Source organism: Lutra lutra, chromosome 1 (genome assembly GCF_902655055.1).
Source record: "Lutra lutra chromosome 1, mLutLut1.2, whole genome shotgun sequence".
Taxonomy (NCBI): Eukaryota; Metazoa; Chordata; class Mammalia; order Carnivora; family Mustelidae; genus Lutra; species Lutra lutra.
In genome coordinates, this window is record NC_062278.1 from 163,328,731 (window position 1) to 163,457,390 (window position 128,660).

A 128,660-nucleotide genomic window follows, 5' to 3' on the forward strand; every position below is an offset into this window, starting at 1 on the left:
CCCGCAGTACCAGGGGGACAGTAGTGGGCCAGAGACTGGAACCTGCCTCCGGTGTCTGGGCACTTCCCACTTAGCACCTGGCCCTGAAGACGCACGAGGTTGAGACTCCTGACTTAAAGAGAATTTTGCCTGACTCCTAAATGGATTACTGGGCAGGACAGGACTGAAGCGGCCCAGGCTCTGAGAGCTGTGTCTTGAGCCGAAGGCCAGGGCAACTTGCGGGAATCTGCAGGAAGAGCGCACTCATTACTTAGAACCTCCACCCCTGCACCGGCCTTGCTCAGCCCTTAGCAGGTAGCGGCGAAAGCTGGCTCTCTGGTGCCATCGTGTGGGCACAGGCGGAAGAGCAGCAGTGGCTCCTAGGAGATTTACCACCTCCCTTTGGGACTTTGCCGGCCCTAGAGATTTTGAGCTTCTAGAGAGGGCAATAAGCCTAGGGGTGCATACATCTTTCTGAATTTGTGTTTTCATGTTCTTTGGGCAAATACCCAGCAGTGGAATTACAGATGGCAACTACACGTACTGTGGTGAGCTTTACAGAGTGTACCTGGACAACACAGGTTTGAACTGCGTGGGTCCATTTGTATGTGGGTTAGTATTTTCTCTTCCTCATGATTTTCTTTATATTTTCTTTTCTCCCATTCACTTTATTGTAAGAATACAATTTATACTACATACAACATACGAAGTACGTGTTAACCGTTCTACTGTTGATGTCAATTGTTGATGTTGTTGGTCAATAGTGGGATATTATTTGTTAAGTTTTGGGGGAGTCGGAAGTGGGGTTTTGTGCATTTTCAACTGTGCAGGCCATGGGCACCCCAACCCCTGTGTTGTTCTAGAGTCAATTGTATATAATTGTTGAATCCCTATGCTGTGCACCTGAAACTTGTATGATACTGTAGGTCAATGGTACTTCAGTTAGAGGGGAGAGGGGAGAGTCTGCCCCAGTAGCCCGGCAAGCCTGCTTGTCCACAGGCTTGTCTGGGCTGGAGGGATGAGCCGGAGCTGAAACCACATTTGCCCTCAAAGTTTCTGGAGCCAAGAGCTTCTGGATGTTTACATTCCCAGTGTGGACAAAACCCTCTTTGTCCTGTTCAATATCTTTTCCTTTAAAATTCCTTCTTTCTGACATTATGATTGTGACCGAGGATTTTGCCTGGGCAATGAGGTTTCTTCCGGGATAATGCAACCATCCCCTCCTTCTCCCACCTCCAAGGCTGCCCGAGGGGCAGGCACACCCAGATCTTGGGACCTTGAATCCTGCTGAAAATTGGGAGTCTGGGGCCTGAGAGTCCATTAAAAAGAAAACCTGGGACACCTGGGTGGCTTAGTGGGTTGGGTGTCTGCCTTCAGCTCAGGTCATGATCTCAGGGTCCTGAGATTAAGCCCTGCATTGGGCTTTCTGCTCAGCAGGGAGCCTGCTTCCCTCTTTCTTTCTGCCTGTCGCTCTGCCAATTTGTGATCTGTCAAATTTTAAAAAAAATAAATCTTAAAAAAAAAAAAGAAAGAAAACCCAAACTGCATGTTGTTAAACACAGAGACCCAAATTCAACTCTGCAAGTAGAGTGCTTTGTTTGTGGGGTGCGGGGCCTGCAGGGTGAGAGAATGCTTCCCCACCTGGGGTCTGGCTTGTGACTACTGCCAGAGCAAGGACTAGTGTGAAATCTTCAAAGCTTGTGTCCTCGCCCTGAGTGCTTATTGTGGCCAGGGCCTGTGGTGGGAGTTGCAGCGGAGGGGAGGACAGTGGTCCAGAGACTGCATCTTCTCAGGACAGCAGCGATGAGCACTAGGGCCCTGGCACCACAGGTAGCTGTGTGAGAAGCCAGGAGTCTGACGTCTTTCCCCAAACCCCACAGTCAGGTGGCCCTAGAAGGGGGAGGCATATGTCCACAGGGCTCTCTGTGGGGCCATCTTTGTACCTGGGGCCATGGGGACAGGGAAGCTCGGCCAGCAGGGGCAGGTGCAGAGAGGGGCTGTCCTGAAAGCTGGGGTGATGAAGGTACTGGCGAGCTGCTGAAGTAGGAGCACCCCCCACCCTCTCCCCACCCCCACCCCACCCCACGCCTTACCCCAACCACAGGCCAGTCCCTCAGGCCACTCGTGGACGGTCTCTGGGCCGGTCTCTGGGTCTACACACCGTCCTCACCCATAAAGTGCACGGTGCGCTGCTGAGTCCGACAGAGCACCACATCCTTTCTTCCCTCCCGGGCTCAGGCATCCTGACTCTCTGCTCCAGGGTTTGCAGCGCAAGCTTCCACGCAGGAAGGCAGGTGGGTGCTGATAGTCAGATGCTGGAGAGCAAAGACCTCCCGCCCACCCCGACGTGCTCCAGGCCTGGGCCAAGCTCACAGGGCAGGGCCTGTGCGATGCAGGGATTCCTAAGGCTTGGGGGCAGGTCATCCTCAGTCTCCTCTGAGACTGGGCGACTGTGGCAAGTGGACAAGGGACCCCTCCGCATCACTTGGCCAATATTACAGAAGAACCCAATGTGTGTGGAGAAGATTCCAGAGTGCTCTCTAGAAGGCTCCTTGAAATAAAATGCCCGAGCCCAAGGCCCTCCCCTCCCACCAGTAGGTTCTGGCAGGAAACAGGAGCTGGCTTGCTCCAAGGGGCTGGGAGAGTCCCAGGGGGAAGGTGCAGGAAGATTCGGTAAGGTGATGGGGACCGAGGGTCACAGTGGGGAGATGTTTGCACCCACAGTGGGAAGGGAGGGGTGCTGCAGCTGTGAGAGGGCCCATGGGTGGGTTTGGGGCTCTCAGCCCCTCTGGTCTCTTCTGAATGCCTCCCATTCTCTGCACCCAGCCAGAGGTGAGGTTGGGGTCCTATCAAAGAGGCCCCCATCATCTCCCAGGACACAGGGCAGGTGGAGAAGGGTCTGGAAGGGCAAACACGATACCCAGCACAATCATTTTGCAGCAGGACTTGCTTTGTGGGGCTCGACCAGGTGCCAGAGCAGCAGAGAGCGGCTAAGTCCTACTCTTTGCTCCATCACACCCACGAAGCAGCAGCATTCTCCCCGCTAGCTGCCTTCAAAACTAAGCTCCAGACCTTTCTCAGCAGGTGTCATCCTTCAGCCCCTTGGGGTGACAGCCATCCCCTTCCCCCCACTGCTGTGACTGCTGTCTGTTTTAGCTCTCTGTTCCAGCATTTCTACCTCAGCAGGTGGCAAGCCATTTGGGAGCAGTGCTATCTCTGGATTCTTCCATTTCACTGACACTCTGTTGGTGCCTGTGGCGAGAGATGAAGGCTCCTCTATCCCAGACACGCCCCCTCCGTGCTGCTCTTCCCCAAAGTTTTCCCTGAGAACTTTCTGGTAAATCAAGCTCACTGTCTACATTTCTAAGCTTGAGCAAGTATTATCTTTTCTGATCCTTTCCTTTACTCCAGGGCCAGAATCACTTCTCCAGGCCTTTCCTCCCAGCTGCTCAGGCCCCCAGGAAGGCTTTTTCCAGTCTCCTCGCTGAAGAGGAAAGGCCTGGAGTTGAGCAGCTGAAGAGGGCCTGATGTCAGCCTTGGTCGTTTATTTCTGGACTAGTCTCTCAGTCCCTCCCAGAGGCTGGACCCTAGTCCAGAACCCTTTGTTCCACACTCTCCAGAGAGCACAGGTCCGCACTGATGGGGACCAGCGCTTAACTCCTCATGACGAGGAAGCCAGGGTGTGACTGCTTCTCCACACTTTCCCCAAGTCCCCTTCATGCCCAGTCCCTGTCTCAGCATGACAGTGTCTGGGCCTCTGAGTCCACATGGCTTCTGTCCCTCAGCTCTCACCTCTGGCCAGGGACTCTGGAGGAAACTCCCCCCCAACACTCCCACCCCCCAAACCAAACGTCCTGGAGTTAGTCACAGCTTGTCCCTCTCACCCTCTGATGCTCCAGCTCCACAGTCAGGGCCTAGGGCCTCCTGTACCTCCCAACCCCTGGTGAGTCTGCGCTTTAGTGAAACACCCCTTTACTGCAGCTTGAGCAGGCTTTGAGCAGGGAGACAGAGAATATCATTACATTTGTTTTCAAGCCACCATCTTAACCCAGAAGTCATTTTACTTTTATGCTAGAATAGCTTTTCTTTAGTGCTTTGACTATTATAATTACTTCCTGTTTAAGGCAAATAAGACTGGTTTCTATTTGTAGTGGTAATAGGAAGTTTCCTTTTGAAAGACATATACTTAATTACTTATTTATTAAATGTGAGTTGATTTATGAAGATGTTATCAAATAAATAGTACAAGTAAAAAGAGACTATGGCAAAAGTCATGAGTGACAGAAATTCAGAAAACACAGGGCTTAATGAGTTTCAAGATTTTTTATATTTCTGAAGTTTAATGATTTTTTTAATTATCAGAAAGATAAAAAACATATTTAGAGGAGGAGTCAAGATGGCGGAGAAGTAGCAGGCTGAGACTACACCAGGTAGCAGGAGATCAGCTAGATAGCTTATCTAAACACTGCAAATACCTACAAATCCAACGGGAGATCGAAGAGAAGAAGAGCAATAATTCTAGAAACAGAAAATCGACCACTTTCTGAGAGGTAGGACCGGCGGAGAAGTAAATCCAAAGCGACGGGAAGATAGACCGCGGGGGGAGGGGCCGGCTCCTGGGAAACAGCGGAGCAACAGAGCACAAAATCAGGACTTTTAAAAGTCTGCTCGGGGCGCCTGGGTGGCTCAGTGGGTTAAGCCGCTGCCTTCGGCTCAGGTTATGATCCCAGGTCCTGGGTTCGAGTCCCGCATCGGGCTTTCTGCTCAGTGGGGAGCCTGCTTCCTCCTCTCTCTCTGCCTGCCTCTCTGCTTACTTGTGATTTCTCTCTGTCAAATAAATAAATAAAATCTTTAAAAAAAAATAAAAATAAAAGTCTGCTCCACTGAGGGACATCACTCCAGAGGTTAAACCGGGGTGAAGCCCACACGGGGTCAGCGTGGCCCCAGGTCCCGCGGGGTCACAGAAGGATCGGGGGTGTCTGAGTGTCTCAGAGCTCGCAGGTATTAGAGCGGGGAAGCCGGCTACAGAGACAGAGCCGAGGAGTGACTCTCAGCTCAGGGTTACCTTGAACCAGTTGTAGGCTGGGTGAGCTCGGAGCGTGGCCGGAGGCCAGGGTGATGGGAGTGATTGGGCTCTTTTCTCTGAGGGCGCACTGAGGAGTGGGGACCCGGGTCTTGGCTCCTCCGGGCGGGAGACCGAGAGGCCGCCATCTTCATTCCCGTCCTCCGGAACTCTACGGAAAGCACTCAGGGAACAAAAGCTCCCGAAAGCAAACCCGAGCGGATTACTCAGCCTGGCCCCTGGTAAGGGCAGTGCAACTCCGCCTGGGGCAAAGACACTTGAGAATCACTAAAACAGGCCCCTCCCCCAGAAGATCAACAAGAAACCCAGCCAGAACCAAGTTCACCTACCAAGGAGAGCAGCAGAATTCCAGTGGAGGAGTAAACAAAGCACGGAACTCATGGCTTTTTCCCAATGATTCTTTAGTCTTGCAGTTAATTTAATTTTTTTTCTTCTGCTAAATTTTTTTAAAACTTTTACCCTTTTCTTTTTTAACGTTTTTTTAACTAGTTTATCCAATATATATATATATATTTTTTTTTTTCTTTTTTATACTTTTTCTTTATTTGTTTTCTTTTTTAATTTTTTTTTCTGAACTTTTTATCCCCTTTTTCCCTCCCACGATTTGGGGTCTCTTCTGATTTGGTTAAAGCTCATTTTCCTGGGGTCTTTGCCACACTTTCAGTATTTTGTTTGCTCCTTCATATACTCTTATCTGGACAAAATGACAAGGCGGAAAAACTCACCACAAAAAAAAAGAACAAGAGGCAGTACCGAAGGCTAGGGACCTAATCAATACAGACATTGGTAATATGTCAGATCTAGAGTTCAGAATGATGATTCTCAAGGTTCTAGTCTGGCTCAAAAAAGGTATGGGATATATTAGAGAAACCTTCTCCGGAAAGATAAAAGCCCTTTCTGGAGAAATAAAAGAACTAAAATTTAACCAGGTTGAAATAAAAAAAAGCTATTAATGAGGTGCAATAAAAAATGGAGGCTCTCACTGCTAGGATAAAGGAAGCAGAAGAAAGAATTCAAGATATAGAAGACCAAATGACAGAGAATAAAGAAGCTGAGCAAAAGAGGGACAAACAGCTACTGGACCACCAGGGGAGAATTTGAGAGATAAGTGACACCATAAGATGAAACAACATTAGAATAATTGGGATTCCAGAAGAAGAAGAAAGAGAGAGGGGAGCAGAAGGTATATTGGAGAGAATTATTGGAGAGAATTTCCGTAATATGGCAAAGGGAACAAGCATCAAAATCCAGGAGGTGCAGAGAACCCCCCTCAAAATCAACAAGAATAGGTCCACACCCGGTCCCCTAATAGTAAAATTTACAAGTCTTAGCAACAAAGAGAAAATCCTGAAAGCAGCCCGGGAAAAGAAGTCTATAACATACAATGGTAAAAATATTAGATTGGCAGCAGACTTATCCACAGAGACCTGGCAGGCCAGAAAGAACTGGCATGATATATTCAGAGCACTAAACGAGAAAAACATGCAGCCAAGAATACTATATCCAGCTAGGCTATCATCGAAAATAGAAGGAGAGATAAAAAGCTTCCAGGACAAACAAAAACTGAAAGAATTTGCAAACACCAAACCAGCTCTACAGGAAATATTGAAAGGGGTCCTCTAAGCAAAGAGAGAGCCTAAAAGTAGTAGATCAGAAAGGAACAGAGACAATATACAGTAACAGTCACCTTACAGGCAATACAATGGCACTAAGTTCATATCTCTCAATAGTTACCCTGAATGTAAATGGGTTAAATGCCCCAATCAAAAGACACAGGGTATCAGAATGGATAAAAAAACAAAACCCATCAATATGTTGCCTACAAGAAACTCATTTTAGAACCGAAGACACCTCCAGATTTAAAGTGAGGCGGTGGAAAACAATTTACCATGCTAATGGACATCAGAAGAAAGCTGGGGTGGGAATCCTTATATCAGATCAATTAGATTTTAAGCCAAAGACTATAATAAGAGATGAGGAAGGACACTATATCATACTCAAAGGGTGTGTCCAACAAGAAGATCTAACAATTTTAAATATCTATGCCCCTAACGTGGGAGCAGCCAACTATATAAACCAATTAATAACAAAATCAAAGAAACACATTGACAATAATAGAATAATAGTAGGGGGCTTTAACATTCCCCTCACTGAAATGGACAGATCATCTAAGCAAAAGATCAACAAGGAAATAAAGTACTTAAATGACACACTGGACCAGATGGACATCACAGATATATTCAGAACATATCATCCCAAAGCAACAGAATACATATTCTTCTCTATTGCACATGGAACATTCTCCAGAATAGATCACATCCTGGGTCATAAATCAGGTCTCAACCAGTATGAAAAGATTGGGATCATTCCCTGCATATTTTCAGACCACAATGCTCTGAAGCTAGAACTCAATCACAAGAGGAAATTTGGTAAGAACCCAAATACATGGAGACTAAACAGCATCCTTCTAAAGAATGAATGGATCAACCAGGAAATTAAAGGAGAATTGAAAAAATTCATGGAAACAAATGAAAACACAACTGTTCAAAATCTGTGGGACACAGCAAAGGCAGTCCTGAGAGGAAAATATATAGCAGTACAAGCCTTTCTCAAGAAACAAGAAAGGTGGGGCGCCTGGGTGGCTCAGTGGTTTAAGCCTCTGCCTTCAGCTCAGGTCATGATCCCAGGGTCCTGGGATCCAGCCCCGCATTGGGCTCTCTGCTCAGCAGGGAGCCTACTTCCTCCTCTCTCTCTGCTTGCCTCTCTGCCTACTTGTGATCTCTATCTGTCAGATAAATAAAAAAAATCTTAAAAAAAAAAAAAGAAAAGAAACAAGAAAGGTCTCAAATACACAACCTAACCCTACAACTAAAGGAGCTGGAGAAAGAACAAGAAAGAAACCCTAAACCCAGCAGGAGAAGAGAAATCATAAAGATCAGAGCAGAAATCAATGAAATAGAAACCAAACAATAGAAGAAATCAACGAAACTAGGAGCTGGTTCTTTGAAAGAATTAATAAGATCGATAAACCCCTGGCCAGACTTATCAAAAAGAAAAGAGAAAGGACCCAAATAAATAAAATCATGAATGAAAGAGGAGAGATCACAAATAACACCAAAGAAATACAAACAATTATAAGAACATACTATGAGCAACTCTATGCAAACAAATTTGACAATCTGGAAGAAATGGATGCATTTCTAGAGACATATAAACTACCACAACTGAACCTGGAAGAAATAGAAAACCTGAACAGACCCATAACCAGTAAGGAGATTGAAAGTCATCAAATATCTCCAAACAAACAAAAGCCTAGGGCCATATGGCTTCCCAGGGGAATTCTACCAAACATTTAAAGAAGAACTAATTCCTATTCTCCTGAAACTGTTCCAAAAAATAGAAATGGAAGGAAAACTTCCAAACTCATTTTATGAGGCCAGCATCACCTTGATCCCAAAACCAGACAAAGATCCCATTGAAAAGGACAATTACAGACCAATATCCTTAATGAACACAGATGCAAAAATTCTCACCAAAATACTAGCCAATAGGATTCAACAGTACATTAAAAGGATTATTCACCATGACCAAGTGGGATTTTATTCCAGAGCTGCAAGGTTGGTTCAACATCCGCAAATCAATCGATGTGATACAACACATTAAAAAAAGAAAGCACAAGAACCATATGATACTCTCAATAGATGCTGAAAAAGCATTTGACAAAGTACAGCATCCCTTCCTGATCAAAACTCTTCAAAGTGTAGGGATAGATGGCACATACCTCAATATTATCAAAGCCATCTATGGAAAAACCCACCACAAATATCATTCTCAATGGAGAATAACTGAAAGCTTTTCCGCTAAGGTCAAGAACACAGCAGGGATGTCCATTATCACCACTGCTATTCAACATAGTTAGAAGTCCTAGCCTCAGCAATCAGACAACAAAAAGAAATTAAAGGCATCCAAATCGGCAAAGAAGAAGTCAAACTATCACTCTTCGCAGATGATATGATACTAGATGTGGAAAACCCAAAAGACTCCATTCCAAAACTGCTAGAACTTGTACAGGAATTTAGTAAAGTGTCCGGATATAAAATCAATGCACAGAAATCAGTTGCATTTCTCTACACCAACAACAAGACAGAAGAAAGAGAAATTAGGGAGTCAATCCCATTTACAATTGCACCCAAAACCATAAGATACCTAGGAATAAACCTAACCAAAGAGGCTAAGAATCTGTACTCAGAGGGGCACCTGGGTGGCTCAGTGGTTTAAGCCTCTGCCTTTGGCTCAGGTCATGATCTCAGCGTCCTGGGATCAAGTTCCGCATCGGGCTTTCTGCTCAGTGGGGAGCCTGCTTCCTCCTCTCTCTCTGCCTGCCTCTCTACCTACTTGTGATCTCTCTGTCAAATAAATAAATAAAATCTTTAAAAAAAAAGAATCTATACTCAGAAAACTATAAAGTACTCATGAAAGAAATTGAGGAAGACACAAAGAAATGGAAAAACATTCCATGCTCCTGGATTGGAAGAACAAATATTGTGAAAATGTCTATGCTACCTAAAGCAATCTACACATTTAATGCAAACCCTATCAAAATCCCACCCATTTTTTTCAAAGAAATGGAATAAATAATCCTAAAACTTATATGGAACCAGAAAAGACCTCAAATAGCCAAAGGAATATTGAAAAAGAAAGCCAAAGTTTGTGGCATCACAATTCCGGACTTCAAGCTCTATTACAAAGCTGTCATCATCAAGACAGCATGGTACTGGCACAAAAACAGACACATAGATCAATGGAACAGAATAGAGAGCCCAGAAATAGGCCCTCAACTCTATGGTCAACTAATCTTCCACAAAGCAGGGAAGAATGTCCAATGGAAAAAAGACAGCCTCGTCAATAAATGGTGTTGGGAAAATTGGACGGCCACATGCAGAAAAATGAAATTGGACCATTTCCTTACACCACACATGAAAATAGACTCAAAATGGATGAAGGACCTCAATGTGAGAAAGGAATCCATCAAAATCCTTGAGGAGAACACAGGCAGCCACCTCTTCAACCTCAGCTGTAGCAACGTCTTCCTAGGAACATCGCCAAAGGCAAGGGAAGAAAGGGCAAAAATGAACTATTGGGATTTCATCAAGATCAAAAGCTTTTGCACAGCAAAGGAAAGTTAACAAAACCAAAAGACAACTGACAGAATGGGAGAAGATATTTGCAAACAACATATCAGATAAAGGGCTAGTGTCCAAAATCTATAAAGAACTTAGCAAACTCAACACCCAAAGAACAAATAATCCAATCAAGAAATGGGCAGATGACATGAACAGACATTTCTGCAAAGAAGACATCCAGATGGCCAACAGACACAATGAAAAAGTGCTCCACATCACTTGGCATCAGGGAAATACAAATCAAAACCACAATGAGATACCACCTCACACCAGTCAGAATGGCTAAAATTAACAAGTCAGGAAATGACATATGCTGGTGAGGATGCGGAGAAAGGGGAACCCTCCTACACTGTTGGTGGGAATGCAAGCTGGTGCAACTACTCTGGAAAACAGCATGGAGGTTCCTCAAAAGGTTGAAAATAGAACTACCCTATGACCAGCAATTGCACTACTGGGTATTTACCCTAAAGATAAAAATGTAGTGATCCAAAGGGGCACGTGGACCCAAATGTTTATAGCAGCAATGTCCACAATAGCCAAACTATGGAAAGAACCTAGATGTCCATCAACAGATGAATGGATAAAGAAGATGTGGTATATATATACAATGGAATACTATGCAGCCATCAAAAGAAATGAAACCTTGCCATTTGCGATGACGTGGATGGAACTAGAGGGTATCATGCTTAGTGAAATAAATCAATCGGAGAAAGACAACTATCATATGATCTCCTTGATATGAGGAAGTGGAGATGTAACATGGGGGGTTAGGGGTATAGGAGAAGAATAAATGAAACAAGATGGGATCGGGAGGGAGACAAACCATAAGTGACTCTTAATCTCACAAAACAAACTGAGGGTTGCTGGGGGGAGGGGGTGGGGTTATGGACATTGGGGAGGGTCTGTGCTATGGTGAGTGCTGTGAAGTGTGTAAACATGGTGATTCACAGACCTGTACCCCTGGGGATAAAAATACCTTATATGTTTATAAAAAAATAAAAAATTAAAATTAAAAAAACATACCTAACTGAATCTTTAAATTTGGTTGCTTTGAAAAACTCACACGATTTCTTTAAGAGACAGGGGAAAGCTTTTGACAAAATCCGACACTCCGTAATGATAATATCTTTCCGTGAACTAGGTACAGAAGGAACTTTCCTCAACCCACTAAAGTGAAAATATGAGAAAACTACAGTTGACATAACACTTATTAGTGAAAGACTACATGATTTCCCCTGAAGAACAGGAAGGGTGTCTGTGCTCACAACTCTTATTCAACATTCTACTAGAGGTTCTAGTCAGTGCAATAGAGAAGCAAAAAAGACACACAGATTGGAAAAGAAGAACTAAAACCATCTTTGTTTGTTGACCACATGATCCTATATGCAGAAAGTCCTAAAGGACCCATCAGAAAAACCTGTAGAACTAATAAACCAGTTCAGCAAGGTTTCAGAATACAAGATCAATTTTTAAAAAATCAGTTGTACCTCTATACGCTAGCAATGAACAATACAGAAACGAAATTAAGGAAACAATGCCATTCACAATAACATCAGAAAGAATAAAATATTTGGGACCAAATTTAACCAAAGAAGTACAAGACTTATAGGCTGAAAACTACAAAACACTGCTGAGAGAAATTAAAGAGGTCTCTATAAATCTCATATTTATGGATCCTAAGACTCCATTTCTAAGATGAAAGTACTCTCCAACGTGATCCATATATTCAATGCCATCCCTATCAAAATCCCACAGCAGACTTAAAAAAAAATTTTTTTTTCAGAAACTAAGCTGATCCTAAAATTTATATAGAAATACAAAGGATACAAAACAGCCAAAACAATCTTGAAAAAGAAGAACAAAGTTGTAGGACACACACTTCCTACTTTCAAAACTTCCTACAAAGCTGCCATAATCCGGACAGTGTGGTGTTGGCATCAGGAGAGATATACAGAACAACAGAATTGAAGGACAGTCCTTCCGTACTTACATGCACGACCAATTGATTTTTGACAAATGTGCCATGCAGTTCAAAGGGGAAAACATGTGGTGCTGGAACAACGGGTCATCTACAGGCCAAAAGAAGAATTTAGGTGTTGACTTCGCATTGTACACAAAAATTAAAAACAGATCATACGTTTAAATATAAGAGCTGAAACTATAAAAATTCTAGGGGGAAAAAAAAACAGAAGAAAAATCTTCATTATAGTGGGTTGAGCACAATTCTTAAATAAGATTCCAAAATCACAAGCCACAAGAGGAATGATTGATAGATAATAGACTTCATCAAAATCACACATGTTTGCACTTCCAAAGACAACATCATGAAAAGGAAGAGATGAGCCACAAACTGGGAGGAGACATTTTCAAATCACATGTATGCTAAACGACTTGTATCCAGAATATATAAAGAACTCTTACAGCTCAGTAATAGGAAAACAAATCAACTACAAAATGGACAAAATATTTGAATAGCTATTTCATCAGAGAAGTTATATAATTGGCCAAAAAGCACAGAAAGAGAGTCTCAGTGTTATTAGTCATTGGGAGACTGTAAATTTAAGCCTCAGTGAGATACCCTTGGCACCCACTAGATGGCTACAATAATGATTGGTGAGGAAATGTCACACATTGCTAGTAGGAGCATGAATTGTTTAGCCACTTTGAAAAACAGTCTGGAAGTTTCTTAGAAAGTTACACTGACCATATGACCAGCAATTCCTTTTCTTATTTCTTTCAAGAGAAATGGAAACACAGGTGCCCATGCGGACTAGTGCATGAATATTCATAGCAGCCTTATAGACAGTAGCCAAAAAGTGAAGACAACCCAGTGTCCATCCACTAATGAGAGGATAAATAAAATGTGGTCTCTTCAGACAATGGAGTATTACTCAACCATAAAAAGGAATCAAGCACGGACAACATGGATGGAACCTGAGGACATGATGTTCAGGGAAAAAAGGCAAATACATAAAAACTACCTATTTTATGATTACATTTATACATGACATCCAGAATAGGCCAATCTTTGTAGCCAGAAAACAGTTGAGCCCAGGGGGAGGTGGGAACAGGAATTGACTGCCAGTGGGTTCGCGGAATCTTTTGGGGATAGAAATATTCTAACACTGGATCATGCTGATGGATGCCTAACTCTGTCAATGTATTTAAAACCATTGAGTCATACCCTGAAAACAAGGTGAATTTGACAGCTTGAAAATTATACCTCAATAACATTGTTGGAATATTTGTTTGCTTCAAAAACATCAGCTTGGATCTGAACTTGACCTTGCCTGAGTCAAAAGGTATATTTGATGATAACAAAGCAGGGCCATTTCCTACACAGGTGTGTAGGGGCTGGGAGGAAGACTGTGGGAGAGGCAGGTGACAGCACACGGATACACCAGGTGGCAGCATACCTCAATGGAAGGTGAGACTGCAAAACAGAGTCATCACAACTCTTTGTTCAAGTGACCTTCAGTGCAGAACTTTCAGACGATACAGAATGTTAGCTATTAGAACACACCTTAACTTAACTAACCAAAGAAAACCAGCAGCACACTGGAGACTGGCCTGTGACCTCAGAGACTCCTGGCCTTGGGCACAAACAGGCTAGTGGTGACTGTGGACGTGCTACTCACCCTCCCAGTGCCTCAGCTGCCTCCTCCATAAAATGGGGCGATAACCAGTCTTGGGGACGACAAAGTAACCACGTGCAGGTGTTCTGCTTCCGTGCTTGCGCACAGGAAGTGCTATGTGGTGCTTGCTCTTACGTGGCCCAGGAGATGCAGTTGTCTTTGGCAGATTTTAAGCAGGAAAGTGCCACCCACCATCAGGTATGTAGACACATGGAGGGCAGGTGGAGAGTACAGGGCACACTAGGAGGGACTTAGGAAGCGGAAGAGGGATGGATGTGGAGAGAGAGGTGAAGGAAATGTCAAGGACAATATGAATTTGGGAGCCGGTTGGGGTGCCATTGGCTGAGATGGGGTTCCTGGGAGAGAATCAGCCACAGATAGGATAAGAATTAGTCTAGGCCAGTAGGCCAAGATGATGAGTGCTGGGGGAGGCCAGAGCTCTTGGGTCAGCTCTGGAGACTGAGGCAGGTAAGTGCTGGGGACCTTGGCAAGGTTGGAGGGTCCAAGAAGGGTGGTGCAGCGAGGACTGAGGGGGTCAGAAGGAATGGGAATCTTTAGCCTTGGCAACACTGACATTGGGCCATGACCCCTTGCTGTGGGGAATGACCTGTTTGCCTGCATCTCTGTCCTCTGTTGACCAAATGTCAGCAGCAGCTCCCCATTCACCAGTTGTGACAACCAGAATGTCTCCAGTAATTGCCAAATATTCCCCGGGGGCAAAATCACCTCCTTCCTTCTTCCCCCTAATCCCCCAACTAGCAAGAAACATTGCTACAGGCCTGTGGGCGAACCCGCTACCTTCAGGCAGTCCTAGACTCCCAGCATACCCTTCTCCTAACACCGTAGCTGAACATACCAGCCTTTCAGCACACAAGCCAATCTTCATGGCACCAGCCTATTAGCCCCTCCCATGTTACTGGGTTCAGATTGGACCCTCTACTCCCTGATCCCCAACCCTCTAGCCATGAGCTAGAAGTACCACTCTATAAGGGCAGCCCACACCCACATCTCATTCAGAGGCCCTGGGAGCAAGGCCTTCCCTGCCAGGTATGGTCAGAGGCAGAAGACTTTGCATAAAAAATTAACACAAAATATAGCTCCAGGGCCAGTGGGACCTTCCTGTGGGTGTACCCCAGCAGAGAGGGCATGTGGAAGGTGAGATCTGGCCTCAGCTGGCCTGGGTCTGCTTCTGTCCTGTTGCTTACAAGCTGTGTGACCCCAGGCAAGTCCTTCATCTCCCAGAGCCTGTTTCCTCAAGTGGAGATGGGGAATATGCTATTTGACCTTGCAGTCTTATGGGGTTAAAGCAGACAAGTGCAGTACCCAGGCTGGGTGCCAGGTAGCTTAGCCACTCAATGACACAAGGCAGGGGAGAAGGCTGCCCTCGTTGGGCCTTAGAATGTCAGTGTCCAGTGACTTCCATCACTGTGCTCAGGAAGGTCCTGGGTCACCTGTGGTCCAGTTTGGGGGCTGGAGGCAGGAAGTGAGCTATAGAAAGGACTTCAGCCCCTTACCACCCTGTCCAGCTGCTCACAGGCCTGTTTCCAAATTGCTTTCTCTAAGATCTTCTTGTGGTCTCAGCAAGAGTCGTAAATATTGCCTTCCCAAGAGAAGGGACCCAGCCAGGAGGGGGTGCTCTATTCCCTCTCCCCACCCATGCTCACCCTTTCACAGGCCAGACCCAGATCTGTAGGTCTTCTCTCATCATGCCTCTGGTTCTGAGGGTCACCCAGAACCCTCTCCTCTTCACCCTCTCCCACTCCCTCAAACCAGGGATCAAGTCTAAGGGAGAAGGGCCCTTGATCAAGGGTCCACAGCATGGGATCAGAAGACAGAAGCTTGGGTTCAAATCCCATCTTTCCCACCTACTAACTCCAAGTTTGGGGCAAGTTTTTAAAATCTGACTCTGTTTCCTCATGTGTCTCATGGGGGTGACAAACCTAGTAGACTTCTGGTGAAGGTAAGTGAGAAAAACACACAAAATGTGTGGAGCTCAATAAATATTAGCTATGTTGTTGGTGAATTGAGTAGGAAATTTTTTTTTACTGCTTCATCTTAAAATATTTTGATTAGTGTGATCATTCCTGTTTCACCATGATGAGGAAATGCAGGTTGTGTGTCCCTGCACCAGGTAAGCTAGCGGGCACTGCCCAGATCACCTGGAGGACAGCCAGCTCAAAGCCCAGCGCTCACACTTGGTAGGGTTCCTCACTGCCTGCCTTCCTCCAGAGGGGATCCCAGGACTGAGAGAAGTGAGGTGAACTGCTGTGACACCCAGCAAGCAAATTAAAGGGCTAAGTTTCTGATATCACTTCCAGTGCTCTGAAGGGACCAGTTTTTGCGGGACAAGATAGCTTTGGCAAATAAATATTTGTTGAATGGAGAAAGTAACAAACATCACCATTTCTACCCTAACAGCAGAAATGATCTACTTAAGCTACAAAAAGATCTTGTGTTTTTAACCCACCAGAGAGCTGAGAATGCCAAAATAAAAAGGGGAATGAAAAATACCCCAAAACAAAACAAAAATAAACTAAAATAAATTCCAAAAAGTGATAAGGCCTTATGAGGAGAGAAGTCTCAGAGCTGCATTCCTCCAGATGAGGTGGTAGGAGGCAGAGGAATACACCTGGTGGGCCATGTGGGGACAAGCCACACTCTCAACAAGCTTCTGAGGCTACATGAGAGTTGTGAGATAGATTAGAACCCCAGCCACAGGGTAAGTCTGTACCCCCATCCCCCAGGAACCACCAGTGAAGCCCATGCCAAAGGCTGAGAGAAATCCCTCTGAGGCACTCCACGCCTTACTAAATGCATGTGGTTGTCCATTGGAAGTGGAAGGCCACACAGGAGAGTGAAAAGTGTCTTTCCAGAGACAAAACATGAGAGGCAGGACAAGAGAGCAGGGAGAACACTTCCACAACCTGAAAAGCTGAAACCAGTCTGTGAGGCTGGGAGCTCTCCTGTGTTCAGAAAGAGGTGGCAGGCTGTCAGGTAAAAAGAGATATGTGGAGTCTCACCAGTGCTCAAACCCTAACTCCTACTGCAGGACTAGTTCTGACCACACTCTCAAAACCTGGGAGGTCGGTGGGGGATAAGTTTAACTACAGCCACAAGGAAGCCCAGCCCAGCTTGACTACATTTAGGTTGACAGTGCCACCCTCACTGACAGACTAATGGAAGAGGAGCACTCTTTTCTGAGATGGAGTATGATTTACTTCAGCCACTCCTGTCCCTCCATATGTAATGCCCAACCTATAAACTGAGAAGGCAGGCAAAGAAATGAATGAACAAAATGTAATCCATCAGCAAGAAATAAAATTCAATAAAAGCTGACATAGAGATGGCTTAGGGGCTGGAAAGAGGGGCCTTGAATCTGTGGTAAGTATGTTAGATAGTCTAAAGGAAAAGGTCAATGCTATGTGTGAACAGATGGGGAAGTGGAGCAGAGACTTCCTCCTACTCCCCCAACTGGCAAGAAATATTGCTCCAGGCCTGTGGGCCAACGCACTACCCACAGGCAGTCCTAGACTCCCAGGACACCCTTCTCCTGACATTGTAGCTGAACATACCAGACTTACCGAAGTGTTCTACACACCATTATGCAGAAAAGAACCTAAAGGTGCCTGGGTGGCTCAGTCATTAAGTGTCTGCCTTCTGCTCAGTTCATGATCCTGGAGTCCTGGGATTGAACCCCATGTCGGTCTCCTTGGTCAGTGGGGAGCCTGCTTCTCCGTCTCCCACTCCCCCTGCCTGTGTTCCCTCTCTTGCTGTGTCTCTCTCTGTCAAATAAATAAATAAAATCTTTAAAGAAAAAAAAAACTTAAGAAAGTGAAAAATACAACATTATAAACAAATAATCCAATTAATGCATTTAACAGTAGGTTGGACACAGCAGAAGGAAAAAAAAAACAACAATCAACAAACCTAAAGATAGGTAGTATCCAACCTGAATGATAACAATGCAAACCTAAATACAAGGAGGAAAAAACACTGAGGGTTTGAGAGAGGTAGGACAATAGAAAGTCTAATGCACCTGTAATTGGAATTCTCAAAGCAGAAGAAAGAGAGAGTGGGTAGAAGCGATACTTGAAGAAGGAATACCTCAGAACTTTCCAAAGTTGGTGTAAAATATCAACCCACAGATCTAAGAAGTTCAATGAAGCCCAAGCAAGATAAGTATTGGAGAAAAAATATTTACAGGCACATAAGAGCTGAACTACTGAAAAATTTGAGGTAAAGAAAACATCCTTGGGAGCCCCAGGAGGTGGGGGGTAGGGGCATATTTCACAGGCAACACAGAAGGGTGGTGGTTGGTTTGTCTTCTGCACCAAGGGAAACAGGAAGATGGTGGGAATCTCTTCAAGTGCTCAAGGGTGGGACTTGGGGATGTCAAACTTGACTTCTCCAGCCAACAAAAATATCCCTCAAAAGTGAAATTGGCATACAGACATTTTCAGGGAGAGAAAAAGCTAGAGAAATCCATCTCTGGCAGATCTGTAAGAAATGCTGTAAGTTTTCAAGACAGATAAAACTGAGTTTTGTTTTGTTTTCACTTGCAGGAGAAGTGGAAAATGGCTTAATTTCCTAGAAATCAAAATATGCAAATGTGAGTCCTAGAGCCTACTTTGGAGGTGTGTGGCCTTTCCAGAGGAGAAGGCTGGGGAGATGGTTCCAGGAGCCCAGCAGAGAGGAACAGGAGAGCAATTTGAGGTCCAAGAGTCCCCAAGAGAGGCCAGTGGAGCCAAACACAGCCTGCAGCATGACATGGTTCAAGAGCAGACAAGGCCAACCCCTTCTGTACCAGAGAAGCCTCATTTATCCTCAGCAGGGAATAGCCTGAGCCCTGGGTCTTCCTGGGTCTTCCTCGTGATGGTGATAAGCAGCATGGATGACTGAGGGACTGCAGCTGAGTACTTTGTTTAAAGTGCTTGAACCGGGGCACCTGGGTGGCTCAGTGGATTAAGCCTCTGCCTTTGGCTCAGGTCATGATCCTAGAGTCTTGGGATCAAGCCCCGCATTGGGCTCTCTGCTCCGCAGGGAGCCTGCCTCCACCTCTCTCTCTGCCTACTTGTGATCTCTGTCTGTCAAATAAATAAATAAAATCTTTAAAAAAAAAAAAATAAACCGCTTGAACCACAACCTGGTATCTAATCACCCTGGAAGGCTCCAATTTCCATCAGTAGAAGAGATTCTTTTTTTTCTATATTGTGTATGTTAGTCACCACAAAATACATGATTAGTTTTTTTTTTTTTAGATTTTTATTTATTTATTTGACAGAGAGATCACAAGCAGGCAGAGAGGCAGGCAGAGAGAGAGAGAGGAGGAAGCAGGCTCCCTGCTGAGCAGAGAGCCCGATGTGGGGCTTGATCCCAGGACCCTGAGATCATGACCTGAGCCAAAGGCAGTGGCTTAACCCACTGAGCCACCCAGGCGCCCCCATCATTAGTCTTTGATGCAATGTTCCAAGATTTGTTTTTTATGTACAATACCCAGTGCTCTGTGCAATACATGCCCTCCTTAATACCCACCACCAGGCTCACCCAACCCCCCACCGCCCTCCCCTCCAAAACCCTCAGATTGTTTCTCAGAGTCCACAATCTCTCATGGTTCGTCTCCCCCTCTGATTTCCCCCAATTCACTTCTCCCTTCCTTCTCCTAATGTCCTCCATGTTCTTCCTTATGTTCCACAAGCAAGTGAAACCATATGATAATTGATTTTCTCTGTTTTAACTTATTTCACTCAGCATAATGTCCTCCAGTCCCATCTATGTTGATGCAAAAGTGGGGTATTCATCCTTTCTGATGGAGGCATAATACTCCATTGATATGGACCATATCTTCTTTATCCATTCATCTGTTGAAGGGCATCTTGGCTCTCTCCACAGTTTGGCTATTGTGCACGTTGCTGCTATGAACATTGGGGTACACATGGCCCTTCTTTTCGCTACATCTGTATCTTTTGGGTAAATACCCAGTAGTGCAATTGCTGAGTCATAAGGCAGCTCTATTTTTAACTTTTTGAGGAATCTCCACACTGTTTTCCAAAGTGGCTGTACCAACTTGGGTTCCCACCAACCGTGTAAGAGGGTTCCCCTTTCTCCACAACTTCCCCAACATGTGTTGTTTCTTGTCTTTTCAATTTTTGCCATTCTAACTAGTTTAAGGTGGTATCTCAAGGTGATTTTGATTTGAATTTCCCTGATGGCTAATGATGATGAACACTTTTTCATGTGTCTGTTAGCCATTTGTATGTCTTCTTTGGAAAAGTGTCTGTTCATGTCTTCTGCCCATTTTTTGACTTGATTATTTGTTTTTTGGTATTGAGTTTGAGAAGTTCTTTATAGATCTGAGATACCAGCCCTTTGTCTGTAGTGTCATTTGCGAGTATCTTCTCCCTTCCCGTGGGTTGTTTCTTTGTTTTGTTGACTATTTCCTTTGCTGTGCAGAAGCCTTTTATCTTGATCAAGTCCCAGAAGTTCATTTTCACTTTTGTTTCCCTTGCTTTTGGAGCGGTGTTTTGAAGGAAGCTGCTGTGGCCAATGTGGAGAATGTTATTGCCTATGTTCTTCTCTAGGATTTTGATGGATTCCTGCCTCACATTGAGGTCTTTCATCCATTTTTGAGTTTATCTTTGTGTATGGATTAAGGGAATCGTCGAGTTTCATTCTTCTATACATAGCTGTCCAATTTTCCCAGCACCATTTTTTGAAGAGATTATCTTTTTCCCATTGGATATTTTTTCCTGTTTTGCTAAAGATTAGTTGACCATAGAGTTGAGAGTCCATATCTGGCCCCTAGTCTGTTCCACTGGCCTATGTGTCTGTTTTTGTGCCAGTACCATGCTGTCTTGGTGAGCACAGCTTTGTAGTAAAGCTTGAAATCAGACAACATGATGCTCCCTGCTGTTTTTCTTTTTCAACACTTCCTTAGTGATTCAGGGTCTTTTTTTTGTTCCATACAAATTTCAGAATTTTTTGTTCCAGCACTTTGAAAAATGCCACTATTTATTTATTTATTTATTTATTTATTTATTTTGATCAGGATGGCATCAAAAGCATAGAATTACTAGAACTCATACAGCAGTACAAAATCAATGCACAGAAATAGTTGCTTTCTTATACACTAACAATGAAACTGTAGAAAGGACAATTAGAGAATCAATTCTATTTACAATAGCACCAAACACCACACAATACCTTGGAATAAACATAACCAAAGAGGTAAAGGATCTATACTTGAGGAACTACAGAACACTCAGGAAAGAAATTGAAGAAGACACAAAAAGATGGAAAAACATTCCATGCTCAGGGATCAGAAGAATAAACATTATTAAAATGTCCATGCTGACTAGTAGAAGGGATTCTAAGTGCAGATGGGTCTCTACCTTTAAATGCACATGCCTCTCAAACTGGAGTGTTTCTCTCTTAGTTTAATGAATGGAAGATGGCAGACAAGTTATGTCCCTCCCCACCAATGGTAAAAAATGTCCTGGTCACACTAAACAAAAAACAGAGCCCTGATTCATGAATTTTTTAACATTCTTCCGGGCTGCCTTGATGCAGTGCAAAAGGATTGTGTTTGGAGTTGACGAACTTAGGTGTGACTGGCTCCACAAGTTACTTACTCTCCCTGTGGACAGGATTTCATCTTCTGGGCTTGTAATCAAGATGATTAGCTTAAATCAATGTATGGCCCAAGCATCAGTCTGGCTTATTTATGCTAGAATTCAAAAGTCATTTGCTTCCCTGTGGATAATAAAACTAATCTGTACACTTGATTATTTATCTGTGTCTGGTCGTACCACTCAATTGTAAACTCTGAGGCAGAGACCATATATAAATCCCAGGCAAGGCTGGGTCTAAGGTACAGTGTGTCCCACGCAGGGTGCACAAGCAGGCATGGTTTCAAAGTGCTGTGATAGTCACACAGCTCAGTTAACCTGGCAAGTCCATGAGACAAGCTAATGGCTGTCAATGACAGTGAATGAGTTCACCAGCATTTAGTTTAAGTTGAAGGAGTCATGCACACTAACTTACAAAGTCATGGCAGCCTTCTATGATGCGGACTTTTGCCTTTAGGAAGAGATGAAGGCAAGTTAAACAGTGCAGAGAACATTCCCCACCTAGTATAATCAGACAGCCTCCAGGGAAGAACTGATTCAGTAGTCTGTGGTCATTAATATCACACAGAGAAAACATACTGAGGAAACAGTTGTATCTTAAGAAGGCAATTTGGGGTGATAGAGTCGCAGCATGTTGGCCATGAGTGGGTGCACTGAGCATGTTTACTCGCACGAGGCCACGCCATCTGCATGGCTTTGCCAACATCCAGCCGTGATCTCACCCGAAGATTTACATCACCGAGCAAACAAGTACAAACCGGCCATCCTGCATTCATCCCCAAGGCAGAAACTTCTTCCTAGGAAAGCCACAATAAATGTCAGTACCCCCCCCCCCCACCGCCCACTTACTTGGCAGGTGGTCTGACAAAAGAGAATTGAAAGCAAGTTCATCACTCCCCAAACCGTGTCACTCCCGTCTCATCTTAGAATTTAGGGGGAATGTCGAAGGACTGAAGAAATCTGGGTGAATTGGGGTAGAGGTAGCCTGGTTCAATACATAGGAGCTCTAATTAGGTAGTGCAAGTAGAAATAATGACACCACTAGACCTGGACACTGATGCTGCATAGTCCTTCCTAAATACTGTTCACTTGGGAGAAAAAAATAATCAAACCTCAGGGCAGTCTGTCAGTGCTAATGGCATACATTACTGATCAGGGGAGTTCATAAAATTGCCAGTCTACTAATGGGCAAATTCTGAGGCACTGAGTCACAGATACCAATTCAGGATCACACACACACACACACACACACACACACACACACACACACACACACGCCCTTCTACCTGAATCCTTATCTCTCTTGATTCATCTTCTTCCCAGCCACTGCAGCCAGAAATATTTGAGACACCCCCAGCTCCTCTTGATACATTCATTCTTCTCACCCACCCAGTGCCTACTATTTAGGAAATGTTCAATAAACATTTAAGCATTGAATAAAAACCAATTTTGATGGGGTACCTGGGTGGCTTAGTGGGTTAAAGCCCCTGCCTTCAGCTCGGATCATGATCTCAGGGTCCTGGGACTGAGCCCCGCATCAGGCTCTCTGCTCAGCAGGGAGCCTGCTTCTTCCTCTCTCTCTTCTCTCTGCCTGCCTCTCTGCCTACCTGTGATCTCTGTCAAATAAATAAATAAAAATTTTTAAAAACCGAATTTTGAAGTATAATTTATATACTGTTAATTTGCACACATTTAAGTATTTGTTTTGACTTATGATTGATCGATGAGTTGATGAATGCATGCGATTCTGTAGCCACCACCACAATTAAGTTCCAAGAAGTCTCCTTCCCAATCACTAACCCTCACCTCTAGGTGACCAATGATTGCTTTTTATCACTATAAAGTAGATTGGGCTTTTCTAGAATTTCGTACACAAGTATGAAATACACAAGTGATATGTATTTTTTAGCCTGGCTTCTTTTGCTCAAAATAATAATTTTGAAATTTATATATGCTGTTGCGCTTGTCAGTGGTTCATTAATTTTTTTATTATTGAGTAGTATTTTATTGTACAAATATATTGTGATTTGTTCATCCATTCATCTTTCAATGGACATTTGGATTTTTTACAGTTTTGTGCTTTGATGAATGAAGTTGCTATGAATATTCACACCTGAGTTTTTGTGCAATACACAGGAGATGACTTGCTGGGACATATAGTAAATATGTGACTAACTTAGGAACAGCAAAACTGCTTTCCAAAGTAGTTCGACCATTCCACATTCCTACCAAATATATGTGAGAGCTCCTGTTGCTCCACATCCCCAACATTTGGTTTTGTCAGTATAAATTTTACCCATCCTAATGGATGTGCAGTAGTTTCTTGCTGTGTTTTCGCTTGTATTTCCCTATCCCAGTGATGTTGGGCTGGATTTTATGTTGCTTTTTTTGGTCAAGCATGTACTTTTGTTACCAAGTGTGAAGAAATCTTTTGCCCATTTTTTTGGTGGGGGGGGGTGTTTCTTTTCTTATTGATCAGTAAGGAAACTGTATCCTGAATACAAGTCTTCTGTTGGATATGTGCTGTGCAAATGTTTTTCTTCTAATTGGTGGTTCACATTTCACTTTTTAAATGCTGTCTTTCAAAGAGGTTTTAATCAGAGAAGGAGAAAAACCATGAGACTCTTAACTACAGAAAACAAACTGAGGATTGCTGAAGGAGTGGTGGGTGGGAGGGATGGTGTAACTAGGTGATAGGCATTAAGGAGGGCACATGATGTGATGAGAACTGGGTGTTCTATGCAACTGATGCAAGATGGAACACTACATCTGAAATTTATGATGTACTATGCGTTGGCTAATTGAATTTAAATTTAGTAAATTGATGAAGTACAACTTACCACTATTTTCTTTTATGGTTCATACTTTTTGAATGCCAAGAAATCTTTGTCATCTCACTATCATAAAGTTTTCACCTATGATTTCTTCTAGAAGTTTTAGCTTTTATTACAGTCCATTTTAGTTAATTTTTGTTTGTGATTTGAGAAGGCCAAAGTTCATCTTTTCCCCTTATGGATACCCAATTGTTCCAGCAACACATTTTGTTGAAAAGTTTATCATTTTGTCATAGATTTACCTCAACATTTGTCAAAGCAACTGACCGATATATGTGGGTGTATTTCTGGACGGTGTCTCTGCTCCAATGATCTATTCATCCATCCTTATGCCAATAACACACTGTCTTGGCTACTGCAGTGTCATAGTAAGTAAAGAAATAAAGTAATAAAAAATAAAGAAATAAACTTCTATCTTCCAAGGTAGTTTTAACTATCTGGAAATCCACCACATCTTCATATAAATTTTAGATTCAATTTTCCACAATTTATTTTTATTTGTATCTATTTATCTTTCAAACATAATATAGAAGTCTATTTAATCTGCACAAACTGTTTTCCAGGTTTTTTTTTTAAGATTTATTTATTTATTTGAGACAGAGAGTGCAAGCAAACAGGGGAGAGGCAAAAGGAGAGGGAGAGAGAAACCCAAGCAGACTCAGTGTTCAGCATGGAGCCAAGCACGGGGCCCGAGCCCACAACCCTGAGATCATGACCTGAGCTGAAACAAGAGTAGGGTGCTTAACCAACTGAGCCACCCAGTGTTTTCTGTTTTGTCTTTAATTTTTCATTGGGGTGTAGTGAACACACAATTTTTACATTAGTTTCAGGTGTACAACATGGTGATTTGACTAACTCTATATGTTATTCTCTACTCACCACAAGTGTAGCTCTTATCACCATATGATGCTCTTATAGTACCATTGATTACCTTCCCTATGCTCTGCCTTTCATCCTCACGACTTGTCATTCCATAACTAGAAGCCTGTACCTCCCACTTCCTTTCACTCATTTTTGCCCAACCCCCTGTTGCCTTCCTCCCCACTGGCAACCATCAGTTTTTTCTCTGTATTTATGGGTTTCTTTCTGTTTGGTGTTTTGTTCATTTGCTTTGTCTTCTACATTCTACATGTAAGTGAAATCATATGGTATCTGTCTTTCTGTGTATGATTTATTTCACTTAGAATAATACCCTCTAGGTACATCCATGTTGTTGCAAATTGCAAGATCTCATTCTTTTTGATGGCTGAATAATATTCCATTATATAGCACATCTTTTTTTTTTCTTTTTTTAAAATTTTTATTTCTTTTCAGCTAACAGTATTCATTGTTTTTGCACCACAACCAGTGCTCCATGCAATCCATGCCCTCTCCAATACCCACCACCTGGTTCGCCCAACCTCCCACCCCCCGCCCCTTCAAAACCCTCAGATTGTTTTTCAGAGTCCATAGTCTCTCATGGTTCACCTCACCTTCCAATTTCCCTCAACTCCCTTCTCCTCTCTATCTCCCCTTGTCCTCCATGCTATTTGTTATGCTCCACAAATAATTGAAACCATATGATAATTGACTCTCTCTGTTTGACTTATTTCACTCAGCATAATCTCTTCCAGTCCCATCCATGTTGCTATAAAAGTTGAGTATTCATCCTTTCTGATGGAGGCATAATACTCCATAGTGTATATGGACCACATCTTCCTTATCCATTCGTCCATTGAAGGGCATCTTGGTTCTTTCCACAGTTTGGCGACCGTGGCCATTGCTGCTATAAACATTGGGGTACAGATGGCCCTTCTTTTCACTCCATCTGTATCTTTGGGGTAAATACCCAGTAGTAGCACATCTTCTTTATCCATTCTTCTATCCATGGACACTTGGGCTGCTTCTATATCTTTGCTATTATAAATAATAGCATAGCATTTGCTACTATAAATAATAGCATGGGGATCATGTATGTTTTCAAATTAGTGTTTTTGTTTTCTTTGGGTAAATACCTACTAGTGGAATTACTAGATCACATAGTATTTCTACATCTAATTTTTTGAGGAATCTCCATACAGTTTTCCCCAGTGGCTGTACCTATTTGCATTCCACCAATGGTGCATTAGGGTTCCCTTTCCTCTATATCTCACCAGAACTAGTTATTTCTTATCTTTTTGATACTAACTATTCTGACAGGTGTAAGGTGATATCTTATTATGGTTCTTATTTGCATTTCCCTGATGACTTGTAATATTGAGCATCTTTTCACATGTCTGTTAGCCATCTGTATATCTTCTTTGGAAAAGTATCTATTCAGGTCCTCTGCCTATTTTTTAATTGGATCATTTGTGGGTTTTTTTTTTCACAATTTGTGGTTTTGTTTTTTAAAGATTGCTAGGAGATTCTAGTTCTGCATAAGAAAAAGTTAGCACATTCCATCCTGTCTCTCTCAGCTATAAAATCTGGACAGAATGCAGAATAGTAATGAGGACTCTGGAAAGTAAATAGTAGTAGAATTGGGGGAGAAAATAAAAAAGAATTGGAATACTAAATTGGCAGTGAATTTGCCGTCTATTTTCTATTTTGTAGCCCCCAATCTGGATGTAGCCAGATATGCTAAACTGGGAATTGGTGAGGATAGAGAATGAGCTAGTTGAAATCTTTCCACTTCTGGTTTGAGGGGTGCAGGTGGGGGGTCTCCTAACCCTCAGAGAGGACCCCCAACCCTAAAAGAGAACCCTCTAAAAGAGAAGAAGTAGACTGCTTCTTCTCTTTTCTCTCTGCCCCATGGCAAAAACAATGGTGGCAGGAACAGCAGGGAAGAGAAGTGTCTAAAACTCTGAGGGAAAGGAATCTTTGGCCCCTGATGTGGACACAGTTACATGAAGTGTGTGGCAGAATGAGGCATATAAAGCCCCAGCTGTGGAACCCAGAGGACAAAAAAATTGTGTTGAGATCATGGAGAGGGAGGAACGTGGGAGAAGTGACACCATAAAGTTCTTCATAAACCTCCGAATTCAAGGCCCACATACTATATTCATGGGTATGACCCTATAGCATACTACTGATGTTGAGAAATGAATTATGGGGTACTCAAGTCACAGAGAGAATACTGGCCACAGACACCGTGAAAAAGGAACCATATTGAAACCATAACAGAATGCTTGCTCAAACATGTGAACTGAACCCAATCAGCCCAACTGCCTGATAAAATCAAAATATCAACCTTCTCTGTAAGATTTAAAGAAGACCAAGACACTCATAACATAATATCCCAAATATCTGAGATACAATACAAAATAATTTGGTATATGAAAAACCAGGAAAATCTCTATTTGCCTGAGAAGAGAAAATAAATAGATGACAATGCTGAGGTAACACAGTCATAGCGGACAGAGCTGTGAAAACAGCTGTTATAAAAACTCTAACAACTGAAAACTCTTGAAATAAATAAAAAGGTAGAAGTCTCAAGAAAGAAACAGAAGACATAAAAGTAAGTGGAAACTTTAGAACTGAACACAAGGATGCCCACACTCACCACTATTCTTTAACATAGTACTGGAAGTCCTAGCAACAGCAATAAGACAACAACAACAATAACAAAAGGTATTCAAAATGGGAAAGACGAAGTCAAACTCTCTTCACAGGTGACATGATACTTTATGTGGAAAACCCAAAAGGCTCTACCCCCAAATTACTAGAACTCATATAGCAATTCAGTAATATGGCAGGACACAAAATTAATGCACAGAAGTCAGTTGCTTTCCTATACAATAACAATGTAACTGTAGAAAGATAAACTAAACAATCAGTTCCATTCATAATAGCACCAAAAACCTCAAGATAACTTGGAATAAACTTAACCAAGAGGTAAAGGATCTATACTCTAGAAACTATAGAACACTTATGAAGGAAATTGAAGAAGACACAAAAAGAGGGAAAAACATCTCATGCTCATGGGCTGAAAGAATAAACATTGTTAAAATATGCTGCCCAGAGCAATCTATACTTTCAACGCCATCCTGATCAAAATATTAATGGCATTTTTCTAAGTGCTGGAAAACAATTCTGAAATTTGTATGGAACCAGAAAAGACCCCAAATTGCCAAAGAAATGTTATAAAAGAAAAACAAAGCTTGGAGCATCACGTTGCCTATTTTCAAGCTATATTACAAAGCTGTGCTCACCAAGACAGCATGGTACTGGCACAAAAACAGACACATAGGCCAGTGGAACAGACTAGGGGCCAGATATGGACTCTCAACTCTATGGTCAACTAATTTTTAGCAAAACAGGAAAAAATATCCAATGGGAAAAAGATAATCTCTTCAAAAAATGGTGCTGGGAAAATTGGACAGCTATGTATAGAAGAATGAAACTCGACGATTCCCTTAATCCATACACAAAGATAAACTCAAAAATGGATGAAAGACCTCAATGTGAGGCAGGAATCCATCAAAATCCTAGAGAAGAACATAGGCAATAACATTCTCCACATTGGCCACAGCAGCTTCCTTCAAAACACCGCTCCAAAAGCAAGGGAAACAAAAGTGAAAATGAACTTCTGGGACTTGATCAAGATAAAAGGCTTCTGCACAGCAAAGGAAATAGTCAACAAAACAAAGAAACAACCCACGGGAAGGGAGAAGATACTCGCAAATGACACTACAGACAAAGGGCTGGTATCTCAGATCTATAAAGAACTTCTCAAACTCAATACCAAAAAACAAATAATCAAGTCAAAAAATGGGCAGAAGACATGAACAGACACTTTTCCAAAGAAGACATACAAATGGCTAACAGACACATGAAAAAGTGTTCATCATCATTAGCCATCAGGGAAATTCAAATCAAAATCACCTTGAGATACCACCTTAAACTAGTTAGAATGGCAAAAATTGAAAAGACAAGAAACAACACATGTTGGGGAAGTTGTGGAGAAAGGGGAACCCTCTTACACGGTTGGTGGGAACCCAAGTTGGTACAGCCACTTTGGAAAACAGTGTGGAGATTCCTCAAAAAGTTAAAAATAGAGCTGCCTTATGACTCAGCAACTGCACTACTGGGTATTTACCCCAAAGATACAGATGTAGCGGAAAGAAAGGCCATATGCACTCTGATGTTCATAGCGACAATGTCCAAAATAGCCAAACTGTGGATGGAGCCAAGATTCCCTTCAACAGATAAATGGATACAGAAGATGTGGTCCATTTATACACTGGAATATTACTCAACCATCAGAAAGGATGAATATCCAGTATTTGCATTGACATTAATGGAACTGGAGGAGATCATATTAAGTGAAATAAGTCAAAACAGAGAAAGTCAATTATCATATGGTAACATTTATTTGTGGAACATAAGGAATAGCATGGAAGACATTAGGAGAAGGAAGGGGAAAATGAAGGGTGGCATATCAGAGGGAGAGATGCACCATAAGACACTATGGACTCTGGGAAACAAACTGAGGGCTTTAGGGGATGTTGGGGAATGGGTAAGCTGGGTGATGGGTAGTAAGGAGGGTGTGCATTGCATGGAGCACTGGGTATTATACACAAACAATGAATCATGGAACACCACATCAAAAACTAATGATGAACTGTATAGTGACTAACATAACAATCAAAAAGTTATTTAAAAAAAGAACTGAAAAATGCAATAAGAAATTATTAGACTCAATAGCAAAATAGAGACAACAGGGAAGACTATGTAAACTTGAAGAGAGATCAATAGAAATTACGCAGTCTAAACAACTGAGAGGGAGAAAAAAAAATTTTTTTTAATTTGACAGAGAGAGATTGCAAGTAGGCAGAGAGGCAGGCAGAGAGAGAGGGGGAAGCAGGCTCCCTGTTGAGTGGAGAGCCTGATGTGAAGCTCGATGCCAGGACTCTGGGACCATGTCCTGAGCTGAAGGCAGAGACTTTAACCCACTGAGCCACCCAGGTGCCCCGAGAAAAAGATTTTTAAAAGTGAACAGAACCGGGCGCCTGGGTGTTTCAGTTGGTTGGGCAACTGCCTTCAGCTCAGGTCATGATCCCAGACTTCCAGGATAGAGTCCCGCATCAGGCTCCCAGCTCCCTGGGGAGTCTGCTTCTCCCTCTGACCTTCTCTTCTCATGCTCTCTCTCACTCATTTTCCCTCAAATAAATAAAAAGTGAACAGAATAAATAAAATAAATAAATAAATAAAAAAAAAAAAAAATAAAATAAAATAAAAAACAAAATAAAAAAAAAGTGAACAGAACCCCATGGAACTGTGAGGGTAGCGATAAGAGATCAAACATTTGTGTCAGAATCCCAGAGGAGAGGAGAATAAGTGCAAGGATAAAAATATATTTAAAGAAATAATGGCTGAAAACTTAATTTGACAAAAGACATAAACCTACAGATTAAAGAAATTTTGTGAATCCCAAACAATCTACCAAGGAAATCCACAACTAAATGTCTCATAATCAAACTACTAAAAACTAAAGACAAATAAAGGGCCTTAAAATCACCCAGAGAAAATCAACACATTACCTCTAGAGGAACAAAAATTCAAATTATGGCAGATTTGTCATTAGAACCACAGAAGCCAAAGGAATTGGCACAGCATTTCTTAAATGCTGAAAGGAAGGAACCAGAATTCTATACCCAGCAAAAATATGCATCAAGAGTGGAGATGAAATAAAGACATTCTCTGATGAAAGAAAGTGGAATTTTTAATGATTTATTTATTTATTTGAGAGAGATGTGATGGTGGAGGGACAGAGGGAGGGAGAGGGAGAGAGAATCCCAAGCAGACTCCATGCTGAACACAGAGCCTGATGCAGGACTTGATCTCACAACCCTGAGATCATGACCTGAGCCAAAATCAAGAGCTGGACACTCAACTAAGCCACCCAGATGCCCTGAGAATTTCTTTTGTCAGCAGATCTGCTGGGGTCTTTGACTGGAGTTTATGGAATCTAAGAAATCAATTTAAGGAGAAAGGAATAACTTAATACTGAGTCTTCTAATAGTGAAAATGGTATATTTTCTACTTATCTACATTTTTAATTTCTCTAAGAAATGTTTTATAGTTTCAGTTGATAGGTCTTACATATATGTCATTAGATCTATCTCAAAGTGTTTCATATTTATATGTTGCTAGATTCTTATTTTCAATTGACAATGTTTTGCTGTTAGAAATACAATTGATTTTGAATATTGATTTTGTATTCTTTGACTCCTAAATTCACCTACAAGTTCTAGTATATTTTTTCGGTAAATTTCCTGATTTTTTTTTAAGATTTTATTTATTTTTTTAGAGATAGAGTGTGAGAAAGAGTGTGCGTATGTGCGAGCAGAGGAAAAGCAAAGGGAGAGGGAGATCATCTCTAGCAGAGTCTGTGCTGAGCACAGAGCCTGATGCAGGGCTTGATCCAAGGACCTAGAGATCATGACCTGAGCTGAAACCACGAGTTGGTCACTCAACTAACTGAGCCACCTGGATGCCCCAATTTCTTAAGATTTTCTATATACACAATAATGTCCTCTGCAAATAAGGATAGTCTATGGCTCTCTTTCAAATTCAGATGCTTTTTATTTATGTTTCTTGTATTGTTGCACTGCCTAGGATCTCCACTACAGTGCAGGATATCAAGTGTGCAGGTTGCCATCCCTACCTTGTTCTCAATCCTTGTACGCCATCAAGTATGTTGTTGGCTATAGTTTCCTTTCATCGAAGCTCTTTACTAGTTTAAGCCTGTTTTCTTCTCACCCTAGTTTGATGAGAGTTTATATCACAAGTTGGTGTTAAATTTTGTCTCCTGCATCTACTGAGATAATTATATTGTTTTCTCCTCCCCCAGCCCACAATTTGAACCAATCCTGAGTTCCTGGAGCAAACTTGGTCATGATGTATCATCCATTTTATATGTTGCTGGATTCAATTTGATGGTATTTTGTTAGGAAGGTTGAATTGACTTTCATGAGTAATATTGGTGTATAGCATCTTTCCTTCAAAATATTTGTCAGTGTTTAGTAGCAGGGTTACACTGGACTCATAAAATGAGTTTGCAAGTGTTCCTCTTCTACTATTTGTATAGAATTTTGTTTTTTTCTCCCTTAAGTGTTTGATGGATTTGACAGTAAAACCATCTAGTCCTTGATTTTCCACTGTAGGAAAGCTCTAAGTTATACATTCTATTTATTTAATGAATGTAGTGCCCTTCAAATTTTCTATTTCTTCTTGAATCAGTTTTGACAATTTGTGGCTTTTTAAGGTACTTTTCCAGTTTTCTCAAATTTATTGAATATACTGGAGTAAACTGATCAAGATATTCTTTTTTTTTTTTTAAGATTTTATTTATTTATTTGACAGAGAGATCACAAGCAGGCAGAGAGGCAGGCAGAGAGAGAGGAGGAAGCAGGCTCCCCGCCAAGCAGAGAGCCCGATGCGGGGCTCGATCCCAGGACCCTGAGATCATGACCCGAGCCGAAGGCAGCGGCTTAACCCACTGAGCCACCCAGGCACCCCTGATCAAGATATTCTACTATTTTTTTAAATGATCTTTTTCCTTTGGAAAAAAGGTTTCTATTTTTAAACAGTTTAGATTTACAAAGAAGGAAGAGGAAGAGAAAGTAGAGGTCCCATATACCTCCTCACACAGTTTCCTTATTAGTATGGCACACAGTACAATTCATGAGCAAATACTCATACATTATTATTAACTAAAGTCCATACTTTATTCAGGTTTCTTTAGTTTTTATCTAATCTCGTTCTATTCCAAAATCTCATCCAGGATACCACACTAAATTTACATGTCATGTCTCCTTAGGTGGCTCCTCTTGGCTGTGATAGTTTCTCAAACTTTCCTTGTTTTTCATGACCTTGACAGTTTTGAGGAGTACTAGTCAGGTATTTTGTAGAATGTATCTCAGTCGCATGTTTTTCTTATTCAACTTTTTGGTCAACAGAGTAATACAAATAAAAATCACAATAAGATACTAATTCATACCTATTAAGATGGCTATTATTTAAAAAAGAAAAAAAAACACTTGTTGGTGAGGATGTTGAGAAACTAAAACACTTATGTGTTGTTGGTAGGAATATAAAATGGCATAGCCATTGTGGAAAACAGTCTGGCAGTTTCTCAAAAGGTTAAACATAGATTGCCATATGACCCACCAACTCCACTTCCAGGTATACTGAACAAGAGACTCAAACAGATACTTGTACACCCATGTTCACAGTAGCACTATTCACAATATCCAAAAGGTGGAAACAACTCAACTGTCAATCAATGAATGAGTGGAAAAGTAAAACATGGTATATCTATACAATGAAATATTATTTAAGGATAGAGAGGAATGAAGTTACAACACAGAGAAACCTTAAAAATTTTGGGCTGAATGAAATAAGCCAAACCCCAAAGGGCAAATATTGTATGATTCTACTTATACGAGGTACTAAAATAGGCAAATTCACAGAGACAGAAAGTAGAATAAAGTTACTGGGAGCTGAGCAGAAAGTGAAATGAGGAGTTATTATTTAATGAAGACAGTTTCAGTTTGGGGGGATAAAAAAGTTCTGGAAATGGATGGCAGTAATGGTTGCACAACATAGTGAATGTACTTAATGCCACTGAGTTGTACACTTAAAAATGGTTGCAGGGGGGGCGCCTGGGTGGCTCAGTGGGTTAAAGCCTCTGCCTTCGGCTCAGGTCATGATCCCAGGGTCCTGGGATCGAGCCCCGCATCGGGCTCTCTGCTCTGCAGGGAGCCTGCTTCCTCCTCTCTCTCTCTCTGCCTGCCTCTCTGCCTACTTGTGATCTCTCTCTGTCAAATAAATAAATAAAATCTTAAAAAAAAAATGGTTGCAGGGGCGCCTGGGTGGCTCAGTTGGTTGAGTGTCCCAGTCTTCATTTTGGTTCAGATCACAATCTCAAGATCATAAAACCAAGCCCTACATCTGGTTCATGCTGGGTGTGGAGCCTACTCAAGATTCTTTCTCTCCCTCTGCCCATCCCACCCTGCCCCAAGCACTCTCTGTCTCTCTCTGTCTCTCTCTCTCTTTCAAAGAAAAAAAAAAAGGTTGCAATGGTAAAAGAAAAAAGCCAACCAGTGCCCTCTAATACATTTGTTGCAATGAATTATTTTAGTAAAATTTAGATTTCCAATTGATTCAAATTTTGTACCTCTGGTTCAGGTTTTTTTTTTTTTTTCTTTCCTCTTGTTCCTCTCTCTCCTTCCCTCCCTCTTTCTACTCCTTTCCTTGTTAATAGTAGTTGCTGGATATACTTCAGTGATGGGGTCCTCTCTATCCTGCTTGTATCTATATGTTTCATCCTCTAAAGAGTCAAATCAGTATCATTAGGGTTAAGGGCCTCCTGCAGGACATGGTGGAATTAACCCCTTAGCTGTGCCACAGGGAGGCAATAGGTGATTTTTTTTCCTATAACTTTGAGGATTCAGATCTTTTTTGGTGATGGAGGCATAGCAGTGGCACCAGCATCAAAAGCATTTTGTAGTGTGAGTGTGACCTCAGCATGCCACAGAGTAACTGCTCTCCGTTCACACAAGCAACAAATTGATGGACCCATAAACTGCAAAGGGTATCAGTCTTCATACTGAGCACTCTGCAGAATGGGCCCAACGCCTGCTTGGGACAGGAAACCTGTGGTCACAGGTTAAAAGTCATTCTCTTGAGTCTAGACTTAGTTATGGCTTATGCTTGAGACATATGACTCAATCTGAGATACACAGACCCAGCTCATGACACATGAACCAGGGCCACTTTAAGGAGAGTCCCAAACCCATACTCCTGTCCCTAAATACCAATTATCAAAACTCCTGACTTAGACCAAAGTCTTTCACAGTGACTCAGTAGAACAAAACAAATGCAGCACAAAGCAACACAGCTCAAAATACATCCTCACCAGTGGACAACAAAGCCAGTTAATAAGCTGAAATGAAAAAAACTCTCTAGTGGTGGGCGTTATTGTCTAGACACCCTGCTCATTGTGCTAATTATCATGGCTACCTCAGAGAGACAGGACAGACCCCCACACAAAATGTGGTTTAGTTATCAAGACTGATGGTCAATGACTGATCAGGACCTGTGCACAGTCCAAGAGGGTATTAAAAGGTTCATTCTTCACATGATGAGGCTTTCTGGAAGAGCAGAGTAGATTTCTCTGTAGTCCAAAAATGGCTGGAGGAAAGCAAGAGGAGATTGGATTGGGATTTTTATGGTGGTTAAGCTGTGGACTACACTGGGGATTCTCATTCGCAGGCTGGGGCTTACACATTTTGAACTTCCCATTGGCAACAAAGAGGAGAACACCTGGGTTTTCTTACCAGTTTGCCCAGATGTGAGCCATCACATCTTAGAAGCCATCAGCAAACATCAAAAAGTGGAGTCAGACTTTATTACAATTAATGTGTTTACATCATTCACATTTTTAGTGATTACTGATAAACTTGTATTAGTATCTAGTGTTTGTCCTTGTTGCATCTTTTTTCAGTTTGCCCTTTTTTTCCCCTCTACTTTTAATTGAGCATTTTACATGATTGCATTCTATTTCCGCTTCACATATTATGTGAATAATATGTGAATAATATGAATTATACCTCCTTTTGAAATTTAGTGATTGCCCTAGGGTTTCTCATATATATTTTTAACTTTCACAGAACACTATGCCACTTCAGACATTGTCTGAGAAAGTTTTTATTTCTCCTTCATATTTGAAGAATAATTTCAAAAAGATACAAAATTTTAGGTTGGTGGGTTTTCCCTTTCAATGCCTAAAATATTTCACTCCACTCTCTTCTTGTTTTTATGGTCTCTGACAAAAAGACTGCAATAATTTTTAAAATTTTTCATTATGTTCAATTAGCTACCATAGTTCATCATAAGTTTTTGTTGTAGTGTTCAACGATTCATTAGTTGTGTATAACACCTAGGGAATAAGATTGCTATGATTTTTATCCTTGTTTCTCTATAGATTAGGGCTCCCCTCCCCCAGCTTGAAAAGATTTTCTGTGTTTGATTTTTTACAGTTTGAATAAAAAGCCCTTTAGTGTGAAGTTTTAGGTTTATGAGACTTGAGTCTGTGGGTTTGCAGTTTTCACCAAATTTATAAAATAACTCTCCAAATATTGTTCAGTCCTTTGTCTCCTTTCTCTTTCTGGGACCCTAATTATATATGTGAAACTACTTGATGTTGTTCTAGAGTTCACTGACTCTAAGTTCTTTTATTATTTTCCACTCTTTTCTCTGTCCTTCGTTTCAGATAGTTCCTACCGTTATGTCTTTAAGTCATTTTTTCTTCTATGGAATTTAATCTACTGTTGATTCTATCCAATGAAATACTCTATTCTGGTATCGTGAGGAAACAGTTAATGCAGTAGGTCTATTTTACTCACTTCTTACTTATCTCTGTATCCAGGGCAGTGATCTCTGGCCAAGCTCTGAAAAACAAATTCCTGGGTATTCACATAATTTCTAGTTAATGATTTTTTGATATATGCCTGAAGCAATGGCTCAAGATGAACCAGGCTATAAGTGTTTGAACATGAAGATTTATGATATGCATTGGATGCCTGATTTGGAGTCCACACCGTGGCTGCTCATATAGCTGTGACTAGTTCCCTTTAAGGACTCTGAATTTCAAGACTTGGGTGGGCTTCCCTGGGTGGAGATACATTGTCTTTGCAATTTGGCATCATAGGGAAAAGGACATCTGTATGACTTTCACAGAGACAGAAGACTCAGAAGCTTGCATGTGACCTCTAACATTTGCCCGTTTTTTTGTTTTCTGCTCCTGAACTATATATCATTTATTGTAATAAACTTCAGGCATGAATATAACTTTATGTTGAGTTACATGAGTCCTCCCAGCAAATCACCAAATTAGCTAATGGTCGTGGGAGTGCCCAAAACAGGTGTATTTTTCATCTCTACAAGCTATCTTGGTTCTTTTAAATATTTTCCACTTTTTTCATTCTTTTCATGAAACAACTGTTTCTTTAAAAACACTTTTGCATAGTTTTAATAGTGGTTTTAGTATGCTTGGGTGTTAATTCAATCAGGTAGTTATTTCTGGGTCTAGTTCTACTCACAGATTTTTATTATAGGTCGTATTTTCCCGCTTCTTGGCATATCTAGTAATTTTTGACTGGCTATTGGAAATTGTTATATTGTTGAGTGTTTCATTGTCTTCCAAGAAAGAGTGGTGTGCTTTCTTTTGCAGGCAGTGACTTCCACATCATCCTGATCCCATTAAAGTCTATTTTTGTACATTATTAGGGTAGGTCTATAGCAGACTTCCCTCCTGGGATAGGTCAATCTATTACTAAGGCATGACCCCATAAGGGGCCTCCACTTAATGACTGGGAGTATTATTGAGGACTCTCCCCTACTGGTCAATTAGCATTTTTCCTCATCTTCGAAGACCTGTGGCAAACTTACAACTCCCCATTATTTCTTGCCTTACTTTCTAAGACCTTCTAAGATTTTATTCTGAGGATGTGTAGCTTAGTGTTCAGCAAAGACTCAAGGGGATCCTGTTGCAGATTTCTGGAGCCCTTTTCTACATAGCCCCCAACCCGCAACTTCCAGCTCCCTCAACCTTCCTGAACTCCAACTCCCAACTCACTCTAGAGAGCCAAGCTGTTCAGGTTCTCCCTTGTGTTTATAGACTGAAAATTACTTCCCTGCAGAAATTTGGGGTAATTGGAGGGATCACTTCATGTTTCCCTTCTCTCAAGGGAGAAGGGACTGTTCCACGACTGATTGTAGTCATTTCATATTTCCTATGGTGGACTATTACATCTAGTAGCATGGGTGGAAGCATAAATCTGCATAAATACTTGGTGCCCTCTTGCATTAGATTTCTAACAGTTTTCTCTGTCACAGCCTGCTTAAAAGCATTGGATGATTCCTCATTTGGAAATAAACCATAACTTGAAAAACTGTACTACTATTCAAAAAAAGAGATAGTGTTCTAAACCACATCATACAAGTCATCTGAGTTTGAAGTTTTAACACTAACTCACTTAGAGCTATATGTTCCAAGAGAAGACAACAGTAACAGGAGCTCAGTATGGTTTCACACATCCCAAATTCTTTTTTTTAAAGATTTTATTTTAGTGAGAGAGTATGCACATGATTGGGGGAGGGGCAGAGGGAGAGCGAATCTCAAGCCAAATCCACTCTGAACACGGAGTCTGATGTGGAGCTCGATATCATGACACTGAGATCGTGACCCAAGCCAAAATCAAGAGTCAGATCCTTAATCAACTGAACCACCCATGAGACCCATCCCAAATTCTAAAGATAAGTCCACTGACACTTTTCCAGCAGCTAGCCTCAATTACAAATTCTGGCCAATTGCTCGCCAGACCCACTTACTAACTTACTTAACTTAATCCACTTACTAACCTTTATTGTGTAACTACCCCTTAACTAACTTTGGCTTCCCAAATCCTCTAGGTGCCCTTCCTTAGTTCCTTGACTCTGTTAATGTAGTGCTCTCCCTTGCTAAGTTTGATGAACCCACCTTTGTATGATGAACAGGTTTCCCCAGGACTTTTTTGTTTTGTTTTTTACTTTCAGCTTTGACAATCATGGATGCTCCAAGGAAGTTTAGCAGAGACCTATCATAGTCACAACCCAAGACCACCAACTCAGAAGGCACTCCACTGAGGCCTCTTGAGCCTTCTTGTTTGGGGTTACCTTCTCCATGATGAGGAGTTCAGTTCAGTACTAAGTTTGAGCTCCAATCCCTTTTTTGTTGAAATCCCAAATCTGTATGAGCTTTATTTGTCTGTCCTAGGAAAAAGAGTTCCCAAAACATTTTAGTCATTTTAGTTATCTGAATAGATTTGTACTACTTTTAATTTTCCTTGGTTGCCATATTAGATATCCATTGCTGGGTAACAAATTACTCCAAAACTTAGATTAAAAAACAATTATCTCGGGGCGCCTGGGTGGCTCAGTGGGTTAAAGCTTCTGCCTTTGGCTCGGGTCATGATCTCAGGGTCCTGGGATCAAGCCCCGCATCGGGCTTTCTGCTCAGCGGGGAGCCTGCTTCCTTTCCTCTCTCTCTCTGCCTACTTGTGATTTCTGTCAAATAAATAAAATCTTAAAAAAAATTATCTCACAGTTCCTGAGGGTCATGACTCTGTGAGTAGCCCAAAGCTTCTATTGAAATTTCAGTCAGGCTGCTAGCTGGGGGAAAGCTTGACTGGGAAGAATTCACTTCCAAGTTCATTCACATAGATGCTGGCAGACCTTAGGTATTTGCTGTTGGCTGGAAACTTCAGTTCTTCACCATCTGGGCCCCTTCGTGGGTCTCCTGAGAGTCTTCATGGAATTGTAGCTGCCTTCTCCCAGAATAAGAGATCCAAGAGAGTGCATGAGACTAGCTTAAGAGCTGCAGTCCTTTTATGACCTAATCTTAGAAGTGCATACCACCAGTTCTGCAAAATGCTACTGGTCACAGAGACCAACCTTGATACAATGTAGGAGGACTCTACACAAGGATGTGACAACCTGCAGCTGTGGAATCCAACCTGGGAGCCAACTTGGAGGCTACCCACCATGGTGAAGTCTGCCAAAGCACGGATTTGTCAATATTTCTCCCACTAGACTATCTATTGCCAAACTATTTTGTGTCTACAAGAACTTTCCTTAATAAGGCCCCTATTCATTATCACAGAAGCCAAGATATCCCACACCAATATGCAGTATGCCAGGAACTTAACTGTTTTAAGTCTGTGAAACAGGCAATATTGTCCATACCTAATAAATGAAGAATAAGAAAAGTTAAGCAACTTGTTCTTTCATATAAGTCATATGTCATAAGTCACAGGACCAGGCATTCCCAAGTCGTCACTCTTCAAAGTCTAGGATTTTTCCAGAACTCCTCACTTCCTGTTGACTGGATCCTAGCTCTAATCTAGTTCTTTCCAGCCTGATCTCCCTCTAACCCCTCACTCACCTCACACTACCACCATACTCCACTTTCCATCATACTGTATGGATTTTAAGGTCCCACGTTCTTGTGTTAGTCCCACAGCAGATATCTTTCTTCCTATCCCTTTGTGATATCAGTCTTCTGAAATTTGTTGAGGCTACCCTGGGCAAATTTCATAAATATTTCAAATGTGCTTGAAATGAGGAAATTTCCATGTTAAATGTGACGCTCTTCTGAGTTCATTAAACTGAGCTTGTTAATAGTATTATTCAATCCTATATTTTTACTGACTTTTAAAAATTTGTTATTTAAATTCAATTTAGTTAACATATACTATATTTTTAGTTTCAAGGGTAGAATTTAGTGATTCATCAGTTGCATATAATACCCACTGCTCTTTCCATCACATGCCCCCTTAATGCCCATCATCCAAGTATTCCATCTCTCCACCCACCCTCAATTTGTTTTCTAGAGTTGTCTCTTACAGTTTGCCTCCCTCTGTTTTCATTTTATTTTTCCTTCCCTTCCCCTATGTTCATTTGTTTTGTTTCTTAAATTTCACATATGAGTGAAATCATATGGTATTTGTCTTTCTCTGACTGACATTTCACTTAGCATAATGCTCTCTAGTTCCATCCATGTTGTTGCAAATGACAAGATTTCATTCTTTTTGATGGCTCAGTAATTGATGGCTCAGTAATTTACTGACTTTTCTTGTATTTCATCTAACTACTGAGGAATATTAAAATCTCTACCATAATAGAGGATGTCTGTTTTTCCTTACAAATCTGTAGGCATCTGTATGTTATTAGGTACATACAAGTTTTATCTTCTGTTAAACCTAATCTGTCACCATTATCTCAGGCCCACCTTTACCCCAGGAGAGGAGACGAGAGCAAAGAGATAAAAGGGGGAAGGAGTGTATGGGGGAGCCAACTACGGATAGGTTTACATCTAAGCCCAATCTCCCCCTTGCAAAGGGAAGATAACTAGGCTTCCCAATAGCCTGCTACTCAGACAGTGGTTAAAATTCTTTGGGTGGATTACTTCCTTCCTCCTAAGAACATAGCCAAATTTCCTTGCTACTTCTTTCTGGGAAGCAGGGTATGTTTTTTGCTCATCCTCCCATTGGTGGTACAGCCCACTGGGGCCCCAGCTTTACACAAAGGCTTCCCGTTTGAAACTTCACCTGGGCATACCTGGGCTTTAAGATTTTCTGCATTATGCTGAGTGCAAAGAGAACCCACTCTCAGGCTTCCTGGTTTCATTTCATTTGGGGTCCTGCAAATGCTTGGTTGTTTCTATATATGTGGTGCTCAGCAATATAGTACCAAAAAGGTTTTTTTAAATTATTTTATATAGAATTATAGCTGAACCCTTCAAAAGCATCACTCAGAATCTCTCCAGATTGTTTTAAATCCTTGAAATCCTATTCACCCCTCATGGTTCAGTTCAAATACAGATGCTTTCATTAAACTCTGATCAATCAACTACCCTTCACCCCATATCCAGTGGAAGTTAATAGCATCCTCCTGTTTTACCTGGCTGTCTCTAGCTGGGTGGTAGTAATTGCTATAACCAGCCTTACTTTTCATAGTTATATTTGTATGTTTCTCTCCCCAGTAAAAAGGCAACTCAATAACCAGATCCTCTGTCAGGTAGTTGGGTCCCCATCCCCACTCTAGCCCTGCTCCATTCCCTGTCTCTAAAGAGGGGAGCAAAGGCTCGACTAGGTGTTCAAAGGCTCCGCTGGTGTTCCCCAACTGCTGAATGGCTTCAAATCTTTCATTTGAAACCTATGGCTAGAAATCCTGACCACAGAACTATCCAATCCTACGACAGTGGGTTCATGGCTAATGTCCTGTTCAAGAGAGCACAGGCTGCCTTCTTGGCATTGGCCGCTCTGTGGTGCGCTTCTCAAGAAAACAACAGATTTTCCAGAAGGACCTTGGGTAGACCCCCACTTCAAGGTGTGGGGGAGACCCCTTTTAGATGCTGACACGTGTACAGATTCAAAAAGAATCTCCCATCACTTGTCCATTTACTGAACTTGACATATCTATTCAATAGATACGGATTTGAATCATTTTAAAGTTTTAAATTAATTAGATCTCACATCATACAGTATTAAAAACTTTTTAATATTACTCTTAAGATCAACATAGAGAAGACATTCAAGCATGTCTGACATGAGACACTAATAAGAGAGGACTCCGAGGTGGTTGCCACTGGGAACCCAGAGAGGGTGAGGCACAAGGCAGGAGTCTGACGGTGTATGGTGTATATGGCTGACTCTCTACCCGGTGTACCCAACTTCCTGCTAAGGCACCCACGTGCCACAGCCAGCTACTTGAAGGCACTTCTGGGACACCACTCATCAGTGACCACACAGATTTCCAGGCCCACGTACTGGAGACTCGCCACTTTACAGTCAGTTTCCACACTGAGAAAACACTTTCAGAGAAACAACAAAGCATGGGGATAAAAATACCAGCAACCAGAAAAATTAACTTGGGTGAGTTGTGTGCTTGCAAGGTCCTTCAGAGGGAAGCTTGAGTCTGACATGGAAGAGCATCGGCCTTAGCTCACCTCACAATGGGTTCCGAGCTAAGCCGTCAAGGAGGCAGCCTATGTGCCTCTCCCAGCCAGCCAAGCCTGCTGAGCACAACGCCTGCTGCCATCTTGCCTCCTCATCCTTCTCATCTCTGTGCTGGGAAGAGAAGTCCAGCACTGTGCCCCACTCATTGGAGCAGGTGCCTGAGCACCGACTCACTTGACCCAGGGGCATTCTTGTTTTTGAGAGAAATGGGAATAGGACAAGGAAAACCACAACAGCAGCGGGCCTAGCCTCAGCAGCCTTTCTGCGTGATGTCTAGTCCTGACGACTTTGTAATTTCCAAGGTTGTAAACACCTGTTTGAAAGGAAGAAAACCAAGCACATTTATATCTAGCCATCAGTATTTCAGTATTGCTTTAAGAAAACACGTTTAGAATATCACTTCTAGATTAACCTTTAAAATATACAAAGCAATCTAATAAAAATCTTTCTGACGATGGGCTTTACAACAGTTCTTCAAACCATACCAACTGAAATCAGTAAAAACCAACCCTATCTCCGTACCTCACCACATGTGGGATGAATTCCAATGGTGTCATCCAGTTGCTGCTTTGTGAGCCCACATTTCATTGCGGCCGCAAACCCTTGGGTGATCTCACCGGCATTCGGTCCGAGAACGTGGAATCCTATCACCCGATCCTTGAATAGGCGAACATAAGAAAGAGAAGCCTGGCAGGTTAATGATCGGAATAGGAATCTATTTTTTGCAAGTTTGCAGTTAACATTTACGGCAGCTACCACAGAAAAAGAACTCTTATGTTGAACTGAGCAGAGAACATTATCATGAAACTGAACCACTGTAAGAATCTGCTAAATGAGCCAGCAAATGCACATCCAGAGTTAATTTGCACTCAAATTTACTAGAACAAGCAATTTACCCACCGCATGAAGGAGTTCATTAGTATGATGTAAATTTCCAAATTATGCTGAGATGGTGCTAAACAACAACATAACAAATCTGAATTAAAGTCCAACGCTGGAATAATTCTAGGGCTTGGATAAGTCAGGGTTTGGAAATGCTGTGGTTTCCGGCCCAGGAAGCATGTTGCCAGGCTCCCGACATAACTAGGAGCAGCCAGAGCGGGCCTTTCACCCAGGCCTGCACGAAGGGAGGGACAGGGCGCAGGGGACAAGCAGACCCACCAAGACAGGGAGCAAGAGTCAAAGTCTGTCTCCAAGGACACAGTGCATTTTAGGCCATCCAGTGTTTTTTCATCAGACTCTAGTCTCCATGTTGATGTTCACTGGTGAAAGTGCTCAACAGGTAAGAGAGAGAAGGCCGAAGGGCAGAAGAGAGACCTCCGCTGCCCACGTTCTGGAGAAAGAACAAAGAGCACACACGCAGCCTCATGCACACTTAGTGGTGGGTGCTCACAGGAGAGCTCTAGGAGCTGCATTTCTCAGGGGTCCGGCCCGCAGAGGCCACGGGAGCTGTGCATGAGAAGTGGGAGTTCTCAGGGCCCCACGGAAGGCCCCTGAGCTGGAATGTCGGAGGTAGGGAATCATGCGGCAAAGTGGGGGACAAGGGGGGGCAGCCTGGAGAGACAAAGGACCTCTGATGAAAATCTCCACTTACAAATGAAAACAGAGGCAGTGTGTGAGGGCAGACCTCGTTCACACTTTCCACCATACAATCACAGGAAGGGAGGCAGTCCTAGGGCGATACTCCAGAAATAGCAATTCTTCAAAAGGGGCGAACCAAGTCCCACTGCTTTCTACACTCAGGGTTCTTTACAAAACAAGTCATGAGTAAGCTGTGCTTTCAACCCCGATAATGCAGGCGTCCATTATCAATTTCATGCTCACCTCAAGAACGGGGGAGGCCGAAAGCCTCTGCCCACCGGCTCTCCACCCCACCAATTCTTCTTTCATGAAAGCCTTCATTAGGAATCAGTTAATTAACAGGTTTTCACTCCATGCAAGCGTCTCTTTCTAAAGGCTTTGACACACATTTGGTCAATTTACAAAAGGCATACATGCACCCTACCTTTTATCAGTTGATGACCAAAACTTTCACTGACCATCTAAACAGCTAAGTTAGATAGCTCTGGGAAGAGACATCTTTCAATGACTCTTTCTTTTTTTTTTAATGGTATTAGTTAGCCTCCCTTACCGTCTGTCATGTGTTCAACGTCCACAAACACAAACACATATACTGGGTAGCAATTTGAAGGATTCCTGCCTCACCACCAAAGCAGTCTTGAAAGAGATCATTCAAATCCAAATACTAGATTAAAAGAGAAGTTTAAAATGACAGCTTTTTAGCGTACAATCGTATTACGTACGTTGTCGAATTTATTGCAAATTATCTTTGCATAACAAGTATTGTTGTCTCTGCCGGCCACTGTCCATTCAAGAGGCCAGAAAAAAGTATGGTATACCTGCAAGACAAGGGAGAAATAGGCCAAGATCAATGTCTGTGAAAACCACTCCCTCATATGCTCTTTAATTATACAAAGATGATCATCTCTAGAACAGCTTTCACCAATTTGAAGTCTTATGATCTTGACTTGGGTGTGTGATGGCAGCATCTGGACCACTGTCCTAAAATACCAGCTGTACAAGTGTGTGGACTTTTTTTATTTTTTTGCTCTGCTGTCAATCCAAAAAAATCTCCCAATTAATTCCATTCCATTTTCAAACCTTCCTAGGGTGCTACTGTCCAGGGCAATGCAGTAGGCCCTCTGGCACCCGAGAAGGTAAATAAAGACTGAGATTCTGCTTAAGTGAATTGACACCCTGCCTACAAGTTTCACAGTCACACCACATCTAGGGAAAAGCAGAAGAAATAAAATAGTGCCAGTCATTCACAGACATTAAGAACACTACCTCTGCTACTTGAGAGCCCTCCCTCCAGTGCTCTGAGTGCGCCTGGAAGGCTCTCAATCTGGCCTGGTCAGCTGGGAACCAGGACAAAGTACAACACGTCCTCCACTCGTGGGGGCTATACTGCCCCAGCCTGTTCATCCTAATCGCTCCACACAGAAGGCAGTCAATTAATGTCTGCTGACAGGGTAAGAAATGAATTCTGAACTAAAATCCACAGTGGAAGGATTTAAATACTGGTGCTTTGTTCTTTAATAGGATTCTGTATTTTGTATTTTGAATTATGTCTTTATTGTTTTTATAAAAACTATCCAAGGTTATCATAAGAATAAGGCAGTGAAGAAATTCACAAAGTAAAAACCAAAAACAAAACTAAACAAAAAATCCCCACCATCCAGAAATAAATATTTTAAATGTTAGGGAAGCATCAATTGTTGGTGCATAGCTAATAAAAATGAAATTTTTATTCAAAAGCTATCATAGCTGTTATGCTGAAAATAAAAAAAAATAATAAAAGCTATCATAGAACACAGTTACTTGTAATAAAACTTGTATTTAACAGAAAAGCAACAAACTTTTCACGTATTTTAAGACAAACTTATCAATCTCTCTGGCTATCAGGAATAGAAGATAAATGCTTCTTTACATCAAGACAGTACTTCCTAAAATACAGCTTAAGAAAAGAGATGGTGAAAGCTCTGGGGTTTTAAACAAGATTTTCCCCACAGCAAGCTTGTTTCTGGCTTGTCCCATGCCACTCTGCTCCCACGTTTCAATTCCTTTTCCTTCTTTCTCCCATTTGTGCTCTGTGTGTGATGTTCCTTTTAGTATTTGGAAGATTTTATTTTATTTAAATCCTTGGTCCTCCTTGTTCCAAGTGGATGTGAAGTGTGGATCTAAGTTTACTTGCTTCTTGAATGGCCACATCCACTTATTCCAATGCCTTTAAATGAATGTCTCTTCCCATTGATTAAAATACGATCTCTATCATGTATGAATTCTTCTAAGCATTTGAACCCATTTCCAGGTTTCATATTCTGCTCCACCCATCTTTCCATCCACCTGTATGCCACTATGGTACAATTTTAATTATTACAGCTATATGATAAATTTTAATATCCAGTAGGGCTCATCTCCCCATTGCTCTCATTCAGAATCTGTTATTGTCTCTTTTTTAATTTATCAAATTATGCACAATTATTAGATGTAATTTTCGAAGCTCTATTATGAAAACAACAATGTCTGTCTCCCATGTCCATTCAATCAACTGGAGGCAACTGCTTTCACTTTTGTTTTTTAAAGAGTATGTTTTCCAACTGCTGGATCTGCAGATCAGTGCTGCAGTTGTATCTGCCTGGTTCAGAAATGATTTTATTTTGTTGGTCTCATTTTTTTTTAAAGATTTATTTATTTATTTGACAGACAGAAATCACAAGGAGGCAGAGAGGCAGGCAGAGAGAGAGGAGGAAGCAGGCTCCCTGCTGAGCAGAGAGCCCAATGAGGGGCTCGATCCCAGGACCCTGGGATCATGACCCTAGCCGAAGGCAGAGGCTTTAACCCACTGAGCCACCCAGGCGCCCCTGCTGGTCTCATTTTATTCTTCAGTTCTTTACAATTTGAGTCTGTTTCTTAACTAAAATGCAGATTTCAGACATTAAGCTATTTCCACTTTTCTCTTCTTCTGTCAGCTTAATTAAGTATCATAGTGAGCACTCTTTCTCCTTCTAGAACTACATACACTGTAAATGAGTTGTGGGCAAAAGAAAATGCCCATGGGTTGGCTAAAGTCAGCACCTCTGGATCAATGGTTCACAACCTTGGCTGGTCATTAGAATCCTAGGGTGGGGTGGACACATGCCCAACCTGCTAAATTAGCATCTCTGGGGAAGGGGCCAGGCACTGAAATCAGCATCTCTAGGTTGCTTTCACCTCTTTATTTACCTCCATGTTTCTAAATAACATGCTTATGTTGCTACTTCTTGAGTTTTCCATTTTAGGCTTTATTGGCTTGCCTCTACCAGCGAGGAGGACTTAACTCCCTTTCTTCCTCAGTCCCTACCACCCATTCACTGGACACCCTTCCTGACCCACTCATCCTCCCAATTACAGATATTTTCTCAGCTAAATCAATTATCAGTGTTTGCTTACTAAGTCAAGCTATTCACAGACAATTGGATATTCACATACAAAGGAATGAAGCTGGACCCCTACCTCACATCATAGGCAAAAATTAACTCAAAATGGATTGAAGATCTAGATGTAGAAGCTAAAAGCTTTGATAAAACTCTTAGAAGGAAACACAAGCATAAATCTTCACGACTTCAGACTGGTCAACAGTTTATTCAATGTGATGTCAAAAACACAAAAGAAAAAAAGATAAAGTGGATTTCATCAAAATGAAAGACTTCTGAGCTTCAGAGGAAGCCATCAAAGGAATCAAAAGACAACCTGCCAAATGGATAAGAGGTTTTATAAATCATCTCTCTGGTAAGAGACTTGGAAGTAGAACATACGAAGAACTCTTAGAACTCAATAAAGCAACAACCCAATTTTTAAAAGGGCCAAGGATCTAAATAGACATTTGAACAAAAAGAGATATACACCTAGCCAATAAGGCCATGAAAAGACTCCCAATATCATTAGTAATCAAGGAAATGCAAATGGAAACTGTAAAGAGACACCACTAGACTGGTGTATTAGTTTCCCAGCACTGCCCCAACAAATTACCAAGACCTGGTGGCTTAAAACAAAAGGAGTTAATATTTTTATAATTCTGAAGGCCAGAAATCTGAAATCAAGGTGTCCACACAGCCAGGCTCCTCCCAAAGGCTCCAAAAGGAGTATTTCTTTCCTCTTTTAGCTTCTGGTGTCCCCAGATGTTCCTTGTCTTTGGCTGCATAACCCCAATCTCTGCTTTTGTTTTCACATGGCCCTCTCCTCTTCTATCTTATAAGGATACCTGTTCTTGGGTACATGGCCAGAAGATCCAGGACAATCTCATCTCAAGATTCTTAACTTAATTGTACCTGCAAAGACCCTTTTTCCAAACAAGGTCACATTCACAGGTTCCAGGGGCTAGGCTGTGGATATATCTTTTGGGGAGTCACCACTCAACCCACTACAGATAGCTATAATCAAAAAAGACAATAACAAGTGTTAGCTAAGATGTGGAGAAACTGGAACCCTCCTACATTGTTGCTGAGAATGTAAAATGGTACAGCTCGGAAAACAGTTGGCCAGTTCCTCAAAAAGTTCAACACAGAGTTACCTGTGACTCAGTAATTTTACTCATAGGTATAGATTCAAGAAAACAGATAGCGCTGTGTACACAAAAACTTGTACAGGAAAGCTCAGAGCAGCTTTACTCATGATGGCCAAAAAGGGGAAACAATCTACTTGTCTGTCAACTGATGAATGGATAAATAAAACATGTATTCTCCAAATAATGGATTATTATCCAGCAATCAAAAGAAATGAAGGACTGGCACATGCCACGACAAGGATGAATCTGGAAAACCAGCTGACGCTAGGAGAAAGAAGCCTGTCACAAAGGACCACATACAAAATGAGGCCACTTACAGGAAATGCCCCACAACAGGCAGATCTACAGAGGCAGAAATTAGATTAGTGATTGCCCGGAGCCAAGGGTGAGGGGATAGAGGAACACAGGGAGAGATTGCCAACAGGTATCAGGTTTCTTTCTGGTACTGCGCATACAAATCTGTGAAGATACTAAGATTCACTAAATTGCACACTGTAAGTGGTTAACTATATGGTATATGTCTTCTATCTCAGTAAAGCTATTTTTTAAATTAAGCTATTTACATCTGAGTCACATAGTAAACTATGGTTATTTTACTCTCATGAACTTTTAATTTTCTATGGAATTAAAGAGTATCTTGTTTTGCATTAGACTTAATTTTCCCTCTACCAACCAGGATTTATCCTGAGTCTTAACAATACTGTATTCTAATCCATGAAGAGGCAATGTCTTTCCAATTAATTAGGTCTCCCTTTATTTCTTTTAACAGTGTTTCAAAGTTTTCAGTGGACAAGTCTTTTGCCATCTGGGTTAAATTTATTCCTAAGATATCTTCTTAATCCTACTGTAATTATTTTTAAATTTCCTTTTTGGAGAGCTCATTGCAAGTACATAGAAATACAACTGATTTTTGTGTGTTTTCATGCCATGCAACTTTGCTAAATTCTTTTAGTTCTATTATGGGCTGAATTATGTCACAGCCTCAACATAAATTTGTACTTTGAAATCCTAATTCCTAATAGTCCAGAATGTAACCATATTTGGATAGGATCTTTAAAGAGGTAGTTAAAGTGAGGTCATTAGGGTGGCCCTAATCCAATATGACTGTGTCCTTACAAGAAAAAGAAATTAGGACACACACTCAGAGGGAAGATGATGTGTATACAAAGAGAAAAGACAGCCATCTACAAACCAAGGAGGGGGGCCTGGAATATCCTTCTGTCATGGCCCACGGAAAGAATATGCTGACACCTTGGGCTTAGATTTCTAGCCTCCAGAACTGAGAAAACAAAAATGTCTTTCACGTGAATAGACACTTTTCCAAAGAAGACATCCAGGTGGCTAACAGACATGTGAAAAGGTGCTCAACATCACTGGGAATCAGGGAAATCCAAATCAAAACCACAGTGAGATACCACATCACACCAGTCAGAATGGTTAAAATTAACAACTCAGGAAACAACAGATGTTAGTGAGGATGAGAAAGGGGGAACCCTTTTTGCATTGTTGGTAAGAACACAAACTGGTGCAGCCCCTCTGGAAAACAGTATGGAAGCTCCTCAAAAAGTTAAAAATAACCCACCCTATGACCCAGCAATTGCACTGCTACATACTTATCCAAAGGACACAAAAACATTGATTTGAAGGGGCACCTACACCTCAATGTTTATAGCAGCAACGTCCACAATAGCCAAACTATGGAAAGAGCCAAGATGTCCATGGACAAATGAATGGATAAAGAAGATGTGGCACACAAAAACAGACACATAAATCAATGGAACAGAGTAGAGAACCCAGAAATGGGCCCTCAACTCTATGGTCAACTAACTTTCAACAAAGCAGGAAAGAACATCCAATGGGGAAAAAAAGACAGTCTCTTCAACAAATGGTGCTGGGAAAACTGGACAGCCACATGTAGAAAAATGAAACTGGACCATTCTGTTACACCATACACAAAGATAAACTCAAAAGAAAGACTTAAATGTGAGACAGGAATCTATCAAAATCCCAGAGAACACTGGCAGCAATCTCCTTGATCTTGGCTGCAGTGACTTTCATTTATGATTTTAACCATCTGAGTCTTCTTTTTCCTAGTCAATCTAGCTAAAAGTTTATTTCTGTTGGCCTTTTTAAAAAGTTTTTCTTTGTTACTGATATCTAGTTTCATTCCAGTGTGATCAGAAAAGATACTTCATGTGATTTCAATCTTAAAATTTACTAAGACTTGTCTGGTGCTCTAACATATGATTTATCCCAGAGAATGTTCCATTTGCACTTGAGAAGAATGTGTATTCTGCTGTTGTTGGGTGGGGTGTCCTAATGTACATTAGATCTAATTGGTTTATAGGTGCTCAAGTACCCCACTTTCGTATCCTGTCTGCTTGTTTTAGCCATTTTTGAAGGAAGAGTATTTTAAAGTCTCCAGCTATTACTGCAGAAGTATCTATTTATCTTTCTGTCAGTTTTGCCTCATATATTTTTAGGCTGTATATGTTTACAACTGTTATATATTTTTGCTGTATTGAATTTTTAAATCAATATATAACATCCTTTTTTCTCTGTTGTAACTTTTTAAACTTAAATTCTATTTGTCTGAAAATAATAATAAAGCTCTTTTTGTTGTTATTTGTAAAGATCCTTTTCTATTCTTTAGCTTTCAATCTGCATCTTTATATCTACAGTGAGTCTCTTTAAAGAACATACAGATAGATTCTATTTTTAAGTGAAATCTGACAAACTGTCTTTTTAAAATTATTTTTACCAACGTATAGTGTATTATCAGCCCCAGGGGTACAGGTCTGTAAATCATCAGGCTTACACATTTCATAGTACTCACCATAGCACATATCTTCCCCAGTGTCCATAACCCAACCACCTTCTCCCTACTGCCCCATTCCCTAGCACAAATTGTCTTTTGATAGCAGACTTTAATCCATTTACTTGTCACAGGATTACTGATAAATGAGAACTTACTTTTGCATTTATCTATTTATTTGCTGGAGGTCTTACAGTTTTCTTACTTCTTAATTCCTTTATTCCTAACTTTTTTTGCATTTAGTTTATGTTTTCTAGTGCATCATTCTGAGTGGCTTCTTCTTCTTTTTTGTATATTTAAAAAATTATCATTGTGGTTACCTTGGGAACTACAATTAACACCTTACATTTATAATAATCTTGTTGGAATAATACAATTTAAGGTTTCAACAGCATGGAAACACTGTGCTTCCAAAAATATATCTCTATCCCCTCCTTTTATATTCTTATTGTCACAGGTCACATTTTATACCATACATACTCATTAACTTGGATTTATAATGTTTAATACAGTTCCCTTTTGAATCAGCCAAAAAAAGAATAGTTACAAACCAAAACAAAACTGCAACAACACAGATTATTATATATACCTAAGAAGTTATCCTTATTAGTGTCGACTTTTCCTATAGCTTCCTGTTACTATCTGGTGTCCTTTCATTTCTGTCTGAAGGAGTCTCTTCACCATTTCTTTGGGGCAGGTCTACTAGTAATGAATTCACTCAGTGTTTGTTTTTCTGGAAATGTCTTATTATCCTTTGCGAGATACAAAATTCTTGATGATAGTTTTCTTTCTGAAGTTCAACTACATTGCCCCACTGTCTTCTGGCCTCCACTGGTTCTAATGAAAATCCAGCCATTTACCTTATTAAAGATCTTTTCATATGATGTGTTGCTTCCTTCTTGCTATTTTTAAAACTAGCTCTTTCCTTGGGATTTTAACAATGTGACAGTAATGCATGTCAGTGTGCATTTCTGAGTTTACCCTGCTTGGTTGTCCTTTAGATGCTTGGATGTGCACGTTTATGTATTTCAAGTTTTGACCATTACTTCCTCATTCTTTTTTTTTTTTTTTTTTTTTTGCCCTCTTATTTTCTCCCTTCTCCTTCTGGGGCTTTCTTTTTAAAGATTTATTTATTTTAGACTGAGAGAGCGACTGAGCAGGGGAGGCGCAGAGGGAAAGATTCTTTCAAGCAGACCCTCACTGAGTGTGGAGCTGGACACTGGGCTTGATCCCAGGACCCATGAGATCATGAACTAAGTCAAAAAGAAGAGGCTGATACTCAACCCACTGAGCCACTCAGGCACCCACTTCTGGGACTCTTTTAATGCATGTGTTGGTGTGCCTCAAAGTATCCCACTCATCTCTCAGAATTTCTTCCTTTTTCTCCATTCACTGATGCTTTCTTCTGCATACTCACATATGCTGATGAACTTCTAGTGAATACTTCAATTCAGTTATTGTACTTTTCATTCCAGGATTTCTGTCTGGTTCCTTTTCATAATTTCTATCTCTTTAATGATATTTTGTTCAGACATCATTTTCCTGACTTCCTTTAGTTATTTGCCCACAGTTTCCTTTAGCTCACTGAATATACTTAATATTGATTTAACAGGAGATTAATGTCTTTGACTAATAATTCCAAAGTGTGGCCTTCTCCTGGAATGGTTTCTGTCAAATTCTTTTTCCTGTGAATAGGTCTTACTTTCCTGTTTCTTTGTATGTTGTTATGAGTTGAACTGTGTCCTCCCAAAATTCACATCTTGAAGTTCTAGCCCACAGTATCTTAATATGTGATCTTATTTAGAAATAGGGTCATTGTAAGTGTAATTAGTTAAGATGAAGTTACTCTAGAGTAGGGTGGTTCTCGTAATCTAATGTGAGTGTTGTCTTCCTTAAAAGGGAAAAATTTGGATACTCATACACACACCAACAGGGAATCCCAAGTGAAGATAAGGTAAGATCTACAAGCCAAGGAATGACAAAGATTGCCAGTAAAACACCAAAAACTAGGAGAAAGGGATGGAATAGATTCTCCTTCACAGAAATTAAATGGAAACAACCCTGTCAACTACCTTGATGTTGGACTTCCAACAGAATTCTGCGGTTTAAGTCCCCAATTTGTGGTACTTTGTTATGGTAAACTTAGTAAACTAATAGATATGCTCCGTTGCTTGTTTGTTTTTTCCCTTGAGCCTGGACATTCTGAGTATTATAACATGGTAACCCTGGAAATTACATATTTCCACACCTCAGAGAGTGCTGGTTTTTTGTTTGTTGAGAGCTGGAATCATCCATGTAGGACTTTTCCAAACTGTGTGTTTACTGCTGTGGTTTCTGTTCTATTGTCTCTGAGGTCAGCCAGGGACCTGACAAAGATGTCCTTAAAGGTCTGACTCCCAAAATGGGGGGGGGAAGGGAGTGCTCTCTCTTGAAGTCCCACCACAGCAGGGAAGCCACTTCAGTTTGTGGAGGTTGGTGCCAACTCCTCAGCAATCAGAAGCAGGGATGGGCAGTCAAAACACTGCCCTGATTTCTGGAGCACAAGGTCCTTACTACCCACTCTGGCCCCAGAAAGCCACAACAGGAGTAAAGGCCATCAGCCTTGCAAAATATCCACCACAGTGCTGGATTTGTGCAACACTGGCTATTACCACAACAGAAAAATCCACCACAGTCTCCTAGCCTTCTCTTCAAGCTCTCCTGAAAGTACTCAACTAGAGTTGAGGGTTCCAGAACTGCTTCAAACACTTCCTGCCAGTTCAGTTGTTGCCTCAGTGAAGGGATAGATTTCTGGAGCTTCCATGTCACCATTTTCCATAATAGCACTCCTATTCATCCTCTTAACTGTTGAGTAACATTCCTTGGTATGGATGCATGGCCTCTTGTTTAGCCATTCAGTTGCCAAAGGACATTTTGGTTTTCCCAATTTGGAGTTATTATGAATACAGCTACTATAAACATTCATGTACACACAGAATGAACATGAGTCTTCATTTCTCTAGGATAAATGCCCATCCGATAGGTTTTTAATTTCTGCTATCATATTTTGCCTTTCCACCAGGTATCTGTTGGTTCTCTAAATGTTACTTCTGAAGGTATGTCCTACTTTCTGTTCATGAGTGTAATACATTATTTCTGTGCATATGTACATAGTCTGCTTCTTCCAAGTCTGATAACCTTTGATTGTCTGCTCATATTAAATGTTGGGGACTAAAAAGAAGTATGATATTGGAGGTGATGAAACTGTTCTTTCTCTTGATTCTGATGTGGTGTCATAACTATTAGTCTGAACTCATAAAACTGTACACACACACACACACACAAAATCTTCATCTTGCTCTAAGTAAATTATGCTTCAAAGTATTTCTTTTTTCAAAGTTGAAAGCTGTGAGCTCATTTTTGTAGCTTATTGAATTTGAATTTCACTGTCCAATTATCTAACTGGGAAGTTTATTTGGGGATCCTTATTCAGTATCATTAGGTGTTTCTCTATGGAGTTGTCAGAGTCCCCTGAGAAATCAGACTCTACCAGCCTCTGGCCAGAGAATGGTAAAGGGCTGGTTGCCAGAGTTCTGGGAGCTCAGTGGAAGAAGAGTGAGATTCAGTATGAATTTGCTCACTTCAGTATTGTGCTGGCTCCTGCCTTCACTGGATCTCAGTGCTCCCTAGTTAAGAGGGTTTGGTTTTAACCATCTCCAGAAAATTACCTTCCAGATATCTGCCAGTGTGTGGAAAGTGCTCTGTAGAGTATCCAGAGGTGACAGTCTCACTGTTTCTTAAATGGGTTTTTGGTTTGCTTCATGTCAGTGGACCCCCTACATTCCTACCAGACATACATGGTGTCACTTCTGTACCACTTCTGTACCACTTTGATTTTCCACAGCAGGGTATGAATTATTTTTATGTTGGATCATCCTTGTCTACCCATGTCTATCACCTTTTCTTTCTTTCTTTCTTTCTTTTTTTGAGAAAGAGAGAGAGAAGGGGTGGGACAGAGGGAGAGGAAGAGAGAGAATCTTAGGCAGGCTCCACACTGGGCATGGATCAATGAGCTAAGCCTGAACTCATGACCTGAGCCAAAATCAAGAGTTGGATGCTTAACTGACGGGGCCACCCAGGCACCCCTATCATCTTTGACTCAACCTTTCCTATATCGTTAACTTTATTCTCAGTCATCTGTTTCTTTCGATTCCAATGCATTTGGTAGTTCAGTGACAGAGTATTTTTGATTCTCAAATGTGACCTTAACAATCAATGCAGGCATTACTCCCCTGCTTCCTCCTTCCGTATAACAGGTATTCACTAGGAAGAGAGGCTGGGATTTTTTGCCCAGGAGAAATCCTGATGTCTCTTTCTTTCTCATCTGTCTCTTCTCCTAAGGGCAGTATCAGGTATGTAATCATGGCACTTGGGGAAGAATGCATGGTTTCTTTTTATCAGTCTCTTTTGGGTAACATTTCCCCTAGTGTTGGCAGTCGTGTTTACCCTGGACTTTTTCGTATCATAGTAATAAGCAAAGGAAACTAGAAGCCCACAGATTGTGCCATAGGAAGGAACATGGTGGGTTTCTAGAACAAACAGTAGACCAGTGTAACTGGATCATTATAAGCAGGACAGAGGGCAGCCTGAATGGCTTGATTACACAATGCCTCTTCTCACAAGCAGTGAGGAATTCAGATTGTATTCTTTGAGCACTGGGAAATCATTAAAAAGCTTTCTCCTGGGAAATGGCATAAACTGATTTGTATTTTTAAAAGCTCCTCTGGCAGGGGCACCTGCGTGGCTCAGTAGGTTAAAGCCTCTGCCTTCAGCTCAGGTCATGATCTCAGGGTACTGGGATTGAGCCCTGCATCAGGCTCTCTGCTCAGCAGGGAGCCTGCTTCCCTCTCTCTCTGCCTGCCTCTCTGCCTACTTGTGATCTCTCTCTCTCTGTCAAATAAAGAAATAAAATTAAAAAAAAAAATAAAGCTCCTCTGGCAGAGGAGAGGCAAGATGGTGGAGCAGTAGCAGACTGAAATGACATCAGGTCGCAGGAGTTCAGCTAGATAGTTTGATATCAAACCATTCAGAACACCTACAAACTCAACAGGAGATTGAAGAGAAGAGCAGCAATTCTAGGAACAGAAAATCAACCACTTTCTGAAAGGTAGGAGGTATGGAGCAGTGAACCCAAAGTGGGGTGGAGCCCTCACAGGGACAGTGTGGTCTCAGGATCTGTGGAGTCACTGAAAGATCGGAAGTGTCTGAGTGTGGCAGAGCTCCCAGATATCGGAACGGGGAAGCCGATTGCAGAGACGGAGACGAGGAGTGAGTGCTCAGCTCAGGGTTACCTTAAACTGATCTGCAACACAGTCATGCCACTGCTCTTTGAGCTGGGACACCACAAGTGGCGGATCCAGGAGACCTACCTTCCTCCTCTGGAGGCAGGAGTCTGCTGGGTTTGGAAACTCCAAATGGGGCTGTGTTCCAGAAACAAAAACACTCAGTCCCAGGCCAGGTGAGCCTAGAGCGGGGCCAGAGACCAGGGAGACAGGAGTGATTGATCCCTTTTCTCTGAAGGCGCACTGAGGAGTGGGACCCCGAAATCTCAGTTCCTCCGGCCTGGAGATTGGGAGACCACTGTTATCATTCCTGTCCTCTGGAGCTCTACAGAAAGCGTTCAGGGAGCAAAAGCTTCCAAGCACAAACTCGAGCAGATTTCTTACCCTGACTCCTGGCAAGGGTGGTGCCATTTCACCTCAGGCAAAGACATTTGAGAATCACTACAACAGGCCCCTCCCCAAGAAGATCAGCAAGAACATCCAGCCAAGACCAAACTCACCAACCAAGGAGAATAGCGGAACTCCAGAGCTAGGGGAAAGCAATGCATGGAATTCCTGGCTTTCTCCCCATGATCCTTTAGTCTTGCAAAGTTAAATTTTTTTAATTTAATTTTTTCTTTTTTCTAATTTTTTAAACTTTTCTTCTTTCCACTTTTAATGTTTTCTAACTAGTTTATCTTAATACCTTTCTGAAAAAGAAAATATTTTTAAACCTTCATTATTATAGTCATATTTTATCCTCCATTGTCTTTAACCTTATTTTTGATATACATATGTGGGTTTTTTCCTAAAAAATTTCCGATACAATTTATTCTAACAGATCAAAATATACACTAAATCTAGCACAGGGCTTTGGTCCAGTCTTCAGCCTAAGCACATTCTCTCCCCACCACCTTTTTTTCCTTCTTTCTTTTTCTGACCAACTTACGTTATCAATTCCTTTTTTAGAATTGTTTTTAAATTTTCATCTTTACAGTCATATTCCATCCCTTCATTGTATTTGCCCTTATTTTTGTATATACATACATTTCTCATTCTTTAAAATTTTGGGAGGTAATTTCTTCTAAGAGACCAAAATACACCCAAAATCAAGTGGGTGGTTCTCTTCTATTCACCAGTCTATTATATTATATATATATAATACAATATAATTACATATTAATTTATTTATTATATATATTTATATATATTATATATATAAATTATATATATGATGGAGAATAGAGAAGCTGAACAAAAGAGAAACAAACAACTACTGGACCATGAAGTGAGAATTAGAGAGATAAGTGATACCATAAGACAAAACAATATTAGAATAATTGGGATCCCCGAAGAAGAAGAAAGAGAGAGAGGGGCAGAAGACATATTGGAGCATTGTTATAGTAGAGAATTTCCATAATATGGCAAAGGGAACAAGAATCAAAATCAAGAAGGCACAGAGGATAGCCCTCAAAAACAATTTTAAAAAGTCCACACCCGGGGCGCCTGGGTGGCTCAGTGGGTTAAGCCGCTGCCTTCGGCTCAGGTCATGATCTCAGGGTCCTGGGATCGAGTCCCGCATCGGGCTCTCTGCTCAACGGGGAGCCTGCTTCCCTCTCTCTCTGCCTGCCTCTCTGTCTACTGTGATCTCTCTCTGTCAAATAAATTAAAAAAAAAAAAAAAAGTCCACACCCCATCATCTAATACTAAAACTTATTAGTCTTAGTGACACAGAGAAAATCCTGAAAGTAGCTCGGGACAAGAAGTCTGAAATATACAATGGTAGAAATATTAGATTGGCAGCAGAGTTATCCACAGAGACCTGGCAGGCCAGAAAGAACTGGCATGATATAATCAGAGCACTAAATGAGAAAAATATGCAGCCCAGAATACTATATCCAGCTAGGCTATCATTGAAAATAGAAGGAGAGATAAAAAGCTTCCAGACAAACAAAAATTTAAAAAACTTGCAAACACCAAAAGAGCCCTACAGGAAATATTGAAAGGGGTCCTCTAAGCAAAGAGAGAGCCTAAAAGTAGTAGACCAGAAAGGAACAGAGACAATATACAGTAACAGTCACCTTACAGGCAATACAATGGCACTAAATTTATATCTTTCAGTAGTTACCCTGAATGTAAATGGGTTAAATGCCCCAATCAAAAGACCCAGAGTATCAGAATGGATAAAAAAACAAGACCCATCGATATGCTGTCTACAAGAAACTCACTTTAGACCCAAAGACATCCCCAGATTTAAAGTGAGGGTAGAAAACAATTTTCCTTGCTAATGGACATCAAAAGAAAGCTGGGGTGGCAATCCTTGTATCAGATCAATTAGATTTTAAGCCAAAGACTATAATAAAAGATGAGGAAGGACACTGTATCATACTCAAAGGGTCTGTCCAACAAGAAGATCTAAAAATTTTAAATATCTATGCCCCTAACATGGGAGCAGCCAACTATATAAACCAATTAATAACAAAATCAAAGAAACACATCGACAATAATACAATAATAGTAGGGAACTTTAACACCCCCTCACTGAAATGGCCAGATCACCCAAGAAAAGATCAACAAGGAAATAAAGGCCTTAAATGACACACTGGGCCAGATGGACATCAGATATATTCAGAACATTCCATCCCAAAGCAACAGAACATACATTCTTCTCTAGTGCACATGGAACATTCTCCAGAATAGATCACACCCTGGGTCACAAATCAGGTCTCAACTGGTACCAAAAGGTTGGGACCATTCCCTGCATATTTTCAGACCACAATGCTCTAAAGCTAGAACTCAGTCATAAGAGGAAAGTTGGAAAGAACTCAAATACATGGAGGCTAAAGAGCATCCTACTAAAGAATGAATGGGTCAACCAGGAAATTAAAGAAGAATTGAAAAAATTCATGGAAACAAAAGATAATGAAAACACAACTGTTCAAAATCTGTGGGACACAGCAAAGGCAGTCCCGAGAGGAAAATATATAGCGGTACAAGCCTTTCTCAAGAAACAAGAAAGGTCTCAAGTACACAACCTAACCCTACACCTAAAGGAGCTGGAGAAGGAACAGCAAAGAAAGCCTAAACCTAGCAGAAGAAGAGAAATCATAAAGATCAGAGCAGAAATCAATGAAATAGAAACTAAAAGAACAGTAGAACAAATCAATGAAACTAGGAACTGGTTCTTTGAAAGAATGAATAAGATTGATAAACCCCTGGCCAGACTTATCAAAAAGAAAAGAGAAAGGACCCAAATAAATAAAATCATGAAGGAAAGAGGAGACATCACAACCAACATCAAAAAAATACAAATAATTATAAGAACATATTATGAGCAACTATACCCCAGCAAATCTGACAATCTAGAAGAAATGGATCCATTCCTAGAGATATATAAACTACCAAAACTGAACCAGGAAGAAATAGATAACCTGAACAGACCCATAACCAGTAAGGAGATTGAAGCAGTCACCATATATCTCCCAACAAACAAGAGCCCAGGACCAGACAGCTTCCCAGCGGAATTCTACCAAACATTTAAAGAATTAATACCTATTCTCCTGAAACTGTTCAAAAAAGTAGAAATGGAAGAAAAAGTTCCAAACTCATTTTATGAGGCCAGCATTACCTTGATCCAAAACCAAAGACCCCATCAAAAAAGAGAATTACAGGGGCGCCTGGGTGGCTCAGTGGGTTAAGCCGCTGCCTTCGGCTCAGGTCATGATCTTAGGGTCCTGGGATCGAGCCCCGCATCAGGCTCTCTGCTCAGCAGGGAGCCTGCTTCCTCCTCTCTCTCTGCCTGCCTCTCTGCCTGCTTGTGCTCTCTCTCTGTCAAATAAATAAATAAATAATCTTTAAAAAAAGAGAGAGAGAATTACAACCAATATCCTTGATGAACACAGATGTGAAAATTCTCATCAAAATACTAGCCAATATCCAACAGTACATTAAAAGGATTATTCACCATGACCAAGTGGGATTACACCAAGTGCAACTGGGCTGCAAGGTTGGTTCAACATCCTAAAATAAATCAATGTGATACAATACATTAATAAAAGAAAGGACAAGAACCTTATGATACTCTCAATAGATGCTGAAAAACATTTGACAAAGTAAAGCATCCTTTCTTGATCAAAACTCTTCAAAGTGTAGGGATAGAGGGTACATTCCTCAATATCATCAAAGCCAGCTATGAAAAACCCACAGCGAATATCACTCTCAATGGGGAAAAACTGAGAGCTTTTCCGCTAAGATCAGGAACACAGCAGGGATGTCCACCATCACCACTGCTATTCAACATAGTACTAGAAGTCCTAGCCTCAGCAATCAGACAACAAAAAGAAAGAAAAGGCATCCGAATTGGCAAAGAAGTCAAACTCTCACTCTTTGCAGGTGATATGATACTTTATGTGGAAAACCCAAAAGACTCCACTCCAAAACTGCTAGAACTCATACAGGAATTCAGTAAAATGTTAGGATATAAAATCAATGCACAGAAATCAGTTGCATTTCTCTACACCAACAACAAGACAGAAGAAAGAGAAATTAGGGAGTCAATCCCATTTACAATTGCACCCAAAACCATAAGATACCTAGGAATAAACCTAAACAAAGAGGCAAAGAATCTATACTCAGAAAACTATAAAGTACTCTTGAAAGAAATTGAGGAAGACACAAAGAAATGGAAAAACATTCCATGCTCCTGGATTGGAAGAACAAATATTGTGAAAATGTCTATGCTACCTAAAGCAATCTACACATTTAATGCAATCCCTATCAAAATCCCACCCATTTTTTTCAAAGAAATAGAACAAATAATCCTGAAATTTATATGGAACCAGAAAACAGCCAGAGGAATGTTGAAAAAGAAAGCCAAAGTTGGTGGCATCACCATCCCAGACTTCAAGCTCTATTACAAAGCTGTCATCATCAAGACAGTATGGTACTGGCACAAACACATATATCAATAGGACAGAATGGAGAGCCCAGTCATAGACCCTCAAATCTATGGTCAACTAATCTTTGACGAAGCCAGAAAGAATGTCCAATGGAAAAAAGACAGTCTATTCAACAAATGGTGTTGGCAAAATTCAGCCACTTGCAGAAAAATGAAACTGGACCATTTCCTTACACCATACACAAAAATAGACTCAAAACGGATGAAAGACCTCAATGTGAGAAAGGAATCCATCAAAATCCTTAAGGAGAACACAGGCAGCAACCTCTTCGACCTCAGCTGCAGTAACTTCTTCCTAGAAACATCGCCAAAGGCAAGGGAAGGAAGGTCAAAAATGAACTATTGGGACTTTATCAAGATTAAAAGCTTTTGCACAACAAAGGAAATAGTCAACAAAACCAAAAGACAACTGACAGAATGGGAGAAGATATTCGCAAATGACATATCAGATAAAGGGCTAGTATCCAAAATCTATAAAGAACTTATAAAACTCAACACCCAAAGAACAAATAATCCAATCAAGAAATGGGCAGAAGACATGAACAGACATTTCTGCAAAGAAGACATCCGGATGGCCAACAGACACATGAAAAAGTGCTCCATATCACTCGGCATCAGGGAAATACAAATCAAAACTGCAGTAAGATACCACCTCACACCAGTCAGAATGGCTAAAATTAACAAATCAGGAAACGACAGATGTTGGAGAGGACACGGAGAAAGGGGAACCCTCCAACACTGTTGGTGGGAATGCAGGCTGGTGCAGCCACTCTGGAAAACAGCATGGAGGTTCCTCAAAAAGTTGAAAATAGAGTTACCCTACAACACAGCAACTGCACTACTGGGTATTTACCCTAAAGATACAAATGTAGTGATCCGAAGGGGCATGTGCACCCGAATGTTTACAGCAGCAATGTCCACAATAGCCAAACTATGGAAAGAACCTAGATGTCCATCAACAGATGAATGGATAAAGAAGGTGTGGTGTATATATATATATATATATACAATGGAATACTATGCAGCCATCAAAAGAAATGAAATCTTGCCATTTGCAACAACATGGATGGAACTAGAGGGTATTATGCTGAGCAAAATAAGTCAATCAGAGAAAGACAATTATCATATGATCTCCCTGATATGAGGAATTTGAGAGGCAGAGTGGGGGTTTTGGGGGATAGGAATGGAAAAAATGAAACAAGATGGGATTGGGAGGGAGACAAACCATAAGTGACTCTTAATCTCACAAAACAAACTGAGGGTTGCTTGGGGGAGGGGGGTATGGAGACGGTGGTTGGGTTATGGACATTGGAGAGGGTATGTGATATGGTGAGTGCTGTGAAGCGTGTAAGCCTGACGATTCACAGACCTGTACCCCCAGGGCAAATAATACATTATATGATAATAAAAATAATTAATATTAAAAAATAATTAATAATTAATTTTTAAAAAAAGCTCCTCTGGCTGATGTGTGGTGACTAGTCTGGAATGGGCTATGAGTGAATGCAGGGAGACCAGGAGGAATGCTACAGGCAAGAGAGGATGGTGGGCTGAAATGGGACAGGGAGGGCGGAGGATGGAAATAGGTCCACATGAGACATACTCGGGGGGTCAAACTGGTAGCACTTCCTGATGAACTGACTATTGATGGCAACCAACAAGGAGGAATTAAGGATGACTCTCAAGCACATCAGCATGTAGAGGGGGTCTTCCCTGGAAACCAAAAATTTCATTAGACTCTTAAAGCAATTTATATTAAAACAGTTAAAAACCATGGTTCTAGATACTCAACAATTTTGTATTAAGTCAAGTCACCAGAGAGCAGCACAACAGTACAGCCCTACTTTGGCCCCTTCAGGAACTACTTTTTTATTACACTGCACTGTGGCATCAAGCCACGGGACTGCATTTCGGGATCTAGTAAGAAACAATGTACAGAGCACCTGGGTGGCTCAGATGGTTAAGCATCTGCCTTTGGCTCAGGGCATGATCCCAGGATCCTGAGATCGAGTCCCACAGGGCTCCCTGCTTGGTGGGGAGCCTGCTCCTTCCTCTCCTTCTACTGCTCTCCCTGAAAAGAAAGAAAGGAAGAAAGAAAGAAAGAAAGAAAGAAAGAAAGAAAGAAAGAAAGAAAGAAAGAAAGAGAAAAGAAAAGAAAAGAAAAGAAAGAAAGAGGAGTTCTATAAAACCCACTACTATATTTACTAAGGGGATATTTTAAGGCCATTATTCACTATGCCTTCAATGCCACTTCTGTAAAAAATGAAAAATCTCTGTCAATTCTCCCTCTTTTAGCCAGGTAGTAGGAAATAATTTTTAGGTTAATTGTAAAGCAAATCCACTTAGCTTTAGAGCATGAATTCTGTGAACCAACAAATTCACCTTTCTTCTAACACCATCTTAAGTTTTCCTACCCTCATTTTCTTCCCACCTTGATTTTCTCAATTTGAAAAAAAAAAAAAATTTGTATGTATTGTTGAGAAGATTTTCTCAAATCTCTTCATAATAGGAATTTTAAAAAATAATTAATAAATCCAGTCTCTGGTCCTGTCAAACACAACAAATATATTGCTAAATAAATATATAGGAAAAGGTTAGTTGGTCTGCAGTGAAGCTTAAGAAAAAGACCTAAAGTAATCCCACAAACCTAGGGGGCTTTTTTCCTATAAAGATAGTCCCATGTCTGGGGTATAGCCTTCTACATGCTTCCCCTCATGTACCTGCCTTTCTATCTTAATTTCTCATTAATTTCAAAAGTTTTAGAACTAAGTGTTAAATCCATAGTTGTTACCATCAATTTTCCAAGACTCAAGTAAAGCTCATCACTGCAGAAAAAAAAAATGGCTCATTATTACAAAGGGTTAATTATAAACACTGATCAAGTAATGTCCTGTAAAACACATATTTCTTATCTAAAACAACATTATAAAGTTTTAATCACTCATTTTCCCAATACAGGAGATGTAAACAAGAGCTTCTGTTAGTCATCAGCTATTTAACTAGTGCTATGATTTCAAGGAATTGCCAGTAATTGATGTGACTTCAAGGGAGAGGAATGAGATTTCAAATCTCTTTTGCTGAAAACATCAAGTACTAGCTCTTTTTATTTCTCCCTATCCCTCCTATGTTGGAAGGGTGTACAGAAAAAAAGCCACTCAAACTACCCATAAAACTGCAATGTAAGAAAATATTTATAAGCTTGTTATGATTGCATGGGGTGGGTGTTAAGGGCAGGTGGAAATAACGTGTGCAGATGACATCTTTTTGAGACTCTGACAGCTCACAGCCCGCAACCAGGTTGACAACCCCGGGAACTGCCCACCCCCCCCACCACTGAGCCCATCCACAATGCAGATGTCCCCTGTTGATGGGACAGGAGCCTGACTCCAGCCATGCTGAATGGAAGCGGGTAGATAGCTGATCCAACTTGGACCAATCAGATGTCCTCTTCCATAACTCAGAATTAAGACTGAGAAACAGGGAGTCCATCAGTTCCTCCTCAGACCAAAACTATTGAAAAAACTTGTTTGTGGAAGAAAGGGCATATTTTGGCTGCTATGTACATTCCAGAAGCAAATAAAGTCTGCATGCCAAAAGAAGAATGAGTTGCAAGCATATATGAGTTGAGACGGTCTTGCAGTGACTGGTTCCCATCCCTTCCTAAGGCCTTGATATACTCCTGCATTCCAAAAATTCTTATAATAACTTGTGCTTTCTTGTATAAGCTACTCAAATAGACGTTTGAACCTTGCAACTCAAAAGTCCTAATGCATACATCTTTTATCCCCCTCTCCCCAACTGTATGATTATTATTGGCTAAAGAAATAGGGTTTAAATTACTTAATTTCTTATTTTCCCAAAATAGGAATATGATTTCCTATACTCTAACCATTATGGTAACTTGCAAAACAAAAAGTGACTGCGAAGTCAGCTGATTCAAAGACAAATTCTGAAAAAGTAAGCCGTAAAACACAATCTTACCTCAAGATTCTCTTTTTTATGCACTTCAATAGCTTTCTCCTCAGATAATCCACAGCAGCCATATTCCAAAGGAGCAAACACTGTAGTCGGGACATTAACATAATCACACTGGAAAATAAACAAATCACATCTGCTTATTTTGTGACACTTTTCCCAGCAAAAATCTACATTACATACATTTCTAAGAGGAAAATAAATAAGCCTGGTCCAATGTGACTGATTCTTCCATTTCACCACTTCAGGGAATTTATAGTTACACTCAGAGTAGGGGGTGAGACCAACTCCAGAGCAGAGAGCACACCTGGCCAGGGGCCCACGGATGGGACCGGCCACCCTTGGCCATGCACCTAACTGCCACAGAGGAGATGAGCAAAGAAGCAGTTGAATAGTGTGGGACTGGGTGACTGCCCTGGACCATCAAGGGGAGATGGCATATTGTAAAGGGGTGGCTAACACGGGTTCTTAGAGATCCTGTGGTTCTGAGAGAACCCCAAAGACCCCTTATCAGACTAAGGCAGAGCATGGGTGGACATCACGGGAAGACTGCAGACTCTGAGCCCTACATGCCTCTTCCAGCAGCTCCAGGCACCTACCTGTGGGTAAGTGAGTGTGAGTGCTGGTCACAGCCCTGCCTGCAAGAAAGTATCTGTGACAGCATAGAGAACCAGAGCACACTGGTGCAAGCACATTAGAACCGTGTGTGGAGAGAGAGCAGTGTGCAGGAGCAGAGAAAGGGCAGAGGGTACAACCAGAGATGAAGGTCACTAGGCCTGCCCATCAACAGCCCCTCAAGGGGTGACACTGTCCATTGCACTACATGTCCCCCGAACGCTGCCAACAGGTTGTAGGTGATTAGGTCAAGGGTGACCTCTAACCCAAAGAAAGCTGGCCAGAATCTATGTAGAAAAAGGTGAGCTACGTCAATCAAATTCTTTCTTTTGCAAGAAGATGAATTAGAAGCAAAGGAAGAATCCCCCGGTGGTAGTGGGATAGGAAGAAATGCACCAGTGGAGCTAGGGCCAAGTAAGGCTACCAGTAGAGCACCCTGTGAAACCCCCAACTGTGTGCCGGGGCTGGGGCCCCAGAGCAGCCGTGACCCCAGCCCAGTTCCAGCTCCAAATGCGGTGTGGCCCAGCCTTAGCACGGCCCTTGTTCTAAGGCAGTGTTTCAACTTACCAATCCATAGGATCCTCATAGGAAACCCCCTCAGTCTGCCTAATGTGAGTAAGTTTCTACTTTTTGTTACCCCAAACAAAAACAAATCAAATCCACCAGGTATCCCCACATCAATGAGGCGGATTATGTATAACATACACCAGCCTAGAATCTTGAACTTAGATGCTCTAACACACCTCACATTTGCTACCCTGCAAATCGTGGGTAAGCCAAGCGTTTTTTTCCTTTTTCTAACATGGCTAGGAAAAAACCACATAACCATAGGGAAATCTTGGTATTTTCTGACTTCTATTAGGCCTGCAAAAACTCATCATCCCATTTACAGTTGGCCCTTGTAGGGTTTGGGGTGATGATCCCCATGCAGTCAAAAATCCCCATATAACTCCTGACCCCCCAACTTAACTAATAGCCTACCTATGACTGGAAGCCTTACCAATAATGTAAATTAGTCGATTAACGCATATTTTTATATTATATGTATTGTATATTATATTCTTAGTAAGCTAGAGAAAGGAAAATGTTACTAAGAAAATCACAAGGGAGAGAATACCTTTTCAGCACCGTGTTGTGTTTATTGACAAGAATCCACACGTAAGTGGACCCACACCATATTCAAGGGTCAGCTATATATATTTTAAAAGATTTTATTTATTTATTTGACAGCGAGAGAGGGAACACAAGCAGGGGAAGTGGAAGAGGGAGAAGCAGGCTCCCCGCTGAGCACGGAGCCCCATGCGGGGCTTGATCCTAGGACCCTGGGATCATGAACTGAGCCAAAGGCAGACTCTGAACGACTGAGCCACCCAGCTGCCCCAAGGATCAGCTATATTGACCAGCAGCTGACCCTATGTCCCATGGCTTACAGGGGAAGCCTCATTTTCAACAGATCCCTCCGTCTCCTGTTTCCAATCAAATAAGAATAATCAACAGGAAATTCCTCAATCTTTCTTCCTTTCATCTAAAACACTTTCTCCGCATCTTCAGTCATCTCCTCCACCTAAACTTGACTTCATCTTGCCCTCCTTGTTGCATTCCTTCTAGTCCTCGTACCTTTAAGTTCTTTCTTTCTTCACACTAAACACACTGCTGCGTCTTCAGATCTCTCCACCCCACAGCTGCCTTGATTAACTTCTTAAAGCATTTGGCAACTAATCCCCCTCCATACACCCCGAGATGCTAACTGCATTACCACACTGTATGTTCGGCATCCCGGGTCCCACCCACTGATGCCCGCAGAGCTGTGTCCTTGTTGCCCTCTCCAGCAATGCCTCCCTCTATGTTCCAGGTCTTCCCTCATGACCTCGCGAGGCACCTGGCGTGACACAACAAGCAGAGTGGAGCGACCTTTATAAAGAAGACGTACTCAAAAGATTTCTCCTGACCCTAATCATGTTAAACAATCAGAGAAACCCAGAACATGAAACATTGCACAACGAAAGTAGTCTGGACTCATCAAAAATCAAAGTCATGAAAAATAAAACAACCAGGAAAGTAAAAACACACACACACACACACACCAGGAAAGTAAACACACACACACACACACACACAACAAAAAAAAACAAAAAACAAGCAGGAAAGTAAAGGCAGGGGAACCATTTCAGGTTAAAAGAGACTTAAGAGTCGGAAGAGCTAAACATACCACATGAATCAACACATCCGGCTACATATGCTTAATGGAAATCTGAGGAAATCTGAACAGTATCACATTTTTGTTCAGTTTCTCAGATAGAATGATGAAACTGGTTATGGAAGAAGATGCTTGTTATCAGGAGATGCATGCTGAAGTATATAGGGGCCAAAGCCACTAAAACCTGCCACTTACCTCAAAAGCTCTGGAATGGGAGATGGAGAGAAGGGAGTTGGGGGAAATCGAAGGGAGAGACAACCCATGAGAGACTGTGGACTCTGAGAAACAAACTGAGTGTTTTGGAGGGGAGGGGAGTGAGGGGTTGGGTAAGCCTGGTGGTGGGTATTAAGGAGGGCACGTATTGCATGGAGCACTGGGTGTGGTGCATAAACAATGAATTTTGGAACACTGAAAAATAAGTAAATTTTTTTTAAAAGGCTCTGGAAATAAAGTACACACATTGTACACATACATATTCAGAAAAGGAGAGAGAGCCAAATGGCAAAATATTAATAACTGGGGAATGTGGAAGAAAGGATAATATGGGTGATTATTACTATTCTTCCTGTGGTTTGACACCTTTCCAAATAGAAAGATGGAGGAAATAAAGATCTTCAAGAGTTCCCACTGCATAGAGAAGGCCATTCCAATTCTTTATTGTGGTTGGCATGAGAGATTTTTTTTTTTTAGCATTTTTAAAAAAGATTTTATTTATTTATTTGGCAGAGAGAGAGATCACAAGTAGGCAGAGAGGCAGGCGTGGGGAGGGGAAGCAGGCTCCCTGCTGAGCAGAGAGCCCAATGCAGGGCTCGATCCCAGGATCCTGAGATCATGACCTGAGCCAAAGGCAGAGGCTTAACCCACTGAGCCACCCAGGCGCCCCAGCATGAGAGATTTTTGATGAGCTGGCACCAAATAAATTTTCTAGCCTTATTCCCAGTTGTATGCCTCTATTCCCAAATGCTCTGCCCGCACACACTCCAAATGCTCTAAGTATTATGGAAGGGACAATTCTTTGTCCTTTAGGACAAAACAATTAGCATTCCTCACCCCCACCCAGGCCCTTCATCCACCAATACTTCCACATGTCCACATGCTCTTGGGGAGGAGAATACAGCGGAACTCTCACAGACTGCTCACAGTCCTGCTGAGAGTGATGTTTGCAAATACATTATCTACTTACCAGAAAAGCCCTGTGCTTTGCTTCCTTGGTTTTGAATTATTCATCCCACAAAGCCAGTCCCACATCTTTGGTTGAAGACAACGAAAGGTGCAGGAGATAGTAGAAATCATCACCTTCACACTTGGCAGAGGTGAAACTGAGGCACGGAGATTTGAAACAACTTGATCAGGTTCACACACCAGCAGGCACTGAAGCCAGGGCCAGCGATCGCCCATCTTGGATCCCTTTACCAATCCAATAAGTTACAACTAACTGCCCCTTGTCTTACATTACTCATGATCCTCCACTCTCCTGGGAAGCGCTTTGGCGCTGGAACCATGCCAATCCCCTGTATGTCACCTAGCATGACATCCTGCACACAGCAGACACTCAAATGATATTTGTTAAAAATTATTACTAAATACTAATTTATCTGTGATGAACTCTTTCCTTGCAAAACAAGTGCACAAGTGTTGTTTGTACTGATTTTTCTAATCACAATTTTGATCTAGGTATCATCTCAAAAGTAGGAACCTCACCTTTTCCAAAGAGCCAGCAAAAAGTCTGCGAGCCAGCAGCTTGCCTGCCTGTATAGCAATGGGTGTGAGCTCAAGTTTACCCTCCAGAATATCCCCAACAGCATAAACATAGGGTACATTGGTCTGTTCCACGTTGTTTACTGGTATTTTGCCACTCCTATTGGATTTTGGAAAGGAAACAAATACATTATGATTCATTCTGTACTTCTGGATGACTAACACTAAATTTTCCAAGAGAAAATGACTAAACACATAGAACAAAGACCTCCCTCTAAGAAGAGAGGCTCCTCAGGTCATCAATCTCTATAAGATCAATGGCTTGAATCATAAGGGTTTCTGTAGCTCCAAAAAACCCACCTGAAACCATACACATTTTTTGGATGTCAAGGATAGCTCCTGATTTCCCCCAGAGTTGCACTAGAGTTTTGAAATTTTTCTCCTTGCTTGACCAACAACATAAAAACTAACTCTAAATCAAACAGTGGGTTAAGACATTTCCACAATTTATTTTTTTAAATTACTGTTTAATGTATCATTTCTTTAAGGCACACACTAAAGAGTTACTGATTCATTAATAAAAAAAACTAATTAATACAGAGCTGGCACAGCACTTACTGTGAAATAAACTCAGAGCATTAAAATTTTGCATCTTAGTAATTAAATGAGAATTTCCAAGAGGTAATCTGTAGAAACATTTTGCTTTGTGTAGCAACAGGGCAATGATCCCACATGTACTTACTTTTCATTGACTTTGACACCAATCTTCTCCAAGCCTATTTTCCTTGTACAGGCGGCACGACCAATGGCTAACAAAACCTATGTTAAGAGTGAGATCCAAAACAGAAATTGTCAATGTTGGGAATGAAAGGAACATCACTACAACTCCTTCAGACATTAAAAGGACAATAACAGAACACTATGAATACCCTATGCCAATAAAGTTGACAGCTTAGATGAAACATTCCTTGAAAGACAGTTTACCAAGTCACACACCTGCAAATCTAGAATAACTCTATGTTATACCCTAAATTATGTCCCCGCACCAAATTCACATGTTAAAGTCCTAAGCTCCAGTGCCTCAGAATGTAATGTATTTGGAGACAGGGCCATTAAAGAAGGAATTAAGGTTAAAATGAGGCCATTAGGGTGGGGCCTCTATATGACTGATGCCCTTTATAAAAAGAGGCAATTAGGACACAGATGACACAGACTGAGGGGCAACCACGTGAGGACCCAAGAAGAAGGTGCCATCTGCAAGCCAAGGAAAGGCCTCAGAAGAAACCAAACCTGCTGACACCATGATCTGACTTCCAGCCTCCAGAACTGTAAGAAAGTAAATTTCTGTTTAGACACTCAGTCTGTGGTGCTTTTTTATGGCAATCCTAGCAGAGGAACACATCCTATACTCATTGCAGAAACTGAATCCACAAATTGTAAACTCTCCATAAATTAACTCAAGACCCAAATGACTTCACTGGTAAAGTCTATCAAAACTTAAGTAAGAAATACTAATAATGGGATACAAACTCTTCCAGAAAAAAAAGAAGAGGGAACACTTCCCAACTCTTTTTTGTGAGACCAGCATAAACAACTGACACAAAAATAAAAAAGGATATTAAAATAAAATTATAAGCCCATAGTCCTCATGAACACAGATGCAGAATACTTTACAAAATGTTAGCTAGAAAATGAAATATAGCAATATATAAAAAGGATAATTGATCATGACCAACTGAGGTTTGTCCCCGAAATACAAATTTGGTTCAACATGCAAAAATCAATCAATGTGATTAATCATATTAACCAAATAATAGAGAAAACAATTTAATCATCACCCAATAAATATGGGAAAAGAATTTGATAAAATTTAACACCATTTGAGGATTTTAATATAGTCAGTCCTCAGCAGATTAAGAATAAAAGAAAACTGCCCCAATCTGTGAAAAGGCACTTTGTAAAAAGAAATCTACAGCTTACATCCTAGCAATGATGAAAGTCTGAATGCTTCACCTCTCAGGTGGAAGCAAGATGAGGATGCCCACTCTCAAGCAATTTCTATTCGACGTTGTACTGGAGGACTTAACCAGTGCAACAGGCAAGAGAAAGAAATAAAAGGCAGGCCAATTTAAAAAAAAGAACAAACCTGGCTGTATATGCAGATGTTAACCCCAAGAATCTACAATAAGGACAACATAAAAAAATCATTTGTATTTCTATATACTACCAACGAAACACTGAAAATTTAAAAATTTAAAATACCATTTTATAATACCTTAAAAACATGAAATATGTAGAGACAAATTTAGCAAAATACATGAAAGACCTCTAGAGCAAAATGATAAAATATTGCAGAGAAAAGCATAGATAAACAGAAAGATCTATGAAGTTCATACACCAGAAAACTCAATATTGTTAAGATGGTCATTTCTTCCAAACTGGTCTATATAATCAATATAATTCCAATCAAAATCCCAGCAGGATATTTTTCTGCTGCTTTTTAAAAGTTATATGAAAATGTAAAGGACCTGATGAAAGCTAAAGGACTTACTCCACCAGTCTAAAATTTGCTATAAAGCTTCAATACTGAAAACAATGTGGTAAAAGGAGACAAGTGGTTGATGGGATTAAGAGTCAGAAACAGACCCATAGTAAATGGTCAAATGACTTCAACAAAGGCACCAAAGCATCTCAGTGGAAAAAGGGAAGTCTTTCAACAAACACCACTTGGAAGAAAAAGAACCCATATTCCTACCTTATTCTATAAACAAAAATTAATTCAAGATGTATTACAGAACTGAACATAAAAAATAAAACTATAAAGCTTCAAGAAGAAAATATAAGAGAAGAGCTTCATGACCTTTGGGTAAAAAGATTCTTTGAGCACACAGAAAGCATTAACCATAAATCAAAAAATTGATAAACTCAACTTCATAGAAATTTTTAAACTACTGCTTATCAAAAGATACCATAAAAAATGAATAGGGAAGTCACAAATGGGAAGAAAATATTCACAATTTATTATCTACCTGAAAATGGAATGTATTCAAGATATATACAAAACTTTAATTCAAGAATAAAAATTAAAATAACTGAACAAAACATGGACCAAACATTTAAACAGAGACTTCATAATGGAAAATATAATAAATGGCCAGTAAACACATGATAAGTTGCTCAACATCATTAGTCATCAGGAAGGCGCAGATTAGAACCATAATAAGAGACCACTACACGTGCACAAAACTGGCTAAAATGAAAAATATGGACAAGCCCAGAGCTGACCACATGGGATAACCAAAACTCCCACGTCCGCTCATGGAAATATAAAGTGATTCATTCATTCAGAAGGTGTTTGGCAGTTTCTCAAAAAGTTAAACACAGAAACTATCCTATGACCATTTAATTTCATTCCTAGGTATTTACCTATAAGAAATGAACACATAGGTCTACAAGGGCTTATGCAAGCAGCCTTCATAGCAGTTTAAGTCACAATAGCCCAAACTACAAATAGCCTAGGTGTCCATCCACAGGAAAATGAACAAACTGTGACATACCCATACAAACTTACAGCCATATAATTCATACAATAAGAACTAACTAAAGACACACAACAACATGGATGAAATACGAGGAGTATGTATCAAATAGTTCTATTCCTGTGACACCTAGAATAGGCAAAACTAGTCTATCGTGACAGAATCAGAATAGGGTTGTTTGGGTCAGGGAGTGGGAAGGGATTTGGGAGAGCTTTCTGAACTCACAGAAATATTCTGTTACCTTCACATAAGTATGGATGATATAAACATGTACATTTGTCAAAACTGACTAAAATGTACATCTAAGAAATGTGCATTTCACTACATGTAAATTACACATTATAAAAGTAAACAATTTAAAATTTCAATACTGTGAATAACTTTATACCAATATATTCAAGAACTTAGATGAAATAAACTAATTCCTAGATATATAACTAATCTAAAGTAACTCAGGAAAAAAAAAAATAGAAAGCCTTAAAAGTCCTATGGCTGTTAAAGAAATTCAATCAGTGGTCAAATACATATATCTATAGAAAATTCTGGGCCTAGATGGTTACACATCAGTGAATTCTATCAAGCAGATGAAGAACCAATTCTAACATTACAAAAATGCTTCCAGAGAATAAAGAGGTTATACTCCAAACTTCTCTCATGAGCTAAAACAACCTTGATATGCAAATCTGAAAAGTGCAATATATGAAAGGAAAATTATTAGCCAATATAATTCATGCATATTAATGCAAAAATTCTAAAGAACAAAATCCAACAGTATATAAAAAGAACCATTACCAAGTTGGGTTTATACCAGGAACACAGAGTTGGTTGAACATTAGGAAATCAATGTAATTCAACACATTAACAGATGAAAGAAAAAAATTTTTGATCAACAGCTACAAAAGAAACACTGTTACAAACAAACATCTACTCATGAGTTTTAAAAAACAAAAAAGAAATAACCAAACAACCCCTGGGAAACAAGAAAGAAAACAAATCCTTTAACTTAATTAAGAATATCTAACAAAATCCTGCAGAGAACATTACTCTTTAATGACAAAACACAGAACTTTCAATACTGAGAACAAGGCAGAATGCCTACCACTGCCATTTCTTGGGAGGTCCCAGCTAGTGTACTTACACACACAAAAAGAAATAAAAAGGGAAAGAGCAAAAAGTAGGAAACAAAACTTTTGTTATTTATAAATAGTATGAAGGCATACAAAGAAAACTCAAAATAATCTAAGATAAATTATCAAGTAAGAGTTTAGCAAGATTATGGTATGCTAAATCAAAACACACAAATTGGCAGCATTTCTATACATCAGCAACTGTTAAAAAGAATGACATTTTCTCAAAAAAATACCATTCATGACTACATAAAAATATAGTAAATACCTAAGGATAAATCTAAAAGGTGTTCTTGATTTGAATGTAGAGAAATTTGTTAACTTTGTTAGAGGAGTTATTGAAGACAACCTAAATTAAGAGGCAGATATACCATGTTCATGGAGAGAAGACTAAATATTGCAATAAAAAGTTACCAATTGATTTATATATCCAATACAATCCTCATAAAACTCTCAACTGGGGTTGATTTATTCTGTTTTCTTATTTTTGGCTTTGTTGATCCTCCCCATATTATTTCCTTTTTTTAACTAAAAACAATCACACATATATCAGTATGTAAAACATAAATATATCATTATTTACCAAAGAAATGTTAACATCCAAATATCAGTTTAAATTAGAACTGTTGCCACCCAATATAGTCCATGGACTATTCACGTTGTTTGCAGATTTTATACTGTTTTTGAAAACAAAAAGATCTTTATTATAATTTTTGATTATAAGATACCAATTTTTATTGAAAATATTAAAATGCCCAAATGTAGAAGATGTCTAATGCCCCAGAAATAAGTACTTATAACAGTCAGATATATCTGCTTCCAGATTTTATTCTATGTATAAATTATCCATACACACATATTTTCTTATATTTCTCATGTACACCAAAAACTACCAAATGTCAACAGCTCAACTACCAACCATTTTATTATAGTTTTACAAAGAATCAAAAGGAAAAAAGTTAAGGCTGGTAGAATTTTCCCATAAACTTCATCTGTGCTAATTTATGAGTGTGTTCAACCACTTAACTGCTTATAAACTAAAAACTTACTGTATTATATATTTCTTCAATAGTTTCTGGTCCTTCAGTGGATTTAGCCACTACTTTCAGCTTTCCAGGTGAACCTTTCTCCAACTGCTGAACCTAGTAAGGATAAAAAATGTAATGATTCTATCTAAAGGTGACAGAAAATAAATGGGTCAGAGGGTGTACACATGTGCGCATGTAGGTTTCTCAACCAAGTAAAGATAGAGAGGGGCGCCTGGTGGCTCAGTGGGTTAAGCCTCTGCCTTCCACTCAGGTCATGATCTCAGGGTCCTGGGATCAAGGCCCGCTTTGGGTTCTCTGCTCGGCAGGGAGCCTGCTTCCCAGTCTTTCTCTGCCTACTTGTGATCTCTCTCTGTGTCAAATAAATAAACAAAATCTTAAAAAAAAAAAAAAAAGTAAAGATAGAGAAAAAAAGGACTGTAACAAGATACAGTCTGGAGGTAGAAATAAATTAACAGATTAGTTGGTGGTACCATAATAGAAGGGATGACGGATACTTTCCAGGTGTTGACTTAATAAATTATGTATACTGTATTACTGCTTACTGAGTACTGAGATAGGCCAGAAAGATGAGCTGGGGAATACACTTAGGAAGAAAATCAAGAATTTCATTTTTGTCTTAATAAATCTGAAATGCTTATGAGGAGTTCGAGTAGAGATATCCCATAGTCCACTGTGAAAATGGGTGTGGAGTTCAGGAGAGATGCCCAAGCAGGGTATATAAATCTGAAAACCATTAGCATTGAGATAATAAAGTATGGACCTAAAGAAGACCTCCCAGGTAACAAGTGCAGAGAAGAGATGAGGAAGCAGGTGCTCTAACATTTACAGGTTGAAGACATGTGGAACCCCAGGCTGTGAGACCAGAGAGCTCAAGAATGGAGAGAATTTCAAATGGAAGGAATGTCAATTTCACCAAATGCTGCCCAGAAGCCCCACTACATAAGGGCAGAGATAATGACCATTGGGTTTGACAGCACGGAGTTTGCCACAGACCCCAGCATGCGATTTCAGAGGAACAGGGATGGAAGCAGCTGAGAGTTGGCTGAAGTGGAAAACGGAGGCAAGAAAGCAGGAGCATGTATAGAAGTTTCCTTGTGAACAGGAAAAGAAAAACAGGGACCCAGACAAAAGGGCAGAGAGGGGAAAGGAGGACTCATTTGTTTAAAGTGGAGAGACACTGGTGGGAATGACAGAGTGGAAAAGATGGTTAACTGATGATGAGGCATCCCTGAGAAAGTGAGAGAAGGTGAGAGCACACTGAAAGCCTGAGAGGAGCAAGGACACCTTCAGGTATAAGCGGGAGGGGTGGGGAGGACAGAGGGACACGTGGAGATCAGTGGTGTGGACTGGAGTGGGGAGCACTATCTTTAAGATGTCCTACTGAGTATAGACTAATTTGTTTCATGAAATGAAGGAAGGAGAGCCAGAATAAAAAAACTTAAAAAATAACAAAAACCTGAAAATAAAAGGAATTCCAAACACCTTTCAGACTTACCATCACAGGTACAAATTTTCTTAAGAACTTAACACCATGTTGCTCCATGTAGGAAGCCACTTTCTCTGCCATTTCTTGATCAAAGCCACGAAGAAGGACTGAGCGCACCATAATCGTGACATCTAAGCCAATTCCAGCAAGAAACCCGCCACATTCCAGAGCAACATAAGACGCACCCACCACTAATGTTTTGCCAGGGCAATAAGGCAGAGAAAAAAGGTCATCACTGAAAAATAAAAACAACAAAAGGAACACGTAGGCAATAAAAATGAAGTAAAAATGAATACATAGGTTTTGATGCGTTAGTGGTCTTCTGTTGGCTGCATGGCAACCTGGGGCCTGAATGAAGAAACATTAACAGAAAGAGTCTTTTGTCATTTTAAAGAGTGTCCACTGTAGAGTAAGAAATATATTTCAGGTTTTTCAAAATCAAATTAGTGAATCACAAGTGAAGGTGTCTTAAAAACTGAAATGGACTAGAAAATATTAGACTACATTACATGTGATAAGAAGAAATATGGTTTGGTTTGTTTTGAGTATGTGCATGTGTTCACCTGAACAACAATGTCATGAAAAACACACTTTTTTTTTAATTTAAATTTAATTAGCCAACATATAGTACATCATTAGTTTCAGGTGTAGCATTCGATGATTCGTTAGTTGTGTATGTGCATCTGGTGAAAAAAGTTTGAAAGTCATTGTCCTGAATTATAAAATGTCCTCTCTGTAACCATCAGGGATAATTACTATTAAGTCCCAGTATTGGGAAGAGCCATGCTTCTCCTGATCAACTGGTCCATTATTATCATATAGATGCTAAACCCCAAAGCTATTTTATTTACTTCTTTGCTCTGGCCTCCATGAAGTTCAGAGCCAATCTCCCAGACCTCGCTGAGCAATTACCTAGAATCATATAGCATTTATGTGTGCATAAATTTGACCTTATTATCTACCTTAGCTTATTTTCTCTGGGCTTCATAAGGTTAACCGCTTAGCTTCTTTCATCATACTTATTTGCCATCAATTCAAATCTTCTGTGAAATAATATCAGGGACTAAATAAGTCGGACACATAAGCATAACACAATTTAAGGTTACAATAGCCTGTTTAATCTTACCTAGTAATACAGTACTCTTTATCTCCTGGGATTCCTAAATAGCGGGGTCTTTGGCCTGTTGCTAGGACAAATTTGCCAGCAGTATAGTAAGTTTCCTGTCCTTTTCTATTGGTTGCCTTGAAAAGAGAAAAGTAAATTTCAACTTTTGCTACAAACACAGTAGAGTATCAGACACTGGACAACTAGTTACAGAGCTTCCCACCCAAAAGGAGTGGACATGCAAAAATAATAATGCAGTTGGTGATAAGCACCAACACAGAAAAGAGAAGTCTTCATAAAACAGCCACCAAAAGAGCCCAGTGGAGGTACAGTAGGGGACTGGAATGCCAGCCGAGGGCGGCTTCAAAGGTGGTGGTATTTCGAGTGGAGACCAGAAAGTGAGAAGATTTGAGAAGAAAGGAAACCTACAGAGAGAACAGTGCATAGAAAAGAACACAGGCCTGAAAGCAGCAGGTGTCTGGGGAACAGCAAGTGGTCAGAAAGTGGCAGGAAAGGCGGGGGATGCATCACGGTGAAGGGATACAAGGTTCCTGCCAAACGTTAACACCTTTATTCACCATTCTAAAGATTTCAGCTACGGGAAACCAAGAAAGGTTATTCATTGTGTGCATATTTTCAATTATATGAGTAATTCATAAATCCATTTTTTCCTTAAAAAAATTCAAAAACCAAAAAAAAAAAAAATTCAAAAACCAATGAAGGTGTTTAAATAAGAAGGTGGTTTCAATGGTGGGACTGAGGGAGGGCAGCCTGGAGACAGGCACCTGCTCCAGAGGGTCGGGAAAGAGAGAAACAAGCCCAGGATGTAGGGGTGGGATGGGGGAAACAGATTTCTAGCGGGAGCAACTGAGGAGACCTTGGTTATCACTAAATGTGGAAACACAGAAAAGAAGAAGGTATGCTTCCAAACGACTGGCTTATTCAACCAACCATGCCAGCCATGCCACAATTTGAGAACTAAAACTACCCTGACTCATATTTCTATGATGTTTCGTGTGAGTGATGTAATTCAAACTGGCCCGCATATGGTTTCAAAAGGGGAAGCTTTCAACAGACCACCCCCACAATTTTCCAGAGATAATAAATGACTACAAAATAATCTTAAATCCCCCCAAGATCATTGTATACTGTACTAGGAAAGCAGAGTCCAAAAACTAGGTGTTGAGGTTTGTATCTCATTGTCTTATATAACTCCAATTTAAAATTCTTCTGTTCAGCACAACAATCTCATTTTCCTTACTTGTGGCTCTTACACTATGTAAACATGACAAAGCTTGTAAAATACACTAATTTTATACTAGTTTTATTAATATGTCTTTGAATAACATTTGGAGTTCTACTTAAGGTTTCATTTTATTTTTTTAATTATTCTTTTTGTGGAAGTACAGTTGAGACGCAATGTTCCATTAGTTTCAGGTGTACAACATAGTGATTTGACAAGTCCATACAACACGCCATGCTCCGCACACGTGTAGTTGCCATCTGTCCCCAAACAACGCTACTACGACACCCCCGACCAATTCCCCAGGCTGTACCTTCATCGTCGTGACTATTCATTGCATTTTGCTCATCCCCCACCTAAGGTTTCATTTTAAAAAGGAATTACACTACTAAAACTTTTCATTTTTTAGTCAACTATTCTAAACATTCTTATAAGGTAGTAATAAAATCAAAAGGCAAATAATAACTTTAAATGAAGATCTCTTTAAAAGGCAATTCCTGCAATTTAGCAGGCTCTGTGCAATCAGCAACAGGAAGAAACAGGTGCACATGAGGCAACATGTGTCCTCACACATGTCAGTGTGAGTCCGTAACATACGACACAGAATTTCAGATCAAGGCGCGTTCAAGCAATAGTAAAGAAAAGCAACAAACGTGACAAAACAAACAGTACCTTTATTTTATGATGTTCGACAAATTCTCCATAAGAATTGACATAGGTCACAGCCTTCTCCCTCAAGGACAACTTGTAGCCCCAGTTCAGAGAGCCAATGTGATTCTGAATTGCTTCTATCATAGTCTCCCAGTTGTGCTTCACTGAAAACAAACAACCAGAGCAAAGGCATAAAGCCAATTTTATTGCCTTTTTCTTTAAAGATTATTTATTTATTTATTTATTTGGGAGAAAGAGAGCAGAGTGAGGGAGAACATGAGCTGGGAGGAGAGGCAGAGGGAGGAGGAGAAGCAGGTTCCCCACTGAGCATGGAGCCCAACATAGGGCTCAATCCCAGGACTCTGGGATCAAACTTAACCGACTGAGCCATCCAGGTGCCCCAAGTGAATTTTATTTTTAATGTTCAATCTTATATAACCACACAGGAGCCATACTATATGTTGATTTAAGAATCAAAAAGTGAACACAAGACAACTAGCAACTGAAATCTTTTTTAGGTCAGTTACAGTTTATACTTGTTCCTCTTTTACATTACAAAACATAAGCAAAAAGCAAAGTTCTGAAAAAGAAAAAAAAATCCCTGGAACAGAGAATGGGTAGAACAGTCCAAAACATCACAAGGCAGGGAGATCATCCCTACTTGGGAGCACCCCAAGGCTACTCTCACACTCTTAGGTCTGCACGGGGTGTCCCAGATGTGAAGGGAGGTAGGTCTCAGGTTGGTGAGCACCATACATCCATCTGCCAAGCCCAGCCCGGGCCACTCCCTTTCAGTTCACTTGGCGGTGGCTTTATGATAGCAAAGATGCTGCATTTCATTACAACAAATGTGGTTTCTGCTCACCATGGCCTACCATTTATATTACAATGTTTACTCATTTCCTGTTGCAGTTGGAGCAGGAGGTGACGGAATCAAATTCCTCATCATCTCCTTATCTTTTAGGCAGGATTGATTTCCTAGCCTTCGTCTTGTCTGCCAATGCTGTTTCCTGAAGGAGAAACCAGTCTCCATGCAGCACTGTGCTTCTAAAATACAGAGGCCAGCCTCGGATTCTCACCAAACTGGATGAGATTCCCAAAGGCAAACCCAGCCAACTGAGGGTTCGTCCTCTAATCACGCCTGGTGACTCACCCCATCTAGCACTCTCCGAAAGGCCACAGCACTCCTCAGGAATGTGGGAAGTTACAGTGCAGGAGAGAAAAAGAGGTTATGGTGCACTGAGTTTATGGCATGGATGTTGGACCAACCCCTCTAGGAAGCTCCTGAGATCTTGCAATCCAGAGGATCACTGCGGTTACTACACTACCTGATCCCCACGCTGTGATCGCAGGAGGTAACGACCCAGCAGGGATGAGCCGCTCCACAATGGCACATGCCCTCAGATCCTGAGCTACCTCCTCCCCTCTAACCCAGAAAAGCTACTCCTCTAATCTTCCAAGAACCATTTCTCTCAAGGACCTTGTCAGTTAGCTTCCCACTTCACACGGTATGTTTGTTTCTGGTTCTTTTTGTAAGAGTGTCTCTTACATCTACATCAGCGTTTCCCAAATATGGCTGCATATCAGGATCCCCTGGGATTCAGGTTGAAACATACAAATCCCTGGACCAAGTCAGGACAAGCTCCCCTGGGGAGATCCTGCGAAGGCAAGTCCAGAGACTTGCACTCTGGAACCACGTGCTCCATTGCTCTATTGACCTGTTAAAGATCTGCAACAGTATCACAGTTCTAACTACTGATGGAAAAAATCTCCCATACTTTCTCAAAGGCTGCAGAGCTATTCTCAAACATTTACTCTCAATACAAACTTTAGAATAATCTGTCACGTTCCAAAAAGAAAAAAAAAATTGTGGAGATTTTTCCTGGACTTACATAAAATTTACAAATCAATTTTGAGGTAATGTCTTTATAGTATTGAGACATCCCACCCAAAAATCTCAGTATATTTTTTGTTATGCTTTTCTTTCCTTATATATCTTGTCCATTCATGGTATATTTATCCCAAGTTATTCTATCATTTTGTTGCAATTTTCCATTGTATGTTTAACTTCCTATTGCTATGTAAGAAATCTATTGATTTTTACACATACAACCTCTGAGCAACTTTGTGAACTCTTATTAGTTCTAACATTTTTAGTTTGAACTCTTGTATATTCTAGGTATCTTTCATATAATTCATATTAATAATGTAATATCTTTTTATTCCTCCTTCTCAAGTATGTACTTTTTCTTCCTAGTCTTCCTTTTTGTGCACAGGCCAGAAGCCCCAGAACAATGCCGGTAATAGTAGTGGAAGTTGGCTGCCCTGTTTGATTCCTGACTTCAGTGTAAATGCCTCAAGCTCTTCTCCATCAAATATTTACATCTGACTTTTCTTCATCATGTAAAAGAAGTGGCCATTTCTTTCCTTAGTTTAATGACACTTGTTTTTCTTTTCTTTTCTTTTTTTTTAAGAGCCATAAGGGATGTGAAATTTTTGCCAAAAGCCTTTGGAGCTAGAATGTAGGTCATCACGTGGATTTCAGCATCCCTACTATGGTTTCCTAATGACACATTTTTGTATCCCCAGAATGAACTCTCAGAAGTCACAGTGCATTCTTTTAGTCACTGCTGGAGAGGATTTGCTTTTTCTAGAATTTTGTAGCTCTATGGGCTATAGCTTTCTATTTTTACACTATCTTTCTGTATCACTGTTAAGTCAGTCTCAAAAAAAAATTTTAGAACTTCAGTGTTTTCCTAAGCTCTCGAACAGTTTAAATATTTAAAAAGTGTTCCTTGAAGACTGAGGAAATTTACTTGTAAATTTTCAGTGTCTTGGAGAATGGGTTGTCCTTAGGCAATGTTTTCTTTGATAATTCAAGTCAATTCTGGTTATTTATATTTCCCTAGAATACACTCCTTTTCATCAAGATATTTAAAATTCTTACCACTAATTTGTATACTGAATTTGTTTTTTCTCTTCTCTTTCTGTAGTTATATTTCTTTCCTCAAGACACCTAATGCTACATATTTGCATGAATTCTCTCTCCTGTTTCCCCGATTGGGTTTGCCAAAGGTCTACCTACCTATTTGCATTTTCAAATATATTCTTGCTTTTGTTCATTGACTCTGTTTTGGGGAGGATGCTAAGTCATTATTTCCTCGGTGTGGGGTGTATGTGTGTGCGTGTGTCTATTTTTTTGCCTTGAAGTTTCCTTATCTGGTATTAACTGCCATTACCTTGTTTGCATCTCCCTGACACAGCTTCTCCCACCTGTTTTAAAATTGCCCATCTATTTCATTTTAAATAGGAAAATTCAAGTTGGCCATTTAAAAATTTAAAATTCAAAAAAAAAATTAAAATTCCTGTATTCTCAACAATTCTCCTTTGGTTTAGATGTGTGTGCTGTAAACAGCACATGGATGAATTCTGTCTACACAACTTGAGAAGCTGACTCATTCAGCTTTATCCTACGATGTAAAAGAGTGTCCCTATGTTTGTCTGCTGTCTTGTTTTCTGGGTTGTTTTTTGCTCGTTTTAAATTAGTTTCATGCTGTTTATTTGTACATATCCCGTTCCCCTTTTCTTGGAAGTTCTATATTTAATTTCTGATCTGCAAATTATATATACATTTTAAATCTACTTCAATCCATTATTTCTCTACCACTGTCAAGAATGAAAGTATCTAGAAGATTCTCCCACACCAGATTTCAGCATGCTTTCAGTTCCTTTCTCTTCCTGCTTAGATTCTATGGACTTCTCCCCATTTCATGAAGCGTATGCCTAAAAACTGCTAAGCCCCAAATTCCACATGATAGCTAGCTAGGTGTTTCTTAGTACAGTACCTCAAAACTAACTTAGAAGCCTTTTGTGTATCGGGAACAAGATTTTACCCACTTGAGGGAATTATAAAATATTTCGGAATATCAAGCACGTCTAGACAAGTTCAAGAACGTCACCTGGACCCTCAGGTGAGGCAAAGTGGCACAAGCATACACAATGTATCCCCAGAATGTGCAGAGCCCCAGCAGCGCGGGGCAGTGGGCAGCAGGCAGGGCTGACACACCAACAAGTTATCAGCTTGTGGGGAATCCTACTTGGGGAGTCACCCACACACCCCTCTGCCTGGCTGTCCCCATCATAGGACACATGTACTGTCCCATTCCTCATGGCCTTTCTCCATTATGGGGCATTCAGAGTTTCCTCCCCACTTGGCCTTGATTATTCTAGAATTATTAAAGCAGGGTATAAGCACTTTTAATTTTAAGAAGACTCCTTTGGGCACCTGGGTAGCTCAGTCACTTAAGTGTCTGACTCTTGATTTCGGCTCAGGTCATGATCTTAGGGGCATGGGACTGAGCTCCACATCTTGCTTGGTGAATTAAACCCTATTCCATTTGGCCTTCTGGCACCATTTCCTTCCAGATGGTTCTCTTCTGAGACTCTAAGCCCTAAGTCTTGTCCTTAAAAATCTAGCCCCTCCTGGCCTCTAAGACATGACTCTCCTGGTTTTTCCTCATCTTCCTCACCCACCCTCTAGGTTTTAACATTTCTCAGGATCTGTCCATGTCTGCTATTCTTTTCCAACCACAGGGCCTCCCCAGCCCCTCTCAGCAATTCCTAAGACTTCAACAACCACCTGTAGGTGGGCTGTAAACCCAGGCCCTGCCTAGACCTCTCTCAAGCACAAACCAGCCCCTGACAGTGAACTCCACCAGGTGTTCTGCAGGGGAAAAATCCATGCAAGGTGAAGGATTCAGGGAGAAGGATTCTTGAAAGTGAAGGTGACCCCAAAGTTAAATTGCCAAGTGCAAAGACCTTATTTTACCTACAACCAGTTGGTACTGAAGCTGGACCCAAAGCTCTCCAGAGAGCGGAGTGTCTGGGGAAATTTGTCCATGGGAGAATCTGTCTGGCCACAGCCCATTATGCTGAACTCCACCACGCTGGGCCACTCACTCACACTGGCCTGTGTTTTCCAGCTCAGCAAATACACTGCATTATCACCCACTCCCTCTTCTGGGATTCCTTCCTTTTCTTCACCCTCCACCCTGTGACCTGTGGGGCCCAGCCAAATCACCAGGAAGGATATGCTCATGCACACATTTCCTCCATCAAAATCTCTTGGGACACAAATCCTTGTAATTTTTTTTTTTTTTTTAGAAATTCCATAACATTATTCTAAAGAGACAAAAATCACCCAGCCACATCTAGCCTGTCAATTCCATGCCTTCAGTCCTCTAAATCCACCTCACACTCTCCAGTCTGAAATCAGTCTTGGCCCAGGTCTGTCATTTCTCCTCTAGGTTAGGTGACAGCACTCCGGCTCACTTCCTTGTCTTTGGACTTGCCCCCCTTCCCACCGCCAGCCTTCTAAACTCCTTGGTGCCACCAGAGGGTTCCAGAATCCAAACTGTGGTTCAGGCTCCTCTCTTGCTGAACCCCTGACTCTCTTTCTTCCTTTGGGGTCAACCACAATGCCTTCAGATGACATTTAAGAGCTGTCATGACGTGCTTCTTTGTAATCTTTTTTTCCCCAGCATCCTGCCCCCATTCTCCATGCCAGCCATTCACTATCCCCCAAAGACTCCACGTTTTCTCCCAGCTCCAGAGTTCAGAGCACACTGCTTCCTGTCTCCAATGACCTGCTTCTCTGTGACCTTCAAGATTCAGCTCAAGGGTCACCTCCACCATCTTAGCCTCTCAAGGATACAGTAAGTGCCCCTCAAGGCAATGCTCAAAACCTCACTGTGAACTAGAGCACACAGAATCTCCTCTCTTCTCTTTTCCTCTCTTGCAACAGACTGTGTGCTCCTTAAGGGCAGAAGTTCTATTTTCCTCATATCTGTATCCTCAGAGCCTAACCAATAAGTGCCTATTGGATGAATCTGGCTTCCATCTTTCACTAACCAAGGACATATATAACCACTGGTAAAATAAAAAATGTTACAGAAGAACAAATCCAAACACCAATAAACAAATGAACAAAAAAAAAAATGTTATCACTATAACAGATAACATTCAAATAATGACCCTGGCTCTTCTCTTTTCTTTACACTTGAAGGAAATCTGAAAACAGCAATTATTCTCTCTCATGTTCTGTAGAGTCTGGAATGACTATAGCTGCCAAAGGCACCAAGGCCCCCCGAGAGTAGGGCCAGGTTTCAGGTGATCACCTCTGACTCCCCTGTGCCAAAGTGGGGTCCTAATGAGCAGTCACTCAACAAACTTCAGACTCAACTCTAGAACTATAAATAGCAAGTCTTTCTCTAAGAAACTCATTCTTTCTTCTTTCCTTCCAATCTGTATTTTTATATACCATTACCCACCTTGATGACTGTACTCCCAGCCAAATTTCCTGGCGTCCTTTAATGCCTGCCCTAAAAGTGCAGCTTGGTGCATCAATTTCTTAGGAACACAGCCCACATTTACACAAGTACCGCCAAGACCTGAGAAAGAAGATAATAGTTTTAAAGTTTCCTCTGTGTCCATGGGTGTGTACGTGGTTCTACATACCTGTAGAGCAGGTGTTGTTAAATATGGGGAAATGACACACTCAGATGCTGGGGGGCCAACAGCAGACCCCACAATAACACGCAAATAATTAAGCCAAACTCTTCAAATGAGGATCCATGAAGGAGACCCAAAGATGAGCAAAAATACCGATATACACTTGAATAGTTTTCTGGGGAGAGAATCCAAAATTTTCATTTGAGTCTGGCCCATGAAGGGATCAGAATTATATTAGATTAATTAGATAGATACTAAAACAAGGACTAGAACCCCAGCTTCTAGCCTTTATTCTCTGTAAGTTGGACTCCTCCTCTGAGCCAATATTGGGTCCACTGCAAGCTGCCTGGTAACATCTACTCTCAATCTCAAACAGCACAAAAAAGCCACGTGTGATGCCCCCAAGCAGGGCATGAGTCAGAAAACTCCCTCTCTGATCAGTCTCTCTTCTGGTAATCCAGAGAAGTAGGATATTTCTAGGCAGGAGAGAAAGAGGGGAGAGGGCAGAAGGAGAGAGGGAGAAAACAAAGGTACACACAGGAATTTTTCAGCATACAAATGTTAGAAGGAAAATTGAGAGAGATTAGCTTTACTGTATGAAATGCTAAGGTAAAATTTTTTGAGTAAATTTGAATTTTAAAACATGATTATCATATTTTGTCAGGGCTCCTACAGGAAACAGATGACATCCCCAAGCTGGGAAACTGAGGAGAGTTTATAGAGAAATGATTACAGGGGCGTGGGCAGGAAGAGTGAAGAGGAACAGAATAGTGAGTAGGCCATCGCCAACCCCACGTGATGGGCAAAGCACATGGAGAGATTGACACAGCCTACGGGGAGTTGGGCATAACAGTGGAGGTGGCCGTCTATTCCTGCAGGGACCAGCAGGGCAGGAGATAGAAGAATGAAGAACCCCCCAACTCCACTTTCCTCCCTCCCTTCTGTTCTCCTCCTGTGACCATTAACTGGTTGAGCCCAGCTAGAAGCCAGAGGGCAAGGCTGCAGATGGTAGACATGAAGACACAAAGGATGGATCGAATACAAAACAGAAAATATCCACGACAAAGTCTGTGTGTTCTATTAAAGTAAACGCTCTCCTCTACAACTGGAAGCTCACTGTGCACTTTGCTGACAGGCACTGGACGATGACGCACACACTGACTTGACTGAACATCACGCAACCATTAGAGTCAGCTATGAAAGTGATGCAGAAACACAAGACAAGGTCAGGGCAGACTTAGGTGGGCACCACCAGCATACACTGTGATTGCAATTAAGGGAAAACATCGGTGCACGTGTGCAAGAATTATGGCACACATGTTGGATACTGGAGTCATGGAATTTTTTTCCTTTTGCAAAATCTTCCTTCATTACTTTTATATTATCTTACCTTTTTATATTATATTATCTTTGCACCTGTTAACCATGCAATCTTAGGTCCGTTACTTAACCTCACCAAGACTTGCTTTCCTCACCTATGGAACAGGCTAGTTACTCCTCTTGAGATTAGTTGTGAGGATTAACAAGATTGAAGAAAGCCAAAGATAGCTGTAAAGAGCAGAAAACTACAAGAGTCACAACAAAGAAACACTGCTTACCCCATGATGTGCCCTGAGGCGTCGGGACCACAAAGTCTAGCACCATAACTTTCTTTCCCAAGATGGCGGCTTCCTATTAAAAAAACTATATAAAGATCTTGTCATTTTCCTGATAACCCCCCAATTTTTCTCTCCCTGAGAGGAAAAGACTGTGGAAGAACATAGTCTTTTCTCTTTATTAATACAATTAAAGCTTGGACCGTAACAACAAAGTAGCTGAAGAAGTGCTTACAGCAATCACCAGGAAAATTATCTCTGAGTTTCGTTATGTTCATACCTGAGCACACGCAAGGCCACCAGAACCTCCCCCAATGACAATGAGGTCATACTCATATGCTGAATCTTCCTGAAGGAGCTTCTGTAATAAACCACTCTGATGGGCCTATGGATCAAAGGAGAGAGGAAAGCATGATCTGTTTTAAATCTGTTCTTTTGTACCCTACATTGAATCCGTATGCACTGCTTTTCTAAAACTCTTAGAAACAATTCCTAATTCATCTAAGTTGAAACCGTAAATTTATCTAGATAGTATTCAAATAGGGTCCCACTAGATAGAACATATGTTAAGTACATACATTTTTGATCATTATCACCTCGTGGCTACATGTGTGTCTAATAACCCGCAGGTCATGACTTTATGTAAGGCAAGGTCATTTTCCTTGGTCTTATCATCAAAGTATCACAATTAAGTAAAATAGCCAAGTACCATTTTTCAAGATCCTCTATCTTTCGTTGACCTGTGCCAGGCTTTATTTTGCAAACAATTCTTAAGCATCCTTAGAGGACATGCACATCAAATTTTTACATGGTTTCTCATAAATTGACCTAAATTCGGCAGCATCCTGGTAAACTTTCTACAGAACACAGACTTTTGCTTTTTCTTTCAGCAACGGTCACAAGACTAGCTCTTTACCATAGTCTCCTGCTCACTTGGCCCTCCCTTCTGATCGGAAGTAGCTGGGGCAAGCTGGGACGATCAAGGCATGATGTAGCAATAGTTTTTGTTGTGTGAAGGTGGGTGTTCCAGCCCCTGAGGCTGGCTTTAGAAACACCACATGGCACCAGCTCATCCTGGGAAGCACCGTAGAAGTGCTGTATCACTGTAGGACTTGGCACATGCCACATGGCCCCAGATGGATGCCTGCCTGTGGAGGTTTCTGGCACATTCTAAAAAGACTCCTTTGGTCTCCTTACTATTAGGTGCCCTTAGGAAAATATATCTCCTAAGCATCTTCCATGCAGCATGAAATAGAATGGATAACTCTGCATCTCCAGATCCATCCTCTGACATCTTTCCCAGGTTAGGAATGGCAAGACCAGCACTTCCCAAGGTGTTTCGGGGCCTCTCATTATGCTACACGCCACCACGTGAGCTGAGTGTAGCTTCTGGGACTAATGAAGCAGGCTGTTAATAGATAACAATGCTGATCATAGATTAACATAAATCCACACAATCTAGTTTCCCAAGAAAATGTCATTTTAAGTTAAAGTCTCAAATATAAGTATTTAATCACTGATTACTACTATTTACATACATGCATAAAAAAATACAAGGGAACACAATTTTAATAAAAGGAAGTCATTATAAAACAAGGACCTAACTTAAGAAGGAACATCAATTTTATTTATCAGGACTTTCAAGATGATCTGATAACCATCCTCTATGCTTTTCCACTTCACAACTTCCAAAAGACAAATGAACAGACTCCCTTTTTTAAAAAAAATTTATTTATTTATTTGAAAGAGAGAAAGAGAGCGCACAAGCAGGGGGAGCAGCAGGCAGAGGGAGAGGGAAAAGCAGGCTCTCCATGGAGCAGGAAGCCTGATGCAGGGCTCGATCTCAGAACCCTCAGATCACAACCTGAGCTGAAGGCAGATGCCCAGCCGCCTGAGTCACCCAGGTGCCCCATGAATAGACTCCTTTTTAAAAGCCATTTTCTCCTTTTAGATAGATTTAAAAACAAACTTTGAACAAATAGCATTAAAAACATATAATACCATTATTACCTGGAAAGTTCGATCGCATCCACCCATGTGTACTTTATTCACAAAAATATTGGGCACGGTTCTCTGATTAGTGATCTCTGAAAGCACTTCTTGGACATTGGCCCCATCATCTGAAGAATAAAAACTTCAATATATAAGAACATTGAAAGGGTTCCAAACTTTTGGGGGTTGAACAGAAGTGTTACAACACCAGACGCTCCCATGCACACACCCATAAAATGTCAGTACTTACGTATTTACATATTATATAACTTCATGAAATGATGACTCAAGAAGGGGAAATGCCTGTTTTCAAAGGAAACCTTAAAGAACAAAGATAAATCTACAAATTCATTTAAAACGAACCCTTCTAAATTAGATCTTGAACTATCATTCAATGGCCTTGCTGGGACAAATAAATAAAAATCCTCTTTAAAGAGCAAATATTAGGATAAAACATGATTCCACTGTCGTAACTTAGAAAATTCTTCCTACAATTACTTGTGAAAAATCTTTATGACCCATGGTCCAAAATGTCTCCTCCACCCCTGAAAATAAAACAAGGGCACAACTACTTACTTACATACACCCTATGCGGTATACACTGTAGAATAGTCTCAAAGATTCAGGAACACATCGCTTGTTCAGGAGACATGGCTAAAAGGAGTTGGTGAAGTCTAATGAAGGCAGAGCTCAAACTCTTTCCTGTTCACCATCCAGTTTTCCACCCTTGCAGATCCCAAGTGTGGGTAAAATGCTTGGTTAATATTAGATGCATGCACACATGCATGACAAGAATTAAAAATATAAAGCTGAAATATTAATGTGTTCCCCTCATCTGTAATACAATCAGGAAGTAGGGGCAGTTTCTTTTCACTTATTGCAACTTATTCTATTTTGCCAGGAAGTTAGCAGATGCATATGAAATGCCTGAAATACTTCAACCTTAGCACTTTATACATCTTCTTCCTGCTCCCACCCCTCAAATATGAAAAGTATATAAATAAATAAATAATCTACACCAAATTATTTGCCAAACAGAGTTCCATTTTCTGCATGGTTGAATGTAGACAAAAACAGCTCACCTAACCCAAAGAGACAAGAGAAAATTGAACTGAACAAAGCAAATGGGAAGTAGTCAATCTTGTTGACATTTATTACAAACATTTATTACAAAGCATACACTACCGATTCTACTTACCGACTTGATCAAGTTCCAAGATGTTACATTCAACTCCCAAAGAAGAAAACAGATCTTTAACCTGGAACACAAATTTATCTGAGTTTTACTCTCCCAAAGATTCAACAGAGTTTGAAATATGTGCATGAAGGTATCAAAAGCAAATGTCCAGTTCTCTAAATGCAGCCAAAGTAGTATTTTAAAGTCCACTTTTCACTATTATTTAACAACTTTCAGTGCCCTTAGCCCTCAAGATAAAGCCCAGATGTTTCACTTCCAAGATGGAGACACTAGGAGCTTGGCAGATTGGCTTCCTGGTGAAACACCATAACTGGTGAAAATTACTTAAAAACAACCACCACCACCATTTAAAGTCTCTGGGAATTGTCCAAAGGGTGCACAACAAGTGAAACATTTAGTCAAGAAGATCTAGTAGATGTCAATAAGAACAGACAGAGTCTGTTCCTGCTCCTCCTTCCCTGCCCTAGGTCAGTTTGATAGAAGCTCCACTTCCAGTGAGTATGGACAAGAAAAAGAGGTTCCTTACTCCTTAAAATCACTGTCACCAGAAGGGGCAGGCCACCAGAATTTCTTAGTCTCCCCACAGCTCTGAGTGGCAAAGGCTACATTCTTGGAGAGCGTGGCTAACAACATGGGGGCTCCTTTCCTCCCTCCCTCCACACAGCCTCCACTCATAGAGCAAAGGCTCTACCCTAGGCTGAGACTATTACAGAGCAAGGTTTCAGGATGGAAGAGGTAAGCCAAAAAGACTAGAGGTTACAGTCCCCACCCAAAACCCTGCTCATAAAGTAAGGTTGTCACTGATTCTTGCCCAGGGAAAGAGGTAACCATAAGATCAGAGAGCTCCAAAGCTCTATCCAAAAGAAATGACCTTATTTGAAACAGACCAGGTGGAAGGGCAAATCTAAAGGTAATGGACATTTTGGTGGTAAGCAACAAAGGGAAGGCTGGTAGTTTCATTAGAGTAACAGGCTAAGCTGCAAGCCAGCCAATTTTCCTAAGGAAACTGGGACAGAGATCATTAAGAACAGTTCCTCTAGGGTCAGAATAAGCTACAAACATGCCTCAGAAACTGCCCCTGAACGGAGCCCTGATTTAACTGAACAAGAGTGTGGAACAATTGACACCCCAGGACATTGTCAAGAATGAATTGAACAACAGAGCAACCAGCCTGCAATTAGGGGGGCCTAACATCTGGGTATGATCCCGACAAGACAGAAAACATAATGCAAACTAGGTGATGGGGACTAAGGAGGGCACTCATTGGGATGAGCACCGAGCGCTGTACGAACTGCTGAATCAGTATACTTCATACCTGAAACTAAGAAACACTGTATGTTAACTGAGTTAAAATGAAAACTTAATTTAAAAAAAAAAGAAAAGAAAAAGAAAAACATTACACAGTCCACTAGAGCCCTGCTAAAATCTCTGTCATTCCAGGGTGACTGTACATACATTTATGAGGGCACACTCTGAGAAGTGACATCAAAGGCTCCCATCTTTTGGTGGAAGAAAAGCTCCCTAAGATAATCCTGCCAACTTACTATAGAGAAATAAACAAGCAAACAAAACAAGCCAGAGAGGAAGGAGTCAGTACCTGGAGCTGCTATGCGATCCCACCTGAAATGTCCAGGTTCCAATCAAAAACACTACAAGGCATTAAAAGAAACCGGAAAGTGGATCCATAGACAGGAAGAAAAGCAAACAAGAGAAACAACCTGATACACAAAGCAGCCATTCCAAATATGTTCAAAGAATTAAATAAAATTATGCTTAGAGAGATGAAGAAAGGTAATAGAAATTATTTTTAAAAATCAAATGGAAAGTATAGAGTTGGAAAGCACAATAAAATGAAAAGTTCATTCCAGTGCTTCAACAGTAGATTTAAACTGGCAGAAGAAAGAATTAGCACACTTGAGGAGGGATCAGTGCAGACTGATTGTGCAACCTCACACCACAGACAAAGAAGATTGAGGAAAAATGGAGAGTCTTAGAGAAGCATGAGACACTACTAAGCACACCAACATATAAGGTGTGAATATGAGGAAAAAGGAAAAAGAATAAAGAAGAAGAAAATTTTTTAAAGAAATGTCCAAAATGTCCCAAATTTGATGAAAAGCAGTAATCTACATGTCTGAGAAGCTCAACAATCTCAAAGTAAGATAACTTAATTGAAGCTCTGGAAACTGGCCCAAGATCTACAACAATAAAGTGTATGCCCAATGAAGAAAATGCCACATTTAACTTGGTGGAAAATCCTGTAGCAGCCTTAACGGCCCTTACCTCACTTATTCCTTGATGCTCCAAGGTATAGTAGAGCTTTGCAGCAGTCTGGGCCCCAGTTGCCTTACAGAAAATGCAGAGAGACCAAATTTACAATGTTCTAAACTCAGGGCTGCCTAAGGGATTTGTCTCTCTGATGCCTAACACAGACTACACAGATAGTCAAAAGTGGCTGGGGTCCTAAGCTAAAGGAAGCCACGAGAAGCAGAGTGCATGGCTTGTGAAAACTGAAAATGGGCTTCTAATATGTAGACCCCTGGGGGCAAGAAACTACAGGCAGAAGAATACAACAGAACAGCTAAGGTCCCAAGAAGAAGCAGAGGAGAGATTCTTAAGGAATTTACCCCACTTTAAAACAGCCCTGTATACAGGAAAACTGAGCACATGTATGAAAAGCACGTACAAATCCAGGGATGACAAATGCCCAGAAAAGGCCTAGGAAGAACTTAAGCCTTCATGCTGCACTGATTAGAGAAGTTCTTCCCCAGCAGGAAGCCAATCTGCAAAGACTATGAGAGGCAGCTGTTGTATATGCTGAACTTTCAACAAAAGATCATATACATACAAACAGAAGAACATTTATACATATTATATTTTTCACAGGAAAAAATAAATCTCCAAAACATCCTGAACAGATACAGCCTTCTGATTTACTAGACAAAGACCTCAAAACAACTACTTTAAATACACTCAAAGAGGAAAGTACAAAGAGCTAACAGAAATCAGGAAAATGACGTAGGAAACAAAATAAGATTGTCAACCAAAAAGCAGGAATAACCACAAAGGAACTCTAAAACTGAAAAATACAATAACTAATTTGAAAAATTCTCTAGAGCAGTTGAATAGAAAACTCCACCAGCAGAAAAAGGAACCAGTGAATTTAAAGACAGGGAATTTGAAATTATTGAGTCTGAGGCACAAAAAGAAAAAAGAATGAAGAAAAATGAACACAGAATAGCAGCTTTGAGGAACATCATAAAGTAGAACAATATATACAATATGGGAGTTCAAGAAGAAAGGATCATAAAGCTTATTTGAAGAAATCATGACCAAAAACTCCCCAATTTGAGGAAAGATATGGATAAACAAACAAGAAGCTCAAAGAATGCCAAGAAGGAAAAACCCAAAGAGACTCACACCAGGACAACCAAACTGCTAAAACAAAGAGAAGGAGATAATACTGAAAGCAGCAAGAAAAAAGTAACTTATCAAGTACAAGGAATCCGTTTAAGATTATCCATGGATTTTTCAGTCAAAATCTTGCAGTCCAGAGGCAGAGGGATGAAATATTTAAAGTGTTAAAAGGAAAAAACTATCAGGACACCAAGGTGGTCCAGTCGGTTAAGGGTCTGCCTTCAGCTCTGGTCATAATCCAGAGTCCTGGGATTGGGTCCCAGGCCTGCTTTTCCCTCTCCCTCTGCATACTCCCCCTGCTTGTGTGCTCGCTCCTCTGTCTCTCAAATATATAAAATCTTTTAAAAAAGAAAAAAACTGGGGTGCCTGGGTGGCTCAGTGTGTTAAAGCCTCTGCCTTTGGCTCAGGTCGTGTTCCCAGGATCCTGGGATTGAGCCCCACATCGGGCTCTCTGCTCAGCGGGGAGCCTGCTTCCTCCTCTCTGATCAACCAGGAATTCTATATCTGGCAAAAACAAAAAACAAACATACAAACAAACAAAACAAGTAAACAAAAAATGGTCCTTCAAATATGAGGGAGAAATTAAGACTTTCCCAGACAAACAAAAGTTGAGGGAGTATAAATACTAGAGCTGTCTTACAAGAAATGCTATTGGAACTTCTTCAAGTTGAAATGAAAAAATGCTATACAGGCTTTGAATTCCTTTGAATTTGAAAATGCAAAGTTCCTCAGTAAGAGTAAGTATATGGACAAACATACAAAGAAGTATTATTATAATTTTAGTTCATAATTTAATTTCTTACACTTTTATAAGATTTAAAAAAACAGTAGCCTAAAAATAACTACAAATCTTTGATAATGGGTGCACAACATATAAAGATATAATCTGTGAGACTGATAATGTAAAAAGCAGAACTATAAAGGAGGAGAGTGTTTATAAGTGATGGAAGTTAAATTGTTTTTTGAAACAATTTAATTTTGAACTTTTGTTATTTTTAAATGTTTAAATTCAAAACAAATGTTCCAAAAGTTTTAATTTTTAATTATTTAATTTTAATTAAATATTAAGTGTTAATTAAATTATTTAAATTGTGTTGATTTTGTGTCCTACAACTTTGCTGAATTTATGACCAGTTTTTTTTGGTACAATCATTAGGGTTTTACACATATTATATTACATGTAAAATTTATTAAATATCAATTAAAGTATTTAATTTTAATTTAGTTCTAAATTTTTAAATTTGAAACAAATGTTTCAAAATGTTAAATTTGAAACAAATAATACATTCAGGCTGTTATATGTAGTCCCCATGGTAACCACAAAAATATCTAGTAAATACACACAAAAGGACAGGGGAAGGATTACTAAAAAAATAAACACAAAAGAAGACTGTAAGAAAGAAAATGATGGACAAAAAACTATGGTATCCACAAAACAAAATTGCAAAAGTCCTTCCCTTGGGTTCCTGGGTAGCTCAGTCAGCTGAGGGTCTGCCTTTGGCTCAGGTCATGATCCCAGGGTCCTGAAACTGAATCCACATGGGGTTCCCTGCTCAGCGGGGAGTCTGCTTCTCCCTCTGCCCCCAACCCCACTCATCCTCTCTCTCTCTCTCCATCTCTCTCTCCATCTCTCTCCATCTCTCTCTCTCTCTCTATCTCTCTCAAAAATAAATTAAATTTAAAAAATTAAATTTCTGTGCATTGATTTTATATCCTGACACTTTACTGAATTCCTGTACAAGTTCTAGCAGTTTTGGAGTGGAATCTTTTGGGTTTTCCACATATAGTATCATATCATCTGCGAAGAGTGATAGTTTGACTTCTTCTTTGCCGATCTGGACGCCTTTTCCTTTTGTTGTCTGATTGCTGAGGCTAGGACTTCTAGTACTATGTTGAATAGCAGTGGTGATAACAACATCCCTGCCGTGTTCCTGACCTTAGCGGAAAAGTTTTCAGTTTTTCTCCATTGAGAGTGATATTTGCAGTGGGTTTTTCATAGATGGCTTTGATAATATTGAGGTATGTGCCCTCTATCCCTACACTTTGAAGAGTTTTGATCAGGAAGGGATGCTGTAATTTGTCAAATGTTTTTTCAGCATCTATGGAGAGTATCATATGGTTCTTGTTCTTTCTTTTATTAATGTGTTGTATCACATTGATTGATTTGCGGATGTTGAACCAGCCTTGCAGCCCTGGAATAAATCCCACTTGATCGTGGTGAATAATCCTTTTAATGTACTGTTGAATCCTATTGGCTCGTATTTTGGTGAGAATTTTCGCATCTGTGTTCATCAAGGATATTGGTCTGTAGTTCTCTTTTTTGATGGGATCCTTGTCTGGTTTTGGGATCAAGGTGATGCTGGCCTCATAAAATGAGTTTGGAAGTTTTCCTTCCATTTCTATTTTTTGGAACAGTTTCAGGAGAATAGGAATTAGTTCTTCTTTAAATGTTTGGTAGAATTCCCCTGGGAAGCCATCTGGCCCTGGGCTTTTGTTTGTTTGGAGATTTTTGATGACTGTTTCAATCTCCTTACTGGTTATTGGTCTGTTCAGGTTTTCCATTTCTTCCTGGTTCAGTTGTGGTAGTTTATATGTCTCTGGGAATGCATCCATTTCTTCCAGATTGTCGAATTTGTTGGTGTAGAATTGCTCATAGTATGTTCTTATAATTGTTGTATTTCTTTGGTGTTAGTTGTGATCTCTCCTTTCATTCGTGATTTTATTTATTTGGGTCCTTTCTCTTTTCTTTTTGATAAGTCTGGCCAGGGGTTTATCAATCTTATTCATTCTTTCAAAGAACCAGCTCCTAGTTTCGTTGATTTGTTCTATTGTTTTTTTGGTTTCTATTTCATTGATTTCTGCTCTGATCTTTATGATTTCTCTTCTCCTGCTAGGTTTAGGCTTTCTTTCTTGTTCTTTCTCCAGCTCCTTTAGGTGTAGGGTTAGGTTGTGTACTTGAGACCTTTCTTGTTTCTTGAGAAAGGCTTGTACCGCTATATATTTTCCTCTCAGGACTGCCTTTGTTGTGTCCCACAGATTTTGAACCATTGTGTTTTCATTATCATTTGTTTCCATGAATTTTTTCAATTCTTCTTTAATTTCCTGGTTGATCCATTCATTCTTTAGAAGGATGCTGTTTAGTCTCCATGTATTTGGGTTCTTTCCAAATTTCCTCTTGTGATTGAGTTCTAGCTTCAGACCATTGTGGTCTGAAAATATGCAGGGAATGGTCCCAATCTTTTGATACCGGTTGAGACCTGATTTAGGACCGAGGATGTGATCTATTCTGAGGAATGTTCCATGTGCACTAAAGAAGAATGTGTATTCTGTTGCTTTGGGATGAAATGTTCTGAATGTATCTGTGATGTCTATCTGGTCCAATGTGTCATTTAAGACCTTTATTTCCTTGTTGATCTTTTGCTTGGATGATATGTCCATTTCAGTGAGGGGAGTGTTAAAGTCCCCTACTATTATTGTATTATTGTTGATGTGTTTCTTTGATTTTGTTATTAATTGGTTTATATAGTTGGCTGCTCCCACGTTAGGGGCATAGATATTTAAAATTGTTAGATCTCCTTGTTGGACACACCCTTTGAGTATGATATAGTGTCCTTCCTCATCTCTTATTATAGTCTTTGGCTTAAAATCTAATTGATCTAAGGATTGCCACCCCAGCTTTCTTCTGATGTCCATTAGCATGGTAAATTGTTTTCCACCACCTCACTTTAAATCTGGAGGTGTCTTCAGGTCTAAAATGAGTTTCTTGTAGGCAACATATTGATGGGTTTTGTTTTTTTATCCATTCTGATACCCTGTGTCTTTTGATTGGGGCATTTAGCCCATTAACATTCAGGGTAACTATTGAGAGATATGAATTTGGTGCCATTGTATTGCTGTAAGGTGACTGTTGTATATTGTCTCTGTTCCTTTCTGATCTACTACTTTTAGGCTCTCTCTTTGCTTAGAGGACCCCTTTCAATATTTCCTGTAGAGCTGGTTTGGTGTTTGCAAATTCTTTCAGTTTTTGCTTGTCCTGGAAGCTTTTTATCTCTCCTTCTATTTTCAATGATAGCCTAGCTGGATATAGTATTCTTGGCTGCATGTTTTTCTCGTTTAGTGCTCTGAATATATCATGCCAGCCAGGTCTCTGTGGATAAGTCCGCTGCCAATCTAATATTGTATGTTACAGACTTCTTTTCCCGGGCTGCTTTCAGGATTTTCTCTTTGTCACTAAGACTTGTAAATTTTACTATTAGGTGACGGGGTGTGGACCTATTCTTGTTGATTTTGAGGGGGGTTCTCTGCACCTCCTGGATTTTGATGCTTGTTCCCTTTGCCATATTAGGGAAATTCTCTACAATAATTCTCTATAGTATACCTTCTGCTCCCCTCTCTCTTTCTTCTTCTTCTGGAATCCCAATTATTCTAATGTTGTTTTGTCTTATGGTGTCACTTATCTCTAAAATTCTCCCCTCGTAGTCCAGTAGCTGTTTGTCCCTCTTTTGCTGAGCTTCTTTATTCTCTGTCACTTGGTCTTCTATATCACTAATTCTTCCTTCTGCCTCATTTATTCTAGCAGTGAGAGCCTCCATTTTTGATTGCACCTCATTAATAGCTTTTTTGATTTCAACTTAGTTAGATTTTAGTTCTTTTATTTCTCCAGAAACGGCTTTTATATCTCCCAAGAGGGTTTCTCTAATATATTCCATGCCTTTTTCGAGCCCTGCTAGAACCTTGAGAATCGTCATTCTGAACTCTAGATCTGACATATTACCGATGTCTCTATTGATTAGGTCCCTAGCCTTCGGTACTGCCTCTTGTTCTTTTTTTTGTGGTGAATTTTTCCACCTTGTCATTTTGTCTGGATAAGAGTATATGAAGGAGCAAGTGAAATACTAAAAGGGTGGCAAAGACCCCAGGAAAATACGCTTTAACCAAATCAGAAGAGATCCCAAATCATGGGGGGGAGAAAGGGGATAAAAAGAGGTTCAGAAAAAAAAAAGAAACAATTAAAAAAAACGAATAATGAAAAAATATAAAAAAGAAATATATATATATTAGATAAACTAATTAAAAACGTTAAAAAAGAAAAGGGTAAAAGTTTTTAAAAATTTAGCAGAAGAAGAAGAAGAGAAAAAAAAATTGAAAAAGAAAAAAAAATTAAATTAACTGCAAGACTAAAGAATCATGGGGAGAAAGCCATGAGTTCCCTGCTTTGCTTTCTCCTCCTTGGAATTCCGCTGCTCTCCTTGGTATTGAACCTGCACTCCTTGGTAGGTGAACTTGGTCCTGGCTCGATTTCTTGGTGGTCTTCTGGGGGAGGGGCCTGTTGTAGTGATTCTCAAGTGTCTTTGCCCCAGGCAGAGTTGCATCGCCCTTACCAGGGGCCGGGCTGAGTAATCAGCTCGGGTTTGCTTTCAGGAGCTTTTGTTCCCCGAATGCTTTCCATAGAGTTCTGGAGGATGGGAATGAAAATGGCGGCCTCCCAGTCTCCAGCCTGGAGGAGCCAAGAGCTCGGGGCCCCACTCCTCAGTGCGCCTTCAGAAAATAGCGCCCAATTACTCCCGTCTCCCTGGCCTCCGGCTGCGTTCCAAGCTCACTGAGCCTGCGACCGGTTCAAGGTAACCCCGAGCTGAAAGCTCACTCCTCAGCTCTGTCTCTGTAGCCAGCTTCCCCGTTCTAATACCTGCAAGCTCTGCGACACTCAGACACCCCCGATCTTTCTGTGACCCTGCGGCACCTGAGGCCACGTTGACTCCGCGTGGGCTTCACCCCGGTTTAGCCTCTGGAGCGATGTCCCTCAGCGGAACAGACTTTTAAAAGTCCTGATTTTGTGCTTCCTTGCTCCACCGCTTGCCGGGAGCCGGCCCCTCCCCCCGCAGTCTATCTTCCCGTCGCTTTCGATTCACTTTTCCACCAGTCCTACCTTTCAGAAAGTGGTTGATTTTCTGTTTCTAAAATTGCTGTTCTTCTCTTAGATCTCCCGTTGGATTTGTAGGTGTTTGCAATCTTTAGATAAGCTATCTAGCTGATCTCCCGCTCCTGAAGTAGTCTCAGCTTGCTACTTCTCCGCCATCTTGACTCTAAACAACACACTCTTAAACAACTGTTCAATAAAGAAGTCACAAGGGAAATTAGAGAAAATCTTGACAAAGGAAAATAAATCATACTAACCAAACATACCAAAATTTGTGGAATGCAGTGGAAGTAGCAATTAAAGAACAATATATCACTATCAATGCTTATATTTAAAAAGAGAAAAGATCTTAAATCAATAACCCAACTTCACACCTTAAGGAACTAGAAAGAGCATATAACTAAACTCAAAGCTAGCAAAGGGTAGCAAATGACAAAAACATTACAGCAGAGATAAAACGGTATAGAAAACAATAGAGAAAAAAACAAAACACTTAGAGTTATTTCTTTGAGAAGATACACAAAATTGACAGAACTTTAGCTATACTAGGAAAAAACAGAGAAGGCTCAAAGAGCTAACATCAGAATTGAAAGAGGGACCATAATTAATGTTTTTACAGAAAGAAAAGGATTGTGAGAGTACTATGAACAACTGTACACTAACAAATTAGATCATCTAGATGAAATTTATAAATTCCTAGAAACACCACAATGTACTAAGACTTGAATCATGAGTAAATGAATAGTAAATGTGAATAGACCTGTAACTAGTAAGGAGACTGAATCTGTAATCAAAAGCCTCCCAACAAATAAAAGCCCAGTACTAGATGTCTTCACTGGCGAATTCTACCAAACATATAAAGAATAAACACCAATCCTCCCCAAACTCTTCCGAAAAATTGAAAAGGGTACACTTCTAAACTCACCCTGTAAGGCTACCATTATCCTAATGCCAAAGACAGACAAAGAAACTATAAGAAAACTACAGACCAACAACAGACCCTGATGAATATTAATACAAAAATCCCCAACAAAATACTAGCAATACAAATTCAACAGCATATCTAAAAGACTAAACAACACGACCAATGGGATTTATTTCTAAAATGTAAGGATGGTTCAACATACAAACACAGATCAATGTAATATATGACATTAAAAGAATGAAGGAAAAAAAAAACAAGATCATCTCAATGAATGGAGATAAATATTTAAGAAAATTCAACATTTTTTCATAATAAAAACACTCAAAAAACTAAGTATAAAAGAAAACTACTCAACATACAGAAGACCACATATGAAAAGCCCACAGATAATATCATAATTGATGGTGAAAGACTGAAAGCATTTCCTATAAGGCTAGGAACAAAACAAGGATGCCCACTTTCACCATTTCTATTCAATACAGTATTGGAAATCCTAGTCAGAGAAATAAGACAAGAAAATGAAATAAAAGGCATCAAAATTGGAAAAGAAGTAAAACTTTCTCTGTTCACTGACTACATCTGATATGTATAAAACTCTAATGATTGTACCAAAAAAAAAAAAACTGTTCATAAATTCAGCAAAGTTGTAGGATACAAAACCAACACCAAAAATCAGTTGCTTTTCTATATATTAACAATGAACAACTAAAAGAGAAATGAAGAAAAAATTCCACTTACGATAGCATAAAGCAGCATACTGAGGAATAAACTTAGCAAGGAGGCAAAGACATGTACACTGAAAACTACATGTTACTGAAAGAATTAAAGACACCAATAAATGGAATGAAAGCCCATGTTCATGGACTAGAAGACTTCATATTGGTAATACTACCCAAAGTGATCTACAGATTTATTGTAATCTCTATCAAAACTCCAAAAACAAATTTTACAAATGCACACAGATATTAGCCATTAACAAATGGCTAATGAGGACATGAAAAGATACTCAACATCACTAGCCATCAGGGAAATGCAAATCAAAACCATAAAGAGATACCACTTCATGCCCATTAGAATAATTACTATCAAAACAAAACAACAACAACAACAACAACAAAAACAGAAAATAACAAGTGTTGGTAAGGATCTGGAGAAATTGGAAACTTTGTGCACTGTTTTTGGAAAAATGACATGGCGTGACCACTATGGAAAACAGTATGGTGTTTCCTTAAAAAATAAAAAATAGAAGTACCTTATATGTGATCTAGCAATTCCCACCTTTGGATATATACCCAAAGGAATTCAAAGGAGGGACTCAAAGACATATTTGTACACCCATGTTCACAGCAGCAACATTCACAATGGCCAAAAGGTGGAAGCGACCCAAGTATCCATCAATGAATGAACTGACAAACAGCATGTGGTAAATACACACACACACAATGCAATATTATTTAGGAAAGAAATTCTGACACAGGCAACAACATGGATGAACTCTGAGGACACTGTGCTCAGTGAAATAAACAAATCACACATGATTCCACTTATATGAGGCAAAGAGATTAGTCAAATTCATAGAGACAGAAAGCAGAATGTGGTTTCCAAGGTTTGATGGGAGGGGGAATGAAGAACTCAGTTGGGGAAGATGAAAGATAGATGGCAGGAATGGTTTCACAACAATGGTTAAAATAGTCAAGTTTATGTTATATATATTTTACTACCCTCCCCCCCAAAAGCTAAAAACAGATGTGTAAAATCTTAACACAGAAACATATGAATTCAGGGCTGGGGAAACACGGCTCAAAGTTAATGTGGGGAAGGGGTTTAAAATATCAGGGCATTTTCTCCACTGTAGTCTGGGCCATTATCTTGTATCTGACTTGAACAGTAGCCCCCTGACTAGTCTAGCAGCTTCCACACTTAGTCTAATTTTCACACCACTGACAGATTTCAAATCACAGACTTTTCACTCCTCTTCTCAAAAGTCTGAGATGGCTCTGCCTATATCATTAAGTCCACACTTACCAGGGAGCATTTTAAGGTCTCATCAATTGATATCACTTTGAAAGTAAATTTCCAGCCATTTTTCAATTATGCTCTTGATTTCTATCATATCCCCTCTGTCCAGCCACACTGTTTTCATTTTATCATCTCCTAGTTCAGCTTATACTAATTCCTTAGCTAATGCTCTTTCTTATCTACAGATATCCAAAGTATCCCTCAAGGAACAGCTTAAATAGTTACCCTGAAGGTTTTCTGATCCCCATAGAATCAATTGTCTTTGTCTCTCATTCCCTCAGCCCTTGTTTTTTTTTACAGGTACCTCCTACAGGACAGGACAGCTACTTGATTACTGCTCACTGGACTATGAGTTCTTGGAAAGAAAGACCACAGTTTATTCTTTCGTGTCCCAAACACTGGGCCCCCATAATGCTTGCTGAATGATATTAGTGGCCCAATCAAGGAACAAGCCTCTCTGCTGGACTCTGTGCAGGTAAGGACAGATGTGGGATATGGCGTCCAGTCTGGGGTGATACATTTCAAAGGTCCATAGTCAAGCTATTACAAATCAAATGAGTGAAATGTCATGTGTCCAGATAAATGATATGAGTACATGAAGAAAGTGGGCTGCTTAGCCAGACAAGAAAAACACTCAGGGAAAATTCTAAAAGATCTGCCATCCAAGTGGAAACAGATTCTTAATTCTATGCACTGGAGCAACATTCAACTCCAAAACTGAGTATATGTTTCAGGGAGACAAATTTTGCCTCAATTTTAAAAAAGATTCTTACAATCAGAGCTGTCCAATTATGTAATGGGACTGAAACTAGTGGCCACATTATTAAAGTGTTGACAAGCACAGGATGGAGAATCAATTGTCCTAAGATTTTCTGCATCAGCAAAGGTTTGACCTAAGACCATTTATTAATTCAACACACATTAAATGCCTGACACTGTTCTAGTCCCCGGTGATATAGCAATAGACAGGCACAGTTCTGATCTCTTGGCCCTTTTTTAAGTTCCAAAGGACAACTTAAAAACAAAACTAAACAGGGGTGCCTGGGTGGCTCAGTGGGTTAAGCCTCTGCCTTCAGCTCAGGTCATGGTCTCAGGGTCCCGGGATCAAGCCCCACATTAAGCTCTCTGCTCAGCAGGGAGCCAGCTTCCCCCTCTCTCTGCCTGCTTCTCTGCCTACTTGTGATCTCTCTCTCTCTCTCTGTCATATAATTAAATAAAATCTTAAAAAAGCAAAACAAACAAAAGAAGGCAGTGCTTAGAAACAGACCAATGTATATATAAGAACCAGATGAATGATGGGTGAGCATTCAAAGTAGCACAGAAAGGATGGATTCTCTAACAAATGAAGCAGGGATAACTGATAAGTTATAAAGAAAAAAACAACTAGATCCCTGCTCAGCATCAAGTACAGGTGGAATAAAGAAGGTGAATGTGAAAAGCACACTCTAAAACTTCCAGGACCTAAAATAGGAGAGTATCTTTATGACATCAGAGTAGAAACAGGTTTCTTAAATGTGACATAAGCACGAACCGTCAAAGGAAAAAAAAGTGACAGATTCAACTACAACTACATTAAACTTGGCAAATTTCAGTTAGCTAAAAGATCCCATAATCAGAGTGAAAAGAAAAGTCAAATCTGGTACATTTCCAACATATATATCCAAAGGATTAGTATCCAAAATATACAAAGAACACCTATAAAACAGGACAAAAATAAAAACATAATAGAGAAATAAGCAAAAGCTGTGACCATTTCATAGAAGAGGAAACCCAAATGACCCATAAACACAGAGAAAAATGTTCGCCTTCCTCAGGGAAATGCAAAAACTACTATTTCATAACTGCCAGAATGGCAATAATTAAATTTATCAATTATTGGCAAGCAAGTAGAGCAAGGGGACCTGTTATACACTACCAGTGGGGGAGCCAACTGGTATAATCACTTGGAAAAACATCTTGGCATCACTGAGGTAAGGTAGAAATCATTTCAGCTTCAAGATATCTACTCTAAGATAAGTGTTACACACATGCACTAGAAGATATGTGCAAGCAAAGGCACGCAAGAACAAAACACTAGACACAGCACAATCAATAAACCATGGTATGATTCATCCTAGGGATTACAGATATGAAAATTAACAAACTACAGATACTAACATGCATGAATCTTGAAAACACAACTGTTGAGGAAAAATACCTATGAATGATAAAGTACCAAAACAAGCCATAAGGAACAAAATCTCATTTAAGGATTTCATGTATTTGGCAAAACTATAGAAAGGCAAGGAATTTTGGATAGTGGTTAACCCTGGGGGTTAACCCTGGGGGAGGAGTACATAACATGAATATTAATAAAGGGAAACCTCACTAAATGTAGCTGAGAGATTTAGCAAGGATAGCTCTCCTGCTGTACCAGTCTCACCAATTGCAAACACAAGGAAGAGAAGTACCCTACCCAGATACTACTTTACTACCCCATCAGAAAGAATAGCTTTCTTTTGCCCAGGGAAAAGGCCAGCCAATGAGAGACTGTCACAACACAGCCAGTGAAAAGTGTTATGCTTGGAACTCTCAGTTTACTCCAATGGACTTTTTGTTTATAAAGCCCTCCCAACACCACCTACCCCTCTTCCTCTATAAAAGAGCATCCCTCCCCTCTGTTCAGTGGACTTGCCTATGGTTTCATGGTAGCTTGCTTGTTCTGGATTGTAATTCTTTGCTATTCCTGAATAAACCCATTTTTGCTGGTGAGATAACTAGCAATTTCGCTTTTTAAAGTTAGCAGTAATCAGGCAGAGATATCCAAGGTTCCCAAAATATTAGTGTTTTATTATTTTTTAAGATGTATACACATAATATACATGTTTTCTGAAACAATATACAAGGCAATGTAAACTTGAAAATAAATCTGAAAAACATAGCCTATTATCTGACAAACTTAACCTAATAGTTTATGGGTTTTGCATATTCCATTTACTGTTATTTCAAGTTTTTGATAATGTATAGTCAAAATATTGAAAGTCCCTATCATACAGATGGGTCTGTCTTCCAAAGGTTCGTTTCTAAGTGGGTTATTTTTTCCACTAAGAACAAATGTGCCTACCAAAATAATGCTGTATTCCCAGCTAGTCCCCCCAAAGTTAAGGTAGTGTGCAAGACAGCTGAAATTACCCATCACCTGGTACCATGCTCTCACCCTTCATTATGTTCATTTTAAAAGATGTAGAAACCAGGGCTATGTGGGGTTCTGTAACCTGGTCAAGGTCACGTGATTAGGAAGTGGGCTCTGAATCCAGCTTTTGTCTACTCCCAAATGGTGGCCTCTCCTCACACCACTCTTTCAGCATGCAAAAACTCTTGGAAATCCCTTTTATCTCTCCAAATAAACTATTGATAAAGAAGCCAACATCAGGCTAACAGAAAGGACAGGACCGGAGGTTAAAGCCCCAGGCCGAGGCCCCAGAATAAGTATGCTGAGCCTAGCAGGTGGGCAACGTGGCCTCCCGACCAAGGGTGCCAAAGGGGACACGCCATGGGGCCCGGTCCTCGTTCCGTGTCACCACCACCCCCGCGCTCAGGTCCCGAGTCCCGAGTCCCGGCCGCCGAGCTCTCAAGCGGCCTCCGGGTTCGCGTCCGAGGGCTGAACTGGCGGCACTCGGGCTCCAGGGTCGCGGGAGAGAGGAGTCCCCAGAACTCTGGAAGACTCCTCTTTCCCCAATCTCCCACAGCCCCTGCCACCAGTTTGCCGCGACCCCTGCCCGGCCGGCCCCGCCCTCGCCCCGCCTACCCGCGCGCTGTGCGGGCAGTAACTCTTGCTGAAGATCATGACTCGGTTGCCCTCGATGAGGCCCATGAGGCGGCGCCGCAGCTCCTCGCGGGCCTCGAAGGACGAGCGGCCGGTCCCAGGGTACGACAGGCGGGCCCGGCGCCCTGGCGGCGAAGACACGGGCACGCCGCGGACACTGCCCAGGCGGCGGTTGGGGACCGCTCCCACCTTCACCGACCCCGGCGACGTCGGCGCCCGCGGCGGCGGTGGTGGCGGTGGCTGCGCCAGGGCGGCGGTGTCGCTCCCGGCCTTGCCGGGCCAGTTCAAGGACCGAAAGGCGGGCGGTGGCACCGGGAGTGGGCCAGGGAAAGGGGAACCGCGAACACCACCCAAGCCCCGCACCTGCCTCTAAGCCAGCCAAACCGCGGCTCGCGCCGCCCCGCCCCCGGCGCCGCCCCGCCCCCGGCGCCGCCCCGCCCCCGGCGCCGCCCCGCCCCCGGCGCCGCCCCGCCCCCGGCGCCGCCCCGCCCCCGGCGCCGCCCCGCCCCCGGCGCCGCCCCGCCCCCGGCGCCGCCCCGCCCCCGGCGCCGCCCCGCCCCCGGCGCCGCCCCGCCCCCGGCGCCGCCCCGCCCCCGGCGCCGCCCCGCCCCCGGCGCCGCCCCGCCCCCGGCGCCGCCCCGCCCCCGGCGCCGCCCCGCCCCCCGCATGCGAATTAGGCCTTTCCTGGCCAGCAGAGATTGTGGGGAGTAGTCAGTCCTTCACAAAGCGTTGGAAGTACTTTCTATGCCTCGTAATCTCAACTAGCCCCCTGAAACCATCTTAAAAAGCAGACATACCTCGATGAGGAGAGATGTCTCAATCTTATGAAAATAGTGAATAAAAGTCATCTTTAGGAAAGATGGTTATTTATTTTTTTTACTTTAAGATTCCATTTTAATTCCAGTTAGTCAGCATATAGTGTTCATTAGTTCCAGGTGTACAATATTCAACACTTCCATATATGCGCAAGTATTCATCACCTGTTTTACCCATCCCCCACCCACCTCCAGACTGGGAGACCTCAGTTTGTTCTCTGTAGTTAGGAGTCTGTTTCTTCATTTGTCTCTTTTTTTTTCCTTGTTCATTTGTTTCTTAAATTCCACATACGAGTGAAATCATATGATATTTGTCTTTCTCTGGTTTATTTCTCTTAGCATATCCTCTAGTTCCATCCATGTTGCTGCAAATGGCAAGATTTCATACTTTTTATGGCTGAATAATATTCCATTGCATATGTGTGTATATATATATTCCATTAGATGTGATATATATATCTCACATCTTCTTTATCCATTCATCAATTGATGGACACTTGGGCAGCTTCCATATCTTGGCTATTGTAAATAATGCTGCTATAAACATAGGGGTGCATATATCCCTTTAAATTAGTGTTTTCATATTCTTTGGGTAAATACCCAGTAGTCTGATTGCTGGATGATAAGGTAGTTCTATTTTTAACTTTTTGAGGAACCCCCCATACCGGTTCCGCATTCAACCCACAGTTCACAAGGGTCGCTTTTTCTCCACATCCTCAGCAACACCTGCCGTTTCCTCTGTTGTTGATTTTAGCCATTCTGACAGGTGTGAGGTGATAGCTCATTGTGGTTTTGATCTATATTTCCCTGATGGTAAGTGATGATGAGCATCTTTTCATGTGCCTGTTGGCCAAGATTTTTTAAGTTTATGTCCCACAACTAAATAAAAATACTACATTTCCTATCGCAACACAGGTTTTTTTTTTTTAAGATATTTATTTATTTAGAGAGAGAGAGAGCATGAGCTGGGGGGCAGGGGGGAGGCAGAAGGAGAGGGAGAGAAAGAATCTCAGGCAGACTCTGCACAGAGCGCAGAGCCCTGCAAAGGCTCCACCTCACAACCCTGAGATCATGACGTCAGCTGAAATCAAGAGTTGGATGCTCAATCAATTCATTGAGCCATCCAGGCGCCCTACAACATAGTTTTAAGGCAAGTTTCCTAGTTTGGTGCCCTACAGTCCCTACTACACAGAATTCTGGAGGCACGTGTATACCAGAACAGGAATCCTGTATTTATCATTTGGGTAGGTGGGGGATCTCAGGGCTGACTTGGTCACCATGGCCTATAGCCCCTTGCACTGCAATGAATGAATGAAACCCCAATAAAGAGAAAGGCTCAATTCCAAACCCAGCAGGCTGACCTGGTCAGATGTCATCTCCAGGCTCTGTCTCAGGTTCACTGTGCTTCAGCCACACTGGCTTTCTACCTATACCTTGAATATGTCAAACGCATTCCTGCCTTAGGGTCTTTGCATTTTCTGCTACATAGCCTAGAATGTTCTCTCCTCTCAGCCAGGCTAGCTCCTTCTTGTCAACAGATTCTTGGCTTAAATGGTGCCTTCACACAGAACTTTTGCTGTCCATCGAAAGTGCAATAGCCCTCTGTCTCCATCACACCGTACGCATTCCAGTTCTTTCATGACACATTTATTGCTATTTGTGATTATCTTTTATAGTTACAACCAGTAAACCATACTCATTTTTTGCCTTGTCCCCTCGCCTGTCAGCACCACCAAAATGTAAGCTCCAGTGAAGGAAGGACCTCAGCACTCTAGCTCACGGCTCTATTCCCAGAGTCCATCTCTACGCTTTGCTTGTAGTAGGCACACATGAATGAATGAGTGAATCAAGCATGTCACAAATTGCCAGCGCATATATTACCGTAACTTGCATCCCCACTTGTCCCCATGTAATAGGTTGGACCTCAAATCCTTTTCCTTCCTACCGTAGTCATCCAGAGAACCCCAAGTCAGGGAGGTAGGGCATAGACCATGCCTTTCAGAAATTGCCACTCCTCCTGCCCAGGAGCTGTGTAGCTATTTCATACCTTTACTCCACAAGAATCTATGTGTTCTGTGTTAGGGAATAAGGAAATGGATGGCAGTGTCTGTCTTCATATTAGAACTTTTCAGAGAGAGATGTCAAAAAGAAGGGGCACAAATGGGGAAGTCATTGTAAAGAGAGAAATATATGTAAGCTGAATTTGGTGAACTGAAGAGTAGTTTTCCCATGCAATGGGTTGGAAAAGGATCCAGACATGGGAGGCAGCCCGACTGACCCACAGAAGCAGGGCACAGCCCAGGCAATTTGGGGAAATTCTGGAAGATCCACAAATGGGCAGACTGAGGTGAAAATTAATGCTGATGAAGTAAGCAGGGACCAGATGGCTAAGACCTTATTGCCTTACTGTTCAAAGACTCTCTGGAAAGAAAAGGAAACAAAGACAATGACTTCAGGCAGGAAACAGCTGGCTGCCCTGTCAGCGTGAGCAAAGATTATGAAGTGTGGAGTGTGAAAATTAATAAAGGGAAGCCTCACTAGAATAGAGCAAGGAAGCCAGTAGGGGGAGCTCTCATGCCCTACCACGGATAGTCCATTGCAGCCTCAACAGGAAGAGAGGTAACATGCATGTTCAAACTACTTAAGCCACCACTTCACTATCCCAGCAGAAGAAAGGTTTTTCTCCTGTTCCAGCAACAGCCCAGCCAGTGAGAGGCTGTCACAGCTCAACCATTGAAAAGCCACTAGCTTCAGCCCTTTCCTTTTGTTCTAAGGACTTGCCAATGGTTTTGTCTGTAGCTTTCTTACCCCAAATTGCAATTCTCGGCTACTCCCAAGTAAGACCATTTTTGCTGGTAACATACTGGCAGTTATATTTTTAAGGTTAACAAGAGAAAATGAGGAAGAAAGAAAACACCAAGAGGGATGTCTCTTTCTTCTTCCTATTTAAGGTAAATTATTTGTGCCTTCTCTCTTTACCTCTTAATCAACTTTGCCATAGTGTTGTCTATTTTACTTATCTTTTTCAAAGAAAGTTTTAAGTTTTATAAATTAAATTCACTTGTGTCTTAATTTATTAATTTCTATTTTTACCTTTGTTTTATAGGAGTTCATTTTTTCATTTTTTCCTATTCCTTAACTTGTACATTTAATTCATTTACTTATCACTTGTTTCCTTTTAAAAAAAAATTAACTTACCTAAAATAATACACCTTTTTTCCCCCAAAAGAACTCAAGCAACACATAAATGTAGAAAGGATAAAATAAAAATACAGGATAATAATCATACCAAAGTATAGTAAAAAAAAAAAATTATTTGTGATTTACCATGACCATCATTCCAAATGCCTCCCTAAATACTTAAACAGATAGAAGTATAGAGAGAGACATAATTTTCAAATGTATGGTCATGCTAATTTTAAAGTAAAATACAAACAAGAATTGAAGAAAAAAAAAGCTAAAGTGAGACTGTAGGAATTATTTTTTCAGACTTCTCCAGATTTTTTTTTTCCAGAGATGGTATTAGTTTCTCAAAGATCTCTTTAAAGAAGAGTGATCATGAATGATGAGATGGAGGTCATTAATTTTTAACAAGTTCCTACTTTCAACTGTATGTTTTTACTTGCTGGTAAGAAAAATGAAGAAATGAGAGCACTTATGTTCTCTGCTACCTCTCTGCCTCCTTGCCCGGAAGTTTTATGAATGATATTATTTTTATGTCGCCAGGCTTTATGACATTTATATTCTGTGCAGTAGTTCTACCTCTCACAACTCAATCTTTTTAATTTAGTGGATTTGATGCCAAGTACTGATCTTCTTGCTTCATCTTCTGTATTCTTGAATTTTAGAATTTTAATCACTTCTTCATTGTTAGGTTTGAATTATCCCAAGTAATTCCTTTTTTTCCCAAAAAGGGTCATGGTTATTGTCTTTCCTGAATTTTTACATGCTTGAGAATATCTGTCTGTTCCCTACATCCATGAACAATTCAGCTACCCCTAAAAATCTTGGATCATACTATCTTCCCCTCCAAACTTTGTAGATTTTTATTTCCTATCTTCTGGAATGGAGTATGGTTGTAGAAAATTCTGAGAGCAGTAGATTCTTTCTTATATAAGGTATTAATTCCTATTTCTGCAGAACAAATTAACCCCAAAACTGAGCAACTGAAAACAACATATACTTACTACCTCACAGTTTCTGTAAGTCAGAAATCTGGGAATAGTTTAGTTGGATGGTTCTGGCTCAGGGTGTCTGTGAGGTTGCAATTCAGCTATTGGCTGCAGCTGAAGGATCTGCTTCCCTAGGCACATGGTTGTTGACAGGACTCAGTTGGAACTCCACGAGGGCCTCTCTATAGGTTTCTTGAGTATCTAATGGCAGGTGACTTTCCTTAGAATGAATGATTGAAAAGATAGAGAAAAAGAGAGAGCACATGCACCAGAGCTGGAATCCACATCTTTTTATAACCTAATCTCAAAAGTGACATCCCATCATGTCTGCCATATTCTGTTATCTAGAAAGGGGTCACTAAATCCAGTCCATATTCAAGGGGAAAGGAATCTAGCACCACCTCTTGAAGAAGAGAACTATATTGGTGAATTTGTGTGCATATCTTGAAGACTACCTGTTTTTTCTGTATAGAAACGTATCTTTTTTTTAAAGATGAAACTTTATTGTAGTGTTGTGTTTCTTTTTTAATTTATTTTTTATTATGTTTAGTTAGCCACCATATAATACATCATTATTTTTTGATGTAGTGTTCAATGATTCATTAGTTACATATAACACCCAATGCTCATCACAACACGTGCCCTCCTTAATATCCATCACCCCGCTACTCCATTCCCCCACTCCCTTTCCCCCTCTGAACCCCTCAGTTTGTTTCCTGGAGTCCATAGTCTTTCATGGTTTTTCTCCCTCTCTGATTCCCACCCCCTTCAGTTTTCCCTCCCTTCCCCTATGGTCTTCCATGCTATTCCTTATGTTCCACATATGAATGAAAACATATGATAATGGTCTTTCTCTGCTTGAGTTATTTGACTTAGCATAATCCCCTCCAGTTCCATCAATGTCAATGCTAATGGTGGGTATTCATCCTTTCTGATGGCTGAGTAATATTCCATTGTATATATGTACCACATCTTCTTTATTCATTCATCTGTTGAAGGACATCTTGGCTCCTTCCACAGTTTGGCTACTGGAGTCTGTATAGAAGCTTATCCGAAGAAGGAGAAGAAGGAGAAGAGGAAGAAGAAGAGGAAAAAGGAAGAAAGAGGAGGCAGAGAAAAGGGAGGAGGAGAGGGAGGAGGAGGAAGAAGAGAAGGAGGAAACATCACCCAGCTATGTCTTGGTGTAATCTTTGGAGCTGCAAATCCAGGTATTTTCTTCTATTATATCTTTAGATATTGTTTCCATTTTATTTGTTGACTTTCTTTATTCAGAGAATTATTATAATATGTTGTTTCCTTTGCTTTACATTTATCTCTGTAATTATGGTTACAACTTCCTTGTTCTCCATTAATTTCTGTGAGTTTGTTTTTCTGGTACCTTATTTACCATGTCCCAAACTGTGTTTTCAGTCTCTTATTCTATATGTGTTATTTTATATACCACTACTTGTATATAGAACATATCTCTTGCTTTTAATGTGGTTTTTATGTTCTATATTACCTTCATTTTTATTTTTAATTTGTTTTCTGGGGACTGCCAGCTTTCTTTTCATGATCTTATCACCTTCTGTGGGCTTATCTCTTCTTTGAAATTTTATGCCTTTTTTCTTAAGCTTCCTGCCCTTGTTTTTAAAAAAGAGTATGCTTCCTCTGATTACTTTGAAATGACCGACAACGACTCATGTGAATTCTGCCAGTGTCTTTTTGGGTAGTTCTGTGCCCTTGCAGATCCGTGGTGTGTGGTTTTCATCCACAATAGGCTTACCTGCTCCTTCCTCATCTCTCGTTTTGGCAACATTTATGCGTAGATGATGGCCCCAGTGGTTGTCGTGGGTTCACATGTCCCAATAAGGTTAGTCTCATACTGTGTTTAGAGAGCTTTCCAGAGGGATACAGGACACATTATGCAGCATGCACCAACTCTGCATTTTACTGGGGGTCCCGACAGCTACCCAGGTTCACAGCTTATGTCACCACACAGAACATGTACAGCTGCTGTGGGTGAAACAAAACACACATAGGCAACAGTAACATGAAAGTTGCCTCCTCTGTTTTTCATCATTTTTAAAGATGTTATTCTGGCCATGTAAGTGCAAAGCTTGATGCCAACTCACAGGTCTCCCGGGCCAGGTGTGGACCCATAAATCATGGAGAAACAGCAAAGAAAGCAGACGCGATGCAGCATATTTATCTTACCTCTATAATTCCCAAGGAGACAGTACTGAGAGAGGAGAGGCCTGAGATCATTTTCCCAGGTAGGCCAAGGGCAGTCCAAGTCTGATGTCATCCACTTACTCAGAGAACCTTGCAGGTGCCTTTCTAAGTATAAATTCTCTTTCTTTGGAATTGTTTTTCTGCTGAAAATACTATATATAGTAAGAAGCAGAGAAAGGGCTGTTCACAGCTCCCATTTAAGTTTATTGTCCTCAATATTGTCCCCAAGGGCTTGTGCCCAGTCTGTTATCTCCTTGGCCCCAAGGATGCATCTAACCTTAGTTTCCAAAATTCAAGTGATTCACAGCCAGACATCCATATTATGACACTTTGTGTGCCACGACCCAGTTATCTTTGCACCTTCTCCCAACCTCACACCATGGTGGTCTCCTTGGCCAGAGGCTGGGCTGTTGAGGGAAAGCATAATTCATTTCTCTTCTTGCTCTCTCAATTCCCTGGTACTTCTTGTTTTACTCTGTATCCTATTCATGCCCTTACATCTGGTTGACCCATCAAAGCTTCATTGGATGGAGCTTTCAGAACCATGATACTGTTTTCAAGAAAATTTGTGCTTTACTTAAAGTCTTAAAAAAAGACAGTATGGCCTGAATCCTAGTTCCTGTACCTACTAGTCAGTTCACTGAGGCAACACTCATAGGAGGAGACTAACAACACTTCCTGCCTTAAAGGATTGGTGCAGATTTTAAACAAGTCAGTATTTGTAAAATGCTGAGGATAACATGTGGCATAGGACAAATCCTCAGTATGTATGTGATTAAAATTTCATCTTTGATTCCTCCCAACAGCCCTCCAAAGGAGACATTATTGACTCCATCTCACAGGTGAGAAAACCAAGGGTGTGGAAGAAAACATAATGTTCCCAAAGCCACAGACGTAAAGGGAAGAACTGGGACTTGCATCCTTGTTCACATACCTCTGCAACATTCTGTCCAGAATTAACACTGAGCTATGTTTTGTTCTTTTGGTGGATTTTCAGGGGAAGCAGAGAGTAGAACTGCCTCTCTTTCATCTCTAGCAGTGGTTCTTTTTTCTTCTTTTGAACCTGATGAATGCATTTTAAAACTATGATTTTTCCTCTACATGCTGCCTTGGCAACATTCCAACATTGGTTTCATTCTGCTCCTCATTATAATTTGTTTCTAAGCAGTCTTTAATTTTTGTTGTCATTTTCTCCTTCATGCATTTTTAAGGAGGTGCATTTTAACATTTCCAAATGGATAGATTTTTGTCACGGCTACATCTGCCCTTTGTAGCAAATTCCCAATTTTATTATATTATGGTCGAAAAATATGGCTTCTCTGATTTCTACTTTTTGTAATTTATTTAGATTCTCTTCATAGTTAGATGACAATTTTTGCCAATGCTGCTTGACTGCTTGAAAAGTGTGCATTTTCCACATGCTGTAGACAAAGTAGAATCTTGTGATTGTGTAATTCACATCATAGCATCTTTACTTTTTTTTACTTTTTTCTTGTTTTTTAATATATCAAATTATAACAGACATATATTAAAAATCTCCCACTATAAAGGTGAATCTGTTAATTATTCAATCCATTTGCTCATATAAGTTTTGGACATGTGGTTGGCTCCCAAGGACTTGTCCCACCTCTTCTATATGCTGTCATTTCCAAGAGTTTGGGATATCATTGGTGCTATACCACAGATGGGCCATGATAGTCTCAGATAACTAAAGAATGCCTTCCTTCCCCCTTGCTCTAGTTTATTTCAGAATTTCATACCTAAGCCAAGTCTAAGCCAACCACTCTCTGCCATGCTTCTAGCTGAACAGACTGGTTCAGGCATGGTCAAATGACCTAAGTTGGCCCATGAAGAATGTAGCTCAGGACTCTGTGTGTGTGTGTGTTTGTGTGTGTGTGTATTTAAAGATAGATTAGATGCTAATGAGCTCTGAGATCCAAGAGAAAAAGGCAGCATGCAAGGCCTCTTGAGACCTAGGCTCAGAATCAGAACACCTTCACTTCTCCTACATTCTGTTGACCAAAGGGAGCCAAAGGGCCAACTCAGATTCAAGGGGCAGAAAATACATTGCTTGTCTTGATGGGAGTTCCTACACAGACACACTGCCAAGGAAGTGGATAGATACAGGGAGGGGTAGAAAAGGGCTACTTCTGTAATCAACTTACTGGGGGAAAGAAAATCAGGATTTTTATTTTTAAAGATTTTATTTATTTATTTGACAGAGAGAGCACACACACAAGCAGGGGCAGTAGCAGGCAGAGGGAGAGGAAGAAGTAGGCTCCCCACTGAGTAGGGAGCCCAATGTGGGACTCAATCCCAGGACCCCGGGATTATGACCTGAGCTGAAGGCAGACACTCAACCTACTGAACCACTCACGCATCCCCCAAATCAGGGTTTTTAAACGGTAACAAAGATGTACCTCTTTTTCTAAATGGAAACTCTTTTCTTTTCCTCTGTGTCCTGGTCATGAATGGACCATTTCCCAGATCAGAATTCTAGGCATTCTGGGTAGTTCAGAGAGTGTTGTTTATTTCCCTAGATTCCACATGTAAGAAAGCCTTTGGGCAGACCCAGTGTGTCTCTGCTGAGCTAAGGGACACCACCAGAGTGGAATTCAATTCACCCCTGGAGCAGAGGGTTGAAAGGGGAGACTTGCCCTCCCCTTCAACGCTAGGAGGCAGCAGAGGGTCAGACTGCGGCTCTTAAGGGAAGAAAGAGCTAGCCTAGCCCCCCTTCCCTTCTGGAGTTGATCTTTCCAGAAGCCAGCCATGGAGGTTCTGAGGGTAATGGAAGTGCCTGCTCAGGCGGAAACTTAAAATTATGCAGCTGCTCCCCTGTCTATGAATAGAGCCCTTAAGTCACCTGGGAACAGATTTGCCTTATTATCTTTTGAGTTTCCTTAAGTTATATAAATGTAAGGCAAGTTGGCACTGCTTTGCTTTTTTTTTTTTTTTTTTTCCCTGAGAAATGTATAAATGGACCCTCGCTTTCTTTGGTTTGGAAATGTCTACCCCACCAAAGAGTCCTGAATATACAGAGCTAGGGAAGAGATGGTGACAAATTTGCACTAGGCCCACCAGCCTGCTGGGAAAAGGCATTTGGAACTCTGACCTGTTCTTTTATTGGAAAGAGACCCTCTCATAGAGACTGGTGTAGCTTTCCTGCACCCCTCTCATCTCCCCACTACTACTAAGGACAGGGTACCAATGGCCATAGAGGGTAATTCTCTAGGAAAGATAGGCAGAGTCTAGCTGGTGGGTGGCTGTCCACGCCATGCCAGACTCAGGTTCCTGCACAGGCTGTGGCCCCTCCTGCGACTGCGCATTCAAAGAGCTGTCAATCTAGAGTCCAGGTGGGAAAACACTAACACTGCACGGCACTTGGGATTTACTGGACAATTCGGACAGGTAGGTTTCAAGTCTGAGTTGCAGAATATTTGTCAATTGGAGCAAACAGGGGATTAAAGCAGAACATCGGACAGACTGCTGAGGTCTTTGCCTTCATTCAGTTCCAGTACTCCGTACAGCCCGCCTCACGCAGTGGCTCCCTCCCAGCCTCTGTCTCCTGGGTTCCCTGGGATGCCCTAGAGCAAAGAGGTGGGGTTATTCCTCTGCCAAAAGCCCCAGTCGTTACTCTGCCTCCCTTAGAGCTGGACCCAGGGCTTGTGATCGCTAGAGGACTTTTGGTGAATTCAGTGCGTTCCGAAGCCTGCTCAGGAGCCCGTCTCCTCTTTCGCGGCCTAGCCCCGCAGGGTTGCGCTCCCTCAGGTCGGCCCATTCTGCTGCTTTTGGGGACGTCCACTCGGCGGGTCCCAGCGCGAATTTCTCAAGCCGGCCACCAGGTGGCAGTGGGTCTCTCGGGAAGCGATCGGCGTGGGTTCCCCCGCCACCCCGCCAGCTGCTGCCGCGCAGGTGCGTCCCTGGCTGCCCGCCGTCCCGTGCACCTGCGCGCGGGGAGAGCCGCTGCCACCACGACCCTGCGCAGAGCGATCGTCCCTCACTCTCATTCAATGACTCCACCCCTCCTGGTCTTGTGTTCCCTCAAACAATATAAGGAGCCTGGCGGACTTTCTAAGGGGAATGGATATGAGTATACAGTACCGAACTGTAAGGGTTAGGGCAGAGAAGCCTGGCATGGGCACACTGATGAAAAGAGGAGACACACACTCTACTCTTAAGGAAAATCTTGGGTCAACTACTGGGACCCCTCACCCTGGGTAGCCATGCACATTGACAGTTGGCAAGAGCAAAAACTCCATAGGTGTGGTTGTGAGGAGAGAATGATAAACACGGTGCACGGACAACTTTGCATGTGTTGACTCACTAAACCCCCACAACAGCCCTCTGATTCTGCAAACTGCTTTGATAATTCCCATTTCACAGACAAGGATGCTGAGGCCCAGAGAAGTTGTGACTCCCTGGAGCCCACATCTTAGTAAGTGGCCACGATGCAGAATGGATGGAGGGAGAGTGCTGCGGAGAAGGGAGAGACACTGGAGGGAGATGGGTAACCTGAGAGAGGGGCAAGACAGGGAGGAGAAGGATGCCTGCCCGGAAAAGCAAGGGACAGGTCACCAGCATGGGATGGGCCCTCTCCCCAGGAGCCTGGACAGAGAAGCATGGTCCCCTCTGGGTCCCTTTTCCCCTTTGCTGACAGCTTAGACGGCACTCCCTTACTAGCTCACATTCTCAGGCCATTGCACTCGTTGTCATTTGCAATGTTATATTTGTGTGATTTTTGGATTAATGTCTGGCACTTCTCCCACCAAGACCAGAAGCTCCATGAGGATGGGGAGGGGGCTGTTTTCACCATTGTGTCATCGGCACTGAGCGAATGGTCATGCATGGCTGGCACTCATGAGTGATATGAATGAAGGAAAACATAGCAACAAGTTCAACCCTGGGTAGCATGTGGGATGGGGGACCTTGGGGTGCTGTTTGCACATCATCCCTTTTGTCCCAGCCCCTCCTTCTGTTTCAGGACCTGACTCTCACAGAATAGGTATATGTCCTTTCAATTCACAGGAACTGGAGAGGTGCTTATTGATTGTAGAAAGTTGTTCAGAGGAAAAAAGTAAAAAGGGCTGGCAATATCTTTGAGGCCACGTCCTTTCTGCTGCTGCCTGAGCTGCTTTCCAGCTGTGAAATATCTAAAGGCAGCCACCCCATTTCACCAGAATGGCTGTCTCGGGGATGTGACCTGGTGGGGACAGAATGGGCTGTGTCCCTGGACTGGGGGGCAGGGAAGGGAATTACTACTCCATCTCTGAGCCTCTGCTCTTTGCCTTCTCTTTCCAGGGGCTGGGTAATGGCCTCATAAAAGTGGGGACAGCACTCTCCCATTCAGTTCCTATTCACTTGCAGGAATCATTTCACCTACAAGAATTGTTTATTCCTCAACTGTAGAGGTGTTGTCTGCTGGTTCAAAGAGGCAGAGTAATAGTTATTGGAGATGTGACTGGTTTCTGCAAGTTCTACTGTCTAATTTGGGAGACCAGTAACTGATGATTACTGGAATCCTGGTGGTTTTATTTCCCTGTTTATTTATCTCACAGTGTTGTTTGTGCTTCTTGTCCTAAAACTGTCATGTGTGAGACTTTTCTGAGAGGAGGTCTGAGTGTGCTCCTCCCTGCCTTTGCCTTTCTTCCTTTTTTTAATGGCTATAAGGATTAGTGTCTAAATAAAATCAACCGTCAGGAATACATACATTCTACTGCTTTATGAATCTGACAGGTGATAGTAATGGGCAGCAAAACTGTAGAATGGAAAACCTATAAAACAGGCCTCCAAGCACCTCTCTTTTGTCAAGTTGTGATGAAGGATATCTATAGACTCAGGGAAGAAAACTCACCCAGCCAGGGAGTGTGGGTGCATTTCTTAGGTCTGGCAGAGAAGATGTTTATAACACACACGAGACTGAAATTCTAAGTTGCAAAAATATCAAAGCTGGGCTTGGAGGAAGATCTTGACTTTTCTCCATTTACAAAGTCTGTGAATTTGGGATTATCCTGTATTTATCTCAGTCACTGGGAAACAAAAGACACAAAGCCTGGTTCTTAAGAAAAGCAGAAAGAGGAAGACTCAGGAGTCCAATAAGTGTGATTCTGGGACCCATCCTGCAGGAGTGAGGCTGAAGCGAGAAATTTTTGTCCATCCCACCAAGAACCTTTGGGCCAACCCAACCCATCCACACTCAGTCCCCCATTGGCCCAGCAAGGACAGCCATGAACACTCAATACCACCCAGAGGAGCATCTGGGGCAGACTTCCTTACCTGCCTGCCACCCTCACCTGTGTCAAAGCTGATTCTTCACCTAGGCTTGGCTGTCCTTTTCTGCCACTTCTGCATATTGGTTCAGTCAACTGATCTTATTTTCTTGGCTCAATCCTTGGCACTTTGGAGGAATTTTCACACTTTCTGGCTTTCTCCTTCTCTTCTCCTCCTTTCTCTTCCCAGGGAAAACATCTCAACCTGGCTTTGACGCCCAAGGACCCAACAACTAATTCCCTATTAGAGACCACAGAATCAACCTGTTCAAAAAAGGTCAGTGAGTTACTGTTTGGGAGCAATGAGAAAGGGTGCCTGGGAAGCAGAAGAGAAAGGCTGGTGAAAGAGAAGAGGTATGTATGACTTGAAGGCTGCTATTATTCTCCCCAGACACAGCTAAAGTGAAAACCTCTGACTGATCTCCATTTTAGCACCAGTGCTGCTAACTGCTCAGATCTGTTTGTAAATCTGTGAGACGATCTGAGAATGTGAACAGAGTTATGAGAAAGCCTTTTCACCATGTCCTCTAAATAGTAACACTACGAAGAAGAGTCACCAAATTCAATCAATAAAAAAATATGTCTGAGGAATATGATTAAATAGAGAAAGCAGGACAAGAATTTTGAATAAGTGTAAGTAATGACTCCAGAGAAATGTACAAAGATATTGAATTTGTAAAAAAAAAAAAAAGATACTAATATTGTATGTGATTATTATATTAGAAAAAAACAAAGCTCAACAGGTGGACTGAAAATAAATTGAATATAGCTGAAGGTCAAATCAGTAACCCAGAAAATCTGAGGAGTTACCCCAGAACATGCAATAAGAACACAAAGTAATAACATGAAACAAAAGTTAAGGGACATAGAAGATAAATAGAAAAATTGCAAAAGCCATCAAAGAGGAAATCTAGAGAATAAGGAAAATGGAAGGAAGGATATTTTCTAAGAAATAATAGAGGAAATGTTCTCCAAACTGAAGAAATAATATTACTGAGATTGATAGGGCTCTTCAAGAGATCAACTTGATAATAGAGCAGTATCTTCAAAGTCCTCAGTGAAAATGGGACCTGGGACCTACAACTGTATACCAAGCCTAACTATCGTAAAGCTATCATTCATTGTGAGGGCAAAATGAAGCAATTTTTAGGCATGCAAGAAGCCAAACATTTAAAACCCACAGATCCTCTCTAAAAAACCCCAGATACTAGAAGATGAATTTTAGCAAGAAGAAAAATGAAGACAGGCACAAGGTATGGAGTAAAATAAACATTGCTTCAAATAAATGAACAAATAAAACAGTAAACGCTGCTCTTTTTAAGAGTAAATATCAATTGTTTAAAGCAAGAAATTTTAATTAACAATGCAGGTGAACTACTTGGAAAACTGACAGTATCCTCAATGTTAAATATATGCATATGCTAAGACCCAGTAATTCTTTTCCCTCAGGGCATGTATGTTTCCTGTGAAAATAAATAAAAGGAACCTTTTTTAAAATGGAGTTGGGAGGCCAGCAGGGGAGCTCTCACCTTCTACTGCTCCTTGTCAGTTGCAGACCCACCAACAGGAAGAGAGGGACCTTGGAGTCCATACTACTACTACCCAAGCAGATGGAAGAAAGTTTTTCCTCCTCCCTCAGCAGCAGCCCAGCCAATGAGAGACTGTCACAAATCAGCCAACAAGAGACTGTCATGATTCAGCCAATGAAAAGCCACTACTTTGAACTCCCAGTTTATTCCCATGGACTTTTGGTTTATGACAGACCCTGCCAAGCCCACCCTTTTCTCTACAAGAGTCTTCCTCTCCTTTGTTTTCTGGACTGCTATAGCTTGTTCAGATTGAAATGCTCTGCTATTCCCAAAGAAGCCCATTTTTGTTTGTAAAATAGCTGCCAGTTCTATTTTTAAGGTTAAAAGTGCAAAAGGAAATGTAGAGCTATCTGTACCAAAAAGGCAAGTGCTAGATGCTCATAGCCGCACTGTTTGCAGCACCCACAAACTGGGACAAATGTTCATCAACAGAAGGATAGATAACTTATGCTATAGTCATAGGAAAGCACCACTGCTATATGCTTCCGTGGAGTCTCAAAGGCATAATGATGGGCAAAAGGAGTTAAACACAGGAATAGATGCTGCGATGTCACATATATGAAGTCGAGGAACAGGACACATTCACTTATGGTGATGGGCTTACCTGTGGTAGGGGGAAAGACTGGGAGACCACCAAGTCTTTGTGAATACTAGGAATGTTCTATGTCTTCCTCAGGGTAGGATTTGCATGAGTGAGTTTTCCTTGGAGAGATTAATCAAGCTATATGCTTTACACTTAAGCATGTTGGTATATGTCTATTATACTTTCATGAAAAGCAAAATAAATTAATCATGGAACAAAAATTCTAGGGAGGCAGTCAATGTAGTAAAGTGAAGTTAGAACTGTTGTTTGGCCTCTTGTGGGAGTAACTTACCTATAGTTAGTGTTTTGTAAAAGTGGGAAAATTTAACAAAGAAAATACAGTTGGTATAACAAGGTGTAAGAAAAAGGGGAAAGAAAATTTAAAAAGCATAATATACATAAAACAAGCCAACAAACAAAATTAACAGTTCTATGATCAGTCAGCACAATAGATGTGATTGGATTAAACTTATTAATTGGAAGGGGAAAAAAAGACCCTTGTGGGATAAAAATACAAACTCCAGCTGTATATCCTTCATGTGAAACATATCTAAATGAAACAATCCAGGAAAAATGAAATTGAAGAAATGAAAATGCTAATTAAACAAAGAAAGATGGTAATATTAAATTTAGATGAAATGGAATTCAAGGCCAAAACATTTATAATAAAAGAAACAGTTATATTGGATTGAAAAAAGGGAACAATATGCAGGGTAACTAGTGATCATTTTTTTGTTGCCCTTAAAGCACAGCTTCAAAATACATAGAGCAGAAACCTGATAGGATTACAAGTAGAACAAACCAAATCCTAATATCTTATTGGGTGATTTTGACAAAACTCTCAGAGAAATAAGTAAGTAAAGAGAGGATTTGCCTAAAATGACAAATGAGCTTGAGCTAATCATACACAGATACACACACTCACACACACACACACACACACACACACACCCTTCTGCTCAATTAAAAGAGATTGTATTATTCTTTGAACCACAAATGGAATATTCTGAAAAACTGTGTCAAAGGCCATAAAGGAAATTTTAATAAATTCCAAAAATCTGCTATTATTTAGGCTATAGTCTCTGATTGAAATGCAAGAAAATTGGGAGTTAACAAAGACATCTTTTTTTTTTTTTTTTTTAAAGAGAGAGCAGGGGAAAGGGAGAGAGAGAATTTTTTTTTAAAGATTTTATTTATTTATTTGATAGAGATCACAAGCAGGCAGAGAGGGAGGAGGAAGCAGGCTTCCTGCTAAGCAGAGAGCCCGATGTGGGGCTCGATCCCAAGACCCTGGGATCATGACCTGAGCTGAAGGAAGAGGCTTTAACCCACCAAGCCACCCAGGTGCCCCTAACAAAGACATCTTAATAGCTCTTGAATTAAAGGGAAAATAAAAATATGTAATGCACAAACTATTTATGTCTGAACAATAACAGAAGCACCCTATCACAAAATCTGTGTTTTTCTGCCGAAGCAGCATTCAAAGGAAAAAGTATGGCCTACATGCATGCATTCATTACAAAACAAAAAAAAAGACTGATGATAAATGAACTAAACTTTCAACTCAAGGAAGTATTAAAAAAAATCTTAAAAATTCCCAGAGAGTAGAATGGTGGAATTAACACTAAATTAGAAATTAATAAAATATGAACAAAAACAACACAGTTGATCAATGGAATATATGATTCGAGAGACAACGGAGGACAACTTGGGAAAACAAAGTTATATGCTGACTTCCCTCATAAACGCAAATGCAAAACTGCTGAATAAAATTGCATGGAGGATAGAAACCTGAAAGGCCACACAGAGGACTCGGTGTCTCCCACCAAGGTCACTCAGTCTATGAGTTGTTCTGTGTTCATTTCAGTCTGAATGTACTTCTCCCTCCCCCTTTCTCTCTTTCTGGGACTCTGCATACGTCTGTCTTTTATCTTTTCTGGATGTATCTCTTCTAAATATTATGTTTATTTGTGAGTCGCTAGACCTTTCTTTTCTTTTTTCTTTAGCTTTACAATTTTTGTTTTTTGTGTGCGTGTGGGTCTAGATGTTTCTGTGAAAGTGTCTTTCCCCCACTTCTGTGTTTATCTTTTTTCTTTCTCTATTTCTCTCCCTTAATTGGTAAAAACAAGAAAAATAAGTAAATGTTATGACTTTATTAATCAAATGTGTTCCTTGTTTTAAATTTTAAATTAGACCACTTTTATTATTTTCTTTTAAAATTAAATTGATTGAGTTTTTACTTTTTAAAATATTAGCAAATTCAACCCATCAGTCTATTAAAAGACATCTCTGGAATGCAAATATGTATTAAACTTGAGAAAAAAATCTACCAATTTAAATCACTGCTTTATTAGAGTACAAGAAAAACCACATAATTATTTTCATAGAGAACAAAAACATTTTTGAAAATATTCCACATACATACTTTCATGATAAAAAAAACAAAGCTTCTAGCAAATTAGGTTCTTTCATAATATGATAAAGGGCATTGGAACTCTATAGTAATCATCACGCATGATAACAAAATAAAAAGAAACAGTATTACTATTATTGTACTATTCAACTTTTTATTGGAGATGCTAGCTAATACTATATTACAGGGGGAAAATGGTATTAACATTGGGGAAAAAAGAACAAAACCAAGATTATGTACAGACCAATGATCATCTCCCTGGAAAATTCTCAAGAGAATCAATTGACAAACCAATAAGAGAGTTAAGCAGTATAGCCAGATATAAGATCAGCATAGAAAAATTGATAGCTTAATTATATACTAGCAAACACCAATTAGAAAATGAAATGAGACATGAACCCATTCTTAAAAGCAACAAATTCTATAAAATACCTAGAAAGAAACTTAATAAAAATGTCTACAAACTATATAAAGGAAGTTACCAAACTTTACTGACCGACCTTCAGTAAGAGTTAGTTATATCAGTTCTCCCATAAATTAATCTATAAATTCAATAGAATCCCAGTCAAATTCTCAGAAAGATGATTAATGGTGTGTGACAAGATGATTTCTTTCCCTTGGAAGAGAAACTTCCAGAGATAGTCAAGAAAATCTGAAATAAGAAAACAACAAGGGGTAACATTCCTTGCTAGATATCTGAATATCTTATAAAGTTATAGCAATTAAATCAGTGGTAAATTCTATATAAACAGCCAATGAAAAGAGAGACACATCTAGACATATATCGTGTACATATGGAAAGAGTAGTTTATTATGAAGTTGACTTCTTAAATTTAGTGGTGTGGGGAGTCTGGGTGACTCAGTCAGCTCAGTGTTCTCCTGATTTCCACTCAGGTCATGATCTCAGGGTCACAGGATTGAGCTCTGTGTCAGGCTCTGTGCCCTATGGGGAGTCTGATTGAGATCCTTCTGCCATCCTTCACTGTGCATGTGCTCTCTCTCTATATCAAATAAATGATAAATCTCTTTAAAATTTTTAAAAAATAACTTTGGTGGTAAAACAAGGAAATATTGAATATATGATGGGGGACTATTGGCCATCTATATGGGAAAAAATCCTATATAGCATAATCCCATAGCATAATAAAAATAAATTACCAATGGTTTTAAAAGGTAAACATAAAACTGTTTACAATCTTAGTAATAGATACTTCCTTATTAAAACATAAAATCTAGGGTTCCTGTGTGGTTCAGTCAGTTAAATGTCTGCTTTTGGCCCAGGTCATGATCTCAGGGTCCTGGGATTGAGCCCCACATAGGGCTCCCTGCTCTGTGGGGAGCCTGCTTTTCTCCCTCTGCTGTTCCTTCTGCTTGTGTTCTTGTCTCAAATAAATAAATAAAATCTTTTTTAAAAAACCATAGAATCTACAAACTAAAAAAGGGCATTAAAAAAAGGGCATGACTTGGAGATTTGACTGAACACAAAATTTAAAACGTGTTTGTCAAAAAAAACGCCACATACAATTAAAAGACAAGTGGTAGACTGGGAGAAAATAGTTAAAACATCAGAAAAAGAGGAGTAACACCCAGAGCATATAAAGAGCTTCTATATATCAATAATAAAAGGACCCAAACAAAACAAATAAGGTGGACAGAGGATATGAAAATGTAATTCACAGACAAAAGAAATATCAATGACCAACAAACAGATGTAAAGATGCTTTAGATGTAATGTTTAGGGCATGGTAACTAAAATTAAAACAGTTTTTGGAGGGAGTGGGCGCCTGCGTGGCACAGTCAGTTAAGCGGCCAACCTTTGGCTCAGGTCATGATCTCAGGGTCATAGGATTGAGCCCTGTGTCTGGCTTCATCCTCAGCATGGAATCTGCTAGAGACTCTCTCTCCCTCTTCCCCTCCTGCCCATATTCTCTCACTCCCTCTAAATTAATAAATTTAAATTATATATATATTTATAAATAAATAAATTTTTTAAAAGCACCATTTTTTTTTCTCCATGACACTGGCAAAATTGAATGCTAATACCCATGTTGGCAAAGATGTGGGGAAACGAGCATTCTCATGCATTGCCGGTGGGCACAAGTGTTGGTACAGACTTCATAGAATGCATGGTTTGAACTTGCAGTTCCACTTTTAGGAATCTACTCTTTAGAAACCTCACACAGGTGCACAAAGACATTCCCACTACAGGGTTCATCGTAGTATGCTTTGTATTCATCGTAATGATCCGTCAGAACGGTGGGGAGGTGGGGAGGATGGTACTCACCAGTGTGGATACGCACAGGGCCATGTGTCCAGTGAGTGGACAGGATCTGCTTGCCCGGAACAAGTGTGAAATCGGGAGGCCACTGCCCCCAGCACACCTAGAGTGTGGTGTGTCCTCCCATGCTGGCTCCAAGGGGTGGTCTGTCCTGGCCCTGACAGTTGTAGCTGTGTGCTGTGGACAGGCTGTTTCCCTCCTGACCAAGATCATCATCCCTGAAGTG

The 128,660-nt window shown here is 40.8% G+C and overlaps 1 protein-coding gene across 1 annotated transcript; it reads right to left on the reverse strand.

Annotated features, from left to right (window-relative positions):
• Positions 1 to 42,386: 42,386 nt before the first annotated feature.
• Positions 42,387 to 114,889, reverse strand: TXNRD3 (thioredoxin reductase 3). The gene is made up of 17 exons (XM_047735696.1): positions 114,857 to 114,889; positions 108,087 to 108,473; positions 92,022 to 92,082; positions 90,842 to 90,951; positions 89,112 to 89,216; positions 88,835 to 88,907; positions 87,056 to 87,175; positions 80,748 to 80,890; positions 78,854 to 78,969; positions 77,737 to 77,962; positions 76,242 to 76,334; positions 71,269 to 71,345; positions 70,530 to 70,686; positions 66,023 to 66,130; positions 45,167 to 45,262; positions 43,386 to 43,520; positions 42,387 to 43,176 (listed from the first exon to the last, which is right to left on the reverse strand). The coding sequence occupies exons 1-17, from the start codon at positions 114,887 to 114,889 to the stop codon at positions 43,114 to 43,116; spliced, it is 2,103 nt and encodes a 700-aa protein (XP_047591652.1). The 3' UTR covers positions 42,387 to 43,113.
• Positions 114,890 to 128,660: the final 13,771 nt, after the last annotated feature.

Excerpts from the sequence above, each read along its gene's own strand:
- TXNRD3 (XM_047735696.1), bottom strand. The coding sequence starts at position 114,889 with ATGTTGCCAAAACGAGAGATGAGGAAGGAGCAG. Across the intron at positions 78,970-80,747 it reads TCGAACATCATAAAATAAAG|GCAACCAATAGAAAAGGACA; the intron begins GTACTGTTTGTT and ends TCTCTTTTCAAG. Across the intron at positions 76,335-77,736 it reads GAAAATTTGTACCTGTGATG|GTTCAGCAGTTGGAGAAAGG; the intron begins GTAAGTCTGAAA and ends TATCCTTACTAG.